The sequence below is a fragment of the Triticum urartu genome, chromosome 6 (assembly GCF_003073215.2).
Source record: "Triticum urartu cultivar G1812 chromosome 6, Tu2.1, whole genome shotgun sequence".
Lineage (NCBI taxonomy): Eukaryota > Viridiplantae > Streptophyta > Magnoliopsida > Poales > Poaceae > Triticum > Triticum urartu.
The window spans coordinates 127,417,089-127,561,267 of NC_053027.1; the positions used below are offsets into that span (position 1 = coordinate 127,417,089).

Below are 144,179 nucleotides of genomic sequence, written 5' to 3' on the forward strand. Positions count from 1 at the left end.
TATAATCATATGCAAGAGGAAAGGCTTCATAAAGGAAGCCCCCAAGTAAACGGGGTATTTGCATTTGTGTGTCACAAACAAAGTTTTGACAAGGAAGTTTTTCACAAACAACTCTTTGCCAAAAAAAGTATAATGCTTGGTCGAACCGAACAAAATTTAAAACGGATTGTTTTTTAGCATGAAAGCGACTTAGCTGGTTAATGTGCTCGATGTTGATGACGCAGGCCGGGATTGCGGCGGGACGAGGTCCCAGCCCCTGAGCCGGTCCCGAGATGGCCGAGCGAGGAGTTCGGCATTTCGAAGAGGTGACATAGCATGGTCGATGTGGCGAGGCGAAACCCCCAGTCCGACCGAGACGTGATGATGGCGTCGGCACGCCAAGGTGAACGCGTGACGCAGCCGAAGTCGATCATCTACACACATAAAATAGTGTGGTCCAAAAAGAATAATATAAATATATATATATAATCCTTGCATAGTTGCTTTTCACAAAAACAATTTATTTAAAGAGATGTGGCCTGGCACCGAAGTCAATGTTGATGCAGGGCGTCGGCGTGACGCGGTGAAGGCGTGGCAAAGCCTGAATTCGCAGGCCGGTCCAAGTTCCGGATTCGGCATTCACCGAATTGTATATGGAAACAGACCGATCCACCACGCGACCGTCGTTAATGCGGCCACCATTTGACAGACCTATGTATAGATAATGGAACAAACCGGAGTAATAATTTCTTAGAAAAGATAAACGAAGCAAGAAAAAGTTACTAGGATTAATAGCACCTGGTTTATCTGTTGTAGCAACATGAAGAAAGATTACTTCCAAAATTGGAACTAGATCCGCACACCCATTGCCTAATGGGCGATGAAGTGACGGCATGGCGATGCTAACAAAGGTTGGCTCGCCGAGGCAAAGCCCCCGGTCCAGCTAACGTGACGAAGCTGGTCGACTGGTGATGCGAAGTCTCCGGAGTAGGCTGATGAAGAGATGGCGAAGCCCCCGGTCTAGTCCAAGGTAACAGAGCGGGTTGGTAAGGAGACATTGCAGCTGCCATGTCAGCCGAGGTAATTCGGCGTGATGGACATCAGTTTGAAGGAGCAACAGTGCGGCCATGCCAACGCTGGTCATAACTTGTGACGCAGTCAAAGCCGGATTGATGAAGTGACCGAGCGGCGATGTCGGCGCGCCTAACCATGCAATCCGTAGTGCGATGGTGTTGGTGGTAATTTAGTATTCGTGATGCCGAACTCTTGTTTGGCTTGCCGAGCTGATGATCCGATAAGGTTGGGCTCGGCTCAATGAAGCGACGATCTGTCTAGTGCAGGTCGGCGGACGTGGAGTAAAGGCTGATTTAATACCGGCGTGACGGTGAAGATTACCTCCGAAATGGAGAAAAAAAATTTAAGCATGTGTTCATAAACAAAACACAATACCCAACATAGAGATTCTTCCAAAAAGGTTGTCCAATATCTCGTTCATGAAGAAAGATGAACTCGGGTCGGATTCGTATTTGCGCAGAAAATAGATCCAAAAAGTGATGCACTAATCGGAAGGTTCCCGGAGTTTGGACGGTCGGATCGAACTGAAATTGTGAGAGGTGATAGATATAGGAATTCCGCAGCCGATCAACGGTTGGATCTTGTTGGGGATATTACTACTGGACGTAAACCGGCCAGTAGTAGCCGGATTAACTTTATGAAGAGTAGAATCCCATGAAGATGTGGAGATGATGGCGCCTTACGAAGGCCCAAAGCCCAGCAGAGAGTTAAGGCCTGTAGATGTAAACTGGCTTAATCATGTAACTTGCTTTGTAAGATAGGAAGTGTAGAGACCGAACCGGAAACGTTTATGATCCGGCTTCGGGACTCTGTAAACCGACGGGCGCCACCCATGTATATAAGGGGACGACCTGGCAGTGGTTCAAGGGACAACAATTTGAGAGCCAGAAAAAGTGGATTCGCTCCCTGGCCTTCAAAACCCAAGCAATACCAATCACAACTAGATGTAGGCTTTTACCTTCATCGAAGGGGCCGAACTAGTATAAACTTCCCGTGTCCCCTTGTCCGGTTTAACCCCTTTAAGCTAACCCGTTGCGATGGCTCCACGACTAAGTCCTTTCACAAGGACATCTGTCGTGACAAACCCATGACAGTTGGCGCCCACTGTGGGGCTATCGCACGATGGTTTCGAGTTCTTGAAGGGCAGCTTTGATGGACTCAAGGGATACGTTGTGGGCCGGATGATGAAGAGTCGTCGCGGCAAGCTCTACATCGACAACGCTGGATGGGGTCCCGAGGCCGATTCAATTGAATATGGGTACTGGGTCCCCTTTGGTAGGATTCACGTTTTCATCGGCAAGATTGGCGAACCAGCCCTTGAGTCGGACATCTGCACCGACATCATTGAAACGGCTCAGCGTACAAGTTCGTCGCCGGTTCAGCCTGGGCTGAAGCACGTCTTTGTAGGTGCTATCCATGGAGCAGAATACGAGGACGGACCGGCATCCGATGGAGAAACTGTTGTCTGTTCCGATGACGAGTCTTCCAGAGAGACCGAGTCGCTCTATCAGTTGCAGGATGGCCGGATTGGCGGGGGATCCGAGCGCAACAGTATTCCGGATCCCCCTGATCTGCCAAACCGGGCTGCTATCTTCATGGCCGGCACACAGTCGGCGCCTCATTCATCAGCTGCCGCAGCAATACTATCCGGTTCAACAACAGCTACACCGACGGGGGCAGGAAGCTCTGCGCCACCTCCGGCTCAGGTCCTGTCTGATTTGTTCGATGCTTTGGCGACGCTGATGGCCGCAGAGGTGGATGCAGCAGCCCGGGAGCAACACAACACGGAGATTGCAAAAGTAAAGGATCAGATAGCACAGGCTAGAGCGGACCTAGCGGCGGAAAACGCTAGGATGGCTACAGAGCGGGCTGAGTTGGAGGCTCAAGCCTACCGGATTAGGCTGGTCAGAGCGCTTCTGAAGAAGTCATGAGAAGAAGGTACCGATCGCATCTCCCGTCGGGTTATGAACCACGAAATCTTTTCAATACGCCAGGAGCAGGTACCAGTAACCAGCCAATACTGAACCGGACGGAGGCACCAGGAACGGGAGCACCGGTTCAGCCGCGCACGATGGACCCGCCTCGTCAGAACAACGTTGTGCCACAGTATGTACCAACACCTCCCGGACATTATTCCAACCCGTTGGACAACATTGTGGCCGCCGCTTCACGCTTGGCAACCCTCCCGACCGACGGCGAATCACCAGTGGCAATTGAGGCACGTCGGGCCAGAGATCTCCTTCAAACGGCGCTAAATCAGCAGCAGGCATATTCACACAGTCGTGAGAGGATTCATTCCACTCCCCGTCCAAGCCGGAGCTATAGCAGGCACGTTGAGGATGAACCGGCCGTATCGAGCAGTGCACGTCGCCATAATTCGCCACGAGGACACAACCCTGCAGGAGGAGGAGCTAATGCACAGGATGTAGTGGATCATGGTCGCGCACGTCGGGATGCTGAGTTGGCAGCTCGACACAGAGCTCATCAACCTACTCTGGTTCAGTCCGCCGCTTCAGTCGAAATAGGGATGGTATTCAGCTCCTTAGGGGTGCCATGCCTCACCACCGCTTTACGTAATGTGAGACTGCCCAAGGATTTCAAAGGACCTCGTAAGGTACCCAATTACACCGCTGATTTTCAACCAAAGGCGTGGGTTGAGAGTTACGAGATGGCAATGGAGATGCTAGATGTGGATGAAGTGGTATGTGCTAAATATTTCACCATGATGTTGGAGGGAACAGCTCGTACTTGGTTAAAGAGCTTACCAACTAACTCTGTCGGATCATGGGACGAGTTGAAGCACTGGTTTTTCCAGAACTTCAAAGACACTTGTAAGCAGCCCATGTCAATTGTGGATCTGGCCGCTTGTGTCCAGGAGGAGGGGGAGTCAATGACCCATTGGGTAAAGCGGGTCTCAGCAATTTTGCATTCATCAGATCGTATCAATGCAGATACCGCAGTGCTAACGTTGGAGGGCAATTGCCTTTTTTACCGCTCAAGCAGAAGTTGGGAAGGCTTAAACGACACTGCAATGATATGTCAACGCTTATGGCCGCTTTGGTTAAGTATGCCGATTCAGATACTACCAAGGACCCCGACTCAGAGGAGGACAAACCGGGGAAAGGGAAAAAGAGCGGATCAGCTAAAGGGCAGCAGCATAATCCGGCAGGCCATGGCAACAATGGTAAGCGCAAGGCTGACAACAGTTTGGACTTTGTGGCTAACACCAACGCTCAGGAGAATGGTCAGCGCTGTAAAGGTAAGCAGCCCCAAAGAGGCGGTGGTTCAGGTCCTAATTTGGAGCGCCTGTTAAATCAACCCTGTCCGAAGCATGGGTCCAAAGAGAAGCCAGCATCACATCTTTAGAAGGATTGTTATATCATGCGAGATTTCAAGAACTCCAATATGTTCCAGTATGATAATGGCCCACCCGGCGGTTCTGGAGGTGGTTTCCACGGGCCGGGTTACGGAGGTGGCGGTTCCGGTTTAGGGTTTCAAGGCAACCAAACCGGACACATCAATCAAGGGCACCAAGGCAACCAGGGAGGTTACAACCATTAGGGGAACTAGCAGCAGCAGTCGGATTACCAGAGCAATCCCAAGCAGTTAAATAGCGGGCAATATCATGTCTTCACTACTAGTTTGTGTAAGCGTGATCAGAAGCTTCACAAAAGGGCAGTAAACTCTATTGAACCGACAGTACCTCAGTATTTGCACTGGTCTGAGCAACCCATTTTGTGGAGTAGAGAGGATCACCCGCCCCGGGGTGACAATCCAGGTAACTTGGCCTTGGTGGTGGCCCCTCAAGTTGGGGGGTACAAGTTCACCAAAGTGCTCATGGATGGGGGAAGTAGTATCAATATCTTATATTATGATACATTCCGCCGTATGGGGTTGACAGATAAGAATCTTAAACCGTCAAATACCGTTTTTCATGGTGTGGTGCCTGGTAAATCTGCATATCCAGTGGGTAAGATAGCCTTAGAGGTGGCTTTTGGAGATGACTATTATTCGAGGTCAGAAACATTGACTTTTGAGGTGGTAAAAATCAAAAGCCTGTATCACGCCCTGTTTGGGCGGCCGGCTTATGCTAAGTTCATGGCGAGGCCGTGTTATGTTTATCTACAGCTTAAAATGCCAGGTCATAAGGGGACTATCACAGTAAATGGAAGCAGAAAGATCGCTTTGGAGTGTGAGGAAGGTGATGTGGCTTATGCTGAGTCGGTTTGTGCCACGGAGATATTGAAATTCTATAAGGAGCAAGTTGATCCGGCAGATATGACCTCTTTGAAAAAGCTGACTACATAGCATGATCCGGCGTTGAAGTTCAAATCGGCTATAGATACTAAGATGATTGACTTTATTCCTGGTGACTCATCCAAGCAATTCAGCATCAGCACTAACCTGGATCCCAAATAGGAAAGCGCGCTCATCGAGTTCATCTGTGAGAACCGGGAAATCTTTGCATGGAAACCTTCTGACATGCCAGGTGTACCGAGGGAACTCGCTGAGCACACACTTAACATTGATCCTAAATTTAAACCGATCCGGCAATTTCTCCACCGCTTCAATGAACAAAGGCGTAAGGCTATTGGTGAAGAGGTAGCCCGTTTATTGGCCGCAGGGTTTATCTTGGAGGTCTTTCATCCAGAGTGGTTGGCTAATCCGGTGCCGGTTCTTAAGAAAAATGGCACTTGGCGTATGTGTGTGGATTACACAGATTTAAACAAGGCTTGCCCTGCAGACCCCTTTGCTCTCCCTCGCATTGATCAGATAATTGATGCTATGGCAGGTTGTGACCGTTTGTGTTTTCTGGATGCTTATTCTGGTTATCATCAGATCAAAATGGCGGTTAAGGACCAGGAGAAGACAGCTTTCATAACTCCCTTTGGAGACTTCTGCTATGTCTCCATGCCCTTTGGACTCAAGAGTGCCCAGGCAACTTATCAGCGTTGTGTTCAGAATTGCCTTCATAAGCAGATTGGGCGCAATGTTCATGCATATGTGGATGATATTGTGATAAAGTCCAGAAAGGAGGAAACATTGATAGATGATTTGAGAGAAATCTTTAACAACCTCCGGGTTTACAAGATGATGCTCAATCCGGAGAAGTGTGTCTTTGGTGTCCCGGCAGGCAAGCTCTTGGGTTTTTTGGTGTCAAACAAAGGCATTGAGGCTAATCCGGAAAAAAAATTCAGCGATCACATCTTTGGCTAAACCGGCGTGCATCAATGACGTTCAACGTCTGGCCGGTCGGATTACAGCTTTAAGCCGTTTTATTAGTCGTCTTGGGGAGAAGGCCATCCCTTTATATCAGATGCTCAAGAAAACAGATAACTTTGTCTGGAGCGAGGCAACTGATAAAGCGTTCAAGGATCTGAAGAGGCAGTTAGCTGAACCACCCGTGCTTGCAGCACCGATCGATAAGGAGCCGTTATTGCTATATGTGGCTGCTAATGCCTGAGCTGTTAGCGTGGCTATCATGGTAGAGCGCAAGGAGGTTGGCAAGGAATATCCGGTTCAACGGCCGGTTTATTACATCAGTGAGGTGCTCGTTGAGTCAAAGCAGAGGTATCCACATTGGCAGAAGCTGGTATATGGAGTGTTTATGGCAAGCCGGAAGCTTAAACACTATTTTCAGGGTCATCCCATCACAGTGGTCAGTTCAGCCCCTCTAGGAGATATCATTCAAAACAGAGAAGCAACTAGCCGGATTGCCAAGTGGGCTATCGAGCTTGGACCTCATGGGCTCAAATATATGCCCTGCACAGCAATCAAATCCCAGGCACTCGTGGACTTCATCAATGATTGAGCAGAGTTACAGGCACCAGAAGAGAAACCAGATAATACGTATTGGACTATTCATTTTGATGGATCCAGGCAGTTGGAGGACTCGGGGGCTGGAGTCATACTAACTTCCCCACGAGGTGACAAGTTTTGTTATGTCCTCCGTTTAATGTTCCCTTGTACTAACAATGCAGCTGAATATGAGGCTTTGCTCCACGGTCTTCGGATGGCTAAAGAGATGAACTTAAGCGGGGTTAAGTGCTTCGGTGATTCAGATATGGTGGCTCAACAGGTGTCTGGCACTTGGGATTCTAAAGACCCACTCATGGCTGCATATCGGCGAGAGGTGGATACAGTGGCTGGTCACTTCAAGGGTTATCAGGTGGACCATATAGACAGGCGAAAGAATGAAGCGGCAGATGCTTTAAGTCGTCTTGGTTCTCAGCGTAAACCGGTTCCACCAAATATCTTTCTTGACGTATTGCATAATCCGTCAGTCAAAGTACCAACAGAAGAAGAGTTGGCTATTCCTGATCTAGAGGCTCTATTAGTGGCAGCTCTGCATGTCATACCGGATTGGACAATCCCGTATCTGGCTTACATGAACCGGGGCGAGTTACCAGACGATGAAACGTTGGCTCGAAAGATAATCCGGAAGTCCATGACCATACTTAACGGGGAGTTACATCATTACAGCGTTTCAGGAGCAATTCAGCGTTGTTTTTCTCCTCAAGAGGGTTGTGAGATTTTACGAGAAATCCATGAAGGAGGTTGCGGTCATCACGCCGGCTCAAAATCTTTAGTTGCTAAGGCTTTTCGCCATGGTTTTTACTGGTTAACAGCACATGCCGATGCGGAGGATTTGGTCAAAAGATGTGACGGCTGTCAAAAATTCGGACGTCGTGCTCACGTTCCGACTCAGGAGTTGAGGATGATTCCAATAACTTGGCCATTTGCGACTTGGGGGCTTGATATGATTGGACACTTCAAGCGATCCAAGGACAAAAAGACCCACTTGTTAGTGGCAGTTGATAAATTCACCAAATGGGTGGAGGCGGAGCCAGTTAGTAAGTGTGATGCAGCCACGGCGGTTCAATTCATCAAAAAGGTGATATTCCGGTTTGGCTTTACACACAGCATTATAACTGATAATGGTACTAATCTATCCAAAGGAGAGATGGAGGAATTTTGCCAACGTGAGCACATCCGGCTTGATATAGTGAAAGTGCATTATATCGACTAGAGGGGGGTGAATAGGCGATTTCTAAGAAATTCTTCACTGAGAAATTTGCCGGTGAGGAAATTCCTTAGCGAAGAACTACTAGCAGCGGAATAAGTACTCAAAAGTAAACATAACAGAACACAAGCATAGTCATCATGATGAAATGAAGGCAGGCACACAGTACAGGTAGCGTAAGCACAGGATAACACAAGATGAAGACAAACAGACTGAAGAAATTGAACTGAGGACATTGAGATAGTCTTCAGTCAAAGTCTTCAAACATAGATATGAACAAGCACACAACACAGTTATGAGGAAATGAATGAGTTGAGGGAATAGAACCAGTAAGCTTGGTGAAGACAATGATTTGGTAGACCAGTTCCAACTGTTGTCTCAGTTGTACGTCTGGTTGGAGCGGCTGAGTATTTAAACTCGAGGACACACAGTCCCGGACACCCAGTCCTGAACACGCAGCTCAGGACACCAAGTCCTCACCGTATTCTCCTTGAGCTAAGGTCACACAGACCTCGCCCAATCACTCATGGTAAGTCTTCAGGTGACTTTCGAACCTTCACAAACTTGGTCACTCGGCGATCCACAATTCCTCTTGGATGCTCTAGACCATGACCCCTAACCGTCTGGAAGAAGCACAGTCTTCAAAGGTAACAAGTGTCGGATCCACACAGGATCAATCTCTTTAGTGATGCTCAATCACTTGGGGTTTGTAGGTGTTTGGGTTTGGGTTTTTCCTCACTTGATGATTTTCGCTCAAAGTCCTCGGAGGATGGGTTGCTCTCAAATGACAAGTGTCAGTTTCTCTCGGAGCAGCCAACCAGCTAGTGGTTGTATGGGGCGGCTATTTATAGCCTAGGGAGCAGCCCGACATGCTAAGACATAAATGCCCTTCAATGATATGATCGTTAGGTGGGTAGATATTTTGGGACAGCTGGCGCATAGCACAGCAACGGTCGGAAATTTGAGTATCAAATTCCTTAGGGCTATCATGTTCCTCACTGTGTAGGCAATCCGCACTGGCGAATTCCTAACTCCTCAGTCAGAACAAATTCCTCAAAGACCAGAAGAACTTCATCTCTGTCACTGAAGAAATTGACTGAGTTGTATGAGATTTCCAATGGCTTCACTCGAAGGGATTGGTAGGTGTAGGATTTTGAGTTGAGCATCACATGGAAATTTTTCCTTAGTATTTCCTCGACCCCCTTTAAAAGTACGGTGTTTCCTATCACTCAAGAAAGAGAAAATGAAACTACGAAAACAAAAGTCTTCACGCTTCATGTTCCTCGAATGAATACCAAGTCTTCAAGGTCACACCAATTTCTTCACTTTCAAAGTCTTCAGAAAGACAAAGTCTTCAGTCGAAGAACTTCATTTTTAGGGGTTGACTTTCTCTGTAAATATCAAACTCCTCATAGACTTATAGACCTGTGTACACTCACAAACGCATTAGTCCCTTAACCTATAAGTCTTCAATACACCAAAATCACTAAGGGGCACTAGATGCACTTACAATCTCCCCATTTTTGGTGATTGATGACAATATAGGTTAAGTTTTCAACGGGGATAAACATATGAAGTGTAAATACTGATATTGAGGAATTTGATTGCAAGATATAGAAGAACTCCCCCTGAAGATGTGCATAGTGAGGAATTTGTTTTTGAAGCAATGCACACTTGAAGAGTTGAATCATGGAGATCTCCTCCTATATCTTGTAATTCATACACGCATTTGACATACAACAGTGAAGAATTTGAAATGCATGATGAAATATGGTGACTGATGTAATTCAGCATGCGTGCAATAATATTAATGAGGAATAAGCATGCAGAAAAGCGTATCAAGAGTACCAGAGCACCATCGGGTTTAAGTTTACAACTCGATCCAATAAAGTCTCAGAGGAACGAGAGTTGTAACTTTAAAAGAAAACGCCCATATAGAAAGACCCGCTTGAAGACTAACTCAAAATTCTCCCCCTTTGTCATCAAATGACGAAAAGGGTCGAATATGAGGACTAACGCCCCTGAAGAATATCAAGTTGATGAAGGAGCGCCAGCGTTGTTGGGGTCGTTTGTTGTAGTAGGGCCTGCCGCAATGTCGTCCAAGTATTCATTCTCATCAGTGTCGCGCGATGAAGAATATGAGTTGGCCACCAGAGAAGAAACCTTGACCTTCTTGAATTTCTTTGGTGGAGGTGCAGACCAGTCAAAATCTTCCTTGCGACCCATTTTCTTTAGATCGTCTTCGCCATACAGATGTGACAGGATTGCCCAGGTGCGACCGAAGACTTCATGGAGGTAGTAATAGTTTTTCTTCACTGCATTGTGTGTAGCAGTCATGTTGTGAAGAAATGAACCAAATTGATGCTTAACCCATTTATGATTTCGATCCACCTTCTGGTGAAGACTAAGCAGCAGCTCACGATCAGTCATCACATGAGGAGCAGTGGCTTGAGGAGTATACTTGGGTGCATTGGCAGAGTCATGTGTGGCAGAGTCATCATTGGTGGAATAAGAGGCAGCTTTGCGAAATTGTCCATCCAATGGACGAATGCCTTCATCTATAACAGCTGGTGCCTTCCCCTTTCCATCAACCGAGGAATAGGTCTGCTTGAGGACATCAATCGGGGGCAAGTAGCTGAGGTGATTCTGAAAATCAGCTTTGTAGTTGAGTGAAGACCTTGTCCCGAGGAATCTCATAATCCAAGGTGCATAAGGCTTCAGCTCAAACGGAGACAGTGCAACATTTGCCAGAGTCCTCATGAAGAAATCGTGATAATTGACAGGAATGCCATGAACAATGTTGAATACCAGATTCTTCATGATGCCAACAATTTCCTCATCAGATGAGTCGTGGCCTTTGATAGGACTCATTGTCCTCGTAAGAATACGATAGAAAGTTCTGGGCACATAAAGCAATTCCTTCACGAGGAATTTGGTTCTTGGTGCCTGACCTGGCTTCAAAGGTTTCATCAGCACCTGCATGTAGTGATTTGTAAGCTCAGGTTCACTGTAGATGCAACGAGCTTCTTCAAGGGGAGGACTAAATGGTAAGGCACAAAGCAATTCAGAAGCTGGTGCAGTGTAGTGAGTGTTTTCAGACATCCAGTCCAGCACCCATGAATTCACATCTTCAGAATCTCCTGTGATGTGTAGCGTTGCATAAAATTGAAGAATCAGTTCTTCATTCCAATCGCAGATGTCAGAGCAAAAGTTTAACAGTCCAGCATCGTGAAGAACACTGAGGACTGGTGCGAAGCACGGCAGAGATTCGATATCCACGTGAGGAATATGCTCATGGTAGAAGATTTTCTCTTTGTTGAACAGCACTGAGGAATAGAAATTGGCTTGACTAGCAGTCCAGAAACGCCTCTTCCTAATGCGAGCAGAGTTATAAGGGTTGTAGTCTTCGAAGAATACATGCTCGCCGAAGAAATCATCAGCCCTGAACTTTTGCTTGCATGAGAATGGATCCTTGGGCTTGGGCAGAGGAGTGTCAGTGAGTTGCATCACGACCTCAGGAATCGCAATCTCAGGTTCTTCAGGCTGAGGAATTCCTGGTTCCTCTTCAGTGGCAGTCTGTGTCTTCAGATGTTCAGCAGCAGCAGTTTCTTCAGCACTAGTGGCTGGAATTTCCTCATGTACAGATGAGGTGGAGTGAGTTTCTTCAGAGCCCATTTGAGCAGTTTGTGCAGGCGATTGAGGTATTTGCTGCAACGGTGTGAACATTGGAGAGTTTGGATGCTGACTTTCCCAGAATTCATCACTTACTACTGGTGTGGAGCAGCCAACGTCCACATCTTCATCTTCCATTTCTTCAACGCTAGCCTCTTCAGCTGTGAACTGAGGCATGGGCGAGGAGATGAAAGGTGTTGAAGGGATCGTATCCACTTCAATTTCTTCATCAATCTTCTCTGATGAAGCAGGAGAATGATTTTCTTCATCAGATTCGCTAGGGATCTCATATTCTTCACCAAAAGAAACAAGGTCCTTTGATGGCCTGGTTGAGATGGGAACAACATCAATGGGATTTGCAAATGAACTTGTCATAGGCTTCATCTTCTTCGGAGCTGAAGAATCTGAAGCAGCTGATGCTTTCCTTTTCTTCACTGTTGCACGCTCCGCAGCCTTAGTCTTCTTCACATCTGATGCAGATGGAAGGATTGGAGTTGGTGTAGGTGCAGGAGGAGCAGAGGAATCCGTTTGATTTTCTTCATTTTCTTCAGGCGCACCACTAGTGGGTGCCCTGGCAATTTCTTCAGCGACTGGAATGCAGTCATCAGCCCTGGAACTCACGTTTTCTTCAGCAGCCTGATTGTCATTAGCGGTGCTGGCATTTTGTTCAGTAGGCTGAGCAGATGCTTCAGCCTGAGGAATTTCCTGTTGTGTTGGGGCCGCAACATTTGAGGTGAACTATTCTGTTATCTTTACAAATCTGACTTTGGCTCCCAGCCAGTCAGCATAATACCGATCAAATTCATCACTCAGTTTCTTGATTTCTGATTGGAGAGCAACAAGTTCTTCAGGTGAAAGCTTCAGACGTTTTGCTTCAGAAAGCGCTCTTTCTTGTACTACGCTTTCTTCACCCTCCTCCCCTGTTCAAATTTCCATTTCTCTTCTTGTATGAAGTGAGTCAGCATGTGACTTTGGCCAGGAGTCATCTTGAAATCAAGCATGGGAGTGTTGGGGTCCTTGTGCCAAACATCAATGTATTCGAGGATCAACTTGGGATCCAAAAGCAGTGGCACATCTGTTCCCTTGGCTCTAGCGGCCCTGACTTGCCTATCTCTGATGATTTCTGCAAGTTCATCATTATCAGCTTCGTCTTCATTAGACGGCACTTGGAAGGCTACTTGCTTCTTCTGAGGAATAGGGCGAGTACCTCGTCCAGCAGTGGCGTTTGTCTTCAGTAGAGAGGGTCCCGTTGAGGAAGTTGGTGCAGCTGAGGAACTAGCTGAAGCTCCTGAGGCAATGGACATGCCTACAGTCCTTTGGCACGAGGCAAGATGCACAGGTGCTGAGGACTTTGTTGGAACAGCTGAAGACTTTGGAGGAGCTGAGGATTTTGAGGGAGCAGGAGCAGCATGAGGAATTGGCCGTGAGGGCTTTGAGGATTCTGGCTGTGAGGGCATTGCTGAGGAGCTTGGCCTTGAGGGCATTGTTGGTGAAGCACTTGGCTTGCGCGCAGGCTTCTTTGACATAGCCTTCTTGGGCTTGACAGCAGAGGCCTCAGCAGAGGCAGCAGCAGCAGCAGAGTCTTCATTGAATTTCATCACTGCTTCTCTGGCTTGCTTAGCCAACTTGGCTTGGCGCTTGGCCCATTCGTCAGGATAGTCCCAACCGCGCTTGAGGCTGGTGGGATTAGCTATTTGGCCAGGTGCCAATGGAGGTCTTGGGCATGGAGGATTGAGTGCGAATTACTTCATGTACTTGGGAGTGACATTTCTGTACTCCCTCCATTCTCTTACCCATCTCCTTTCAATCCTCTGTATGCGCACCTTGCGCTGATTTTTGTTTTCCTTACCAAACTTGGCCTCATCAGGTGTGCAATACTCTTTGTAAATGTCATCAGGGATTTCAAAGGCAGTCATGACCTCAGGCTTCTTTCCTCCTTTCTGTGGCTTCTTACCATCAGCCATTTTCTTCAGTTTAGGAATTTGGACAATTGAATTCTTTGAAGAAGTATGCAACTTTTTTTCGAGGAACGCTGCAAATGAGTTAAGTTGATGAGAACCTAGTGATTCAGTAGCTGACATGAGTACCTGTGAACAGAGTATAGTTGCGAGGAATTTAGAGAGGTCATATGCGTTCTCAGAAGGTTTTTCAAAAAGAACAAGTTTGAGGAATTTGACCAGACGAGTCTTGAAGAATTTCACTAAGTGTTCTTTGTCTTAGGTTCCAGAGTTGTATAGATCGAAGATCCACACAATTGAGGAATCTTGAAGAAAAATGATGCTTAGAGAAACGAATTAAGAACAGATGACTTGTGAGGTGTTTAGTGTGTGAAGATATGAAGAAAAACACCTTTGAAGATTTTGTAGATAATCATTCGAATCAACGAGGGCAGTAAAAGTAACTTTTAATTACCTTGGATGAAGAACACGACGAACAGTGAAGTGGAGAGATAAAGTTCATCTGTGTAGATCTTCCACGCCCTAACTCGGTGGAGGAAGACGGCTACGGCGGCGGCAGAGTGAAGATTTCCGCGGTCGGCGCGAGTACGTCGACGACGAGGTCGAGGCAGTGAAGCTCTTCCTCACCGGCGCGATGAAGTAGCGGCGGCCTAGGGTTTGAGAAGCTCGAGCTGGAGAGAGGTCGAGCGGAGTAAAAGAAGTGAGGAAGGGAAGGAGGGGTATTTATAGCCACGGTGAAAAACTGTTCGCCCGAAGAAATTAGACGAACGTGCCCCTGACCCTTCTCATTCACTTGACATGTGTCACCCACATACTGAGAGGTGGAGATCGTGTGTGATCGTGGGTGAATGGATAAGTGTATCGTGGGATGCGGAACGGTTTGAGCGGCAAAGCCGAAAATTTAGATAAGATAGGTTTTAAAGTTCCGTTCGCAATTTCTTCAGCTGACAAGGACACAGTAAAGATTTTGAACGAGTTTCAAATAGAACGCACATGAAGAATTTGTGAACAGATTGGGTTGAGTATAGCATAGAGGGGAAGGGTATAATCACATTCATTTAGCAGAAAAACCAACTTGAAGAATTAACAATAAGTGAATAATGTAGAGGACATAAACTCATATATATATACTAGCACAAATGCCCGTGCGTTGCAACGGGAGACATTGTTACCTCTCTAATATGTTAGTGACTTTCTTCGGTTTCATCCATGCAGTCTTCCGTCCAATTTTGTAATTGTTCACTACTTAATTAGCGCATATAGGGCAGCATATTCCTTCATTCCTTCCTTTAGCATTCTCTTCTTCTCGCATCATCATCCTCATTCTCTACTTATTGATTCACAAGCTGATTTATTGAGTCTATCAGTAACGGGTAACTTCAGGACATATATAACTTGATGGTTTTGGTTCTAAGGAGGTGAAGTGGTATTATTTATTTAATGCTAATAGGAAAAGCCGACTTACTGAGCTTTATTATTTTCTAGGCCCAACGCAACATGCGTTATGTAATTACAATCGACCTACTCGGAGCATAGCTTACAAAGAAAACACTAATTGTTTTGTACATTTTTTCCAACGGCTCAATCAAAAAATAATTTGTGATGGTCAAGGCCCAAAGCATGCCCAGCCCAGTTGGTTCCCGAGCATGTGCATGTGGCCGGCCAGCGCGTGCGTGTATGCGGCTCGGCATTCAGCACGTGGTGGCGGCGCCTAGCAAGCACACGCGTCGCAGTTCTCGCAGCTCGCCTGCCTGACCGCGATGCATGCCGTCCGCACACAGCTCGCACGCAGCTCCCATTAATCCCTTTCATGGAATCATGTTTAGCCGTGATGCGTGCATGAGCCCATTTATTAATTCTCTCTCTCTTTTTCTTATTACTATTAATTTTCAACACATACGAACCAATCTTCCAACGCAACCGAAGCTATGTCAGTTGGGCACGCGCTCGAAAATATAGACAACGATTTCCACCAGCTGTCTCTCGCGTGGGCGACGGGTGTCATTTGGCCCGACGCACTGCTGTCTCTCCCTCCCATCCAACCTTATCTTCTCAGCCAGCCGCCCTCATCCTCATCTCTCCCCACGCATTCTTCTCCACACGCAGCTCTGAATCCAGATGGAATCGAGGCCACCACCGAGCCTCCCGAGCGTCTCCTCCTTCCTCCACGGGCTCACTGCCCTCCCGAGTCCCGATTCCTCACGCACGCAGCCCCACACCGGAGCTCCAGCGCCTCTCCTTCTCCTTCTTCATGTCTCCTCACATGCATCTTAGCTTTTTCTTTTTCCCTTGGTCATGTAGGGAGCACGGAAGGAGCCTCGCCGCTGCCGCCAGCACCCGGACGTCGTCGCGCCGCCGCCACCTCCGAGTTCACCGGTCGCCAGGGCCCGTCCTCCCCTGCTTCCGGCACCGCCACTCTTTGGCTTGCCTCCAAGCGTGATGATAACAACGACAACGCCGCCATCGATCGTCCCGGGCTTTCCCTCGTCGTACTCGCGTGAGCTGCACTGCGTGTGGGCCGCCGCGTGGGTAAGATGGCCCTCGCCAGCAGGAGTCCCGGTGTCGCGAGGCCGCTAGGCGGAAGCATTTGATGGTACTCCTAACTGATTATTTGGTAGTATTTTTTGTATTCCCAAATTTTACCATCTGGGTCAAATTTAAATCGGAGGGTGTCGGTTCTGCTAATCCGATTTCTTCGTGGAAGTATCTGATGTTGCGGATTGTAATCCCTTTGTTCTGTTGTCGTCCTCTCCTTGTTGACTTCTGATTTTGGCGAAGGGCCTGGTTGACGGTTCGATCCTCAAAGGATGAGGGGTTTTGTGCAAAAACAAAATGTTTCACAAATAAGTATTCACTTAAAAGGGACTATGGGTTTAATTACCAGAAAATTGAAGGACTTTATTGCAAAATTGCCACAGCGACATACGACCAGAGGCATTACGTGCTTTAGTAGTAGGGAAAGATATATATATATATATATATATATATATATATATATATATATAAGGTCGCGCTATTCGTCACCCTGGGTGAGGAATAGTTATTCTTCACCCCCCTCTATTTTAATAGCAATGCACCATAATTTTATGTTCTGTAAATTTTGTATTATTTTATACGTAAAAATAGATCGTAAGAAAATATATAGTCGCTGTAAAAAATATTTTATGTTAGGTAAAATTACAAACGTAAAAACGCAGTGTAAAAAATACATAAAATGCATTTTTTTGATTTTATGACCTATATATTTGTTTTCTTATGTCAAATTTTACGTGCCGAATGAAGATGAATGTAACTATTTTTATTTCAAACGTAATTTGTTTATAAAATGATCGTAAAATTACCTCGGGTGAAGAATAACTTATTCTGCACCCTGGGTGATGAATAGTAACACTATATATATAGCTAACGAAGAAAAACGACGGAAATAGTGAAGACAATGTAAAGTTGAAAAATATGAACAATTGAGGAATTTCAACTTTTGGTGGTGGCGTGACCCACCGTATAAGAATGATGATTTCAGACACCACGTACAATTATCGTAGGGTTCTGAGAATCAAATTCTTCTTTAATTTCTTCACACTAAGAGTGTTATTCTTCATTGATTGAGGAAAAATGTTTCTTCATGTGTTGCACATCTAAATCATCAATTTTGCATAAGTGTTAGGATGAGTGTCCTTTTCAAAGAACATTCGAAGATTTTAGGATATTTAGCTCACACCGCAACTTGCTAAATCTCTTCTCATCCAAGGGCTTTGTGAAGATATCGGCTAGCTGTTCTTCAGTCTTCACATGCTCAATAGAAATGTCGCCCTTCAACACATGATCACGAAGAAAATGATGACGAATCTGAATGTGCTTTGTCTTCGAGTGTTGAACTGGGTTGTGATCAATCTTGATGGAACTCTCATTGTCACAGAAGAGAGGCACATTCTTCATGCTGACGCCATAGTCCTTGAGAGTTTGTTTCATCCATAGCAATTGAGCACAGCAAGAACCAGCGGCAATGTACTCAGCTTCAGCAGTAGATAGTGATACGCAGTTCTGTTTCTTCGAGGACCAACGGACCAAAGATCGTCTGAGGAAATGACATGTACCAGATGTTGACTTGCGGTCCACATGATCACCAGCATAGTCAGAGTCAGAATATCCAATGAGATCAAAAGTCGAGCCCTTGGGATACCAAAATTCAAGTGTTGGTGTGTGAGCTAGATATCGAAGAATATGCTTCACAGCCTTATGGTGTGATTCCTTCTGTGTATCTTGAAATCGGGCACACATGCAAACACTAAGCATTATGTCTGGCCTAGATGCACATAGGTACAATAAAGAGCCAATCATGGAGTGGTATACCTTATGATCGAAGTCAATATCATTTTCATCAGTGCACAGATGGCCATTTGTGGGCATAGGAATTTTGGCGCCTTTGCAATCTTGCATGTCGAATTTCCTCAGTACATCCTTGAGGTATTTCTCCTGAGATATGAATATGCCATTGCGTTGTTGACGAATTTGAAGACCTAAGAAGAATTTCAACTCTCCCATCATAGACATTTGATATTCTTCACTCATCATATAGGCAAATTCATCACTATAACGTTGGTCAGTACAGCCAAAGATAATATCATCAACATATATTTGGCACACAAACAATTCACCATCATAAGATTTAGTGAAAAGAGTAGGGTCGAGTGAACTGGGTTCGAAGCCTTTCTTCATGAAGAATTCCTTCAAGGTGTCATACCACGCCCGTAGGGCCTGCTTGAGGCCATAGAGGGCCTTGTTGAGTCTAGAGACTTTGTCAGGATTCTTTGGATCTTCAAAACATGGGGGTTGAGCAACATATACTTCTTCCTCAAGCTTACCATTGAGGAATGCATTTTTCACATCCATTTGATATAAAGTGATATCATGATGGTTAGCATAAGCAAGTAATATGTGAATAGCCTCAAGTCTAGCAACAGGTGCAAAAGTTTTATCGAAATCAATTCCTTCAACATGTGTGTAGCCTTGAGCTACAAGCCGTGCCTTATTCCTAACCACAAGGCCATTTTCATCTTGCTTGTTGCGGTAGATCCACTTTGTGCCAATGATATTGTGCTTGCGAGGATCTGGACGTTTGACCAGTTCCCAGACATTGTTGAACTCGAACTGATGTAATTCTTCTTGCATGGCCTGAATCCACTCAGGCTCCAGAAATGCTTCATCTACCTTAGTGGGTTCTGTAATAGAGACAAAAGCATAGTGCCCACAAAAGTTAGATAAATGTGAAGCTTTTAAGCGTGTGAGAGGACCTGGTGCTTTGATGTCATTGATGATCTTTTCAACTTGCACTTCTTTTGCAATGCGAGGATGAGCTGGTTGCCGTTGAAGAATTTGATCAGCATTCTCTTCAGCATCATTTTCTTCAGTATTTTCTTCAGGTGCATTAGCTCAACGTTCTTCATGTTCTATAATGAATTCTTCAGCAGATTCTTCAGTGGGAATGACATCCTCAGTAGCCTTGAACTTGATAGTTTCCTCAGGTGCTGGTTCATCTATCACAGTAGGTAGGTGCTCTCTTTGCGAGCCATTAGTTTCATCGAACTGCACATCTACAGTTTCAACAACCTTGTGAAGAACGTTGTTGAAGACTCTGTAGGTGTGCGAGTCCTTTCCGTAACCAAGCATAAAACCTTCATGTGCTTTCGGTGCAAATTTTGAGTTGTGATGAGGATCTCTTATCCAACATTTAGCACCGAAGACTTTGAAATAACTTACATTGGGTTTCTTATCAGTGAGGAGTTCATAGGCAGTCTTCTTGAAGAATTTGTGAAGATATACTCTATTGATGATGTGGCATGCAGTATCAATTGTCTCGGTCCAGAAATGATGAGGCGTTTTGTATTCATCAAGCATAGTGCGAGCCATCTCAGCAAGAGTCCTGTTCTTGCGCTCCACGATGCCGTTCTGCTGAGTGTAAGGAGCAGATAACTCATGAGTAATACCAAGTTCATCAAGATAGTCATCGAGACCAGAATTCTTGAACTCAGTGCCATTGTCACTTCTGATGTGCTTGATCTTCACACCAAAGTTGGTTGAAGCCCTCGAGGAAAATCGTTTGAAGACTTCCTGCACTTCATGTTTGTAAGTAACAAGGTGTACCCATGTTTAACGAGAGTAATTATCAACAATAACAAAGCGATATTGAGATGCTTCATTTGAAACAGCAGAATAATGATTAGGACCGAAGAAATCCATGTGAAACAATTCAAATGGGCGAGTAGTGGTCATGATAGTCTTCGCTGGATGCTTGGCCTTTGTCATCTTCCTAGCTTCACAGGCTCCGCATAGGTGATCCTTGAGGAATTTGACATTCTCGATGCCAATGACATGCTTCTTCTTCGCAAGCGTGTGCAAATTCCTCATGCCTACATGACCAAGTCGTCGATGCCAGAGCCAGCCTTCTGAAGCTTTTGCAAGTAGGCACACGGCTGGTTGTGGTCCTATAGAGAAATCAACAATATACATGTCTCCTCTCCTAGAGCCTTCGAAGACTTTGGAATTGTCAGCTTCCATAACCACAACACAATGGTATTTGCCAAAGACAACAACCATATCAAGATCACAAAGCATTGAGACAGACATAAGGTTGTATCCTAAGGACTCAACAAGCATGACTTTGTCCATGTGTCGATCCTTTGTGATCGCAACCTTACCTAGACCCAATACTTGACTTTTGCCTTTGTCAGCAAAGATGATATGCTTCAGATGTGACGGAGATAATGGAGCATCCATCAATAGATTCTTGTCACCAGCCATGTGATTTGTACATCCACTATCGAGGACCCACTCAGTGGCTTTGGGTTGATCATCCTGCAGATGAATTAGTGCAGCTTACAAACTCATATACTTCATCAGTGAAGAATATGACATCAATTCATCAGATCAATTTCATCAAGCAATAGAACAGATAAAGCAGTGTGAGGACGTGAGAAATGAAAGTTCATTTCTTCATGATTAGCCTGCGTCCTATCAGGCATACTCAGGTCTCCAGCAAATTCTTCAGACGATTACGTACGTCTGGAGACCTGGCCCTGCAGAAGAGATTAGTTCTTTTTCTTCACCACCCACATCTGAAGGGGTGGCAAAGAGTTCATCATTCTACGAGCTCCATAAGAGAAAGGTGGCATAGATGCCAGTCCATTTCGCTTCACATAAGAGGGGTTAGAGTAAGCATAAGAGTAAGCAGAGAAATTCTTCGAGGACTTATGGACATAATGATTTGAAGAATAGTGCACATATCCATAATCCTTAGATCTTCCCTACGAAACAGATGGGTTAGCACGATGATGTTCATATGAGGACTTTGATCCTTTTGAGGAATATGATCCATGTGAGGAGTTTGGTCCGTATGATGACTTGGATCCATATGAAGAATTTGGTCCATATGAAGAATTTGATCTGGGGTTCCTGTTCTTCACAGGTGGTGTCATGATGACATTCACCTGAAGATTTTCAAGGCATCTTTTGGGAACCCAGATTTTCTTCATAGGGGAACCGTTCCTGCAGTTAGTGCCAACATATCTAGCAAATACTTCACCATTCTGATTTTTGAACAGTTTATAGTTGGAGTCAAATGACTCATCATCAGAACGATGAGATTCACATACAAATCCAGATAAATTAGATGGATCAACTGGAGGTCCCTTTGCAGCAACCCATGTAGTTTTGGGGTACTGCTCAGGCTTCCAATATGTACCATCAACATTGAGTTTCCTCTCAAAAGCAATACCCTCTTTCCTAGGGTTCCTGTTGAGGATCTGCTTTTTAAGCACATCACAAAGAGTCTGGTGCCCTTTGAGGCTTTTGTACATGCCTGTCATGTACAATTCCTTCAGCCCTGCATCGTCAGTGATACTAGCAATGTCCTCAGATGAGGAATTAGTGATAGCAGAGGCATGTGAAGAATTTGAAACATTAGCAGTATTTGAACATTCAGGTGAAGAATTAGCAGATTCACGTTCAATGCACTTCAAGCATGGAGGAACAAATTCTTCCTTAGAAGTGTTGATTTGTTGAGCAAGTAATGAATCGCGCTCCTTCTGAAGATCTTCATAACTCACTCTTAGCTTCTCAAGGTCTTGATTTCTTTGAAGAAATTCATAAGAAAGCTTCTCATGATCAGATAAAAGAGTGTTATGTTGATCTTGAAGGGTGTCATACTTAGTATGAAGTCTCTGAAGACTTTCAGCCAAAGCTTTTGACTGATCCATTTCTTCACCCAACATATCATCGCTCTTATTTAGCATGTAGTGAACTTTTTCCAAAGCTCTTTGTTGTTTAGTGGCAAGGGAAGCAAGTTTGACATAGCTGGGTCCAAATTCATCACCAGATTCATCATCACTAGACTCGGATAGGTAGCATTCAGTTACCTCAGCATCTTTTGCCATAAGGCATGATGCAGAAGATGATGATTCTGGTCCGAATTTCATCGCTTTGAGAGATTCCTTGAAGTTCTCATACCAAGGATCATGACAGGTTCGATGACCTTCATAGACCTCAGAGAGACGGTCCCAGATGAGCTTCGCATGATCAAGATGCATGATATTCCTGAACTGATTTTGTGACAGACTGGAGCAGATGACATCCTTCGCCGTGAGGTTGAGAAGAGTGTACTTGCGAATGTAATCAGCTTCTGCCATCTTGCACAGATCGGCCAGACCAATCTCAGTGACGGTCCACAGCTCGCTGTTCATCGCCATGAGGCGTTTCTTCATCATGGCCTTCCACTTGGGATACTCGTGACCGTCAAAGATGGGGCATGTCACTTTCTTCATACCTGCGGTCGACACAACTAAAACTCCAGGCGGTTAAACCAAAATCACACAGAACAAGGGAGTACCTTGCTCTGATACCAATTGGAAGTGCGTTATATCGACTAGAGGGGGGGTGAATAGGCGATTTTTAAGAAATTCTTCACTAAGGAATTTGCCGGTGAGGAAATTCCTTAGCGAAGAACTACTAGCAGTGGAATAAGTACTCAAAAGTAAACATAACGGAACACAAGCATAGTCATCATGATGAAATGAAGACAGGCATAGAGTATAGGTAGCATAAGCACAGGATAACACAGGATGAAGACAAACAGACTGAAGAAATTGAACTGAGGAAATTGAGAGATTCTTCAGTCAAAGTATTCAAACATAGATATGAACAAGCACACAACACAGTTATGAGGAAATGAACGAGTTGAGGGAATAGAACCAGTAAGCTTGGTGAAGACAATGATTTGGTAGACCAGTTCCAACTGCTGTCTCAGTTGTACGTCTGGTTGGAGCGCCTGAGTATTTAAACTCGAGGACACACAGTCCCGGACACCCAGTCCTGAACACGCAGCTCAGGACACCAAGTCCTCACCGTATTCTCCTTGAGCTAAGGTCACACAGACCTCGCCCAATCACTCGTGGTAAGTCTTCAGGTGACTTCCGAACCTTCACAAACTTGGTCACTCGGCGATCCACAATTCCTCTTGGATGCTCTAGACCATGACGCCTAACCATCTGGAAGAAGCACAGTCTTCAAAGGTAACAAGCGTAGGATCCACGCAGGATCAATCTCTTCAGTGATGCTCAATCACTTGGGGTTTGTAGGTGTTTGGGTTTGGGTTTTTCCTCACTTGATGATTTTCGCTCAAAGTCCTCGGAGGATGGGTTGCTCTCAAATGACAAGTGTCAGTTTCTCTCGGAGCAGCCAACCAGCTAGTGGTTATAGGGGGCGGCTATTTATAGCCTAGGGAGCAGCCCGACATGATAAGACATAAATGCCCTTCAATGATATGACCGTTAGGTGGGTAGATATTTTGGGACAGCTGGCGCATAGCACAGTAATGGTCGGAAATTTGAGTATCAAATTCCTTAGGGCTATCATGTTCCTCACTGTGTAGGCAATCCGCACTGGCGAATTCCTAACTCCTCAATCAGAACAAATTCCTGAGAGACCAGAAGAACTTCGTCTCTGTCACTGAAGAAATTGACTGAGCTGTATGAGATTTCCAATGGCTTCACTCGAAGGGATTGGTAGGTGTAGGATTTTGAGTTGAGCATCACATGAAAATTTTTCCTTAGTATTTTCTCGACCCCCTTTAACAGTACGGTGTTTCCTATGACTCAAGAAAGAGAAAATGAAACTACGAAAACAAAAGTCTTCACGCTTCATGTTCCTCGAATGAATACCAAGTCTTCAAGGTCACACCAATTGCTTTACTTTCAAAGTCTTCAGAAAGACAAAGTCTTCAGTCGAAGAACTTCATTTTTAGGGGTCGAATTTCTGTGTAAATATCAAACTCCTCATAGACTTATAGACCTGTGTACACTCACAAACGCATTAGTCCCTTAACCTATAAGTCTTCAATACACCAAAATCACTAAGGGGCACTAGATGCACTTACATATAGCATCAGTGGTGCACCCCCAGTCTAATGGTCAAGCGGAGAGGGCAAATCAAGAAATTTTACGAGCTATCAAGCCCAGGCTTATGGTTCCTTTAAAGCGGACACCGGGTTGTTGGGTTGAGGAGTTACCTTCTGTATTATGGAGCATCAACACCACACCCAATAGGTCTACGGGTTACACGCCTTTCTTCATGGTTTATGGAGCAGAGGCAGTTCTTCCTAGTGACATCCGTCACGACTCGCCCCGTGTGACAGCCTATGTTGAAGCTGACAATGAGAAGGCACGTCAGAATTCCTTGGATTTGTTGGATGAAGAGCGTGATCTTGCAGCAGCACGTTTGGCGATTTATCAACAAGATCTCCGACGTTATCACAGCCGCCGGGTTAAGACCAGAACCTTTCAAGAAGGCGATTTGGTGCTCCGGCTCATCTAGGATCAAACTGATATGCACAAGTTATCCCCACCTTGGGAGGGACCCTTTGTGGTCAGCAAGAATCTACACAACGGGTCATACTACCTCATTGATGTTCGAGAGCACAAAGACTCACGTAAATCGGAGGAGGAGTCCAAGCGGCCGTGGAATATAGCTCTTCTTCGGCCTTACTAAACTTGAGCCATAGGCTTTTTCATATGTACATATTTATGACAATATTCTTTAATAAACCGGAGCCCCAAATAAAGCGAGGTCTCTTTTCTTTTTACATCATGTGTGTGCCTACAAGGGTTTCTGCTAGCAAAGCAAAAAATTTGTTGAATCGGCCTTTGCAGCCGCACAAAGTAACTAGGGGGCTTGATCATATTTGGACCATAGCTACACCTTTTGATTGGTTTAACAACCGGAAGGGAAGTTCACTAGGGGCCTTGGTTGTTATTACTCCATAGCTGCACCTTTTGATGGGCTCTAAAGCCATAAAAGAAGATCATGTGGAGCCAAAGAGAGTGTCGCACAAAGCACAAACTCAAACATGGGCACACACTGAGCAAAAAGCTCACAAGTTACTAGGGGGCTCTTTGTGCAACGCAACAAAGAGTTTGAAAGGACCCTTGTAATTGGCTATCAAGCCATGGCTTGGAAGCCTGGTGTATTCACCTAAAACCCCGGGTTAACCTGCCTTCATCAAGTAAGCTACTCCTGCCCAGGTAATCCTGGTATGACCCGCCGAACGTTTGACAAGTCAATCTTCTACAGACCCTGAACTTGTCAAAGTTAAAACGACGATTGGTTAAACTGGAGGCCCATCTTAAAAGGCTTTGTTAAATGGTTTAACTCAGAGGCCTGGCAGCCCATGAAAAGCCTCGATTTGGAGCCTGGCAGCTCGTAAAAAGCCTCGCATTTTTTCTATTGAGTGTTATTTAAGTCTTTTTTTTTGCCTTTATTGAGGTTCATAATATGTTCTGATAAACCGGTGTCCTTGGCCCGGATTGGCTTTCAACTTTAAAGTTGTCTGTCCATGATCAGTTATAAACCGGCATTTCATCGCTCCGGTCTGGTTTGATTAAATCGCCAGTACTATAAAGAAAACCCGGTGATTATTATATCCTGGTACGGTTTATTATTATAATCCGGCAAAATAAGGACAGAAGTTATCAACATTCCGGATTGGTATTGACACCTTTGCCGTAAACGCTGTTGGTCAACCACTAAGGTATGTTACACATATTATTTTTTACAAAAACTTCGATTATTTATCTAAGTTTTATACACTTGTTGGGCATCATGTCCCGTCCAGCGGTGAACCGCTGGATACTTTTAAGCTCTTATACTCAGGAACACAACTTATCATGAGCTATGCATCAATACATCCCAAAAAATGGGACAAGTTGTCACGAGGTGTTACAAAACATGCTCGATGGCATGATACATAAAGGAGTTTTTGGCTATCCTATTGCAAGAAGTTTTCAAAGCGGCTCCAATTGCATAATTGTTCTTCCAAGTATCGGCACACACTAGCCAGTAAACCGGTGACCGGTTTAAGACGCTTCATCTGGACGGCTTGATGGTTGAGGGTCAGTTGGTGTGGGCACTTCTTCATCCCTCCCCAGACGCTGGAAATCAACCATCGACCAATCGATTCCAGTTAAAGCTTGAAATACTGCCTCTTCATGGATAAGACTGGATGGGTTAATATTAGGAGCGTAAGTATGCTTACGAATCGGAGGTACAAGTTCTTCAACTTCATGGATTTCGGCAGGCTGTCTTTTCCCTTCAGCGTCATAGGCCGGTTGAAAATGAGACAAGTCTGTGTCGTCGGCCAGCTTCCTGGCTATTGGCCGCATTTCTTTAGTCAGCCTCCGGAGGTTGTCATTATTGAAGTTTGAACCATCCTCCTTCACGCCTGGGTATCCCTTAATGATATCCTCCGCTTCAAGGTCTGGAATCTAGGCCTTGGCTCAAATAAGGGCAGTTAAAGCTCCAGCTCTTGCAGCTGCCTTCTTCAGTTCGACAATCCGGGCTGGTAACATGGACAGTTTCTCAAGTGTTTCCTTTATCAGGGTTGGTGCCGGTTTGTTGAAAGCCGCCGTGCAGATAGCCCGTTGAGACCCAGAGTACAACTGTTCAATCAAAGTATATGCCGCTTTGAGCTTCATGCGCATGTCTGTACCAAGATGAGCAATCCGGGTGCCTGTCACGGTTTAACTTCAACAGTCTGATCAATGATAAGGTTCCATGACTTGCACAAAATACATAAGGAGATACTTACCAAAGATAGCAGAAGTCATAGCATTGATTTGCTGTTTCAAACCAGCTAGTTCATCCACAACTGGTTTCAGGGCTGCTTCGGCGTCTTCAGCTCTTTTTGTTAAACCGGATTTTTCGGTTTCCCAATCAGCACGATCTTTGTTGCAAGATTCTTTTAGTTTTTCCATTGCGGCCAGGGCTTTGGTCAGATCTTCTTTGGCCTTCGCAGCTTCTGCTTGTTGTGTCTTCACATTATCTTGCAAGTCAGCATTTTGGGCATCTTTATTACTCAGTTCAGCCTGCAACATTGAAGATATATCAAACAACAGGGTATATATATATGTTCTAAAGTACAAAGTGTATAACAAGTTATGCACTTCGTACTTGGGGGCTAATGCCTATTTGATCTAAATTACTACATTTTATACAAGTCTCCAGAACAATGCAAGCATTATCCTTGACACTTGGGGGCTAATGTACGTCGGTTCAAAAACGGATGCATGGATTAAAACCCGGATTAACTTGTCAGAGTTAAATCGGCCTTTGGGGGATACGCGGTAGAAAGCTATCTACTTGCTAAAAGATGAGTCTTGGTTCTTATCAGTGACTTAACAATTTGAGGATCAGTGAAGAAAAACTTAAAGTGCTACAAAGACCCGGGTTATGATTAACATCATAAACCGGCCCTTGGGGGCTACTTCGGCTAGCATTTCAAACTCTGAATTAATATACAAAGGGGGGAGGAAAATACCTCATATCGCTCCTTCATCAAATTCACCAAACCGGCTTCCTAGTCCCGGTTTGAGTGCAAGCGGTTCAAGAAGCCAGAATGAAGATCTTCAGCGTTGAGATGAGCATAACTTGCTAAAACACTCCTCCATTTGCCTTTTTCCCTAGCAGCCCGCTCTTCTTTGGCACTATGTTGAGCCAAGACTATGGGATGGCCAGGAGAGTTATGGCCCATTCTAGTAATGATAACGTCATCTCCTTGGCCTTCAGTATTTTTGGCTGGTGATAATGGAGTTTCAGCATCTCTCACCGGACTAGCCCGGTTTGGCTCTGCCGGTTCAGTGTCAGGCGCGGCAGGCTCAGCATCTATTGGTTCATCAGTGTTTTGGCCTTTAAGGGGCGGTTCATCAGAAGTGGCTTCAGGATGAGGGCCCTCCGGTTCACAAGTTTGTTCCGGTTCACCTCTTGGTTCTTCTTCTTCAGTGGTCGGGTCTTCGGGTGGATTGGTGACCCGAGCTTTCTTGCTAGGTCTGGCTTTGGCCCTGCAAACAGGATAAAAATAGGATTAACATTTTATTCAAAAGATTTGTCATGCATTGAAAGAAAAGGTTTTACAGCTTACCCGGCCACAGTTTTCTGAGGAGGGAGCTGAGTTGCTGTCGACTCGCCGGATGATGAGGGAGGTGTCACCTGATAATTTGAATCGGACGGATTAAGAGGTTGTCTGAAATAACCTGCCTTGGGGTAAGAATTTTTAGAAGTGGGAGAGACCTCAGACTGGCGCTTCCGAACCGGGGTGTCAGGTAAACCGGCTGAAGTGACCTATTGACCACTGTGCCGGGTTGTCCGGCGTGCTTCATGTTGCTATGTCTTCAAAATAAATGTTGGATCCAAGTGAGCAAGAGGATGAGAAAAGCTTACTTTCCGGACTGCTTGACGGGTTTTTTGTGTTGGCTTAGAGTCTGAACCGGAGGAAAGGGTAATTACCTCTACATCATCAGCTTGACTGCCTTCTGCGTCCTCCTGAGGAAGATCATTGTTAATGAGATGCATGAAAAGGGAGCCAAGTGAGTCAAGTTCTACCTCAACTTCCGGATCATCAGTATCATCATCAAGTTCCATGTTGATCCGGTCAGCCGTTTTCCGTTTTGACGTTCGTTTGACGGCTTTGGTTTTGGGGCGAGATGGTTTGACCGCTTTATCCCCAGTTGGCTTTACTGCTTTTTCTACGGTTTTCCGTTTCCAGAAGGGATCATCACCCTATACATACATATACAGAAGAAGGATTACAAGTTGCGCAAATTAAAAGATATCAAAGATGAAAAGGAAGAATAGTGCTTACAGCAGGCGGTTTGTTCTTGGTATAGAAGGGATTCAAGTCGGTTTGACTACAGACTAGTTCCGATTCATTCAAAATTTTCTTTACACTTTCAGTGACTTCTTCATCAGTCACTTGAGTGTTGCAATGGCGTTGAGGGTCTTCAACCTCACCAGTGTACTCACACATTAAACCGGGACGCCGGCTTAGCGGCAAGATGCTCCAAGATATCCAACAGCGCACAAAATCAACACCTGTTAAACCATTGGCCATAAAAGCCCGGAGTTTGGCGAGTTGAGGGGCATATTTCGCCCTTTCTGCAGAGCTTAAGTGTTGTGGCATAGGATGGGTGTTGGAAAGCTGATGATCACGAAAGCCTGGGAGGGGATTCTCATCTTCAGGGGACGTATCTCTGCAATAAAACCAAGTCTGGTTCCATTCCTTTGGATGGCTGTGCAGTTTGGCATGAGGAAATTCAACTTCTTTCCGCTTTTGAATTGAGACACTGCCAAGTTCAGTGTTGGGGCCATTTACAAATTCTGTGCGCCGGTTTAAGTGAAAGAAGTCCCGGAACAGCTCTGCAGTTGGTTCTTCCTATAAGTACACTTCACAGAAGACCTGGAAGTTACATAGATTGGATACTGAGTTGGGCCCGATGTCTTGAGGATGAAGTTGGAAATTGGCAAGCACATCTCGGTAAAACTTTGACCCTGGCGGTTTGAAGCCAAAGCTCATGTGGTCAACAAAGACCACCACCTCACCCTGCCTTGGGGTCGGAGGGTTTTCTGCTCCTGGAACTCGCCATTTAATTTCAGTTTTCTTAGGCAAGGAGCCGATGCTGACCATATCATTCAATTGTTCCTCGGTGACCCGGGAACGAGCCCAGTTGCAAGTGGTAAATTGTTTGGCCATTGCGAAACAAACAAGCTGGAAACGAAAGGCCGGTTTATAAATCACCCATGATGATATACAAGATGCAATGGAGTAAAAGATATACTGATATGTGAAATTGCATAAACCGGAGACCAATGCAATAATGGATAAAAAGGCAATACTAGAACAGGGATACCCAGACACTGTTAAACCGGATTATAACTATGGAGGTAAAAGGCTCCTCCGGTTTATCAAAGGGCTAATGGTATAGATTGCTTACACAAAGTTAAACCGCCTATATTGGTGTGAGGAGAAACAGATTTCACAAAGGTATATGAAAATTTCAGATCTAAGGGATGACAGAAAATGGAATATATTCAGGTTCAAGCTTCAGGTATTTTCAGCAGATTCAGATAAGTTGTTCTTAATATAATGAAAGAGTCTAATGAGGAGAGTATGATTACGGCTATGGTCGCGCAAGGATAGAACAGATCCAACCTAGCCTGGGATGCTACAGAGAGGAAAAGAGAAGAACAGCACTGAGTTTTTCGATGAACTCCGACGAGTAGTGAAACCCTAAAAACAAGATCTAGGGTGGAAGGAAAAAGAGTTACTAGTATCACGAGAACGGCGGAGAGATGCCGCAGTATTTTGGTGCGCTCAGGGTGATGCAGCGGCCGGAGTCGGAGCAGAGGCGACGGTCGACGGTGGCGGCGGAGCTCTGGAGGTTGAGCAGCGCGAGGAAGACGACGCGAAGAGGCACGAGGGGGAAAAAGTGAAAATGACCCCTCGGTCTTATTTATAAAGGCAAGGGATAGGTGTCAGGCGCGAAAATCGAGGAGCCAAAACATAGAAGTGAGGCGGAGTTGTCGCCTCGATTGTCGGAGAACCATTAATGAAGATGACGTCACGACGATTTATCACGATCTAAGAAGATGACGTCACGGTGGTTTACCAAAGTATGAGAAGATGTGGAAGACGAAGTTTTTACTAAGGATTGACATGAAACTTGTTCAAATCAATCTGGGGCCTAATGTTGGGGATATTACTACTGGACGTAAACCGGCCAGTAGTAGCCGTATTAACTTTATGAAGAGTAGAAGCCCATGAAGATGTGGAGATGATGGCGCCTTACGAAGGCCCAAATCCCAGAAGAGAGTTAAGGCCTGTAGATGTAAACTGGCTTAATCATGTAACTTGCTTTGTAAGATAGGAAGTGTAGAGACCGAACCGGAAATGTTTCTGATTCGGCTTCAAGACTCTGTAAACCGACGGGCGCCACCCATGTATATAAGGGGACGACCCGGCAGCGGTTCAAGGGACAGCAACTCGAGAGCCAGAAAAAGAGGATTCGCTCCCTCGCCTTTGAAACCCAAGCAATACCAATCACAACTAGACATAGGCTTTTACCTTCATTGAAGGGGCTGAACTAGTATAAACTTCCCGTGCCCCTTTTTCCAGTTTAACCCCTTTAAGCTAACCCGTTGCGATGGCTCCACGACTAAGTCCTTTCACAAGGACATCTGTCGTGACAAACCCATGACAGATCTTCTAAAGGATGCCCGAGCTAGATGCTGGACACCACGCTCCAAACTTGTCCAGATTCCCGTCCAGATTCGACAGGGCTCCGGTATATCGGAGATCGGCGGAGATTGCTCCATCAGAACGCGACGAATTTACAGTGTTGTTGTAGACTCAATTCCGCACAATTCCACTGAAGGAATCATGAAAGCGATGATCGAGGAGGTGGTGGTAGCGGATACGAGTTCGCTATTCGGAAAAACAGCACGGTCGCCCAAGGGCAATGTTGACGTTGAGCCCCCGAGCTTCATGGATGATTACTCCATGATCATGATAGAGATCGGAGTTGATGTTGATGAAGGCCCTTGTCCGAACATGACGATTGGAGGCAGGGCACAGTCTTTGGTCAAGCCAAGGTGACCAGTCGAGCCGGTGACGAAGACGCCGACGTCGAAGTTGATCTGCAGGCGAGCCATTGATCTTTTTCCAATCACACAGCGGAACTCTCAATGAAAGCACCATTGTCGGTGTCAAAACCGACAGATCTCGGGGTAGGGGGTCCCGAGTTGTGGATTCTCGGATCAATGGTAACAGGAACGGAGGAGATGATGTTTTACCCAAGTTCTGGCCCTCTTGATGGAGGTAAAACCCTACGTCCTGCTCTTGTTTATATTGATGGAGTATCAAGTACAGAGTCGATCTACCTCGAGATCATATGTTGTGGTCTAAACCCTAGGGGTATGATGATTGATTTCATAATGATCTAGCCTGGCCCTGGCTTATATAATGTACCAGAGGCCTAGGAAAACAAGAGTCCTAGTCGAATACGTTGGTGGAGAGGAGCCCTTGTCTTGATCATCAAGTCTTGTGGAATATTCCTTGAATGCAGCATGGGCTTCCCAAAGTGGCCCATGAGTAAACTGTCATGGGGTCCTCGGCCCGATCCAGCTGGTCGGGAGACGACGTGGTGAGTACCCCCTATTCCAGGACACCGTCAGCGGCGCCCCCCTCTTTCCTTCTCTCCCTCTTCCCCTTCCTTCTTCTCCTACTCCAACTAGGGGAGGGGGGAAACCTACTCCTACTAGGAGTAGGAATCCCCCTTGGGGCGCGCCATAGAGAGGGCCAGCCCTTCCCTCCTCCGCTCCTTTATATACGGGGGAGGGGGGCACCCCATAGACACACAAGTTGATCTTTAGCCGTGTGCGGTGCCCCCCTCCACAGTTTTCCACCTCGGTCATATTTTCATAGTGCTTAGGCGAAGCCCTGCGTCGGTAACTTTATCATCATCATTAACACGCCGTCGTGCTGACGCAACTCACCCTCGGCCTCAACTGGATCAAAAGTACGAGGGACGTCACTGAGCTGAACGTGTGCAGATCGTGGAGGTGCCGTGCGTTCGGTACTTGATCGGTTGGATCGCGAAGACGTTCGACTACATTAACTGCGTTACTTAACGCTTCCACTTTCGGTCTACGAGGGTACGTAGACATACTCTCCCCCTCTCGTTGTTGTGCATCTCCTAGATAGATCTTGCGTGATCGTAGGAATTTTTTTGAAATATTGCGTTCCCCAACAACACGGGCGCTACACCTCCAAAATCCATGGCAAACTTTAGTGACATGGTGTCTCCTCGACGACGAGGAAGCGGGCGGTGATGATAGCTATGAGGCCGATAGGGGCTTTGAATCAGGGGGGGAGTAGATGTCAACTTCTACCGTGCTTTTTCTCCTGACAAACTTCACGCTATGTGTGTAGTTAGTTTCTTACCACCTTAGAGATGGCATTTTCATTTTCAGTAGCTCTATGTCATGATTCCATCAAATGAGGTTATCGGCATGTATGTGCCAAATTGTTTTCTTTTTTTGTTTTGCTTCATCTACATGATTTTTTTGTGATCTCCTGTAATATCATGATCATGGAAATTTTGTATGTGCATAGGTGGAAGTTTTTTTTGGGAAAAACATGGCATTTTTATGTGTACATGATTTGTGGGTTCAACCTACGTCCATGATGTCGACATTAGTTTAGTTAATGTTTTGACATGCCAACTTAGATTTTTTTACCATCACAACCTTAGTTGTGTTGCCATGGCAAACTTAACATGTGTATTTGATACCATGGAAACTAATATATACACTTGTCATGGCAATTTAACATATTTTCTATCATGGCAAATTGAGATGTGTTTCCAACGCAAGTTTGGAGTTTTCTCACACGCCATTCAACACTTGCCATGGAAAATTTTAAGATATGTCTTCATCGCAAGTTTAAATGTTTTTTATAGTATTTTTGACATGAAACTAAAATGTACTTTCGCCCTGGCAATTAAGATGTGCTTTTGCCATGGCAAATTAAGTTATGTTTCCCCGCAAGTTATGAGTTCATCACACATCATTTAACAGTTGCCATGGCAAGTTCAAATGTTTTCCTCACACGCCAATTTAAAAAACCATGATTTTTTTTGCCCATGACGAATTTCATTTTCTAACCATGACAGATTTATTTTCATGACCATGGCATTTTTATTGTTTGAACCATGGCAACATTTTTTATTAACCATAACAACTTTATTATTTGCACCATGGCATATTTCTTTTTCAACCATGGAAATTATTTCTTTTTCTTTCAACCATGGCTAGTTTTTTATTTAAACCATGGCAAAATAATATTATGGACCATGGAAAACTATTTCTATGACCATGGATTTTTTTATTGTTTGAGCCATGGTAAATTCATACTTCATAAGGTGGCAAAAAAAATGAACCATGGCAACTTTATTGTTTGCAGCATGGTAGATTTTTTTTCAACCATGGCAATTGTTTTCTATTTGTTTGGACCATGGCTACCTTTTATTTTTTAGACCATGCCAAAGTTATATTATGTACCATGGCAAATTTATTTCTATGGCCATGGAATTTTTATTATTTGAACCATGGCAAATTCATACTTCATAACATGGCACAAAAAAGTATGAACCATGGCAAGTTTATTATTTGCACCATGGCTATTTTCTTTTTCAACCATGGCAAAATTATACCGTGGACCATGCCATTTTTTATTATTTTCAAACATGGGAAACTGTTTTGTGTTTTACATCGTCATGTCTACACCACCATGGAAACTTTTATCGCGCATATCGTTCCCAAATTCTGTTCTTGTTGTAACTTTTTAAAAAATACAACAAATTTGTTGAATAGAGCATGCTAAAAAAATTGTGCACCATGGGAAGTTTTGGTAAAAAAATCATGTGATCATTAGATGCAGTATGGTTATTTGCCATGCTTCTAGAGAACATGTTTTCCTTAATTTTTGTGCCATGTGAGTGATTTTACAACATACAATTAATCATGTTTTCATGGCAATTATAGTTTTTCAATATTGGCAGTTATTATTTTTTGTTTTCATAACATTTTTAATTTGTTGGATCATTTTTATCATTGAAAAAATATATTAAAACCTTGTTGGCATATTTTTTTGTCGTGTAGGTTTTTTTTTTATTTTGTAGTTGAGCAGTGACATTTCTGTAGGGATTTGTTTCCTTTTTATAGTATCATATGGTGTCGGCGCGTTTCGTTCTGACGTCCAAATTCTCTTCAAGAATGTGATGGCTTATCAGACCCCATTCGAGGGTAAGTACATACTTAACCGTATGTATTGATGATTCCTTTACCTAACTAGTATTAAGTTTGTAAAAACATGTGTTTTATCAGTAGAGATGATGGATCTCTCGATCGTTCCATTTACCGGCCACCCATCGCGCCGTACCCTGTACTACTGTACGCGCCCCCATACGTCTCGCTCGTACACGTGGCAGCCGTCCCTCAGCGTCCTGCCCGTGGGCCCACGGCCCGAGTCACCCACAATTATTCAGCGTACCGCTCCCGCTTGATTTTGTTTTCCGGCCTCCGCTTTATAAGCACGGGAATCCCCCAGCCCCAGGCACGCACCGCACGGAGAGGAGGCACGCCTCGGCCAAATCATACTCAGCCAGGAGAGAAGAGTCCCCCGCCCGCCCCCTTTCTCCTCCCCCGAGCTCCCGCTCCCGAGGAGCTCCTCTGCCATGGCGCCCCCTCTCTCCTCCTGGCCATGGGCGAGCCTGGGCATATACAAGGCACGCGCCGAGCACCTCCTTGCTCACCCTTATCACCGTGCCAATGTTTTCCTCGTTGACTGACATCTTCGTTGTGCTGCAACTGCATGATTGACGGACGGACGCGCGCGCAGTACTTCCTGCTGGGCCCGCTGGTGTGGAAGGTGGCGCAGGAGTGGGCGGAGCAGGGCGGCGCGCCGCTGGGCTCGCCGTGGCTGCACCTGCTGGCGCTCTTCTCCGCCCGCGGGCTGACCTACCAGTTCTGGTTCTCCTACAGCAACATGCTCTTCCTCACCCGCCGCCGCCGCGTCGTCCCCGACGGCGTCGACTTCCGCCAGGTCGACCACGAGTGGGACTGGTAACCACACTCCTCTCCCCCTCCCCCTCCTCCTCCTCCTCGAGCTCGCTCGCTCGATCCGCACGCGGCCTGCATGCCGGTAGGTAACTCGGTAACAAGCTCCGGTAGTTCGCTGCCTCGCTCGCCGGGTTTTCCTGAGGTCGCTGCCTCAACGCGAACCGCGTGGGCCTGGGTAAGAAGCTACTACAGTACAGGAGTATTTATTTAAGTGCAGCACGACAGTTAGTTTATGGCGCCATTGAATGCAACTCCCCCGCAAAAAAAAAAGAATGCAACTCCGACCTATAAACCGAGCAGTTCTGCGTCAAGCCGTCCGGAATGTTCCTTGCGTCCGGAGTCTAGACTCCGCCGAGCCAAAGAGATGTTGGACACGTCGGGCGCTCCGGCAATCGCCATGGCACTCTCCAACCGCCATGACGTTTCCCAAGCCCCCTTTTCCCGGTCAATATGTCACGCCGCCGAAACATGTTCATTGTTTGAACATTACTAGTCAATATGTACGTGCAATCTATTTAATTTAGAAATACATTAATTATATGCGGATATTAAGTAGGATATTTTTTGCGTGTTATTATGTGATTAACACAAGCGCTCATATACACGCGCATACACTCATTCCTATGAACGCACACACGCACACCCTACCCCACTGAAAGCGCATCGCCGAAAATCCTGAAATAAATTCAGGAATAATGCGAGCATCAGGATTTAAACCTTGGTGGGTTGGGGATACCACTGTTCACCTAACCAACTCAACCACAAGTTGATTCTCGTCGGCACACACATTTCTGATAAGATGACCCGGCAGCAGCTAGTAAAAGCCGGACTTTCAAAAAAAAAAGCTAGTAAAAGCCGGTAAAATGGTGTATAGTTTATCTCGGTAGTATTAATACTTTCCTGAGATATGAAATGATTTTTTTTCTTGCTGTGTTGGACCCACCCGCAGGGATAACTTCCTGGTGTTGCAAACGCTGATTGGTGCGGCGCTGGTCAACGGCCCGCTGCCCCTCCTCCCGGGACTGAAGGATCTCCGCGTGTGGGACCCGCGCGGGCTGGGCATCGCGCTGCTGCTGCATGTGGGCTTCTCAGAGCCCGTGTTCTACTGGGCCCACCGGGCCCTGCACGGGGCCCCGCTCTTCGGCCGGTACCACGCCGGCCACCACTCCACGCCGGTGACCCAACCACTGACAGGTACGTATGTAACGTACGCGGTAGTACGCGGCAGCGAAGCATGGTTGCAGGATCGCGGCCGCAGAGCCGGGCCGGGCAGAGCTCCGGCCAACCCAGCCCAACCAAACAGCCCCAGTGGCAAAAAAAGAAGCGACAAAGCATGTGTGCCCGGGCTGCATGCAAGCCCCGTCTTTTTTCTCTGATTCGTGACATGCGCCAGACACCAGTGCCAACCGCATTGTGCCACGATATTCTCCGTCGTAGGAGTATACGTTTTTACCATGCACGCAGCCTTGCGGCGTCAATAGTTACCGTGCATGGTAACAATGCAGCATCAATCAAGTATTTCCATATGTGACCAAGTTTTATTGGTCTTGTTTGGTGGCAGCTGGATTCGGCACGCCGTTGGAGGCCCTGCTGCTGACGCTGACGATGGGGGTCCCGCTGGCAGGGGCCTTCCTGATGGGGGCTGGGTCCCTGGGCCTGGTCTACGTGCACCTCCTCACCTTCGACTATCTTCGGAGCATGGGGTACAGCAACGTGGAGGTCATCTCCCACAGGGTCTTCGAGGCCGTTCCCCCGCTCCGATACCTCATCTACACCCCGACGTGAGTCGAAAACCTTTTCTTGTTTACAGTACAATAAGCACACAATCATTTGACAGTAATTTCCTCGCGTGTGGTAATTTCTTTTGCTCCCCGCTGCCGCCTGCACGTGACACACTCACACCAGCCATCCATTATCCGTTGCAGAGTACAGTAAAGCTGCTGCAATCACGTTGCAGAGCACAGTAACTAAGGTCGATTGCCGTTGTGCTAATGCAAACGTAATGCTTTTGCTGTATGCAGGTATCTGAGCCTGCACCACAGGGAGAAGGACTCCAACTTCTGCCTGTTCATGCCGCTCTTCGACCTCCTGGGCGGCACCCTAAACTCCAAGTCATGGGAGCTGCAGAAGGAGATCTACAAGGGTACGCGATTGCTAATCACCCGAGGGCCCCCTACACTCATCAATTTTATTCTCGCGCAGTAGCGATAGGAGTAGTACGTGTACGAACGAACTAGCTGGACTACTGGAGCATAGTAACATTAATGAGGCATGCATAATTGCATATGCATGCATGTGTTGCCCTCTTGCGTTGGTCCCGTTCAGCACTTCATTAACCAACTAATCAAGCAGTGGCCGGCCGGCAGGCGTGTGCTCTGTGAACTTCTTGTAGTGATTAACGGCCGGGCGTTCGTGTGTGGGCGTGCAGGGAAGAACGATGGGGTGCCGGAGTTCGTGTTCCTGGTGCACGTGGTGGACATCATGTCGTCGATGCACGTCCCGTTCGTGCTGCGCTCCATCTCGTCGGTGCCGTTCGAGAACCACCTCATCCTGCTGCCCTTCTGGCCCGTGGCCCTGGTCTACGGGATGCTCATGTGGTGCTGCTCCAAGACCTTCCTCGTCAGCTTCTACTACCTCCGCGGCCGGCTCCACCAGACCTGGAGCGTGCCCCGCCACGGCTTCCAGTACTTCATCCCGGCCGCCAAGGCCGGCATCAACCGCCAGATCGAGCTCGCCATCCTCCGCGCCGACCGGATGGGCGTCAAGGTCCTCAGCCTCGCCGCCCTCAACAAGGTATCCACCGCGTGCATGCACTGCGCCATCCGTCTCTCCATTAATGAGTGAAGCCACATCTTCTTTTCGTTAGGTGTTGGTTGCGAGTCTTGAGAACAGATAGAGGCTACGGTGCAACCACCCCCCGTGCCTCTTTGCTGCTGGCCTGTCCGTGTCTGGTTGGCCGGCGCCCCGCGGCGGTGGTGTGCGGCACAGTGCTCCGCCACTGCTGGTGCTAGGTAGGAGAGTGGTGGCACTCAATCAGACGGGAGATCGGTAGGCATGTGAGCGCATTGAAGAGCGGCAATGGCGAATGGCGGGCGGGCCTAGTCGTCGGCGACGACGCAAAGCGCGCGGCGCATGGGAGAAGTACTACTAGTACTGTGCAGTTGAGATCGGGATCGGGAGGTCGGCCATGGAGAGGCACATTACTGTGTCGTTGGCAGGAATAGCACCCCATGCGCGCGCTAGCTAGCAAAGGTGGCCAACTTGTCCTTGCCGTTCCCGCGCTTCCATGTGCCGGCGACAGCGCTGCGGCTGCGAGTGGGCCACGGAGCCATCTATCTATCCATCGGTGGCCGGCCCGGCCGATCTGGGGGCGTTTGCCGTGGAGCGCTGTGGCGCGGCTTCTTTATCCTGTCCTGGTGCGCTCACGTGGCCCAATCGCGGCGCGTGATTTCAGTGTCTGGTGCATGCATGCATGCCTGCCGTGGAGAAGCACTGTGCGTGGATCGGGGGGCACAGGGCTTGCAGAGAGCAGGCCAGGCCCGGCGAAGAGTGGAGTCGGCCTGCGCCGTCCGAGTGGTCGCGCGTGGGTTGGGTTGGGTTGGTTGCTGCCAAGATCTCTGCGTGGATTCGGCGGCCTGGTCCCGCGCGAGGCCTGGGCTGTGCCTGTCAGCCTGTGCCGTGCTGAACGAACGGAGGCCGGCAGATAAGTCGGTACAGTGTACCTCTGTATTGCTGTACCTGCACAATTCCAAGCTGTTCACAGTGACGGGTTTATACGACAACAGTCCTCCCACAACCATCCAGCTTCTGAACAATCTTTTTCTAAGAAGTACCTAATTTTTTTTAGAGTGTGGCTAGGTCTCGGTCAACTCAGGTCTCACTCAAATGATATAGTATAAGAAGAAAAATGAAAAAACTGAAGAAAGAAAAATGCAAGATCAAAGGAATATATCATCGACTATTGAACTGAAACATAACGAAGTCTCAGTCGGCTGAGACTTAGCAAAACTGATTTTTTTTCTTATCTTGAAAACTCTCAGTTAATTTATTTTTTCTGTAACAGAACGAGGCATTGAATGGAGGTGGCACACTGTTCGTGGACAAGCACCCTGACCTGAGGGTGAGGGTGGTGCACGGCAACACCCTCACGGCCGCCGTCATCCTGAACGAGATCCCCAGCAACACCAAGGAGGTGTTCCTCACCGGCGCCACGTCCAAGCTCGGCCGGGCCATCGCCCTCTACCTCTGCCGGAAGAAGATCAGAGTCATCGTACGTATCCGTCCCTGAATTCACAAAGATGGCTAACTGAGAGGGTCAACTAGTTGTGACAATTTCCTTTTTGCTTCAGATGCTGACCATGTCGTCGGAGAGGTTCTTGAAGATCCAGAGGGAGGCGCCGGCGGAGTTCCAGCAGTACCTGGTGCAGGTCACCAAGTACCAGGCCGCGCAGAACTGCAAGGTCTCACCGCCGTTCAACCATCCGATCCGATTGCTGATCAATCTGTAGTTCCACCCTTGTATGATGTGTTGACATGGTGGTAACGTTGGGTGTGCTTGCAGACGTGGCTCGTGGGCAAGTGGCTGTCGCCGAGGGAGCAGCGGTGGGCGCCGCCGGGGACGCACTTCCACCAGTTCGTCGTGCCGCCCATTATCGGCTTCCGCCGCGACTGCACCTACGGCAAGCTCGCCGCCATGAGGCTCCCCAAGGACGTGCAGGGCCTCGGCTCCTGCGAGGTGACGCACACAACCATGACCGGCTGATGATCCATGCCGTCCCGCGTGTACTGACAGCGATCGTGTGTTTGTTTCAGTACTCGATGGAGCGAGGGGTGGTGCACGCGTGCCACGCCGGCGGAGTGGTGCACTTCCTGGAGGGGTGGGAGCACCACGAGGTGGGCGCGCTCGATGTCGACCGGATCGACGTCGTGTGGAAGGCGGCGCTCAAGCACGGCCTGACGCCGGTGTGATGCGATCGCTCCTCGTCGACGCAGGTGAAGCGCAGGTGCATAATGCAGCTGGAACGAAGCAACTAAGATCGCTCCCTCCTCCATCCATATGTATTGTTGTACTCCATTCATATCAAATGTACCATTGATACCGGCTTGACAAGACAAGAGAATGGATTAATCGAACCACCCAAGGACACCACACTTGTTTTGATCCGTCATCTTTTTTCTATGACAAGAACCCCCAAAAAGGGACAATAGGGTTTATATCAGCATTTCGATGGGGAATGAACGGCGATCAATCAAGGCCGGAGAGGGGCGGGAAGATGCACCGTGAAATCTCGGTTTGCTCGGGCCAGCAAGTGGTCGTAGTCGCCGCCGTCCCACTCGTCCCGGTAGGTCTCCGGGCGTTCCACCATGACCCGCATCGCCGCGTCGAACATCTCCCTCCTCCACCCCTCGGGCCCGCCCCGCCGGCATTGCTCCGCGAGCCAGTCCTCGTTCTCGAACTGAATGCATGAACAGTGTCAACATAGAAATTTTGCCGCGCCGGGTTGATCGAGCGCTGGGAAAGCAATCTTATTTCGGACGAATTTCGCGCACCTCGCGGTCTCGCAGTCTGTGGGTGTATCTTCGGGGCCATCCGCGAGCGCCCACACGCGAGTAGAAGGCCGCCACGTCTCGCATCATCTCGTCCTTGGATGGGAGCTTGAATCGCCCCGACAGAACGCCCGCCACCCAGTGGCTCTGCAGCTCGAACAGTGGAAAAGGGACCACCTGGATGGACGTTCCGAACAGAGTGGAACTGAGATGCATTTTCAAGATCGCAATGTTTTATACTCCTATGTGCTCTTGGATGTGATTAACTCTACATACCAGGCGCTTTCACAAGATTCCAGTGAACAATTAAAAAAAATCAAAAGACTGAAGATACCACTAAAATTTAAGATTCTCATGTGGTACCTTCGCAGTAGACAAAGTCTTGACAAAGGACAACCTGGCTCGTCGCAATTGATAAAAAATCAAGAAGTGTAGTTTTTTGCTCGTGACGAGATAATTAAACAACTCTTCTTTCAATGCAAATTCGCGCACTCTACGTGGTCAGTGTTCCAAACTTGCGTCCAATTTGTATCCGTCAAAAAATGTTGTCAATATATATATATTCCTAGAGATATTGTGATCATTCTCCCATGCAGGCTATCTATCAATGTACGCACTGCCTTCGTACATAGTCTATGCTACGCTGAATGGAGTATCGGCTGCTATTCACAACAGTGTGTACGTGATTGGAGCAAGTGATCATTGAGGTTTTTACTCGACATAGGCGACGACATAGTTTTTGGATTGGACCTCCACCCTCCCCGACATAGGCATGTTTTTGGTCTCATACAAATGTACTTTGCCATTCAGGGTAGCCAAAGTCGAGATTCTCAGTCGGATCGGTTTTTCTAAGACAGAATAGAGTCGTAGTTCCGAATAGTGGAACCAAGGAGTCTAAATCAGAAATCTCAACAATTGGTAATTCCCATGAAATACTAGGTTAGACACATTGAATTTCTATTGAAAGTATATATTCATTGATTCAACTAAGATGAAAACCGCTATACTTGATGTTGTCCCTTGAAACCTTTTGGGCCTAGATGTTCACCTGGACAATAATTGTTTGATTGCATGAGAGTTTAAGAATCAATATGTCAACAAAGTTGGGTGAGGTAAATTTGGTTTGAGTAGATGAACAAGAAGAATTCTCTTATAACGGTAAGTGCTAGAGTGGAATGTGTGTTACACTAAAGGAATTCAAGGAGAAACCTCTAATGAGACATGATTACAAGATCTCAGATTCTCAATATAAATTGATTGAAACTCCTTTGCTCTAATGGCGCAAAGGCCATACAATGGTTTCAAGGGACAACATCTCCGCGCGGCAGCCGGCACGCTGGAATGCGTCACCATCTCCGCGCGGCAGCCGGCACGCTGCCTTCGCGGCGCCACCATCCGCATCATCGTCCATCTCCTGCGTGTTGAAGACTACACATCAGCTCCCCTTGACATGGAGACGCAGGACGGCCGCCAAATGCCATACTCGCCACCAACATCCGTGTTTCCTACATGCCAGCGCGGAACCATCGACGGCCATGTGCCCGTGTCCACTGACGACGTCGTCATCCCAGGGGAGTTCGACTCCCATGGCACCACGACGCGGGATGCACCCCGGGGCCGCGACATCGGCGATGGAGCCTGCCGCGAGCTGCGGCCGCGGCGGCATGATGACGAGGGCGAAAACGATGACGACAGGTCGAGTGCGCACGGCGACCGGCGTTCTGGGCGCAGGCATGACGCAGCCGTTCCGCGTCCCCGCTCGCGTTCCCCACGAAGGCGTGACGGGCAGTCGGGGGGGTCGGCGCGACAACGGCGGGAGGCGCCACGCTGCCGATCCCTCCCCCGCCGTGGGCTGCTTCCGGCAGATGGGGGTGGTGGCGCTGGCCGAGGCAAAGGTCCGACGAGTCTTCGGTGGCAAGGAGGCGGACGAGCGCCTGACTCTTCGCACTGTGATGCTCCACGAGGCGTCTGAACTGCGTCGACTAATCGCCCTGCCGGCCGCGTCTGCCACGACTCCAGCGGGGGCCGGCTCGGTGTCTTCACCGTCCCTGGAGGCTGGCACGCCCGTGCCTTCAACCGTGGGGATGGAAGCCTGGTCCGGCGGCGGCGCATGCATTGGCGTCGGCCATGCACTCGAGGCGCTCTACATCGACGACACTCCTCCGGGTTTTGGCGCCATGCCTCCCCTATCCAGCCTGAAGGCAACAAACCACGATGGTTCCCCTCCCCACTCTCCGATGGCCACGACCGACCCGTCACCAGACGCGACTCCCCTGTGCGCACGCCGGTGGCCATGCCACTGCCGACCTTGGCGCTGCTGGGGCCCTACAGCACGACGCCCACGGCAACTCTGACTCCGGCCTCCCCTGTCCACACGTCACTAGACGGCGGCGACGCAACGGCGCTCCAGAACAGCACCACGCCCGCACCCTGTGTGCTTCGCCGGTTCCTGGACTCCGTGGCAGCCCCCCCTGTGGCGCCCCTGCTTCCTGCCCCGGTGCCTAAACCGCCCAGGACCAAAGGAGCCAAAGGAGTCAACCTCTCCTCGCCACGGAGGAGGGGGAGGCTCGCGCAAAAGAAGACGCGTCAAGCCCTGCAAGGCAGTTCGTGTTGGGGAACGTAGCAGAAATTCAAAATTTTCTACGTGTCACCAAGATCTATCTATGGAGAGACTAGCAACGAGGGGAAGGAGAGTGCATCTACATACCCTTGTAGATCGCTATGCGGAAGCGTTCAAGTGAACGGGGTTGATGGAGTCGTACTCGTCGTGATTCAAATCACCGATGACCAAGTGCCGAACGCACGGCACCTCCGCGTTCAACACACGTACAGCCCGGTGACGTCTCCCACGCCTTGATCCAGCAAGGAGAGAGGGAGAGGTTGAGGAAGACTCCATCCAATAGCAGCACAACGGCATGGTGGTGGTGGAGGAGCGTGGCAATCCCGCAGGGCTTCGCCAAGCACCACAGAAGAGGAGGGAGAGAGAGAGATGCAGGGCTGCACCAACGAGAGATTTCATCGCGTGTTGTGTGCAGCCCAATGCCTCTATTTATATAGGGAAGGGGAGGGGCTGCGCCCCCTCTAGGGTTCCCACCCCTAGGGGGGGCGGCAGCCCTAGATGGGGACAAGGGTGGCGGCCAAGAGGGGAGAGGGGAGGGAGGCGCCACTAGATGGGCCCTAAGGCCCATCCCCTTTAGGGTTTGCCCCCTTCCCACTCTTCCATGCGCCTAGGGCCCTTGTGGGGGGGGGCGCACCAGCCCACCTGGGGCTGGTCCCTTCCCACACTTGGCCCATGCAGCCCTCCGGGGCTGGTGGCCCCACTTGGTGGACCCCCGGGACCCTCCCGGTGGTCCCGGTACATTACCGATAAACCCCGAAACTCTTCCGGTAACCAAAACAGGACTTCCCATATATAAATCTTTACCTCCGGACCATTCCGGAACTCCTCGTGACGTCCGGGATCTCATCTGAGACTCCGAACAACATTCGGTAACCACATACAAGCTTCCTTTATAACCCTAGCGTCATCGAACCTTAAGTGTGTAGACCCTACGGGTTCGGGAGACATGCAGACATGATCGAGACGTTCTCCGGTCAATAACCAACAGCGGGATCTGGATACCCATGTTGGCTCCCACATGTTCCACGATGATCTCATCGGATGAACCACGATGTCAAGGACTTAATCAATCCCGTATACAATTCCCTTTGTCTATCGGTACGATACTTGCCCGAGATTCGATCGTCGGTATCCAGATACCTTGTTCAATCTCGTTACCGGCAAGTCTCTTTACTCGTTTCGTAACACATCATCCCGTGATCAACTCCTTGATCACATTGTGCACATTATGATGATGTCCTACCGAGTGGGCCCAGAGATACCTCTCCGTTTACACGGAGTGACAAATCCCAGTCTCGATTCGTGCCAACCCAACAGACACTTTCGGAGATACCCGTAGTGTACCTTTATAGCCACCCAGTTACGTTGCGACGTTTGGTACACCCAAAGTATTCCTACGGTATCCGGGAGTTGCACAATCTCATGGTCTAAGGAAATGATACTTGACATTAGAAAAGCTTTAACATACGAACTACATGATCTTGTGCTAGGCTTAGGATTGGGTCTTGTCCATCACATCATTCTCCTAATGATGTGATCCCGTTATCAATGACATCCAATGTCCATGGTCAGGAAACCATAACCATCTATTGATCAACGAGCTAGTCAACTAGAGGCTTACTAGGGACATGGTGCTGTCTATGTATCCACACATGTATCTGAGTTTCCTATCAATACAATTATAGCATGGATAATAAACGATTATCATGAACAAGGAAATATAATAATAACTAATTTATTATTGCCTCTAGGGCATATTTCCAACAGTCTCCCACTTGCACTAGAGTCAATAATCTAGTTCACATCGCCATGTGATTAACACTCACAGGTCACATCGTCATGTGACTAACACCCAAAGAGTTCTGGGTTTGATCATGTTGCTTGTGAAAGAGGTTTTAGTCAACGGGTCTGAACCTTTCAGATCCATGTGCGCTTCACAAATCTCTATGTCATCTCCTAGATGCAGCTACCACGTTCTATTTGGAGCTATTCCAAATAACTGTTCTACTATACGAATCCAGTTTACTACTCAGAATAATCTGGATTAGTGTCAAAGTTTGCATCGGCGTAACCCTTTACGACGAACTCTTTTACCACCTCCATAATCGAGAAAATTGCTTAGTCCACTAGTTACTAAGGATAACTTTGATCGCTGTCTTGTGATCCATTCTTGGATCACTCTTGTACCCCTTGACTGACTCATGGCAAGGCACACTTCAGGTGCGGTACACAGCATAGCATACTGTAGAGCCTATGTCTTAAGCATAGGGGACGACCTTCGTCCTTTCTCTCTATTCTGCCGTGGTCGAGCTTTAAGTCTTAACTTCATACCTTACAACTCAGGCAAGAACTCCTTCTTTGACTGATCCATCTTGAACAACTTCAAGATCATGTCAAGGTATGTGCTCATTTGAAAGTACCATTAAGCGTTTTGATCTATCCTTATAGATCTTGATGCTCAATGCTCAAGTAGCTTAATCCAGGCTTTCCATTGAAAAACACTTTCCAAATAACCCTATATGCTTTCCAGAAATTCTACGTCATTTCTGATCAACAATATGTTAAAACATATACTCATCAGAAATTCTATAGTGCTCCCACTCACTTCTTTGGAAATACAAGTTTCTCATAAACTTTGTATACACCCAAAATCTTTGATCATCTCATCAAAGCATACATTCCAACTCCGAGATGCTTACTCCAGTCCTTAGAAGGATTGCTGGAGCTTTGCATACTTATTAGCATCTTTCTGGATTGTCAAAACCTTCCGGTTGTATCACATACAACCTTTCCTCAAGGAAATCATCGAGGAAACAATGTTTTGACATCCTATCTGCAAGATTTCATAAATAATGCAGTAATCGCTAATATAATTCCAACAGACCTTTAGCATCGCTACGAGTGAGAAAATCTCACCGTAGTCAACTCCTTGAACTTGTCGGAAAACATCTTAACGACAAGTCGAGCTTTCTTAATGGTGGCATTTACCATCATTGTCCGTCTTCCTTTTAAAATCCATATGTACCTAACAGCCTTACGACCATCAAGTAGTTCTTCCAAAGTCTACACTTTGTTTTCATATGTGGATCCTCTCTCGGATTATATGGTCTCGAGCCATTTATTAGAATCCGGGCCCACCATCGCTTCTCCATAGCTCGTAGGTTCATTGTTGTCTAGCAACATGACTTCCAAGACAGGGTTACGTACCACTCTAAAGTAGTACGCATCCTTGTCGTCCTACAAGGTTTGGGAGTGACTTGATCCGAAGTCTCATGATCAATATCATAAGCTTCCACTTCAATTGGTGTAGGTGCCACAGGGACAACTCTTTGTGCCCTGCTATACACTAGTTGAAGTGACGGTTCAATAACCTCATCAAGTCTCCACCATCCTCCCACTCAATTCTTTCGAGAGAAACTTTTCCTCGAGAAAGGACCCGATTCTAGAAACAAATCTTTATTGCTTTCGGATCTGAGACAGGAGGTATACCCAACTGTTTTTGGGTTGTCCTATGAAGATGTATTTATCCGCTTTGGGTTCGAGCTTATCGGCCTGAAACTTTTCCACATAAGCGTTGCAGCCCCAAACTTTTAAGAAATGACAGCTTAGGTTTCTCTAAACCATAGTTCATACGGTGTCATCTCATCGGAATTACTTGGTGCCCTATTTAAAGTGAATGTGGTTGTCTCTAATACTCAACCCATAAACTATTGTGGTAATTCGATAAGAGACATCATGGTATGCATCATATCCAAATAGGGTGCAGTTATGATGTTCGGACACACCATCACACTATGGTGTTCCAGGCTGTATTAGTTGTGAAACAATTTCCACAATGTCTTAATTTTGTGCCAAACTCGTAATTCAGATATTCATCTCTATGATCATATCATAGATATTTTATCCTCTTGTCACGACGATCTTTCAACTTCACCCTGAAATTACTTGAACCTTTCAATAATTCAGACTCGTGATTCATCAAGTAAATATTCTCAACATCTACTCAAATCATCTGTGAAGTAAGAACATAACGATATCCACTACATGCCTCAGCACTCATTGGACTGCACACGTCAAAATGTATTACTTCCAACAAGTTGCTTTCTAGTTCCATTTTACTGAAACCGAGGCTTTCAGTCATCTTGCCCATGTGGCATGATTTGCATGTCTCAAGTGATTCAAGATCAAGTGAGTTCAAACGGTCCATTTGCATGGAGTTTCTTCATGCATATACACCAATAGACATGGTTCGCATGTCTCAAACTTTTCAAAAATGAGTGAGCCCAAAGATCCATCAACATGGAGCTTCTTCATGCGTTTTATACCGATATGACTTACGTGGCAGTGCCACAAGTAGGTGGTACTATCATTACTATCTTTTGGCATGAACATGTGTATCACTACGATCGAGATTCAATGAACCATTCATTTTAGGTGTAAGACCATTGAAGGTATTATTCAAATAAACAGAGTAACCATTATTCTCCTTAAATGAATAACCGTATTGCGATAGACATAATCCAATCATGTCTATGCTCAACGCAAACACCAATCTCGATGGTAGAGGGAGCGTGCGATACTTGATCACATCAAGCTTGGAAACACTTCCAACACATATCGTCATCTCACCTTTAGCTAGTCTCCGTTTGTTCCGTAGCTTTTATTTCGAGTTACTAACACTTAGCAACCGAACCGGTATCTAATACCCTGGTGCTACTAGGAGTACTAGTAAAGTACACATCAACACAATGTATATCCAATATACTTCTATCGACCTTGCCAGCCTTCTCATCTACCAAGTATCTAGGGTAATTCTGCTCTAGTGGTTGTTCCCCTTATTACAGAAGCACTTAGTCTCGGGTTTGGGTTCAACCTTGGGTTTCTTCACTAGAGCAGCAGCTGAATTGCCGTGTCATGAAGTATCCCTTCTTGCCCTTGCCCTTCTTGAAACTAGTGGTTTCACTAACCATCAACAATTGATGCTCCTTCTTGATTTCTACTTTCGCGGTGTCAAACATCGCGAATATCTCAAGGATCATCATATATGTCCCTGATATATTATAGTTCATCACGAAGCTCTAGCAGCTTGGTGGTAATGACTTCGGAGAACCATCACTATCTCATCTGGAAGATTAACTCCCACTTGATTCAAGTGATTGTTGTACTCAGACAATCTGAGCACAAGCTCAACAATTGAGCTTTTCTCCCTTAGTATGTAGGCTAGAAGGAGGTCTTATACCTCTTGACGTGGGCACGAGCCTGAAATCTCAATTTCAGCCCTCGAAACATCTCATATGTTTTGCGACGTTTCAAAAACGTCTTCAGTGCCTCAACTCTAAACCGTTTAACCGAACTATCACGTAGTTATCAAAACGTGTATGTCAGATGTTCGCAACATCCACAGACAACGTTCGAGGTTCAGCACACTAAGCGGTGCATTAAGGACATAAGCCTTCTAAGAAGCAATGAGGACAATCCTCAGTTTACGGACCTAGTCCGCATAATTGCTACTATCAACTTTCAACTAATTTTTCTCTAGGAACATATCTAAACAGTAGAACTAAAGCGCGAGCTACGACATAATTTGCAAAATCCTTTTGACTATGTTCAGGATAATTAAGTTCATCTTATGAACTCCCACTCAGATAGATATCCCTCTAGTCATCTAAGTGATTACATGATCCGAGTCAACTAGGCCGTGTCCGATCATCACGTGAGACGGACTAGTCAACATCGGTGAACATCTTCATGTTGATCGTATCTTCTATACGACTCATGCTCGACCTTTCGTTCTACTGTGTTCCGAGGCCATGTCTGTACATGCTAGGCTCGTCAAGTTAACCCTAAGTGTTTTGCATGTGTTCCGAGGCCATGTCTGTACATGCTAGACTCGTCAACACCCGTTGTATTTGAACGTTAGAATCTAACACCCGATCATCACGTGGTGCTTCGAAACACGAACTGTCGCAACGGTGCACAGTTAAGGGAGAACACTTCTTGAAATTTTTGTAAGGGATCATCTTATTTACTACCGTCGTTCTAAGCAAATAAGATGTATAAACATGATAAACATCACATGCAATCAAATAGTGACATGATATGGCCATCATCACTTTGCTCCTTTTGATCTCCATCTTCGGGGCTCCATGATCATCATCGTCACCGGCATGACACCATGATCTCCATCATCATGATCTCCATCATCGTGTCTCCATGAAGTTGTCACGTCATCTATTACTTCTACTACTACAGCTAACGGTTAGCAATAAAGTAAAGTAATTACATGACGTTTATGTTGACACGCAGGTCATAAATAAATAAAGACAACTCCTATGGCTCCTGCCGGTTGTCATACTCATTGACATGCAAGTCGTGATTCCTATTACAAGAACATGATCAATCTCATACATCACATATATCATTCATCACATCCTTTGGCCATATCACATCACATAGCATACCCTGCAAAAACAAGTTAGACGTCCTCTAATTGTTGTTTTGCATGTTTTACGTGGCTGCTATGGGTTTCTTGCAAGAACGTTTCTTACCTACGCAAAGACCACAACGTGATATGCCAATTGCTATTTACCCTTCATAAGGACCCTGTTCATCGAATCCGATCCGACTAAAGTGGGAGAGACAAACACCCGCCAGCCACCTTATGCAACTAGTGCATGTTTGTCGGTGGAACCGGTCTCACGTAAGAGTACGTGTAAGGTTGGTCCGGGCCGCTTCATCCCACGATGCCGCCGAATCAAGATAAGACTAGTAACGGCAAGCATATTGAACAAAATCAACGCCCACAACTACTTTGTGTTCTACTCGTGCATAGAATCTACGCAATAGACCTAGCTCATGATGCCACTGTTGGGGAACGTAGCAGAAATTCAAAATTTTCTACGTGTCACCAAGATCTATCTATGGAGAGACTAGCAACGAGGGGAAGGAGAGTGCATCTACATACCCTTGTAGATCGCTATGCGGAAGCGTTCAAGTGAACGGGGTTGATGGAGTCGTACTCGTCGTGATTCAAATCACCGATGACCAAGTGCCGAACGCACGGCACCTCCGCGTTCAACACACGTACAGCCCGGTGACGTCTCCCACGCCTTGATCCAGCAAGGAGAGAGGGAGAGGTTGAGGAAGACTCCATCCAACAGCAGCACAACGGCGTGGTGGTGGTGGAGGAGCGTGGCAATCCCGCAGGGCTTCGCCAAGCACCACAGAAGAGGAGGGAAAGAGAGAGATGCAGGGCTACACCAACGAGAGATTTCTTCGCGTGTTGTGGGCAGCCCAATGCCTCTATTTATATAGGGAAGGGGAGGGGCTGCGCCCCCTCTAGGGTTCCCACCCCTAGGGGGGCGGCAGCCCTAGATGGGGATCAAGGATGGCGGCCAAGAGGGGGAGAGGAGAGGGAGGCGCACCAATATGGGCCTTAAGGCCCATATCCCTTAGGGTTTGCCCCCTTTCCACCTCTTAGGCGCCATGGGCCCTTGTGGGAGGCGCACCAGCCCACTAAGGGGCTGGTCCCTTCACCACTCTTAGCCCATGCAAGCCTCCGGGGTTGGTGGCCCCACTTGGTGGACCCCCGGGACCCTCCCGGTGGTCCCGGTATTACCGATAAACCCCGAAACTCTTCCGGTGACCAAAACAGGACTTCCCATATATAAATCTTTACCTCCGGACCATTCCGGAACTCCTCGTGACGTCCGGGATCTCATCCGGGACTCCGAACAACATTCGGTAACCACATACAAACTTCCTTTATAACCCTAGCGTTCATCGAACCTTAAGTGTGTAGACCCTACGGGTTCGGGAGACATGCAGACATGACCGAGACGTTCTCCGGTCAATAACCAACAGCGGGATCTGGATACCCATGTTGGCTCCCACATGTTCCACGATGATCTCATCGGATGAACCACGATGTCAAGGACTTAATCAATCCCGTATACAATTCCCTTTGTCTACGGTACGATACTTGCCCGAGATTCGATCGTCGGTATCCCGATACCTTGTTCAATCTCGTTACCGGCAAGTCTCTTTACTCGTTTCGTAACACATCATCCCGTGATCAACTCCTTGATCACATTGTGCACATTATGATGATGTCCTACCGAGTGGGCCCAGAGATACCTCTCCGTTTACACGGAGTGACAAATCCCAGTCTCGATTCGTGCCAACCCAACAGACACTTTCGGAGATACCTGTAGTGTACCTTTATAGTCACCCAGTTACGTTGTGATGTTTGGTACACCCAAAGCATTCCTACGGTATCCGGGAGTTGTACAATCTCATGGTCTAAGGAAATGATACTTGACATTAGAAAAGCTTTAGCATACGAACTACATGATCTTGTGCTAGGCTTAGGATTGGGTCTTGTCCATCACATCATTCTCCTAATGATGTGATCCCGTTATCAATGACATCCAATGTCCATGGTCAGGAAACCATAACCATCTATTGATCAACGAGCTAGTCAACTAGAGGCTTACTAGGGCATGGTGCTGTCTAGTATCCACCATGTATCTGGGGTCGACACCGTCGGGGGTCGATCCGACGGCCAGGGCCCGCCGACTTGTTTCATTTCCCGATGAATTCTGAACTAGCAACATATGCATGTCACAACTCTTACGATGTCATGCGACACGCCCGACGTGCGATGGCACGTCTCCTTCGCTGCCGATCTGCAGACGCGTTCTCTCTCGTTCCACGACGGCGTGCTGGTGCTGCGGCGAGAGGCTCTCAGGATCGTCCTGATCGATGGGCGCGGGATCACGGTCGACGCACGGTTCCTGCGAGCGGGGGAGCACATCGACATTGGTGACGTCGTCTCGCTGCCGTGTCACTTCGCGAAGATTCGGGAGCGATTACCGGCGACGTGGTCGTCGCCAGCAACAGCGGCGCACGGTACGGGACGTGACGCGATTCACGGGAGAAGTGCGGTTCATCGGACGAGCGAGCCGAACCGTGACGAGGCGGACTCGAGCCCCACCCATCGCCCGCCAATGGCGGATGGGCGGCATGTGAACATCGACTGCCAGGAGGGCCCCAGCTGCGCCAAGGACGTGGAATTCTCTAGAGCGTGCGAGGCGGGGGGAACTACATCTCTTCCCCCACCTACCACAGTGAGCGCACGAGACACACACCTCGCCCCGCTCTTCGGGAACCTGTGGGGGAGAGCTAGGGTTTGTCCTCATATCCATTCCCCGAGCGATTCCTTCGGCTGGTGGCGCGGCAAGGTCGACGGCGACGGTCGCTCCTTCGCTCAAGTAGTTGCAGCGGAGCGGGCGGGAGATTCATCAAGCGCGGCGATGGGAGATCGAGGTGGGGGAAGATCCGGAGGATGGCGCGACAACACGGCGCGAGGCGGCTTCAACGGAGGGTGCAAGGCACCGCTGCCAAATCAAACCCGCAATATGGTTTGGCAGCGACCAGATCCACCACCGGCGGCGTCCGGGGGGCGAGATCTGGAGGAGGTGAAGTCGGGGACAGATGGGAGGCGGCTGCGCGCGCGATGAGCGGGGCGGCCAAGGAGACGACGGTGACCAACAAAGCGGCGCCGCCACCCCCTCCATCTGCCCCAACGTCGAACACCAGCGAACTCTGCATCAACTGCAACCTCCCAGGTCACTTCGCTCCTCGCTGTCCTACCATTCGGTGCGAAAAATGCAACAAATTAGGTCATATGGCTCAATTATGTCAGACTTTGAGGCCCTGGGAATGTGTTCCATCGATGTGTGGGTTTCAATCTCCGGGACAGGGTTTTTTCTATATCCCTGATCTGTGTGCATCTAAGCAAAATACTGAAAAAACAAACAATGTGGTGATTACTGTTGTGGAAGGATGTGCGTCTGTGAAAGAGATAGAACAAGAATTTAATGCCATCTTTGCCCGAAAACCTGGAAAGAAAAAATGGCATTGCACGGCTCGCTCTATTAGCCCTAATCAGTTTGTCATGCGCTTTCCCAATGCTAGCGAAGTGGAGAGAGCTTGCTGCTATGGGAAGCGCATGCCTCTGAAGGAGGGAGATGTTGTGGTATGCATAACTCCTTGGTCTGCTTCGATAGGGCCAAAGGGGTTATGGAAAAGGCTTGGGTAAAGATTCATAACATTCCTATTGAAAAAAGATGTGTTGAACATATTGCATATGTTGGAGGGCTGGTGGGGATAACATTGAAAGTGGATGAGGCCACGATCCACAAACCTGAATATGCTAGAATCTTGCTAGGGTGCATGGAGGTGAAGAAAATACCTCCCTCAGCTGAAGGAATGTTGGGTGAGCAATATTATGACTTCTTTTATGAAGTTGAAAAAAGTGTGACAATGGGGGCTGATAAGAGCCAATCTTCTATTGCTGTAGACAATAGTGCATCCCCTTCTTTCCCCAAGAAAGCAAGGACAGACCTATATCCTTCTTCTTCTGTTGGGCAAGGAGAAACCAGTGCATCTATGGTTGGTAATTATTCATCCCAAAATTATGAAAAAGGAACACAGCGACTTGCTGCTGTTGCAGAGAGTGAAGAAGAGGAGGACAGTGAGGAGGGAAACCACACTGAATTGCTGATAGAAACTATGACTAGAGAGCATGAAGATGGGGAAAAAATAACTATGGTTCTCAGACTGGCAATACATCCTATGGGGAAAATTTTGAGGTGCTGGAGGTGGAGAGAACGGGTGGGTCTCCCACGTCTGAGAGTAACAGTCAGAAAGGTGTGTGGGGGATTATTACTCATACTCCTCCCTCGCCATTATACCTTTGTCATGATGAAAACACTCACGGGAATATGTTTCCTTCCTTGTCAGATTATGTGGTTTGGCCCTCCCTGCCTCATATTGTGCCCCTTGAAGAGGGTTCCACAGAAGAGGGAAAGAAATGCAGCACCTATACTGTTGAGTCCCCATCGGGGTCCCCTATCCATGACTCTATGTTTCATGAGGGAAAAGTTCCACGCAGGCAAATGCAGAAATTGGGGAGAGTGGAGGAAGTGGCTATCAACAGGAAGAAACGAGACTCTGAAGGTATGAAAATACCCAACTCTAAAAACCAATTTTCTGCTCTATCTGATAATGCCATTATTCTACGCGCTGCTCTTATGGGGGTTAAAATTTCTGATGATGATTTCTCTACTATAGATGTTCTTCGAGAGCTAGAGCATTCTAGAAATCTGTTAAATGATAAAAACAATGATGCAAATAATACTAGTATCACTATAAATGATGGTTTGGGTAATGATGTCCCTTTATCCTTAATCTGGGATGATGATAATAGTAATGTGGAGGAACCATTTATCCTTGTTCAATCAAAACACAGGAAAAAAAGAGAGAAACGCAGACGATCAGGGGTGGTTATATCCCCAATAAGATCTGCTAGGCCTATGACAAGAAGTCAAAAGAAAAAAGAAGAGGGTATGGCTGCCATGGATCCTGGCAGACCCCCCAGAGTGAAAAATAAGCCTGGGCGATATAAATGAAAGGCATCTTTTGGAATTGTAGGGGGGCAAGTAAGAAAGGCATGTCTACTGGCCTCACGGACATGATATGTGCCAATGAGGTGGATTTTATTGGGTTACAAGAGACTATGAAGGGATCTTATAAATACTCCTTTTTTAGGAAGATAGACCCATATTAGAAATTTCATTGGGAATGGGTTCCCTCGAGGGGGAAGTCGGGAGGTATTCTGTGTGGCCTCAATAAAGATAAATTTGATGTTCTTGGATCTAAACAGGGACAATACATCCTGCAAATGGACTTGTTTGATAAAACAAGAAATGTAGTTGGTCTCTTCTAATAGTATATGGTGCTGCTCATGATGAGCATAAACCTGAATTCATCACAGAATTATCCTCATTGTGTCATAATATTAAAAGACCATATTTGGTGGGGGGGCTTCAATATTATTCGCCATAGTGGTGAGAAAAACAAAAAAACACCCCTATCTCATTTTTCATATGTTTTTAACTCTGTTATCCACCTGCTTGGTTTAAGAGAAATTCACATGGCTGGGGGTGCTATATGTGGTCCAATAAGCAGGAAAACCCAACCCTTGAAAAATTGGATAGAGTGATGATGTCTCCGGAGTGGGAAGACTTATTTCCCCTCGCTTCGGTGAGCAAGCTAGTTAAGGAATTATCTGACCACAATCCCCTACTATTGGATGGTGGGGTTGCCTCATCTAGAGCACCAGGGAATAGGTGCTTCAAATTTGAAAATGTTTGGATTAATAATCCAGAGTTCCTTCCCTTAGTGGCTGATATTTGGGCTAGGCCAGTGTATACTATTAACCCCATTGATGTCCTAAACATTAAACTGAAGAGGTGCAAGAAATTCTTCAAAGGTTGGGGGTCCAATATATTTGGGCATAATAAGATCAAGAAGAGACTTATCAAACTTGAGTTCCAAGAGTTGGAGGCGATTGAAGAGTCCACTGGGCTGTGCGGGGAGGCTTACACTAGGAAGCTCGATATCCTAGTAGAGCTCAACGAGATGTATGTAGAAGAAGAGCTTCATTGGCACCAATTCTATAACGAGAGATGGTTGTTGAAAGGAGATAATAACACTGACTTTTTTCATAAAGTAGCTAATGGGCGTCGCAGGAAAAACTCCATGAAATCTCTTGAGTACGGATCTGTGACTATAGAAGGGACCAAAAACTTGTTGTCCCATGCCACAGAGTATTATAAAACCCTTTTTGGGCCGGCTCCGGGTAACCTTTGCCATATCAATGCAGACTTATGGTCTCAGGAAGAGAGGATGACATATGCTGATAATGAAGACTTAACTCGACCTTTTTCTCTTGAGGAGATTAAAAAAGCCCTTTTTGATATGAGATCCAACCGGGCCCCTGGTCCGGATGATATCCCTGTTGAGTTCTATCAACATTGCTGGGAGGTGGTTGCCCCGGATCTTTTCCATCTTTTCGAGTGGTTTTATGAAGGCAAGTTGGACGTGCAACGTCTAAACTACGGCATTATAACTCTTTTACCCAAATCGGCAGATGCTACAAAAATCCAGCAATATAGGCCAATTTGCTTACTTCGTTGCCCCTATAAACTCATCACCAAAGCTATGGATATTAGAGTAAGCAAATATGCCTATAAGTTGTTTAGTGTCCAGCAAAATGCTTTTATTAAAGGGAGACACATTGTTGATGGTATTCTCTCCCTGCAAGAAGTGTTGCATTATACTCATATCAAAAAGCAAGTGGGTGTGATCCTTAAACTTGATTTTGAAAAGGCCTATGACAAAGTTAATTGGAATTTTTTGCTTGACTGCCATGAGAAGCGTGGGTTTAACTCTAAGTGGTGTGGGTGGGTCTCTCAAATCCTTAAGAACGGCACGGTGAGTGTCAAGATTAACGATGAGATCGGCCCTTATATACAAAGTGCTAAGGGGGTACGGCAGGGTGACCCTCATTCCCCCTTTCTATTCAATATGGCGGCTGAATGTCTGACTAAAATGGTGCTTTCAGCACAAAAAACGGCCTCATTAAGGGTTTGGCGGCTGATCTTATTGATGGAGGTGTTGGTATCCTTCAATATGCGGATGATACGGTGGTATGTTTTGAACATGGCATTGATAAAGCTATCAATGTCAAACTTTTGCTTTACCTATTTGAGCTCATGTCAGGATTGAAAATCAATTTTGACAAGAGTGAGATTTTTACTATCGGAGGGGATAACGAGACTGACTTAGTATATGCGGACATGTTTAATTGTCAAGTGGGCACACTGCCCATGAGATATTTGGGTGTCCCTGTTACATATTCTACCCTTAAGAACATAGAATTGGATTTCCTGGAAGGTAAGATGATTAAAAAACTGGATGCCTGGATTGCTTATGCAGCATCACCAGGAGCCAGACTTACTCTGTTGGGGTCCAGACTGGATGGGATTCCATCTTATCTTATGTCGATGTTTCTTTTTAATAAAACTTTTATTGAAAAAATGAATAAACATCGCAGACGATTTTTCTGGAGGAAAAAGAACAAGAAACATGGATACCATATGGTGAAGTGGGATAGAGTATGTCATTCTAAGAAGATTGGGGGTTTGGGGAGGATCTTCATAAGCAGAACATTACTGTGCTTGTTAAATGGTGGTGGAAGCTTGAAACAGGCGATGGCCTGTGGCAGCGGATTGTGAGGGCCAGATACTTTAGAAACAAAACAGTAGCTAATATACGGACCCGTTTCTCGGATTCTCCGAGTTGGAAAGCTACCATGAAAGTCAAAGACACATATATGGCTGGAAGGAAAGTTAATATCAATAGTGGTAACCTGGCAAGAGTCTGGCACGGCCCTTGGGTGGATGATACAGTTCTATGTGAGCGCTTCCCAAATCTATTTAGTATTTGCCATGACCAAGAATGCACTGTTGCTTCCTAGGTTGCAAACGACTATAATCTGGGTTTTAGACGCGGATTGTTTGGAGAGTTGAATGACCAATGGACTTGGATGGTTGAGAAAGCCAGGCAGCTGACTTTGACTAGCTCTCCGGATACTATCTCATGGAAATATAATAGTAAAGGAAAATTTACAACTAAGTCGGTTTATGAATGGCTAGAAAAGAACCTATCTGGCCCCAACTATAAGTGGGTGTGGAAGGCCCATATCCCTCTAAAAATTAAAATTTTCTTATGGCAGCTTTTTCAAAATGCTGTACTTACAAGAGACAATATGCGGGCTAGGCAGTGGCCTGGGATCCTACTTGTTCTTTTTGTACAAATATTGAAACAGCGAACCATCTATTCTTTAATTGCCCACTTGCCCGCACAGTTTGGGGCGTACTAGGAATGACGGGTGGAGCATCTTGCTGCCCCCGATCGCTGTGGCAAAGTTGGGCGTGGCTGTATAGGTTTTTTCCAAGAGGGGAAAAGTTCTATATGATGATTATCGCTGCTGTTTGCTGGGGGATCTGGATCCTTCGAAATAAAGTCACTTTTGATAAACATATTGCTCGCACTCCGTTGGAGGCTGTTTTCACTGCATGCTCTTTTATGTTATATTATTGGGCAGGTTTACTTAAAGAAGATGACAAGGTGAAGTTTCAGACGGGTGTGAAGAGATTGGCTCAGGCGGCTGCTGCATTGGCGGATAGATCCTTTCCTCGTGGCAGACTCCTTCTCGACGACAACGACGGGATCCAGATCGGCTAGCTGAGCTCCGTTGGTGTTTTATGATTTGGCTTACCACTGGGGTCTGATGCCTGCTGGTTATGGCGTCTTTTGGTAATATTTTGCCGCGGCAAAACCTGTTAGCCAGTAGTCTTATCGTTGAACTCGTTTTCAGTCGGGCAGTTGCTTGTGAGTGCCATCAGGTTTTCGCCCCACGGCGGATGGTCCGCTCTAGGATCATCATGCAGTGGGTTTCCTGTTGGTGCACCAGCTCGCTCTTCCCCAGTCTCCTTTTGCGTTTCTCAGTTCGGTTCTAGTTCCCCTTGTGGGTTGTGGTTAGTCGGCAAAAACTTGGATACTGACTGATGTATTTCCGTTGATTGAGAAACTAATGGAAAGGGGTGACAGCCCGGTTGAAAAAAAAGGAGTTGATTGCTCGCGCCTGCAACCTGCTCGGCTCGGAGTCGGAGATGGACGCCTGGGTGCAGACGGCCTATGCGGCACTGTTCAACACGCCCCTCGCTGCTCCGGTCATCCTGGCAATCGAGACTCTCACGAAGCATGTTAAGGCGGCAAACTCCAAGCTAGAAAAGAAGAAAGCCACCACCACTGAAGAACCTGAAGTTGACAATGTGTAGTTCCTCTACGTACTGCTTTGCTACCGTGTGTGTCGTCGTTCACCACTCAGTCATTGCTGCCCCCTTTCGAGTTCTTCAGAACCAGTGTACGCAACTTAGTGTCCCCAGGTTCACAAAGCGGCACCCCAGTGTGCATCCTCGTCAACTGTATCAAGTTTTCAGATCCTGTGTGCTTATTGTTTCCTCATATGGCGCAACCTAATGTCAAACTTATATGCTAGAATGTGCGTGGACTAAATGCCCCTGCCCGTCGCGACGCCGTGAGGGACCTCGTCCGAGATTGCAAGGCCACAATTGTTTGCCTCCAGGAGACTAAGCTTGATCACGTCGATGATGTTTTGATTACAAGCATGCTCGGACCCTCCTTTACTGCAAACTACAAGGTCCTCTCGACTGTTGGCTCTAGGGGGGCATGATAACGGCTGTCTCTGACTGTTACTTCAGTCTTTCGGACTTCCACGCTTCGCAAGGAACTATCTCTGCCACCGTGACCATGCTGGCTGAGGGCCTCGACTGGACACTGTCTTGCGTTTATGGCCCTCAGGGAGAACAAGAGAAGCTTCTGTTCATCAACGATCTCAAAGAGCTGAAGTATGTTGTCAAGCCACGATGGCTCATTCTTGGTGATTTCAACCTCATCACCAGAGCGGCTGACAAGAACAACCAAAACATCAATAACCGCCTCATGGGTAGTTTCCGTTCTGCACTAATTCACCTACAACTAAAAGAGATTCGACTGTCAGGCAGAAAATTCACTTGGTCAAATGCTCAAGTGAATCCAGTGCTCACAAAGATAGATCATTTCTTCCACTTGGACGACTGGGATGTTTTTTCCCCAATGCGCACCTTCAAGCCATCTCGTCGGCCTGCTCGGATCATGCCCCGTTATTCCTCCTTGGGGATACGGAGGTATGTCGGCGTCCATCTTTCAAGTTTGAGGAGTTCTGGCTTCGTCTCCCAGGTTTCAAGGAAACGGTGGCCGCAGCCTGGAATAAAAACGTCCAGTCAACCAACCCAGTTCGCAAGGTACACATCAAACTGGCCAGGACTGCAAAGGCCCTCAAGAAATGGCAAAGAGAAAGAGTTGGAGTGCTTAAAACACAGATTGACATTGCAAAGGAGGTAATCTGGCGGCTCGACCTGGCCGAGGAGGGAAGGTCTCCCTCCCCAGCAGAACTGGGGCTCAGACGTAGGCTTAAGCTCTCATATCTTGGTCTCCTATCCTTCCAGAAGATAAAGCTCCGCCAGCGAGCACGCCTCACACGTATCAGGCTTGGGGACGTCAACTCAAAGTTTTTCCATGCAAAGGTGAATGGACGCCAGCGAAAAAACTACATTCAGACACTACACACGGACCATGGTGTTGCCATCTCGGCCGAGGATAAGGAACATGTGCTCCTCTCCCACTTCCAAGACCACTTGGGTACTCCCACGCCCCGTAACTCAAGTTTAAATTGGGACAACCTGGAGATGACCATGCAGGATCTCTCAGAACTGGAGGCACCTTTCAATGAGGACGAGATAAAAGACGCGGTTTTTTCACTCCCTTCCGTAAAAGCGCCTGGCCCGGATGGGTTCATTGGAGCCTTCTTCAAAGCATGCTGGGACATCATCCGAACCGACATTGTTGACGCAATCCTTCAGCTTGCTAACCTCTGCGGCGACTGTGCTTCTCTCATTAACTCCGCGAACATCATACTGCTCCCCAAGAAGGCCGACGCCCGTGTGGTCAGAGACTACAGACCAATCAGCCTGATTCATAGCCTGTCCAAGATCTTCTCCAAGCTGCTGGCAAATAGACTCGCTCCTATACTGCCCAGTTTGGTCTCCAAATGCCAAAGTGCCTTCATGAAGAAACGCTCCATCCATGACAACTTCCTGCATGTTCAGAACCTCATAAAGGACCTGCATCGTCGGAACATCCCGGGCCTCTTTCTCAAGCTCGATATTTCAAAGGCTTTTGACTCGGTAAATTGGGCCTTCTTGCTCGAGGTCATGCAAGGCCTGGGGTTTGGACAACGTTGGCGGGACGGGATCTGCCTCTCCTTGTCTTCTTCTTCATCAAGGGTGCTTCTTAACGGAAACCCCGACAGAAAGTTCAGCCACGCAAAAGGCCTTCACCAGGGCGATCCAATATCACCTATGCTTTTCATCCTGGCCATTGACCTGCTACAGCAGATCCTTCAACTTGCCTCCCGGCAAGGCATCCTAAAGCCCATTCGTGCAAGGACGGCCAGATGCAGGATATCCCTTTACGCCGATGATGCGGGCATTTTTGCGAACCCAGACAAGGATGAGCTACGCGCGATTTCGGCAATACTGAAGACTTTTGGAGACGCAAGCGGACTTGTCACAAACTTGACCAAGACTGAGGTCTTCCCGATTAGATGTGCGGGCATTGACCTTCAAGATGTGCTATCAGTCTTCCCCGCCAAGATCGCCACCTTCCCGGGACATTATTTGGGGCTACCACTGCATTTTCACCGGCTAAGAGGGATTGATCTACAACCTTTCATTGACAGATTCACGGGTAGGCTGCCTGGATGGAAAGGAAAACTCCTCAACAAACCCGAGAGGGTGGCTCTTGCGCAATCCGTTCTCACGGCCATGGCAACCTTCCACATCACCACCCTTAACCTGTCAAAGGGGACCCTGCGAAAGATTGGCAAAATCATTCGGGCCTTCGTTTGGCAGAAAGAGGACCAAACTCAGACATCGGGTGGCCACTTGCTTGTTAACTGGAAGACTGTCTGCCGCCCCAGGCATTTGGGCGGCCTGGGAATCATGGACCTAGAAAGATTCGGCCGCGCCCTACGTCTACGGTGGCCGTGGCTGCAATGGACTGACCCAGAGAGGCCATGGGTGGGATCCGAGTTACCATGTGACCAAGCAGACATGAACCTCTTTCGTGCATGCACCTCGATTACGCTGGGCAATGGGCAAAAGGCCCTCTTCTGGCAGGACAACTGGACCGGAAGCGCCCCCCTCAGGCTTGTGGCTCTAGAGCTTTACAAGATCACCTCCAGAAAGAACAGATCGGTGCACAAAGAACTCACGAACGAGAACTGGATAAAGGCGGTCGCCAAACTTCAGACCATGCAGCAACTAGGAGAATTTGTGACTCTCTGGGAGCAGATCGGGCAGGCAACCCTTTAGCTTGCCCAAGAGGACTGCATTCACTGGAATTTAACCACCCCAGGGGCGTATTCCGTGGCTTCGGCCTACGGCGCACAATTCTTCGGCTCCTATGCACGGTTCGACACGACGAAGGTCTGGCACGCAAACGCTGAGCCTAAATGCAAATTCTTCGCCTGGCTCATTCTTCATGGGAGAATCCTCACCGCGGATATACTGGCTGTGAGGGGATGGCTTCATGACCCCAGGTGCCTGCTATGCCTCCAATAGCCTGAAACTGCAACTCACCTTTGTAAGGACTGTCCCTTCACGGTCGCGGTTTGGAACCAGGTGAACACCTGGACAAACGAGGGCGTACCAATCTCGGGCTTCCTCCCGGAGCCTGGGAACGTGTCCCATTGGTGGGATAAAACACTGACAACATAGTCCAAGCAGGGCCGCCGGCGGCGCAGTGGGAGAATCATCTAGGTCAATCTGGAAGGAGCGAAATAGGCGTGTTTTCACCGGACAAAGACTGACGCACCGTGAGGTTGCCGCACTCGCCCTAGACGCTATCATTCAGCAGGACCTGGCATTTACAGGATGCTTCCCAAACACGGGTATTGGCTAACTAGTTTTGGGTAGTTCTCAATCTTTTGTAGTCCTGCAGCGGTCCCTAAAACCGCTCGCCCCTCTGTAAATTGCGCTTTTCTGCTCCTTCCCTTCTATAAAGAAAAAGGCAGTGCTCCTGCCGGTTCCTCAAAAAAAAAAACCTAGCCACATACTACCCCGTGAGCAATTGCTCTTGTATTGACGCCAACTCTCCCCAAAGCACAACATCCGAAGTTATGGATATATTTTATCTTCAGAACAACCATCATATACAATCATGAGTGGAAAAAAACTATTATTTCATCCTCATATGAAAATTAGCAAATCCGCATAGAGAAATTATGGAGATAACAACTTCTCCTAACCGTTGACTATTCAACAACGATCGTCACTCATCTCCACATGTTCATGCATTTAAGCTCGTAACCTACATCAACATTGTATTTGTTTTTCATTTGTATGTAGAAAGTGTTATAAAGGTAAAAAAAAATACACTATGGGACATGGTGACAAGCAAGGTGTAAATCTGGACCAACCATTCGTTGGAGATCAGTGATGTATCTCCTAACTGTATTCAATTTGTGTTAAATTGAACGATCAATGTGCATCAGGCCACGTAGTTGACAAACTGCAACACACTCGATCACCTCATTTGCTAGGATCAGCTCGCGAACGGTATAATGCACCACGCCGCCTCTTTAGTCGAATACGATGTATGCATGCTTTTGCATTTCCCTTATACCGAGTTTTCTTCATTCCTACACGTACCTCCCAAGATCGAGGAAATATTGATTCTTATACCAAACTACTAGGAAACCCGTTTGATCAATCTCCTTGTTATTGGAATTCTGATTGATCAAACAAGAGATGAAATGCACCATCATTATGCTTTGACCAGGGTAAGTGAAACTAAATCAAGTATATTTGGATTAATTCGCTTCTTTTCCTATAGTTTTCTTTAATTCATGGATGGAATCGAGGGATTCTACTCGGTCTACTCTTACCTCATGTGGCCCCACTACATGTTTACTAACTGCACCACCCATTAATTTCTCACAGTTGCCAACAGAAATCAAGAATGTGTACTGAATAAGCTAATCAGTGTGAAGTCCTATGCTAGAACATCTTTAGGTCTATCTTCATATTCTGTTATGTATGTGCATACTGCATACAAATGATTTCTGTTTCTAAAATGCGGTAAGTATTTAAAAATTTCACGAATCCGAAATCTTAATTTTGAAAATATGTCCAGCACATAAGATTAAACTAGTCCACCTATAACAAATAATCGATTGCGTTTGATATACTTCCAAATTTCATTAATATGACAACTTAATACTAACACTAACAAATCATCCATTCAAAACACTAGCATAATCATACAAAGTGGAGGTATGTGAAAGTGGGAAATTAAAAAAAATAAGTAACCATATGTTAGATTCCTGAAATTTGAAAATACCATCCTACTCACAATATGCACAACTTCACAGGCAGATGGGGTAAAACGGAGAAAAACACATGAACAACAAAGTAGTAAACCACAAAAAATTCTTATTAGGGAGATGATCAAAACTAACTGTTCAATGCACCAAGACAACATCAGCAAAAAATAGGATATAGATAGCAGGTGTTCCATAGAATGTCCAATGGATTTAGCTTTCATGTACCCAATCTTTACGAGTGCACTATGTTGGTTTTTATCATCTCATATGCCTGTTATTGATGTGTAAATGTACCTTTTTTATGAGAAGATGTGCAATGGTACTACCATACTATGTAATCCAAGTGCCCATTTACTAATGCCATATATGTCTCGTCCTCTTTAACCATTTTGCCATGGTGCACACTTCACTTGTATGTTGAAGTTGATGGTAATTTTGAAGTCTAACATAGAGTAGATTCTAGGTTTTCACCGGTACTAAGGCGTGCCTTCATTAGCTCTGAAATCTAAATCTCATTGATTACTGAAACTCTAGCTATGACTTACCGCGTGGAATAACTACTCGGCATGTACTTCTAACACAATAATTGCATGCTAACAACCCGCGAGGTATACTAGATCAGTATTCCTTGTTATATTGATGGTGTACACATTTCATATATGTCATGTAGTATTTAGTTCTATACTATATTACCCTGAGATCTCAAAGTCTTTATTGATGGCTCAGATTTAATCCTCGCTTGGATACATGTCCGAAAAAAACCGCATCCTACATATGTACAATAATATATTACTTGAGCTGAAAAATTCCAGACATCCTTATTCTTATGAACATAAAATAAATAAAGAACTCATCGCAATTGCCAAAAAATAGTGAGCCTGCTATATAGGCGCACTACAAATATTAAGATAGAAACAAACCTTTAAAGGCAACCTGATGAAGGAGAGTCGAGGAGCAACCTGTGGCGGGAACACATGCTTGTACAGTGGATCGACACAATTGTCGTCCACGGAGACGGTTGTATCGTTGGTGAGGAATGTGAAGTTGTACTTGTATCTACCCTTGGGATAAGATAAACATCATTTCAAAAAGGATAAGATAAACAAAGGTATGCATTTAAAAAAAATATTCCACTTCGAATCATAATCCTGTGTAACTAAATGGATGATCCCCACTAATGTATTTCTGTTAACATGCAGTGATGCATCGGAGAAGGCCCACCTCAAAATGCTACCATGCATGGGAAACTCTTCATGTTCTATTATGTTACATATATTCAATAAATATTTATAACTATACAATAATAAAATATAGTCAACATACATATTTTCAGATTTAGTTCTCATACAATTAATCCAAATATTAATGTTCCATATAACTAAATATCAATGAATTATATTGCAACCATCATCTAGTTAATTATTGTCCCGGGCTCAACTTGAACCCCATACGAGGAAGCCATCTAAATGGAACCATAAACTCTCTACAACCATTAAAATAAACACCGTAGTAGTGTTGAAAAGTGAATTTGAATGTAGTGAATGCTTTGGAGATAATCCGCATAGAATCATAAAAAAGGACAATGTGCGAAAATAGGAAGATAAATTCGTTATAGTTTTTTCTATGGGATAAAAATGTTGATATTGGTTGATGATTTTTTTGCTAGACCAGTAACTTATTTAGATTTATTTCAGAATCCTGGAATAAGATCAACTCCCAAACATTAACCATCAAAAAACCATTCCCAAACATTAGCCTTGTTATTCAAGGTGATTTTGCATTGAAACCCTAAAAGAAGACAAGTTATTTTGCACATGGCACAAGCATTTATTATTTTGTTATGAAAGTTTCCATGTTTCGAATTCCTTGCATTCCCTACATTTTGTCACATTTCAAGGAAACACCTGAATGCAAAATTACTTTTCCATCATGGCTAAGGTTGGAAATTACCGGGTCTAATATCTACGGTTTCATAGTTTCGAGTTCGAATCTAACTTAAATTGTGTTTGGTTTGCTTGTGTGGCCTCAAGTGTGTCTGGAAACTGTATGCACCTTATTTGGTTGATGACCTGATAAATTCTCCGGTTGACTGGCTGGACGAACTATAGGGGCGATTAGCCTGGCCAGCCATCGATTTTTTGTCGAAAAGGACCATCTACACGAACGAATTGCTAAAAAAGACCACCTGCAGATCAATTTGACAAAAAAGACCTCCTCGGCCGTGGCGGCAGTGCGGCAGGCGACACGTGGCACCTGCCGCCACGCTGCAAGGCGGCAGTACTGTATCGCCTGGCAAAACGGGATTTGGCGCCGGTGACGGAACAGCAGCGGTGTGTGGGGCCTGGCCGCCAAGGCGCATGGCGGCAGTACTGTACAGTCTGGGCCCAGCCGCCTTGCGGGCTGGCGGCAGCCCTGTTGCGGGGTCGGCGCTACAGCCGATAAGGGCATCTCCAGCCGCGCCCTCAGGAAGGCCTCCCCAGGCGTTTTTTTCACGCCGGCGCCGAAAAATCGGCCCAGTCGCGCCCCCAGGAACCCGATTTTCGCCGGCTTGGGCCGAAAACAGCGCCGGCGGACCCAGGCCGAACCCGGCGCGCTGGGGGGCGCCCGGGGGCGCCGGGGCGAACTGTTTTGGCGCGAAACAGCCGTGGGCCCGCCGCGTCAGCGACTCTACCCTCTTCTCGGCCCTTCGTCGTCCTCATCGCCTCGTTTTCCACGGCGAATCAATGCCAAAGCTGCCGCGCCGGTCAGCCTGCGCCATTGATGCCTCACGGGCGGCGCAGTGAAGACCGGATGACGCGCGTCCCTCGCCCTCCCTCGCCCGCCACGCGTACTCACGGCGGCTCGCGCACGGACGGCGCCTCGGCCTATATAAGACGCGCCCCAGAGCACTCGGCGACTCATACTCTCTCGTCGTCGTCGTTCCTCCCTCGCCTCTCTCTCGCCGTCGTCGTTCCTTCTTCTCCTCTCTCTCGCCGTCTCCAGCACCCATGGTCGAGCGCTTCCCAGGCGACGGCGCGGCGGCGAACGGATTCGGCCGCCGCCATCTTCACGAGAGCGAGGCTCGCCTCCTTTTCGAGGCCGAGTACCCGGTCCCGCCGGACATGCGGGTACCCGGGGCGTGGAGGATCAGCGCCGGCGGCGTGCCAGTGCCCCCGATACCCACCGGCGCGGCGCGGCGTGCGGAGATCGCACGCATCCGCTCGTCCCTGCCGCGTGCGACGAGGGAGAGGCCACGGTACGTCCCCGACAGCCCGCTCTGGGAGCCCTACTTCCGCCGCTGACACGTCGAGCAACTCGAGGCCACCAACGGCGTCGAGCCCTCCGGCAGGCTCAACGCCGTCGGCCGGCGTCGGTGGTGGGGCGTGCCCAGGCACACGTTGGAGGCCGTCCTCGAGTACATCGAGGGCGGCAACACGCCGCGCCTCGAGTACCCCGCCCCCCCCCCCTTCCTTCTCACGCCGCCGGGGAAGCTCCTGGACCCCGAGGCGCATGGAGACCGGGGGGTCCTCCTCCTCGTCCGGCGGCTCGCCCTGCCTCCGCCCCGTCAAGCCGGAGCCCCAGGGCACGCCGGTCAGCGCGCGCACTCGCAGCTCCGGCGTCCGCATCGGCGCCAACGCCTCCCCAACCACCGGCTGCTTCGTCCTCGTCGAGCCCAAGCTGGAGCCCGGCCTCCCCGCAGAGTACGAGGAGATAGCCCGGCGCGGCTTCTCCGACGAGGACGCCCTGCGGTGGGCGCGGGACGACTACCTCCGCGACGAGATGGTCCGGCAGCGCCGGGCCCTCGAGGAGATCGCCGCCCGCAAGCGTGGGCGCGAGGACGAGCACGGCGTCGTGGTCCTCGACAGCGACGACGACGACGACGCCCCCGGACCGTCCAACCCGCCGCGCCAACCGGGGAAGGGATGCAGCAGGGACGGCGGAGGCGTAGGCGGGGGCGGCGGCGGTGACTACACGCGGTTCTACAGGGCGGGCGGCGAGGGAGACGGCGGAGGTAGCCCGCGGTAGTTTCTTCCTTTTTTTGTAAAATATATCGAAGTTTGAACGAACTCGCCGATATTTGCGTTAAATTTGAGTCGTTTTTGCGCCGTATTTGACTTTTTTAATTAACCGTGGGCGCCGCGACTGGGGGACATCACACCCCCAGTGTGCGGTTTAACGCCGGTGCGTCCCAGGGGCGATTTTTTGCCTTCCTGGAGGGCCAACGGCTGGAGATGGCCTAAGATGGCATGTTAAGATGGCATGTTCTGTCGATAGGAAGAGCTGGTCGCTCGGCCAGCCGCTAGCCACATAAATCAGAATGGTGACAATGCTTTTGATGCATATATAAACATCCGCTAGAGAACAAATGATGTTGTTCTGTGCTTTCACAGAGAAAACGACGCCTACCTGCATGCAACATGCATGTGATCAACCCCTCCTTTTTCTTAATTAATCATATCGATTACAATCAGGCCTGATCAAGCAATTGTGTGGCCGCCAGCCCACGAGGCGGCAGGGCCCAGGCTGTACAGTACTGCCGCCATGCGCCTTGGCGGCCAGGCCCCACACGCCGCTGCGGTTCCGTCACCGGCGCCAGATTCCGTTCTGCCAAGCGATAAAGTACTGCCGCCTTGCAGCGTGGCGGTAGGTGTCATGCGTCGCCTGCCGCACCTGCCGCCACGGTCGAAGGGATCTTTTTTGTCAAATTGATCTGCAGGTGGTTCTTTTTAGCAATTCATTTGCGTAGGTGGTCTTTTTCAACAAAAAATCCCAGTCATCTAGGCATACGACCAGACTGAGCCAGGTGGCCTAGGTGAGTCACATACTCATCCAAAAACGAGATGCATGGCGAACAAAACTGAGCAGCCCATACTAATTCAAGAGGTCAGTACACAAATAGCTTAGGCAGCCTAGCTATGAAAAATTATTTCATTAGCCAGACATCGATTTTCCTCATGCATAGAGCCCAGGTCAGCAACCAAACATGCCACCAGCACCTTGGGTGTGATATGACTTCTGCTAGAATATGCAGTATATTTATATCATACCATCTCTTCCTATAAGTTTAGGGACTGTTTGGTTGGAGACTAGTGTGGCCAAGCCAAAGTGTGGCAAGGCACACAAGTGTGGCTGAGAAATTGAACGTCAAACTTTGGCAAAAAAAATTGTCTCTATGACAAGTGGACCATAGAAGCAATAAAGTGTGGCAAGTTAAATTGTGACAAAAACCAAACACATGCCAACTAAATTGTGGCTGCCAAATTTTGGCTTGGCAAACTGTGGCTGAGAACCAAACAACCCCTTAGACTTTTGGATGAGTTGATTAGTTCTCGAGTTCAAGACTACCAACACAGTATTTAAAAATATATTCTAAAGTCTACATCAATCACACGTCTAACGGTTGAAGGACTAAAAAAGCTTATATATGAAGAGGTGTGTTGAAACATATTGCCTACCTCTGTTCATTAGTTCAGACTTTTAAACGAATTGATTGGAGCATGAACTCATTACGATGTAATTCAAGTTAGTATAGTCTCGAATCACACAACATAGTTAAAATGCGTGTGCTCCTCTCTCTTGACCACACGCCCAAAGCCCCCCCCCCCCCCCCCCCCCCCCCCCCGTGTGTTGGTACATGTAATTTAATTAAGTAATTTAATTAAGTATTCATTTTGTTCTGGACACTTAGCCAACCAATTGGTTGGTATTAAGTATTCATTTTGTTCTGGACAGTGCAAAGTTTGCATCCTGAATTTTTTGGTTGCTATTACTGTGATATGCTGATAGGAGTAGTATTAGGCCAACTCTATCGCGCGATCTTAAACGGACGTCTGTTTTGTTTGGTTTTTGTTCCTTTGGATAAAGATTTGGGATTGTGTCCAGGCCTATCCTGGGATGCGGTGGCCATGCGTCCAGCGTGCGGCCGCATCCTTTTGCCCTATCCTGTCCGCGTCTATTTAAAAAAAAGAGACGTTTCAAATGCCAAGCCCCAGTTCACGACCCGAGTTCATCACGCCGGCAACAAAGTCAGTGGCCTACACGACCATCGCCGGCAACACAGCCAGCGGCCGGCAACACAGTCAGCCTCCAAAATGAATAGTTGTCCTCACCGGCAACACAGCCGGCCTCCAAAATGAATGTTTTTTCGCCGGCACACTGCCAGCGGCCCAGCGGGCGGGTGGCACCCATACCAGCCTCCAAAAAGAACGGCCATGCCGATCGGACGACCTAGTTCAGGCCTTCGGCATCGATTATCTCCTTCTGCTTGGCCTCGAATCAGGCCCTCGTCTTGTCGCTCATCTTTGACAAGTCCACGCTCATGATCGCAAGGGCCACCTCCTTCGCTTTGGTGGCGGCATTGGTGACCTCGATGTCGAGCTGCCTCTGCCTGGCCTTAACGTTGTCGGCCTCGATGTCGAGCTGCCTTTGCCGGGCGGCCTCTTCCATGTCGAGCTGCCTTTGCCGGGCCGCCTCCTCCATGTCTATCTTCCTCTTCTTGGCCGCCTCCTCCATCTCAAGCTTCTGTCGTTGGAGGTCTAGGTATTGCTTCATTTGCTCGTCCTTGCTTTGTCGCTTCTTCTCGTCCCTCGCATCCTTATGTGACATCATGCCATGCAAAGTCTCATACAAGGCCATGGATGAAGCGTCACGTATGTCGTCCACCTTTGAGTTGGTCTTGCCCCTCGGCCTTTTCAACGCCTCGCCATCCCCATCTCCGGCGAACTTGGTCGTCTTCTTGCCTCTCTTCCTTTGAAGTTGACGGTATTGATCCTTGAACTTAGGGCAATTGTTGATGATCGTCCAACAATGCGTAAGAGTGAATGGCTTGTCATTGTGCCGGGCCTTGAATGCCTCCAAAGATTGAAATGCCTACACCACATGATCAACAACAAGTGAACATGCAAACATATACACGGCCGAAGTCTCATGGCCGTAGCAAGGGCTAGAAAGAGAAGAGCATACCATGTCTCCAACGCCGAGACCACTCACGGGCCGTGCTTCAACGCTCTCAAATGCGGCACAATACTTGTTGCACTCTTGTTGGATGAACAACCATCTTTTTTGAATCGAACCGATGCCACGGTTGCTTGTAATTTGGTAGGGCTCAAACATCTTCCTTTCATGGAATATTTTGTGGACTCTCGTCCAAAAAATAATGCCCTTTTGTTGCGCGCCGGTCCTTGGATCTTGGCTAATCTCCATCCAACATTGGCAAATCAACTTGTCCTCATCTTGTGTATATGAACCGGTGCGAATGTTCTTCCGCTTCTTTTGTACTTCCGCTCTTTGGGTGAGCTCGTCTATGAACAATGGAGTGCCACTAATATCAACATCATTGGCTTCATCTTCATCTTCACCTTCGACATAGATGTCATCGTCTTCATGCCACGAATCACCATGGTCGTAGTCAGCACGGTCGTCGGCCTCTTCATCGGCCACGTACTGGGCGCGGCCATCCTGACTTTGGGTCTCATCGAGGTCGTAGGCACAGCCATGCCCACCCTGGAAGATCACGTCCTCCATGTACTGGTTGTAGAAGGGGTCGTCCACCATCGGCGTTGAGGTTGGCATTTCGTCAAACAACACGCGGGGGGCTGGCATGGTGCCCGTGAACGGTGCACGCGCCTGCTTTCTTTGCATCTCAATGGAAGGCCGCCCGTCGCTGCTGGACTCAGGCGTCACGTTGAGGTCGATGACGGCCGCGGGGCGTGGTGTGGACGGCGCGAACAAGCCCACGTCCGGCGACGCCGAGAAACGGGTCTGGCCGTCATGCCTGGGTGAAGGAAACCCGGACGACATGTGCGCGGCGCGCGACGTCGGCGACTGGCAGTGCGTAGGCCGGGCGACCGACGAGCCTGTGCTCGCCGGGCCGACGGCCGCTGCATGGAACCCCGTCGGACGGCCCATGCCAAGCATGAGGATGGCATGCGCTTTGTTGACGAGGTCCTCCTTCTCGTCGGCAGCGGCCTTGCGCCGCGCGGCCTCTAGCTCCTCGCGCTGGGCGGCGAACTTGGCCGCAGCGACATTCATCTTGATGGCCGCTCTCCGTTCCCTCCTCTTCACCGATTCCGCGTCCAACTTGGCGATCTCCTCCAGCGTGTACTCCGACCACGGCTTCCTTGGCGCCTTCTTCTTCACCTTTGCGGTCGGGTCGACGGCCAGGCCGCCGGAACTCGGCGGGGCGTCGGCCATGGACGGGGGAGAGGGGGGGGACGTGGGAGGGTTTGGGAAAAATGGCGCCAAATGGCCGTCGGGGGGTTTTTGGTTTCTCCCACCGACAGGCGGGCCAGGGGAGGACAAGCGCGCGCGTCCCGCCCGTCCGTGCGCTGTCCGTTTCACCCCAAAACCGGCGCAAGTTTGGGCCGGGAATGGGTCGAAAGCGGACAAAAATCCGTTTGCTCCCGCGCGCTGGGCCGCCTTTTTTGTCCATTTTACCCTAAACAGACGAGGCCGAACAGAATAGGGTCGCACGGTGGAGTTGGCCTTACCTCCGAATGAAGCCACATGTTAGCGTGTCCGGGCAGCTTCTCGCTAGTGGCAGCAAACGCCCATCTACTGGCGAGATGGACCTCTTTGGCGACGCCAGCGATGTCCCTCGAGATGTCCGTGCCACTCGGTCCACAACCTATCACCACCACAACCTGCCAACCAAAATGAATTTACTGTAGAGCGTTGAGAAACTTCAGATCGCATCGACCATCGGACAAGTGCAAAAGAAAACAATCACTGGGCAAAAACACACGGAAGGACGGACGCACTTGGCCGTGGAATAGCTCGGGCACGCGGTAGCCGGTGCTGTGCAGCTGCTTCCCAGGCCAAGCATCCGCGCCTGCGGCACCAAAGCAAATTGTCACGAGCTCGATCGGCGACGCGTTGCGCAGCACCAGGAGTGCCTGCCGGCGGAGAATGAGAATGGATCGACAATGTGTTACCGGCGACGTCGGCGAAGTGCGGCTTGGAGTAGTGGCCGTTGCAGACGACGACGGCGTCGAACACCTCCTCCTCCGCTTCGCGCTTCTCGCTGCCGGGCGCCTTCCTCGAGTACCTGACGCGCCAGCTGGTGCCGCTCGCCTCCCTGCTCACCCGGACCACCTCCGTCTCCAGCCGGACGAGGCCGTGGAGGTCGAACCACCGCGCGAAGCTCTGGAGGTACCGGAGCACCTCCGCGTGGCCGGGGAACCTGCGGGGGTTGCCGTCGGGGCCCGCGACGAAGGGGAAGTCGAGGAAGCCCATGCACTCGCGCGGGAGGTTGGTGCGGAGGGACGCGTAGAGGTTCGAGCGCCGCTGGGTGACGGGCGGCTCCGGCGAGGCGGACGCGTCGGCGTCGGCTTCGTAGACCCAGGTGCCGCCCACGCCGTCGGTGCGCTCGAACACGACGGGGGCGTGGCCTTCGCGCCGCAGCTCGCGCGCCGCCACCAGGCCGGCGGCCCCGGCGCCGATGACGGCGACGCGGAGCGAGCGCGACGGCATCGGGGTATCGGACGGATCAGGAGGACAGGAGGGAGCGGCGGCGCGGGAGGAATCGATGTCGCCTCCCTCTCCTGTGTTTTTGGTGTTTGTTTTCGGCAGAGCTTCTGGCGTTGGAGGGAGTATCATGCAACATAGATTTCTCTAAGAATTGATTAGGTTAGGCGTAATGGGTATCATAGGTAGTATCATGCATATCAACTAAACAATTTTAATGAAGTGGCATAGAATTAAATGGAGAAAGAGAGGTTTGAGTATCATATCATGATATTGTATCATATTAAATAATGTACTACTTTGTGTCATGCATGACAATAAGAGCATCTTCAACAACCGCGTCAAAAGACGCGCGCGCGGTAAATTAGCTTTTATAACGCGCGCGGGACGTTTACGCGCGCTCCAGCGGTGGCGCGAAACTAGCGCGCGCGGGAAATGATTTCGCGCGCGGAGGAAAAGGCGGCCGCTCGCGCGCTACATTTGGCGCGCCGGACGTAAATTGCAGCGCCTCCGCCGCTTTCTCCGTCTCTCCATCGCCCTTTGCCGATCTCTCCGTCTCTCCATCGCCCCCTGCCGCGCTCTGCCACCGACACGCCACCACCGTGCCATGATGCCGCCTCGGCGCCGGGGATGTACGGGCTACCGCGGCGTTCGCGTGCGTCCGTCCGGCACCTACTCCGCCGAGATTCGGTCGGGCGGCAGCATGCGGCTCCGTCTTGGAACTTTCGACACCGCCCAGGAGGGCGCCCGCGCGTACGACGCTGCGGCGTGGCGCCTCCTGCGGTCCCGTCAGGACATGAACTTCGCCGACGTGGCGACGCGGGAGCGCGCACAGGAGTTGGCGCCTTTCCCGCGGTTTCTCACTGACGAGGATCATCGCAAGCACCGGAGGTGGGAGCATTGTCTCAGGCTGACCGAGATGGACAAGCAAGCCATGGCACTGTGGAGTCATCGCTTCCCGGAAGACACCAACGAGGAACAGTTTTTCGTCCAGAGGAGGGCGAGGAGGGCGAAGAGGAGAGAGGAGCGAGCCGACTATCGCGAGGACAAGCGAACGCGGAAGGCGGTCGCTAAATACAACCAGGCGCTAGGAGATGCGTCCTCCTGGAACTCCGGCGACAAGCGGTTCCTTGACGCCTACGCTCCGACGTCGGAGGAGGACATCACTGAGACAGTGTCCGAGTCGGACGAGTAGTAATAGGAGAACTATCTACGAAACCAAATATGTAGTAGGAGAACTATCTACAAAACCAAATATGTAGTAGAAAAAACTGAAATATAGCGCGCCTGCTGAAGCGGCATGGGCGCGCTTTAATTTGCAGCGGCTGCTGGAGCCAGCGCACCGCTGCGCGCAAAAGCTGGCTAACCCGGCGATGTATCACGACTTTTAGTACGCGGCGCGTTGCGCGGCTCTTGGAGATGCTCTAAATGTAGTTTTCTATGATACCAACATATGCTACTATGCATTAGGGATGTAGTATCATAGACTAGTATCATACATGATACTATACCTAGCCATACCTCGGGCCGGGCCGGGCTTCGGGCCGGACCTAGCCAAGCCCGACGCAAAAAACCCAGGCCCGGACCCGGCCCAGCCCAGCCATCGGGCCTGTTTTCTGGACCCGAGCCCGGCCCGAACACGTAAAAGCCCGTCGGGCTTCTGGCCGGCCCGGCCTTACCTTCAGGAAAGTGCAAAAACGATGGGCCCGGGCCCGGCCCGGGAGCAGCGTCAGGCCGGGCCGGGTCGGGCTTTTTCAGGCCGGGCTGGACAGGGCTTCCCATGGCCAGGTGTACATGATACTAGTATATGATACTACCCATTACAACCAGCCTTAGAGCAACTTTTTACTCCACAATAACTGCTAGCACAACGACCAATAATAAAAGGAAAAAGAATATTATAGCAGTCTTTTATTTTTTCGGGAGAAAGAGAGTTTTATTCCATGGTAGCCGAATTTTTTTTAAAGCAGAGTTACAATCAGCTGGTAAAAGCTCGGCGATACAAGCTGGGCAATTCTGTAGCCAACAAACCATGTTACATTCTAACCTCTCATAGTTCGTCAGACGTTCTGTTACTCTGATTTAATTTTTAGCAATTTTTAAAGGAAAAACTCTCTATCAACTAAAAGAAACTTACTCTCCGAGATTAAATGACCATATGCTGACCCGGTCCAAAATATCTGAGGCCGGTGAAGAAAGAACCATAGAGGGATCAGACTGAATTACCACCGGTTGGTTTGATCGCTCCATGGTGATTGCAAGACCTTCTCTCAATGCATGTAGTTCCGCTTCAAGCGCATCGTAAGAAAAGGTTCGGCAGGCTGCAAAGATCAATCCACTGTCTGAGTTTCTTAGGATCAATCCAAACCCGCAGTTCCATCGAAGGAAAACGAGCCGTCGACCGACAAGGTGACATGCCTAGCAGCCGGAGCAGGCCATAGATTAGACTGTGAAGGCGCTTGTATGCATCACAAAAGGCAAAATTTGTGAAGCTCACTCCAAAATGACCTCGCAGCCTCCAAAAATAGGTTTCATCATCAATGCGAGAAAGTTTCATCATCTCCCTCCCCGCGCCACGGTCGTAGATAATCACCAGCGAGGGGTGACGTTACCGCTAACCACCCATCCTATTAACGATGGGTTGCTGCCTCATATTCCCATGATGGTCTGTTGGATGGACGCACATGACAACATCTTCCAGCGGTCCTCGACTATAAAAGCCCAACAACAAGGCGTCCCATCTCCAAAACCCTAGCCGACACCTCCCTTCCTCCTCGTTGCCTCCTCCCCTAGCCAACTCCTCGACTCACCATGACAATGGTGTCGCGCCGTGACACAACCTTTCTTTACGAGAAGAGTTACTTTATTAATCAAATAATAGTTACATTGTCCGCTAACAGTTTTATGATGAACTCAGCTGGGGCATCAACCCAAAGAGAAGGGTTATTTGCACGTTCTTATCTAGCCAACTCATGAGCTACATAAGTTGTCTCTCTACTGATCAATATTAACCCTCCCGAAATTTAGTAAAATACTACGACAATCATCAAGAACTGGCGCTACCACCATAGAATACCCTTGGTTGCAGTTTATAACATCCACCACTGTGTTGTTATCCGATCTCACCACTAGATTAGAGCATCCCGTATTTCTTGCTAGCTTCATCCCCTCAAGCAAGGCAACTGCTTCAGCTATGAACACGTCAGCTATATGTTCCAGTCTTGTCGTAGATGTCGTTATAAAACTTCCCCAATGATCACAGATCACAGCTCCACATGAGCCTGCGTAGTCACCCTCGGTAAATGATGCATTAACATTTAAAAAAAATTGTCCAGAGAGAAACACCAGGCACTTGTTGATTTTAGGCGTGTTTTTTTATCTTCGTTGCACGAGAAAAAATCAGAACTAAAGCAAGGACCATCGGCGTAGTCCTTTTTGGAGAGAAAATGTCTTCTCCCCGAACGAATTGCCGACGTTGCCGCCAAAGGTACCAATACAACATAGATATGAGCCCCGGCAACTCCAACGGTCCATAATACAATCTCCGATAGGGTAAGTCGCATAGGATAAACTCCATGGTCTCTGCTCCGGGCCGATCAATCATACTAGCGAAATTGATATCTGGTGCGATCCCGAGAGCATCCCAAACTGCTTTTGACACAACCTATTAGTTGAACGTGCTATCATACGAGACCCTCCTATCCCAGGTTGTGCAAACTCTCTTCACAGCGAACTAGTCGCGACAACCGCTACATCCTCCTGCAACATGTGTGGCACTGGCGGCTCCATTGGCGGCGGCTGCCAATTTCTGGCGCCCCCCGTGGATTGAGCGCCTCTAGTCTAATGGACTTCATTGATCTGGAGCCTTGGGACCCTCATCACCGTCGCCGACGATGTCCCATCGGCCCCGTGGCCTCCTTGTCCCGTTTGTCCACATCCCTATCGAGGCCAAGCTCGAACCTGATCCCCAGGACCCACTCGGGGTCGTATTGCAACCCTCCAAGCTCTAGGCAAAGGTCTGCCACCACGAAGGGGAGCACATCCGCGACCGCTTCGGCCCCGTAACGATCAACTAGGAGGAGGAAGACAAACTTACAGTCGCCGCTCATTGTTTCGAGGAGGATACCGACTTCGCCTACATCGATGAGCTGTCGGGCTCGGACAAGGACGTCGACTTGATGGTGGCGGCGACGAAGCAGTGTAGATAGTAATAGCTAGCAATGTCGATTATAGACATTGCATATTGTGAAAATGTTGCTTAACGACAATTCAAGTTGCAAAATATATGTAATGCAGATATAGTTGCTAATTATGTTTATCATGCCTGATGACGATTATGAACCATTTGGTTTGATCAAATGTCGCTTAAATTAAACCAAATAACGAAAGCGGATGAGAAGAACAAATATAAAGGCTGGCGTTTGGTGATCATGTGTTTGCACACAGCCCAGCAGCCTCCAATATGGAGCACACTTCTTATAGTGATGGAGATCCAAATTATGGTGACATACTAGAGTTACTCTTTGCATATCAGTCCTATCAAAGTTTTCAACGTTCTGCAGATGCCCGGTATGCCCGGTTCAATTTCCTTGTCGTTCCTTCGTTTCTCTTTGGGCTTGTTTAACGTGTACATGGCTTTCTTTTTGTCCTTTTTTCTTCTCTTCTTTGGTGGGCTGCTTTTGTCCTTTATTTTGTTCTTCCAAATTGCTTGTCTCGTGTTGGGCTTTTTTTTTTCTTGCTTGTACGTGGGCAGCCTCCTATTGTTTTTTGTTCTCTTTCTTTTATATTGGTTTATTTTTTCTTTGTTTGTATTTGGGCTGTCAAATATATGGGTGTCTGTGTCAGCTCTCCCAGACGATTTGCACTGTAGTGTGTCTCAAACAAACATAATGCATACAAAAAGTGTAGTTGTTCTAAAAAAATGTAGCGTGTTTGTATTTCTTTGAGCACATATTTTTGCCACAAAAAAGAAGAAAAATAAATTAAGAAAAAAATGTGTGGTCCACGTGTGCGCAAAATCGAGTGGCATTATTTTTTAGATAAATATCCAAAACATCACTAAATTAGAAAAGAAACAATAACACATATCCAAAACATAAAATAGAAATAGAAACAAAAACAGAAACTACAAAATAAAAAATGAAAAATTGAAATAAATTCACATATTGGAGTCTGGAGGGGCGCTCACATCGCCGAGCATCCTGTCACCGGCGACTTCCGCTGCGGAAAGCTTCGATGTGCCTACCCCCGTGATGCGGCTTCCTTCCTCACCTGTTCTCTCTCTGTCCCCGCTCGTCTCTCAGTTCAAACAGTACCGCTGGGGTGGCCTCTAGAAAGATGTTGAGCGTGGGTCCACATTCCAGAGACTTCAAACAGAAAAAGAGCAGCACATCGTCTATAGATACTCCATTCCACCACAACAAACATTTATGTGTCCCTAGATCTAGACAAAAGTAACTATTTCAGCTTTAATATGCTATTTTTTTCACAAAAACAAATTAATTTTTTGTTCTGGTTCCTTGGGAAAAAAATTCAATGCAAAAAAATTCTGTATATGATTTTTAAAAAATAACAAAAAGACCAAAATATCTTGAGAAATGCCCACTCCCCACTGTGAGAAAATAAAAAAGCTAGTTGTGAGATCAGTTGCGTGGCTATAGTTGGACATGCTTCTCTCTTGTCGTCGCCCTCTCCGACAAAACAAAGGTGCTTACAAAATGCAACCAGGTTAGAAGACATGCAATTGTGTGCCTATTCTGTGACATGCAACTGGCCCCTCACCTCATCCGACAAACAGAAAAGGTCGAGTTGCAGCCAAATTATAAGACATGCAGTTGTGACCATGCTCGAAGACATGCAGTTGTGTGCCTGGTGTGGGCCATGTAACTGGGTCTCTCTCTCTATATATCAGAAAATCAAGGTCCCCAGTTGCGACCAAGTTAGAAGACATGCAATTGCATGTCTAGTGTGGGACACGCAACTGGCGCCTCTCCCCGTACGACAAGAAATGAAAGTCGAGTTGCAAGCAAGTTATAAGACATGCAATTGCGACCAAGGTAGAAGACATGCAGTTGCATGCCTAGCATGGGACATGCAATTGGGCCCCATATCTCCCGACGCCTAGTATTGGACATGCAACTGCCATCCCTCTCCCGCCGTCCTTCGATAAAAACACAAGACCAATTGCAACCAGGAGGGAGACATGCAGTTGTAGATGGGGCGATACTCGTAGCCGCAAAGCCTAGTGTTGGACATGCAACTGTACCCCTCTTGCATAACCCACTTACAAAAGAAAAAACAAAGGTCAGTTTCGACCGGGGTGTGTGGGCATGCAGTTGCGTGCCTAATGACAGACATGCAACAGCAGAGAGTTGCAGCGGGAGTGACATTTGCAGTTACGTGCCTAGTGGAAAACATGCAACTTCTCCCTTCCCGACAAAACATCACAAAGTTACCGTCGCATTAAACACATGCAATTGCACTCAGGGACGACACTTGTAGTTGCATGCCTATTGATAGACATGCATCTATCCCCCTCTCCTGACAAACAAACCGTTAAGTTGCGGTTGCGTTGAAGACATGCAGTTGTAGTCGGGGACAACCCTTGCAGTTGCGTGCCTATTGACAAACATGCAACTACCCCCTCTCTACACGAAAAAAGGAAAAAAACAGAAATATATGCAAAGGCCACTCCTTCAGCAATTGCATGTGTAGTAAGACGTGTTTAGTTGTGCATGGATTAATGGACATGCATACTGCAAAGTTTTCCTTTGAGGCTAAAGAATAACGAATTAATAAAAAAAACATAGTTACACGCGGATATGATGTGTGCAGTCGCATGTGGATAGATGTACATGTAGCTGATAGTATGGTTACAAAATTGACGACAATAAATGTGAAAAATTAAGAATTAATAAAAGCCAAAAATAAAAAATAAAAAAGCGCACAAACATATTTCAAAGAAGGAATTATGAGAGAAAAATAGAACAAGAAAAGAATGAGCAGAATGAAAATAACTAATAATTTTAAAAGAACAAACAAAAACAAACAAAATCAAAAGGAAAACTAACCTGCAAATCCAAAATGAATTGGCTCAATCCATTTTGAAAAAAATATTACACAATGTTGTGACCGGAAAAAGGAAATGCAACACAAATTTGCACGAATCTTGGCGCATAGATTAAATGGTTTATCGCATTACCAAATATTTTCTGCCTCCCCCTCTGAGGATGTGGGAGAGGTGATTCCTACTCCTCCCCTTTTATCTGAAGAGGTTCAGAGGTTTAGCTTGAGGAACTTGCAAAATATGGAAGGAAGAATGCAAGAGAGAGTTGTTGCCATTTCCAAAAAGAGAAATCTGGAAGGTAATTCAGCTAATCATAACTCATTCGATGCACTGTCTAATCCTGAACTTATGGTTCGTGCTGTGAAAATGGGGGTGGCCTTCCCTGACAATAACTTCTCTAATGTGGATATTATTAGATAACTTGAAATAGTCAGGGGGAAATGTCCAAAACAGAGAGGGGACAAAATGTGAGGGTAGAGGAAGAAGTGATGTATATCACTAATGGTAAGGGAGACTAAACCCCAGTTAATACTGATTGGGGGGATGGGGAAGAGGACATAGAAGAACAATTTGCCTTGGTTCGGTCTAGGAAAAGGAAAAGCCCTAAAGTGAAAGTGGCTATTTCTAGGCCCATTACTAGAAGCCAAAAAAATCCTATTGAAAAAACACAGGCTGGAAGCCCTGTCCATAATACCAGGGCCACCATAGGGGGGCGGAAAAGATATAAATGATAGGTCTATTCTGGAATTGTAGGGGGGCAGGAAAGAAAGGGATGAAAACCTGCCTTTCCCATATGATTAAGGACCATTCCCTTGACTTTCTTTGTTTGCAAGAAACATTAAAGAAGATTTTTTTGGATAGTTATTTTAGGAAGCTCGATCCACACAATTTGTTTGAGTGGGAATGGATCCCCTCAATTGGCAAGGCGAGAGGATCCTGTGTGGGGTTCGGAAGGAGAAGTTTGAAGTAGTTGCTTGGAGAAAAGGCAGGTTCATTCTCTAGGTATCTCTCTATGATATCAGTATGAAGAAGATTTGGACTCTCTGTAGTGTCTATGGAGCAGCCCATGAGGGGGATAAAAATGATTTTCTTAGTGAATTGGCTGACTTCTGCTGACATATTCAAACACCTTTATTGATTGGGGGAGACTTCAATATCCTCAGAAATAGTGGGGAGAAGAATAAAATATGGCGTTGAACAACACATTCTGACTTGTTCAATTCTATTATTAACACTATGTGTTTGCGTGAGATTTATATGAGTGGGGGGCGCACACTTGGTCTAATAATCAAGCTCATCCTACCTTGGAGAAATTGGATCGTGTGCTTATGAGTAATGAATGGGAGGAGATGTTTCCTATGGTTAATATGAAGAAGCTCGTTAGGGAGGTTTCTGATCACAACGCTCTTTTATTGTACTCTGATAATCATGTTATCAGAGCCCCACAAAAAAGAGAGTTCAGATTTGAAATAAGTTGGCTAAAATCTGATGAATTTATTCCTCTAGTTAGCAAAATATGGAATCGGAATGTGAATGCCACCGATCCTGTTGATATTCTAAATATCAAATTAAAAAGATTTAAGAAGTTTTTCAAAGGCTGGGGATCGAATACGTTTGGTCATGAAAAGAAAAGGAAGCAGGAGATTAGAGAAGAACTTGCTAACATTGAAAAAATAGAAGAGGAGGGGGATATAGACCATGAGCTGTTCTGTAGGAAGACTGACCTCTTGTGGAGATGAATAAAATTCTTGTCAATGAGGAGCTTTTTTTTGCTGCAGCAGTCTAATGAGAGATGGCTGCTTGGGGGTGGGATCGTAACACCGCTTATTACCAAAAAATTGCTAACGGTAATAAGCGGAAAAACACTATACACTCGCTTCATATTGGGGATACAGTGATTGAGGGGACTGAGAAACTGCTAGAGCATGCCACTGATTTTTACAAAAATCTTTTTGGGCCGGCTCAGGGAAACATGTTCCACCTTGACCCTGATATTTGGGGGGTAGAAGAAAAGCTCGATGAGCTGGACAACGAGATTCTTAATAGACCTTTCACAGAGGAAGAAGTGAAGAGAGCCTTATTTTCCATGAAAAGCAACAGGGCCCCTGGCCCGGATAATATCCCCGCTGAATTTTACCAGCATTGCTGGGAGATAGTGAAGAGTGATATCATGATATTGTTCACTGCTTTTCATATAGGGGATCTTGATGTTTGTAGATTGAATTATGGCATTATTACTTTACTGCCTAAAATCAATGGGGCCAATAAGATTCAGCAGTTTAGGCCGATCTGCTTGCTTAGATGCCCCTACAAGCTGATAACTAAGGTGCTGGATAACAGGGTGGCTCCCTTTGCTGATAAACTGTTTAGCAGACACCAGAATGCATTTATCAAACATAGAAATATCATGGATGGAGTATTATCTTTGCATGAAATTCTGCATCATACTTACATCAAGAAGAAGGTGGGTATTGTCATTAAGCTTGATTTCGAGAAAGCATATGACAAAGTGAACTGGGACTTTCTTTTGGAATGTCTCGAGATGAGAGGGTTTGGTCCCACATGGTGTGGATGGATTAAAAGTGTCTTGGTTGATGGCACAGTTAGTGTGAAGTTGAACAATGTTATGGGGCCATATTTCAAGAGCTTTAAAGGGGTTAGACAGGGGGATCCTGTGTCACCCTTCCTTTTTAACATTGCTGCTGAGTGCCTGTGTAAAATGCTGAAGGAAATATGCCCTAGAGGCAATAATAATGTTATTATTTTATTTCCTTATATCATGATAAATGTTTATTATTCATGCTAGAATTGTATTATCCGGAAACATAATACTTGTGTGAATACATAGACAAACTAAACGTCACTAGTATGCCTCTACTTGACTAGCTCGTTAATCAAAGATGGTTATGTTTCCTAACCATAGACATGTGTTGTCATTTGATTAACGGGATCACATTATTAGGAGAATGATGTGATTGACATGACCCATTCCATTAGCTTAGCACCCGATCGTTTAGTATGTTGCTATTGCTTTCTTCATGACTTATACATGTTCCTATGACTATGAGATTATGCAACTCCCGTTTGCCGGAGGAACACTTTGTGTGCTACCAAACGTCACAACATAATTGGGTGATTATAAAGGAGCTCTACAGGTGTCTCCAAAGGTAAATGTTGGGTTGGCGTATTTCGAGATTAGGATTTGTCACTCCGATTGTCGGAGAGGTATCTCTGGGCCCTCTCGGTAATGCACATCACATAAGCCTTGCAAGCATTGCAACTAATGAGTTAGTTGCGAGATGATGTATCACGAAACGAGTAAAGAGACTTGCCGGTAATGAGATTGAACTAGGTATTGAGATACCGACGATCGAATCTCGGGCAAGTAACATACCAATGACAAAGGGAACAACGTAAGTTGTTATGCGATCTGACCGATAAAGATCTTCGTAGAATATGTAGGAGCCAATATGAGCATCTAGGTTCCGCTATTGGTTATTGACCGGAGACATGTCTTGGTCATGTCTACATTATTCTCGAACCCGTAGGGTCCGCACGCTTAAGGTTTCAATGACAGTTATATTATGAGTTTATGAGTTTTGATGTACCGAAGTTAGTTCGGAGTCCCGGATGTGATCACGGACATAACGAGGAGTGTCGAAATGGTCGAGACATAAAGATTGATATATTGGACGACTATATTCGGACACCGGAAGTGTTCCGGGTGATTTCAGAGAAAACCGGAGTACCGAAGGGTTACCGGAACCCCCCCCCCCCCGGGAGAAGTAATGGGCCATATGGGCCTTAGTGGAGAGAGAGAAGGGCAGCCAGGGTGGGCCGCGTGCCTCCTCCCCCCTTTCCTTCTCCCTCCCCACTTCCTTCCCCCTCCAAGTAGGAGTCCTACTCCTACTAGGAGGAGGAGGAGGACTCCTTGGTGCGCCTATAGGGCCGGCCAGCCTCCTCCCCTTGCTCCTTTATATACGGGGGCAGGGGGCACCCCTAGACACAAGTTGATCCACGTGATTGTTTTCTTAGCCGTGTGCGGTGCCCCCTTCCACCATAATCCTTGATAATATTGTAGCGGTGGTTAGGCGAAGCCCTGCGACGGTAGAACATCAAGATCGTCACCACGCCGTCGTGCTGACGGAACTCTTCCCCAACACTTTGCTGGATCGGAGTCCGGGGATCGTCATCGAGCTGAATGTGTGCTAAAACTCGGAGGTGTCGTAGTTTCGGTGCTTGATCGGTCGGGCCGTGAAGACGTACGACTACATCAACCGCGTTGTACTAACGCTTCCGTTGTCGGTCTACAAGGGCACGTAGATCACACTCTCCCCTCTCGTTGCTATGCATCACCATGATCTTGCGTGTGCGTAGGAATTTTTTTGAAATTACTACGTTCCCCAACAAATGGTACTGCAGGCACAGAAAAATAATCTAGTTGTTGGACTCGCTCCAGATCTTGTTGAAAATGGAGTGGCCATATTGCAATATGCAGATGATACGGTCTTGTGCATAGATCATGATCTGGATAAAGCTGTGAACATGAAGTTGCTGTTACATTTTTGAGCTCATGTTTGGGCTCAAAATCAATTTTCAGAAAAGTGAGATCCTGTGTGTAGGGGGGGATGATGATATACTTAAAGCATATGCTGATATTTTTGATTGTCAAATAGGGCACTTTCCCATGAAATATCTTGGGGTGCCAGTGACCTTTTCTTCTTTGCGAGTAGCTGACTGGGACTTTTTAGAGTCCAGATTTATTAAGAGATGTGACTCTGGCCTGGGGGGCAATGCCTCATCTGGAGGACGCTTGACGCTGCTTAATGCGAATATTTCTAGCATTGCTTTCTACTATATGTCCATGTTCCTTTTATCTAAAACTATACTTGCCAGGATTGACAAGTGTAGAAAGAGATTCTTTTGGCATGTGACCCAGAATAAGAAACGGTACTACCTTGTTAAGTGGACTAGAATTTGTAGATCCAAGAATAAAGGAGGGTTGGGTGTGAAAGATTTACATAAGCAGAACCTCAACCTGCTTACTAAATGGTGGTGGAAGTTAGAAACTAAATCTGGCTTATGGCAGGATATTGTGAAAGCTAAATATTTCAGTAGGGCTACTGTGGCTGACATTAAAATGAAGTGCAATGACTCACCATGCTGGAAAGCCATCATGAAGGTGAAATATCTTTATATGGCAGGGAGGAGAGTGATTGTGCAGTCTGGAAACATTGCTAGATTATGGGTTGACCCCATTGGGGACAATATCCCTCTAGCTGTGCAGTTTCCTCGTCTTTTCTCTATCTGCAATTATCCAGAGTGCACTGTTGATAAATGCCTAAATGTTGATCCCTCCTCATTCTTTAGAAGGAGGTTGAATAGTGAGCTTAATGACCAATGGGGTGTTGTGGGGAAAATGGCTAGAGAAGCATGTGTTTCGGATGCTGCTGATGTAATCAAATGGGGCCTGGGTGGGCGAACCTCTTTTACCACCAAATCTGTTTACTCATTCCTGAAAAAGAATGTTGCTGGATGCGACTACAGATGAATCTGGAGTGCCAGAATCTCTCTCAAAATTCAAATATTCTTGTGGCAACTTTTTCAGGATGCTGTCCTGACTAGCGATGTGATAAAACATCGAGGTTCAAAAGGGAATCCAAAATGTTCTTTTTGCGGAGGAAGAGAGACCGCACAACACTTGTTCTTTACTTGCCCTGTTGCCAGGATAACCCGGAGGACAGTGGCATGCATGTTTGGTGTTTTACATTCTTACCTGGAGGGGAAAAATTCTATACAGCAGGGATCGCTGCTGTGTGCTGGGCGATTTGGTCGTGTTGCAACAGGGCTACTTTTGAATGCAAACCACTTACAAACCCGTTTGAATGTACCTTCTCTGCTTGTGCCTTAATTTGCTACTGGGCAGGAATAATGAAGCAAGATGACGCGACTGCCATGAGGGACGGGGCGAAGATGCTGAAGGAGAATGCATCAATGATGATGAGGATTTGTGCTGCGAGCCATGAAGAGGCGGCCTGCTGATTCTGCTGGAGATGCGTCCCTCTGGTTTAGCTTGATGTTTGAGTCGCTCTCCCCTGCGTGGGTCTGAAAACTTATGCTGCTCGACTGTCGCGAGCTTGTGTTTTGTGCTCTTTTGGGCCTGACTGGCCCTGGTTCCTAGTTGCAGAAGTATGGTGTCGTCGGGTTTTCGTCCCGCAGTGAGTAATCTCGATGGCGAGTGCTCACAGTGGGTTTCCCGGCGATGCGTTGAACTCGCTTCCCCTTTTCTCCCTCTTTGGACTGTTGTATTTCCATTATGTTGCAGTAATAGAAAAGGGTGATGCCCGGTTCAAAAAAAAATTATATGAGCAAACCTTGACCCACATCGTGGAGGAAAATAAATATGTATATTGATTAAGACATGCTAAAAGATATAAGGGAAGATAGAAGAGATAAGTTGATCTACTAAAAAAACAAGACAACATACTTTGCACTTTGCATGGTCTATTTCCATCCACAACCCAACAGACAAAAAAAAACAGGCCGGCCGGCCGTGTCATCCTAGCAGGCCGATTAAACGTGACAAGCAACTAGCATAAAAAATCAATCGAGAGATCGACTGAGACTTTGTAAGAAATCAGTCGACTGAGTTTTAGTCGTTCCGTTTTCAATTACACCAATTCATTTGCGTTAAAAAATTGACCCATTGCTAGTTATGACTGAGAATCGCTTTTTCTTAAAAAAAGAGAAAAGACTGAGAATCGCTATCCATCTCAGTCGCAAAAAAGACTGAGAATCCTATCCATCTTAGTCACACAAAAAAAGACTGAGAATAGCTACCCATCTCAGTCACACTAAAAAAATGATTTGTCCCAATTATTATGCGCCTTTTTCCTTTGTTGAGAATCGATCTTTGCTGCTTGGTACTATTTATTTTTTGAGGATCTGCTGCTTGCTACTAACTATGTTCCAGAATTTCTCCGTGATTGTATTATCGGCGAATGTATTACCCTTGAGTAATCAATAAAGCTCCTAAGTTACAAAAACAACTCTATAGCCTCCATATTAGGTTAGAAAAACTCATTTTTTTTGTTAGGCCGGCCTGACCGCTGAGGACAACGATGTGAAAGCATAAAACAGCGGGACCTCATATTTGGCGCTGTCAGCGCCGGTTAGGTCTGCTGACACTCACACGCGACTTGTAGCGGGCCGGCCCAGCAACATGCTCTCACAAGCAAACGCAAAGAAAAAAAAAATTAACAGGTTGTGCCGTAGCCAATAAGCACCAGGTCGAACTCAATTAGTTGTTTACTATGAGAAAACAGTGCCATTTGACCATTTCTTTTGTACAACATTAGCATATACTCTCTCCGTCCCATATATAAGATCTTATTGCATCCAATCTGGATGTAATAAGATCTTGTATATGGGACAGAGAGGGGGTATTATATACCCCGTATAAATTATTTGAAAAGAAAGCATAAATTAGAAAATGATTCTTTAAAAGTTGAAAACAACCATGAATTTGAAAAAGTTAACATAATTGAAAAAGGTTTGTAGAAATTGGAAGAAGTTCACAGAAACGAAAAAAGTTCATGAATTTGAGAGAATTTCATGAATTTGAAAAAACTTCATTAATTTTCAAAAAGTTAATGAAATTTGGGAAGAAAATCATGAAATTTGAAAAAGGTCACGAATTTGAAAAAAAGTTCTTGAGCTAAAAGTTTATGCAATTGGAAAAAGTTCACATATTTGAAAAAAATAGTTCATGAATTAGAAAAAAAGGTTTCAGTTTACAAAAAGGGAAAAAAAGGAAAAATATAAAAAGAAAAATAAAAACATTTCACTGAGCAAAATCATTGCTGCAAAAACAAAAAGAAAACCCGCCCGAAGAAACCTGCGGAACCTACAAAACCAATGACAAATGAACTTACATGAGACGGCCCGTTTGCTACCTCATGTTGCATGGGGTGTGCGCCAGTTAATCCAATAGTCTGTAAATGGCGCTTAAGGCGACAAATAAGAATTGGGTAAAACAACCCTGCTTAAGAACAAGTTTTTGGACCTGGGCACTTAGGACATCTACAACTGGAATTGGCAAATTCGGACTCCTATATATTTGTGGATGCACCCGTATCGCCGTACGCGTCTGCGGACAGTGACATGACACAATAAAATCTGCCTCCACAATTGGCTCCCTCAACCAAATCCTCAAATTCATACTAGTCTGATGCAATGTTCTTCACGCATGTCATCGAACTACCAAAACTTGACATGTTCTACTAACTAGGAATGAAACGACAATAGAAAAAGTTCATCCACAACCGCCCTTGCCCATGTCATCTTCGTTGCGAAAGCATCGGCCAAAGATGCAAAACGGATCTAGGCGGATCTGCTCACTACCGGATCTCGATGAGAGATCAATCACGTCCACAACACCACACCTCACCCACTGAATGGCCCGGCCTCGTCCTCATCGGACATCCCCTTGTTGTAAAGCTCGAGATGCCGATGCTCCTCCACGACGAGCTCGGATGCTTCTGGTGGAGCTCAACCATGTATGATTCGTTGGCACACTCCACCTTGATCCGCTCGATGGCATACTGGTTCTCCCGCAGCTAATGGCGGGAGACCAATAAGGGTCGAGGTTGACTATCGGCGGGACGTTGGGGCAGCCCAGGTGAAGTTCAACTTTGCCTTGCTGTCGTAGACCCCCACTACCTTGATACGGTAAGCCCTCGTTGCCAACTCTGCCGATTGGAAGGACCCCACCCAGTACCGGGCGTCGGAGTTTGTATGTATCCTTGATCTCGGACATCTAGGCCTCCCATGACGGCGGTTGGTCAGTGAAGGAGTGGAGTGGGGGCGCCGCAGCGGTCTTGATGCCGGTCTCATTGCGAACCATGGCGTGGATCCGTGCTGCACATCGGTAGCGGCAACCTCCGACGGTGTGTTGGCTTCTGGAGGGTGAATTTGGGTGCGGCAGCGAGGATGAGGTGCGAGGAAGAGAGAGGGGCGCTGATGAGGGGGTGGATGTTTTTCGGAGAATGAATAAATTCAAGGGCGGACCAACGCGAGGAGTAAAGAATATACTCCTCTAAAGCCTTCAAGGGATCGGCTATGTGTGTTTTAGAACCTTAAAACTAAATTCTTATATCTGTAGCGCTAATATCCTTAATTATACCTCATCTAGCAATTTTAGGTTCTCAACTCTTATGATAATAGGTGGCTCGTGTGGCTCTTTAAATCGTTCTATGTCAGTCCATCTTGTACTAGCTTGGCTTTTATAAATTTGCCATCAAAGAAATGGTGAAACACCGAGCTGCGAAGAACATAAGATGACGACTTCATTACATTGGCATTAATTTCAAAATTTGTGTATCGTCCGTGTTTGATTTTGTTTTCTCAACTATATCTTGTTTGTTCAATCAATAAAGCCATATGATGTCCATTTCCTGGAAAAAAAAGGCCATGTCTGACAGAGGTGTGTGCAATCAGTGAACAGGGTGGTACGCGATTCTTTTTTTAAAGAGGTTGGATCGATCATTAGAAAAAAATTAAGCCAAATAAAAAGAATATTGTGGGAAATCAAAGCTTCCACCTAAAAGAAGCAAACGAAAAGATTTCATAAAAAATCTCGCAGAATCGAGGACGGAGTTTCCTTTTGCACATACCAGATCACCCATTAGTAAATTGACTAACTACATCCAATCTTCGAAAAGTCCCAATTGTTTCAATTTTTGAAATGACATAAGAACGAAACCCCCATGAATATGAATATTTGATAAAACCTCTTGCAACAAGGTATACGAAACAGGCCAGTAAAGATCAACACATTACAAGAAGCGGCAAAAATTACCTACAACTACGTGACCATTCTTCGGCATCAGCACTGTCAAAAGGCAGTACACCTTTGTGTCATCATCATCAAGACCCACCCGAAGGCGGGATAAGGATTTTCATCATGAATACCGGTCCAACCAATGAAGACTAGAACATCAACATAAGGACGACACCAACAAGCAGACGACACAAATTTTTCGTCGCCGAGGACAAGACCTTGGTATCATATTACAGAGGACAATAAGGAAGACGAAACAAACAAATCAGCATGAACTGAAGCGAACACAACTGAATTCCAAGTCCATTTTTACAAGCATGATCGAGCTGGCAATTCCCAGCACCTGCATATCTCCCCGGTTGGCCATAAATAGTGCACCCAAAAATTTCTGTGCCTCGCTGACACTACAACTAGCCGCTGCTAACACCTGCCTCCTACCTCATGCCTCGCAGTTCCGAGATCCTAGATCTCATGCCTCTGAACAGTACAAGATCTTGGCCATTCCGCAAGCGCTCCCGGAGGCTCCTGATTTCTGCGGCCTCGCTATTCTTGGTTTCCATCCGAGGCTTGAGCCGCTCCGGTCGTCTCTGTTTTCAACTGCACTGGCGGAGCCCCTGCACGAATCATGATGATAAGTCAAAGTGAATCACATGGTCATGCTTTGCATGCAGGGCACAGACATGGAGCAGACCTGCCATGTGGTGGTGGGACGACGGTCTCTGTTGCATGGCGTTGGAGACGCGGCGGAGCACGGCGACCTGCGCGCGCAGGTGGACGACGTAGTCCACGGCCTCGCGGAGCAGCGAGGCGCCGTCGAGGAGCTCGCCGCCGGGCACCATCCCCCGCAGCACCTTGGTCCGCTTCCTCACCAGCCTCCTCGCGATCTCGCCGCTGCTCGCCGTCGTCCTCCTCTGGGGACAGCACCTCCTCGCCACCTTCTTCCGCCTCGTCGTCGCCTTCGCCGTGGCTGCAGCCGGCAACCGCCTACTCCACGACGGCGAAGATGATGACGATGCTGCTGCTAGAAGGGCCTGCGGCCACATGGCTCCGTTGCCGCGGGTGGTGGCCATGGCGATGTCGGCGGACGACCGGACGGCGCGCTTCCTTTCCTGCAGGCCCATGGCGCCGTTCCCGCAGGATCTCAGGCTCAGGAGGAAGCTCCTGAGGAACCCCTGCTTGAAGGCCTTGGTGCTGCTGCCGCCAGGTCCCCGCATTGCCGCTGCTCCGCTCGAGCAATGGACTCCTCCTCCTCGATGTCGACGCACTGCCTAGCCAAATTGTTGTGTGCCTGACTCTGACATTGTGTGTGTGCGTGAATATATATCCGCGAGGCGGGGACGAAAAGAGCGGGCGCAAGACGGCATGCCGCCACGCACATGTGGTGTGAGCTAGCATGCGTTGCGGCCATCTGGGCCGTGGTCCTGGGAGTGGCCAATGGCAGGCGTCTTTTGCCTCTTTTCTCATGCAACGCCAGCCTATCCTGTTTAAGCTTGGAAAAAGGTTAACTAGACAGTATCAGGGATTTGCACAACACATGGATGAACAGCTCGGATTGTTTTCAATTGAACATGCGCGCATGTGGCTGACGCTTGAGTTGGGGAGTACAAGGTAGGAGTGAGCATCCCCGTATCTGATTTCTCTGCATTTTGTTATTGCCACTCTGCCATGATCCTTTCGAGAAACGCATGTTATGTATGCGTGCAACATGGCTTGTAAAGTAGAGCATATTATGTACGTACGAATGTGTAGCACAATACGGGTGCTGAATGTGATCCGTGCTCTTAAACCGTTTTCATCGGTGATCATCGGAGGCTGCGGACGGAGACGTACGGGGGGGCCGGGGCCAAGAGGGGCAGGCAAACAGGACGGGCAGGCGGAGCACATGGCGGCACATGTGGCGTCGCCCCCCGGGTTGGCAACCCCGCGAGTGATGAGGGAAACGTAGGTGCGTTGGCATGCGCATGTCGCCGGCCGGCCGCGCGCGCATGGGCTGTCATGGCTTGGCAGCCGGTTCAGCGCATGCATGGCCGGCCATGTTCCGCCAGCATGTGTAGGCAGGCACCAAAAGCTAGCTAGCTAGCGCAGATGGGACACCCAACGGAACCCCCGCCGCACCGACATCGTCGATGGTAGAAAATTGGCCGATGCCGATCGAGAACGATATCTCGGTGAGAACCGATCGGGTAAATGTAATTCTCTCATCTTGGCATAGGGAGCATCCATGGTGATGGTGGTGGTGGCATATGGAGCCGTCCATGGAATTTTGGTGTCTCTCGAGGCAGAGGGAGGGAGTGTGTCGTGTGTGCTTTTGAGGAAAAGGCAAGGAAGGGGCGGCGTGGGCGCGCTCACATGGCGGCCACATGGGCTTCCTCCCCAAACTCGGCGCGGGCGCACATGAGTCCCCTCCCCCGGCCCTCCGTGTCACGCCGGCCTGATCGCGTGCGCTAGCTAGCTGTACGCGCACAGTACGCCTCCTCCTTGGACCTGCAGGTGGCTCCGTCTTCCTTCCTTTCTCTCGCGCCGTTGCGTGGCTGGGGCCGGCCGGCCGGGGGATGGACGGATGGAGTGGCATGATCACGGAGCACGCGCGCGCGCAAGCGTACGTACCTACACCTACACCCCATGTGAGCTTTAAATTTCTCGGGCTGGTTGGTTTGGTTGTGCGGGGCGGAGATACGCCGGATACGAGGGTATGAGATGAGATGAGATGAAATGCGTGTCCCGGTGTCGCATGCATGATACGGAGTGTATGCAGCAGCAGCAGGCAAATCCTAACAAGAAAGATTTGGGTGGGATTTTCCTGCGAGCGGCGGTGCATGGCTGTGAGGAGGTTTCCGGGCGCAATGTGGATGCGAGAGCTCTGAGATCGGGTGATGAAGACCGTGATCTGGACCTCTGTTCATGTGTTTGTTTGTGTCAGATGGGCCACGGCATGAGATGCAGTGATGCTGCACTTACCGGGAGACTTTTTACAGACTTCACAGAGTAGCAAACGTGGAAGAATAGGATTGGGTTTATGGGGTGAGAAGGGGCCACCCCTCCTGAAAATCAGTGGGAAGCTAGTTTTGCTAGTCTGTATTAGTTTTATAAAGGTAGTCTAGCATTTTTTGGGATGAGATGTTGTGCCGGACGGGCCATAATAAGAGCAAAAATGCTAGAACAACGGATCATTACGGGGTTAATACGGGATGCTTCCAACAAACTAATCTTGCCCTCCTGATTTTCAGCGGGGTGGGCCGAGTACCCCAACCAACATCGAATCACAGACTGCCATGTTGGATTGATCCGTAAAACCCAGTAAAACAATCCGTTGATCTAGCATTGCTCTAGTAAGAGTGATTGTAGCTAGGTCAACTTAGTAGAACAGAATTTTTTTTCTATGTACAAATAGGATTTTTTTTCTATTTATATATAAAGCAAACCATCACAGCCACAAGGTTCAATACAGCACACACACACAAGGTAGCACGACACAAAGTACGGAGTACGAAAGGTTACTGCTGAGGGCAGAGCTCAACAAGCCTTTAAAATGAAAAAAAGGCGGGCACATCGCAAATGAAGTGTCGAAGCACGACTATATCATCGCAAATGATCCGTAAAACCCACGATGCGGCTATATCTCCCACGTGTCGAAGCACGACTTAGAGGCATAACCGCATTATAGGCATGTCGCAAGAGGGGTAATCTTTACACATCCCATGTACTGAATAAGAAAGAGGACAGAGTTGGCTTACAATCGCCACTTCACACAATACATAAATATAGCATTACATCAACCAGATACAATCAATGTCCGACTACGGAACCAAAACAAAAGAAGACTACCCCTAATGCAAAAGATTCCCGATCGCCCCGACTGGGCTCCAGTACTGATCAACTGAAACGAAACAACACGATGAACAAGATCTTCATCGAGCTCCTCCTTGAGCTTGGTTGAGTCACCTGCACGGTATCATCGGCACCTGCAAACTGGTTTGGAAGTATCTGTGAGCCACGAGGACTCAGCAATCTCACACTCGCGAGATCAAGACTATTTAAGCTTATGGGTAGGATAGGGTAATGAGGTGGAGCTGCAGCAAGCACTAGCATATATGGTGCCTAACTTACGCAAAATAAGAGCGAGAAGAGAAGCAAAGCACGGTTGTGAATTAGAAGTGATCAAAAAGTGATCCTGAAACTACTTACGTTCAAGCATAACACAAGAACCGTGTTCACTTCCCGGACTCCGCCGAGAAGAGACCATCACGGCTACACACGCGGTTGATGCATTTTAATTAAGTTAAGTTTCAAGTTCTCTACAACCGTACATTAACAAATTCCCATCTGCTCATAACCGCGGGCACGGCTTTCGAAAGTTCAAAACCCTGCAGGGGTGTCCCAACTTAGCCCATCACAAGCTCTCACGGTCAACGAAGGATATTCCTTCTCCCAGGACGGCCCGATCAGACTCGGAATCCCGGTTACAAGACATTTTGACAATGGTAAAACAAGACCAGCAAGACCGCCCGATGCGCCGACATCCCGATAGGAGCTGCACATATCTCATTCTCAGGGCAACACCGGATGAGCACTCCGTACAACTAAAACCAGCCCTCAAGTTTCTCCAAGGTGGCGCTGCAAAGGACTCTAGTTCGGACCAACACTTAGTGAAGCACTGGACCGGGGGAGGGGGGGGGGTTTAAAATAAAGATGACCCTCGAGAGAGCGACTCCCAAGGGAAAAGTAGGTGGTAGTGAGGCAAATGGTAAATCCAAGGTTGGGCCTTGCTGGAGGAGTTTTATTCAAAGCGAACCGTCAAGGGCTCCCCATAACACCCAACCGTGTAAGGAACGCAAAATAAAGGAACATAACACCGGTATGACGGAAACTAGGGCGGCAAGAGTGGAACAAAACACCAGGCATAAGGTCGAGCCTTCCACCCTTTACCAAGTATATTGATGCATTAATTAAATAAGAGATATTGTTATATCCCAACAATAACCATGTTCCGAACATGGAACAAACTCCAACTTCACCTGCAACTAGCAACGTTATAAGAAGGGCTGAGAAAAGCAGTAACATAGCCAAACAACAGTTTGCTAGGAAAGGTGGGTTAGAGGCTTCACATGGCAATAGGGAGGCATGATATAGCAAGTGGTAGGTATCGCGACATAGCAATAGAGCGAGCAACTAGCAAACAAAGATAGAAGTGATTTCGAGGGTATGGTCATCTTGCCTGAGATCCCATAAGGAAGAAGCACGAGTCCATGAAGAAGACAAACGGACGTAGTCGAACGAATCCTCACAAACGCGACGTTATCGGAACCAACCCGAAGAAGCAACACTGAAAAGAAGCAAACAACATAGTAAACAACCACCACATAGACATGGCATGATGCGCAACCAAGTATGATGCATGTCCGGTTTAATGAGGCATGGCATGGCAAAATGCACAAACAATCCTACAAATTAAATGGAGCTCAATATGCAACGGAGTTGCATATTGAAGGAAACACCACCTGACTTATTTAGTTCTCTCGTTTATGTACCAAACAAAATTAAATGTTGATTAACATGGCAAGGGGTGAAGCAAATGAAAACTACATATCTAGGCCAGTTTAAATGAGGCCGGAAGAACAAACAACAAGTCTGAAAACTCCTCATGTGCATATTTTAGGTTTTGGTACTGTTCTGCCATAAACCATATTTTATAGTTTTTAAACATGCAAAGCAATGTCACCATGTTAAACTAGGCATTTTCCCACCCCATTTACATATAAAGTTTATTAAATTTGGAGCTACGGTTATTTAGTTATGGAATAAAGCATTTTAACGAGTTATTTAAGAAAATTTAAACAAACAACATTTTAAACATAGATGAAAGTGGCAAATTATTAATCTACACAAAATTCTAAGAAAGTTTCATATATTACGTTTTTACATGTGATGCTTAGTTTGTGAGTTAAAATATGCATGAAGTTCAAGGGTGTTTCTGCAAAACTATTGTCTCAGGATTAATTGCTAAAATCGCAGACAAGGGAAAAACACATTGGGCCAAATCTGGTTGGCCTGGTAGTGTACATGAGAGGGAGTGGAGAGGGGCTGCTCACTTTGGGCCAAATCGGGTCGGTTAGGGGGAGTAGCCCACGCGAGACAGTGGTGTGGAGCAGGCCGGCGTGGGAAGGCGGCCCAAGGCCTGGTTAGGCGGATCTGGGCCACGCGGAGACTGCACATGTAGGTTGGGGAGGCGCTGGGCTTGGGATCAGAACGAGGCCGGCTGGATCCATGCGACGAGGAGTCAACGCGGGGCGCGCAAGCTGCTCGTCTCTGAAGAACAGAGGCAGCAGTATACCCATGTCGATGCAGAAGACGGCGGCAGCGGGACTTGCAGCGGCAGCGGCGGGACATGGCAGCAGGGCGAAGCTGAAGACGTCGGCGCACAGGCGAGGCACGGGACGGTGGGGCCAGACTTGGCGGGTCGAACAGAGGGACTTGGCAGGGCGACGGCTCCCTGGTGTCTTCATACAGCTGCAGACGGCGCCGGGGGCGGGGAAACGGGCGGAGGCAGGTGGGGACGACGGCTCCCTGGCGACGAGGTTCTGCAGAAGGGCAGCAGGCATGGCAGGGACTTGAAGCGGGGCTCCCGGCGACGAGGCGTTAGCAGGGGAGGCAGACGAGGCGCTGCCGTTGCGCCTCCTTCGTGCAGAGAACAAGCGGGCCAGGCAGGGGACCAGGCGCCTGAAGGCTTGAAGGTGGCGCGGCGGCGGACTTGGAGATGGGAGCCAGCGTTGGGGCTTGCTGTCGGCGCGAGAAGGCAGCGGCGCGTGGCTTCCGATGGTGAGGCTCCTGCCCAACGGAGAAGAGAGGGAGAGCTGAGAGACCGAGGGGGAAGAAGAAATAGGAAGAGAAGGAAAAGAAAGAGGAGGAGGATGGCATGACCTGGTCCGGCAGGTCGCCGTCGAGGCAGGGCGATGTGGAGTTGATGGTCTAGCGGCTGGACTTGGGCGAGTCGTCCATGGATCGGGACGAGGAGGCTGCGGCCTCGGGCACAGATGCAGGGGAGCACAAGCGCAGGTGACGGGGATCGAGCTCCGCTCGGGAGCGAGGGGTGTGGGGTCTCTGTTCCCTGGCCGCTGGATCGATCCAGTGGTTGTTGGCAGCGGCGATGCTGGTTGGCCCGACGCTGAAGACGAGGTGGAGCTGTGGTTGCTGCACGAGGAGATGAGGAGGGGATCTGGGAGGATCCCAAGAGAGAGAGAGTGGCGGCGGCGGTTAGGAGATGGATGGGGCATTGTCCCTAAAATTTAGGGTTAGGAGTTTATCTACTATATATATACCAGAATATCGATAGGAGGGAGTATTTTGGATCATCCGATCAAAATCGGACGGTCGGAGACGAATGGGTTAGGGAATCCAAACAAGGAAACGGTGATGTTTTATAGACGTTTGGGGATGATCCGGACCCAACGGTGACGACTGCTCGGGTCGGGTTCGGGACAACTTTCGGACGCCCGCGAGAGGGGGTCGATGCACCATGCAAGGAGGGGTTTCGGGGCCTGGCGGTTGATAGCGGACTGTGCAGAAAGCTTCAGGCTGAGAGAAGAGAAGAGAGAGAGGCCCGGCGACTGTTTTCGGAGACCGAAAACGTCCGACATGTGCCCGGCTATAATGCCGCTATAGTTTAACGGTTGGGCTATCAAACGAACTCCGAATGCGATGAAACTTGACAGATGGTCTATCTACACTATAATAAGACCACACGCCAACTTTCAACCCAATTCGAGAACATTTTCCGGCCACTTATAAAATAATATTTCGGACGTGTCGCGAGCGCGTGCAAGGGTGTCTGTACTCAGAACGGACAATAGAAGGAACGGGGAGGCCGGGACGGATGCAAGTTTTGAAAACATGATGATGCAATGCATATGATGACATGGGAAGATGCAACACGCAAGCAAATGACATGGCAACAACAACGAATAACTGGAAGACACCTGGCGCATCGGTCTCGGGGCGTCACAATACTCCACCACTACGAGAGGATCTCGTCCCGAGATCTAGGATGACACCGGAGGGAAAAGGAAGAGGAAAAGGAAGGGGTAAAACTAAGTTGCTTCTCTGACAAACGAGTGAAACCAAAGAACCTTGAGAGGTTGAACAACTTCGAGAAAAGAATACAACGGAGATGAACAAAGTTGAAAACACTCCGTTAGAAAAGAGGAACAAGGAATATTACTAGAACCTTGTAGGTTGAAAGGCATAAGAAAAGTGTTACAAAGGACAAGAAGTACATGCAAGCACTCCGGTAGAAACGAGATGCAGAAGGAATGATAAAGATCAATTACGACAACACTCCGGTTAAAACAAGATAGAGGAGGAAAAATAATGATATAATTTGTACAACACTTCGACTGCAAATGGAAGGAATTAACAAGAACTTGACAAGATGAGAGGATACTTGATGAAATCAACAACACGCTGCCTCCGGAACTATTGGAAGAATGGCACAAGGGGTAAGAAAGATTTCAGACAGCACTCCGGTTGAGAAAGGAGTTAAAACTTGATAAGATGAGAGAACTGGAATGAAAACACGACACTCCGGTTGAATGGATAAGCAAAGGAAAGAGCATGATCTTCACAATACGAGATGATGAGTGAACAGAGCATCATCACAATGCCTCCGGAAGAAATGAAAGAATGCAATGAAAAGAACGGAGAAGAAAACAACATGTTCTACCTCAAATGAATTTGAGAGAGCATCCTAAAAAAGAAGGATTTAACGGAGTTGTTGGGAAATCAACAACGAAAAGAACAGTCTTGTTGAGGGCTTATGGAAAACATCTCAAGAACTTGAGATGAAAACCTACCATAAATGGAAACAAGATTTGGATTGATATGAACAAGGAGACAAGAAACTTATTTCACCGGGAGGATAAATGAAGAACTTGGGTCATTTATAAGCACCACAGATAGCAACAATCCTTAAGGAAAGCTTTAGGTGAAATATAACCCAAGATAACTCCAACAAAGTGATTGATGGATTGAGAAGAGCTCATGCTCGAAGAAATTGGTGGGTTTAACTATCTCATTCTTGACAATTGTTGTATCATGAAACACAAACTCAAATTGTCACGAATGGCATAACACCACTGAGGGAGTCCTGGATTAGGGGGTATCCGGACAGCCGGATTATATCCTTTGGCCGGACTGTTGGACTATGAAGATACAAGATTGAAGACTTCGTCTTGTGTCCGGATGGGACTCTACTTGGCGTGGAAGGCAAGCTAGGCAATACGGATATGTATATCTCCTCCTTTGTAACCGACCTTGTGTAACCCTAGCCCCCTCCGGTGTCTATATAAACCGGAGGGTTTTAGTCCGTAGGACAATATACAATCATACCATAGGCTAGCTTCTAGGGTTTAGCCTCTCCGATCTCATGGTAGATCAACTCTTATAATATTCATATCATCAAGAATAAATCAAGCAGGACGTAGGGTTTTACCTCCATTAAGAGGGCCCGAACCTGGGTAAAACATCATGCCCCCTGCCTCCTGTTACCATCCGCCTTAGACGCATAGTTCGGGACCCCCTACCCGAGATTCGCCGGTTTTGACACCGACATTGGTGCTTTCATTGAGAGTTCCTCTGTGACGTCGCCGTAAGGAAGGATGCCTCTTCTTGTTGTTAAAAGCAACATTACCGCCGGGGGAGCTTTGGTTGTCGGCCAAACTCTCTGGCTAGGCAGTTTCATCATGACTGCCCGTTCGGCCGCTGCACCGACGATGACTTCTCGGGTCATCAAAAACAGCCTCCACGTCGGCTCGGAAGTCGCCGAGCAGATGGATCCAATGGAGCTCTCTTCCCTAAACGAACTCTTGGATCGCATCGCCGCCTTGGGAGTCGCTACGAACTATGATCAGATTGGGCTTAAACCCGATCAAAGGGAGATTATCTCTCCATCGGTCACCCATCACGTTGCGGTGGTGGAGGAACAATGCGGCAACTCTTCCTCTATTTTGAGGACTAATTATGTCCGGATTCCTGAGCTCTCCGAGCCGGATACCCACTTACGGGAGGACACCACCCAAGCCCTGAACCTAGAATCAGGCAGCGGGCCAGACTTATCGGGAAACACTCCGGAACCCGAGCTTCCAAGATTGGAAACTCCTCGGCCCCTGGGTCTCAGATCGGGTAGGGGTTCGGACTCAAATCCACCCACCCACCCAGACATAAATGATCTTTCCCACATCAGGCAAGAGCCCCATGAAACAGTACATCATTATTGGGCCAGATTCCTCCTTGTGATGAATAAGGTTAAGGACTGTCGCGAGGAAGATGCAGTCTCACTTTTCTACAATAATTGCACGGACAAGGGAATCCTTAACGCCTTAAGTCACCGTGACATATCACGCTTCTCTGACTTGGCGTCCATAGTACGAAAGTACTGTGTGATGGAAAACGCCTGGAAAACCGAAACAAAATTTTGGGATAATCTGGCTCCAAATACACACCCAGTCCGAAGTAAAAGGGTGCACTATCGTAAGACACCCGAGCTAGTTGCAAAGAAACAAAAATCCTCTACAGGGCATGGAACCATACTGGAGGGATGGCTTAATAGACCCTGCAAAATTCATAGTACAACGGATACAATACCAACGCACAGCCTTAGAGCATGTTGGATACTCTAGCAGGTGGCCAAAAGTGGTGAGGATCTTCTTATCCCAAATACCACAGAGCACCATCCCGTGGATAACAATACGATGTTAATAGTCTTTGAGACATTTGCGTCAAATAATAGGCGCAAGCGAACACTCCACAGCATGGCCGAAATTTGCCACATAGCAACAATAAATCCATGGAGTGACACGACTATTACCTTCAATGCAAGTGATGAACCTAAATTCCGAACAGCCCGAGCACCAGCCGCACTGGTCCTCAGTCCAATTGTGGACGGCTTTCGACTCACCAAAGTACCCATGGACGGCGGCAACGAATTAAACCTCATCTACGAGGAAACTCTTCAAAAAATGGAAATAGACTGGAACTGCATTGAGCAAAGTAGCACAACCTTCAGAGGAATCATACCCAGTCGGGAGGCACGATGCGTTGGGAAAATCACACTAGATGTGGTATTCGGTACGCCAGAGAATTATAGGTCCAAAGAAATTACATTTCAAGTGGCCCCGTTCAACAGTGGATACCACACCCTTTTAGGACGTGAGGCGTTCACGATCTTCCAAGCTGTACCCCATTATGGATACATGAAGCTCAAAATGCCCGGGCCCAACGGAATCATCACTCTCGCCAGTGATCCGGACACAGCACTCCGCGCCGAAAACAAAACAGCCGCACTGGCCCTCGAGGCATTATCCGAAGCCCTCTCGGCCGAGGAATTAACCACGCTACGCTCCACAGTGGACAGGGACGACGTGATACTCGATAAGAGATCCAAGTCCACCTTTTTTAAACCAGCGGATGAAATAGTCAAATTCCAAGTCCACCCAACGGACCCTACAAAAACAGCCCTCCATCGGGGCACAGTTAAACCCCACCGTGGACGTCGCACTACGAGAGTTCCTGCGCGAGAATTGGGACATATTCACCTGGCACCCCTCAGACATGCCAGGAATCCCACGCAGGTTGGCCGAGAATAGCCTCAATATCCTAAAGGGATTCAAGCCGGTCAAGCAAGCTCTTCAGCGTTTCTTCGAACCTAAGAGACATGCCATGGGAGAGGAACTAGCCAAGTTATTGGAGGCCGGATTCATCAGAGAGATAAAACACCCGGACTGGCTAGCAAACCTGGTGATGGTACCAAAGAAGGATAAATCCTGGAGCCTTTGTGTCGATTTCAAGGACCTCAATAAAGCTTGCCCAAAGGATCCCTTCCCCCTCCCCCGCATCGATCAAATTATCGATGCTACCGCAGGACACGAGTCATTGTGTTTCCTCGACGCATACTCCGGTTACCACCAAATCAAGATGGCGGAGTCCGACAAAGCCGCAACGGCATTCATCACACCATACGGTCCCTTCTGTTTCAACACAATGCCTTTTGGGCTCAAAAACGCCGGCGCAACATATCAGCGCATGATTCAGACATGTCTGGAGAAACAAATCGGCAAAACAGTAGAGGCATACGTAGACGATGTGGTCGTCAAAACCAAGCACGTCGACTCTTTGATAGACGACTTGAGGCTCACATTCGACAACCTCCGAACATACGACATCAAGCTCAATCCGGAAAAATGCGTTTTCGGCGTACCAGCCGGAAAGCTCCTGGGTTTCATTGTCTCCAGTAGAGGTATTGAAGCTAATCCGGCCAAAAACCAAGCTTTGTCACAGTTGGCTACCCCAACAGGCCTCAAACAAATCCAGAAGTTAACTGGATGCGTGGCGGCTCTAAGCCGCTTTATCTCCCGCTTAGGAGAAAAGGCTTTACCCCTTTATCGCCTCCTTCAGCGCACCAAACACTTTGAGTGGACGGACGCTGCCACAGCCGGATTGGAAGAAATAAAGGCCATTTTGGCAACCAACCCAATCCTAGCCGCGCCAAACATCGGCGAACCAATGCTGGTGTACATTGCGGCAACTCATCAAGTTGTAAGCGCAGTGCTCGTCGTCGAACGAGAAGCTGCCGGACATAAATTCCCTCTTCAAAAGCCGGTATACTATGTATCCACTGTCCTCACTCCATGCAAATCACGGTACCCACATTATCAAAAGATAGCCTATGTGATATTCATGGCATCCCGGAAGCTGCGACACTACTTTCAAGAGTGTTTGATTACAGTCGGAAGTGCCACTTAGTGATATTATAAACAACCGCGACGCTACGGGCCGGATTGCTAAATGGGCCATTGAGCTCCTCCCGTTCGACATAACATACAAACCTCGACGGGCCATTAAGTCGCAAGTATTGGCCGACTTTGTCGCCGAATGGACGGAGGCCGAACTCCCTAAAGAGTACGACGCATACTCCAATTGGATCATGCACTTCGACGGTTCTAAAATGCTGGCTGGTCTAGGGGCTGGCGTCGTCCTGACGTCCCCAACCGGAGATACCGTTCAGTACGTACTGCAAATATTGTATATAGACTCCAACGACGCAGCCGAATATGAAGCTCTGTTGCATGGTCTTCGGATGGCAGTCTCCATGGGCATTCAACGCCTGGAGGTGCGTGGGGATTCAAACCTTGCAATATCCCAAATAAATGGAGACTTTGACGCCAAGGATCCGAAAATGGCGGCCTACCGAAACGCCGTCCTAAAAATGTCAGCTCGGTTCGAGGGACTCGAATTTCACCATGTGGCTCAGGAAAACAATCAAGCGGCGGATATCCTCGCCCGCATCGGCGCAAAACACGATGCGGTCCCCCCAACATATTTCTGGAAAGGCTGTTCAAGCCATCCGTAGTATGGGAAGGGGACACCGGTAACAATAGTCCGGACCCGGCCAAAATGCCCGATACCGAATACTCTGACACAATCGGAGGCCCCGCCACCGAAATAACACCTTCAGCCCACGTAATAATGGCCATTATCGCCCCGTGGACAGAACCATTCCTGGCCTACCTAACTAGGTAGGAACTTCCGAAGGACCAAAATGAGGCACGCTGCATAGTGCGGCGATCTAAGGCCTACAGGGTCCACGAGGGAGAATTGTATAAAAAAAGCACTACCGGAGTCCTTCAAAGGTGCATCTCCGAAGAGGAAGGGCGGAACCTTTTGGCAGAAATCCACGCTGGACTCGGCGGTCACCATGCCGCAGCCCGGGCTCTTGTAAGCAAGGCCTTCTGTACATGATTCTATTGGCCAACGGCCCGGGCAGATGCACAGGACTTGGTCCAACATTGCGCCGGTTGCCAGCTCTTTGCAAATCAAAGCCACATGCCATCCACCGCCCTCCAAACAATCCCCATTACGTGGCCCTTCGCGGTCTGGGGGCTTGACATGGTTGGACCCCTTAAAGGGGGAACCCACAAGAAAAAAATACTTACTGGTCATGGTGGATAAATTCACCAAATGGATAGAGGCCAAACCTGTTAAAACAGCCGAATCCGGACCAGTGATAGACTTCATATCTGGGGTCGTACACCGTTATGGCGTCCCCCACAGCATCATCACTGACAACGGCACAAACTTCACAGCCGATGAGGTAAAACTCTGGTGCAGCAAAATGGGCATCAAGCTCGATTATGCTTCAGTCTATCACCCACAAACCAACGGTCAAGTCGAGCGAGCAAACGGTCTTATAATGAGCGGCATTAAACCCAGATTAGTGCGTTCCTTAACAGAGTCTAACACTCACTGGGTAGAGGAGCTCGACTTCGTACTCTGGGGGCTGCGGACCATGCCGAATCGTAGTACCGGATATACACCTTTCTTTATGGTGTACGGCGCAGAGGCAGTCTTGCACTGTGACATAATTCATGACTGACCTTGAGTGCGCATGTACGAAGAAAGAGAAGCCGAGCTCAATCGGCAGGACAGTCTGGACACCTGGAGGAGGAGCGTGACGTAGCCAAAGCCCGTTCCGCATTTTATCAGCAACAGGCTCGCAGATACCAAAGCAGAGAAGTACGGGCCAAAACTTATAACGTTGGCGAACTAGTTCTACGCCTGCCGGATAAGAAAAAGAACAAGCTCGAGCCCAAATGGGAAGGTCCCTTCATTATTGACCAAGTTCTGACCGGTGGAGCGTACTGACTGCGGGATGCATCGACTAGTCGACTCGAACCGAACCCATGGAACGCGGCCAGGCTCCGAAGATTCTACGCCTAGCACCGGACTCTATGTCCGTCCCCTCCCTTTGTCCACTTTTTGCATATACATTATCTGTCTTGTTTTTCTTTCTTCCTTTCTTTTATTCTTTTTCTAGGCCTTCAAGGGCTAACTTGTGCCTCGCTTGCACATTATAGATGCGCTAGCCGCGCTCATCATACATGGGGGCTTCTTCCACAGAAGCTTAATTATTTATCTGGGCCTCAGGCCCCGCACATGTGTCATGCTTCCGCATGTACCTTTTTTCGCCATTATATTCATCGATATGACTTAAGTTTTGGCCAAGCTGGGTTGCCTGGCTCTTGTATTTATGCCCTATGTTCCCGTTAATTCGGCTAGGGCATAAGGGGAGCACCTCTGCGATTGTTACTGCCGGGTCAGCCGGATGTGTACCTCAGACTGGGTGAAGCCGAAAGCTAGCGTTCTTAAGGGAATATTCGGTCGATGAACAAAAGATGATTTTTTATTTATTGTCCATATCTGCCCCCAGATGTTTTTCCCGCGTTTCCTATCGCATTCCGGACATGCACTTTAGGGCATGCTTACCCAGGGAAAGGAACCCTTAACAGAACTATTCTCCCTGGAAGATGTTTCTTACTACCCATGTAATATAACATAACTAGTTGGGCACTTGTCTGTTCAAGCACTAATGACCCCTACGCCTGGTCTCCATGCATACCCCGGTTCTTATATAACTGAGAGGGTATTCGGATACTCTCCGGACTATCGGGTCCCGAGGTTGAAGCGAAAAGGTCCGCCAAGACAAATGATCTACAATCCGGCTAGAAGGCATTATACATGTCACTTTAATTACATAGTCATCAGACTAACTAAATTCCTCTTCTATACCATCCAACAGGCGGTCTAGCTTACAGTCCTATTGGGAATACTTTGCGGCTAATTCTACTTGCCCATAAACTGAGCTAACGGGGATCTCTTTTCCGTCAGGCCCCACAGGTCCGACCTCGGCCATGTGATTTGGGTCTGCCTTGGTATACCGCGTCTTCACCATGGCCCAGGCTTCTCTGGCACCCTGTCGGCAGGCCGATATCTTCCATAATCGGAAGCGCCGCCGTGCTCCCTTGAGCTTCTCCGAATGCTCTGCAACGCCCTCTGGCGAGAGACGGATGGCCACAAGGCATGGACAACACCTTGCATCACCTGCCGAACTTGTTCGTGTAGATGTGAGAGCTCAGATAGAAGATCACCCGCAGACCCGGGCATTTCCTCCACGGGACGACCCGTCAGCATACCTACAGACATAACGTTGTTAGTCGGCTTCTTCACCGAACTCCTTTAAAAGGATTCGTTCAAGCACTTACTGAAAATGCCGCGCCGAAGCCGCCTATTCTCCTTCTCGGAGTCTGCAAGTTGGGCTCGAACATCTTTTAGTTCCATGTTCAGCTTGATATTGGCGTCTTGTAGATTGTTTTTCTCCCGCCTAACCTCAGTCAACACGTGTTTCCAGCCTCTAGCTGTCGCATAACATGCTAGTCCTCCGGATTTTCTCCGGATTCATCTGCAACATCTATTGTTCGATCTACAGCCACGCCGCACACTATATGGTAACCATCATTCTTTAAAGTAAATGTTACCAGCGGGTGACTGTTTCGGTTCCTGCAATGCGGCAACAGCGGCCCGCAGTTGGGTCTTGCATTCCTCTAGCTCCTGTGACAGCCTAGTATTCTTCTCTGTGAGAACCTGCACAATAAAGATGATCTTTAAATCAGTTCTGCTAACTGTTTCAAGTCTCAGGGGCTACTGATACATATAAATCATCAGATTTACTTACCCGTACATCCTTTACATACTGATCCATGGCTCTGGCTAGACCATCTTGAGCAGCTCGGAGGTATGCCTCTCCAGAATTGAAGGCATCAAATGCCTCTAGTGAGAAACAAACGTCATGGAGTACGGCCCGGCGGCGCCTATGATTCATGGCGCTTTCCACTTCTGAGTTTGTAGCGGATAATCTATCCGCATCCTCTGTAGGGGGATTATCCGGCGCCCGCCCCATATTGGTTTCCGCCTCTATGTCCGGTCCTGGCGCCCGACTGGTGGAAGCGTGATTAGTAACATCGCCGGACATATTCTGGCAAGCGTTTTTTCTGTTAAAGAAACACGGGCGTCATTATATTTCGAGAGAGACGACAACCATGGAGCGGGGTCTTTTGTCATACCTTTGCGCCAGCGTCTCCATCCTGACCGCCTTCCTTTTTGGCCTACCCGGCCTCGGTGCCTCTTGTTGGCGAGTTGCTGCGGGTTCGGCAGGGCGTCCCGAATGCCTTCCCTGTAAAAATGCCATATGGTGGGTGAAGTGCCTAAAAGGGGATCCTAGTTTTTGGAGTTGGGATTTTTGGTTTTTCTTACGTGCGATGCAGGGAGCAGTCCAGGATAGTCGGCCGTAATGGCCACCATGGCATCATTGCAGCTTAACTGATAGAACTGCCGGTTTATCAGCTCCATGAATATAACCAGATCTTCTTCAAGTCCGGAGTCGAGGGCCCGGTCAGGGTCCTCTGGTTGTGGAGAAGGGCTGCTGACCTCCTTTATGGCTTTTCGCAGTTCCTACCGCAAATTGGCAAGGTGAATACTTATGACAAAAAATGCAGGAGAAATGGGAGTAGGAAGATATAACTTACCCAGCTTGGAGGATTGTACATGGAGAATCCATCTCGTGGCTTGATGTGGGTGAACTCCTCTTCCTCACCCTTGAACAATTCGGACAGAATTTTCGCTAAAGCGGCGACATTGTCCGGACCCTTACGCCCGCAGCGGGTGGCATCATCTGCCCCGTTAAAACACCACAAGGGGTGCCCACGATATTGAAGTGGTTGCACTCCCCGCATTATGCAAATCGACATAACTTCGATTACTGTCAATCCTGATCGAGCCGGTGCTTTAATCCGGTTCATCAGATAGAGGACTTCTCCATTGTCTTCCACCTGGGGGCTCCGTGGGCGCCAACTTCGACGTTTCTTCAGAGGAGCATTGTTGAACCCAGGAAGACCCCGCCGAACAGGGTCCGGAAGGGGAACGTCCTCCATATAAAACCATTCTGAAGGCCAGTCTTCGGACAACTTCTTTGGGGTACCGGACAGGTATCCGGTATCGGCGATGCGCCATATTTCGGCTCCACCCACTTGATAAAGTGACCCCCTCTGTGTGCGAGGGACGAGGCAAAATAGTCTTTTCCACAGCTTGAAGTGAGCCTCGCAGCCCAGGAACAACTCACAGAGAGCAACATAGCCGGCGATATGTAGGATGGAGGCGGGGGTGAAATTGTGTAATTGGAGGCCGTAGAACTCCACGAGCCCGCGGAGGAATGGATGAATTGGAAATCCGAGTCCTCTTAATAAATAGGGAACAAGGCAGACCCGTTCCCCCATAGAGGGGCAGGGAAAGCTCTCCGCTTGCTCCCCGCCATTGTAGGTGGCAAGCCCGGCTCGAATGGGCACCATATACGCCGGAAGGAGAAATCCCTTAGTCTGCAGTTTGACTTATCGACTGTGCAGGACTGAACACCTCTCCCAATCACCGGGCTTAGGGCTACGGGGGCGAGAGGAGGAGCTGCGGAGGTCGGCCATTCTGGAATGGATCTTCCCGAAACGCGCTCTGATGGATTCTTGCTGGGGGAGGATGGTATCGATTGGATCTAAGGATCCCCATCCCTTTAATAGACAATTTATTTATCTGGCTAGGGGGGTGAATGTAAAAACGCCCTGGTGCCTCGTATTCATTCGACGCATGGGAGATAGCCCTTATTGGGCACAGAAGACAAGAGGTCCAAGCATTTATGGGACCGGACACTGCTTTACAAACGTTCGGAAGATGGAGAAGAACCCGCCTTGCAATGCCGAAGACAACTCTGTGCCAGACTCATTGTCATTGAAGCCTGGTTCGGGGGCTACTGAGGGAGTCCTGGATTAGGGGGTATCCGGACAGCCGGATTATATCCTTTGGCCGGACTGTTGGACTATGAAGATACAAGATTGAAGACTTCGTCTCGTGTCCGGATGGGACTCTGCTTGGCGTGGAAGGCAAGCTAGGCAATATGGATATGTATATCTCCTCCTTTGTAACCGACCTTGTGTAACCCTAGCCCCCTCCGGTGTCTATATAAACCGGAGGGTTTTAGTCCGTAGGACAATATACAATCATACCATAGGCTAGCTTCTAGGGTTTAGCCTCTCCGATCTCATGGTAGATCAACTCTTGCAATATTCATATCATCAAGAATAAATCAAGCAGGACGTAGGGTTTTACCTCCATCAAGAGGGCCCGAACCTAGGTAAAACATCATGTCCCCTGCCTCCTGTTACCATCCGCCTTAGACGCACAGTTCGGGACCCCTACCCGAGATCCGCCGGTTTTGACACCGACAACCACCTCAAATGATAAGGTTGAAAGAATTGCACTTTGAAATGCAAGATAAAGAATACTTGAGCTCCTCTAAAAAGAATCTCGATGAACACTTCGAGAAGGAATTAAATCCTTGATGAACCACCATGTTGAGCCTCCATGAAGAACTCCGGAAATAAAAGAATGATCAAAAGAAAGAGAAGTTGAGAACATAAGGTGAAGCCTTGTAATGATTTAGATGGATCTCCATGGTGATATAATTGCGAGAGCTTGGAACTCCGGGAAAGAAAAGATGAAACAACTGAAAACCGAGAACTTGATGAGCCTCCGGAATAAGGAATTGAATTTACTTGATGAAACAAGAATAAGAATTATATTATGCTTATCCTTCACCAATTAAATTGATGACAAGCAGTGGATTTGGCATACTACTTATTCTTCTTGAAAAAGGATTGAGGAGAGATATAGCACAAACTTGCGGAAGGTCTTCAACGAACCACCGGTAGGATTTGGGAACAACGAATGAATAAATAGAATAGCAACAGAAGAGAATTCTAGAACGAACCACCATAAGAATTGAACAAGAAAAGTAGCAAAAGCACAATTCACCGGGAAGAATTGGGAAATGAATGAAGATACTTGAGAGAATTTTTTAGATACAAGTGAAACGAAGAGATCCCGAGCTGATTAGAGAATACTTGGATGATGGACCGGTAAGATTTGGAGAAACGAGAGTTGGAAGCTGAAATGATTAATTCTTCTGAAATGATGGGCTCCAGAGGAAAGAAAAGAGAAAACAACTCATGAAATGCTCCGGATGGATGAAAAGAATTCCCACAATCAAAACAATTATGAGAGGATGGCCTCAAACTAGAACCACGAATCTCTGAGTGAATAGATAAGATATGGAGGAAAAACTCTTCTTCGGTCTTCAAGTGTTGAGAATGACAAAGAGAAACACCACCATGAACAGTTGAGATACTCCGGGATGACGAATAGAAAGGTTGAGCCAATGGTGAAAAGAATTTGACAGGTCTTGGAGAAAATACATAAGACTGATGATAATTCATTCTTACGTCAAACATCGAAAAGAATTTGAGAAGCTCCGGGAAAATTAGAAGAGTCAGGTAAGATCCTAGGAAAAGACCTGTGGGTTAGGGCCCACTCAAGAGAAACACCGTTGATGATTTAAAATATAGATTGTGCCGGTTGACTTAAATGGCCTGAATGAGATAACAACCACGAAATAAGTTGAACGGATCTTGAATGACAAGACGAGCCTTCTGAGATATCTTCAGCACTCCGGAACAAATGAATAGCGAGAGGTGGATGATTAAGAGATGCAACAACATGGAAAGCATTTAAAACGAGGAAAGGATATGATCAACAAACTTGAATTGAATCCACCAGAGAAAAAAGAACGAATAATGTTGAACTTGTAGAGCATCTTCATGAGAATCACTGGATAAGAATATTGACAGAAAAGAATGGAGAGACTTCACATCAATAAGATGGATACTTGATTAAGAAATCTGAGTCCTCGAATAAAAAGGGGGTGGGTGGGGGGGAAAACAAAGTCAAACTTGGGGACAGATGAAACGAACAATGTTGAGAAGACTTGAGTTGATCTTGCGGATGTTGAAATGATTGGATCCACTAGAAGCGAGACACACCGGTTCAAAAGAAATTGAGATGGCAACCTCAAAGATCAAGAAGGATTTGTATTCGCATAGGAATATGAGAACACCGCTTAGGAAAAGTATGGAAACAACCTTTGACTTCAAAGCAACTCGAATACCACAACTGAAAACAAAATAAAGGATTGGCTTGCAGAATAAGCCGGAACAAACATATGATAGAGATTTCGTCCGAAGTTTTTGTGGTGGGGCCCACACGGGCTCGATCATACAACACCATCATGTACAAGGCAGTGCACATGACATACGAAGTGTCCCCGAGTCAGCATAGCCAAGGACTCTTTAAGACACAATGAGACCACTGTAAAACCAACCGTGGATAGGAGGACCACTAGACATCGAACCCCAATCTCGTATCATGCATCTGTCGGAAAGATATCCTAAGAGCTACTTGAATTCCCACTTATAAACTCCCGAAACTTTTTGGTTATGCAATCAGGTGTTGGGGATACAAGGGAAGCATAATATCTCACCCAAAACTAGCAAATCCTACGTCCAGTTGTATCCATCCTTCAACACATAACCAAGAAACCTTCGGAAATCATTTACCTCAACCTTCGAAAAGCATCCGTTATACGAGTTATGGCAATACTCCCGAACTCCCGCCCCAGTATTGGGTGGCGTCGAGGTTATCACACCAACAACTGCATAAAAGAGATTTTCGATGTCGGTGAAACTTAGGTATTCCAGAATTGCAATGATAAAATTGTGACGACAACACCTCGGAGCTCAACTCCCCGGGACACTGCCACAACCCCTAAATGTCAGGAGGCACCAAGAACAATGTTCTCGTCACAAAACCATCGGAACAATTCCAAGATACCCGCGTGATCCTAAATTTTATTTCGTGAAATTTGAGGAGAGAAGAGTCAAAACTCTATGTCAGGAGGCCTCACCAGAGCGACGAAGGGACTGAGGAGTAAAAAGAATCCTACTCTTCGATACATATAATCCTATAAGACTCAAAACATTTTTCTAGACTCAACAACGCCAGAGATTTGATGAAGCAGGGGGCTCCTAAGTCGGGGAAGGCTCTGATACCAACTTGTAACACCCATGATGCGGCTATATCTCCCACGTGTTGGAGCATGACTTAGAGGCATAACCGCATTGTAGGCATGTCACAAGAGGGGTAATTTTACACATCCCATGTACTGAATAAGAAAGAGGTACGGAGTTGGCTTACAATCGCCACTTCACACAATACATAAATATAGCAGTACATCAACCAGATAAAATCAATGTCCGACTACGGAACCAAAATAAAAGAAGACTACCCCAAATGCAAAAGATCCCCGATCGCCCCGACTGGGCTCCACTAATGATCAACTGAAACGAAACAACACGATGAACAAGATCTTCATCGAGCTCCTCCTTGAGCTTGGTTGAGTCACCTGCACGGTATCACCGGCACCTACAAACTGGTTTGGAAGTATCTGTGAGCCACGATGACTCAGCAATCTCACACCCGCGAGATCAAGACTATTTAAGCTTATGGGTAGGATAGGGTAATGAGGTGGAGCTGCAGCAAGCACTAGCATATATGGTGGCTAACTGACGCAAAATAAGAGCGAGAAGAGAAGTAAAGCACGGTCGTGAATTAGAAGTGATCAGAAAGTGATCCTGAAACTACTTACGATCAAGCATAACACAAGAACCGTGTTCACTTCCCGGACTCCGCCGAGAAGAGACCATCACGGCTACACATGCGGTTGATGCATTTTAATTAAGTTAAGTTTCAAGTTCTCTACAACCGGACATTAACAAATTCCCATCCGCCCATAACCGCGGGCACGACTTTCGAAAGTTCAAAACCCTGCAGGGGTGTCCCAACTTAGGCCATCACAAGCTCTCACGGTCAACGAAGGATATTCCTTCTCCCAGGACGGCCCGATCAGACTCGGAATCCTGGTTACAAGACATTTCGACAATGGTAAAACAAGACCAGCAAGACCGCCCGATGCGCCGACATCCCAATAGGAGCTGCACATATCTCGTTCTCAGGGCAACACCGGATGAGCACTCCGTACAACTAAAACCAGCCCTCAAGTTTCCCCGAGGTGGCACTGCAAAGGACTCTAGTTCGGACCAACACTTAGAGAAGCACTGGCCCGGGGGGGGGGGGTTAAAATAAAGATGACCCTCGAGAGAGAGACTCCCAAGGGAAAAGTAGGTGGTGGTGAGGCAATTGGTAAATCCAAGGTTGGGCCTTGCTGGAGGAGTTTTATTCAAAGCGAACTGTCAAGGGGTCCCCATAACACCCAACCGTGTAAGGAACGCAAAATCAAGGAACATAACACCGGTATGACGGAAATTAGGGCGGCAAGAGTGGAACAAAACACCAGGCATAAGGTCGAGCCTTCCACCCTTTACCAAGTATATAGATGCATTAATTAAATAAGAGATATTGTTATATCCCAACAATAACCATGTTCCAAACATGGAACAAACTCCAACTTCACCTGCAGCTAGCAACGCTATAAGAGGGGCTGAGCAAAGCGGTAACATAGCCAAACAACAGTTTGCTAGGAAAGGTGGGTTATAGGCTTGACACGGCAATATGGGAAGCATGATATAGCAAGTGGTAGGTATCGCGACATAGAAATAGAGCGAGCAACTAGCAAGCAAAGATAGAAGTGATTTCGAGGGTATGGTCATCTTTCCTGAGATCCCGCAAGGAAGAAGAACGAGTCCATGAAGAAGACAAACGGACGTAGTTGAACAAATCCTCACAAACGCAACGTTATCAGAACCAACCCGAAGAAGCAACACCGGAAAGAAGCAAACAACATAGTAAACAACCACCACATAGACATGGCATGATGCGTAACCAAGTATGATGCATGTCCGGTTTAATGAGGCATGGCATGGCAAAATGCACAAACAATCCTACAAATTAAATGGAGCTCAATATGCAACCAAGTATGATGCATATTGAAGAAAACACCCTTTATTTAGTTCTCTCTCGTTTATGTACCAAACAAAATTAAATGTTGATTAACATGGCAAGGGGTGAAGCAAATGAAAACTACCTATCTAGGCAAGTTTAAATGAGGCCGAAACAATAAACAACAAGTCCGAAAACTCCTCATGTGCATATTTTAGGTTTTGGTACTGTTCTTCCCTAAACCATATTTTATAGTTGTTAAACATGCAAAGCAATGTCACCATGTTAAACTAGGCATTTTTCCACCCCATTTACATATAAAGTTTATTAAATTTGGAGCTATGGTTATTTAGTTATGGAATAAAGCATTTTAACAAGTTATTTAAGCAAATTTAAACAAACAACATTTTAAACATAGATGAAAGTGGCAAATTATTAATCTACACAAAATTCTAAGCAAGTTTCATATATTAAGTTTTTACATGTGATGCTTAGTTTGTGAGTTAAAATATGCATGAAGTTCAAGGGTGTTTCTGCAAAACTGTTGTCTCAGGATTAATTGCTAAAATCGCAGACAAGGGAAAAAACACATTGGGCCGAATCTGGTTGGCCCGATAGTGTACAGGAGAGGGAGTGGAGAGGGGCTGCTCCCTTTGGGCCAAATCGGGTCGTTGAGGGGGAGTAGCCCACGCGGGACAGTGGTGTGGAGCAGGCCGGTGTGGGAAGGCAGCCCAAGGCCTGGTTTGGCGGATCTGGGCCACGCGGAGACTGCACATGTGGGTTGGGGAGGCGCTGGGCTTGGCATCGGTACGAGGCCGACTGGATCCACGCGACGAGGAGTCAACGCGGGGCGCGCGAGTTGCTTGTCTCTGAAGAACAGAGGCAGAGTATACCCGTGGAGATGCAGAAGACGGCGGCAGCGGGACATGGCAGCAGGGTGAAGCTGAAGACGTCGGCGCACGGGCGAGGCACGGGACGGTGGGGCCGGACTTGGCGGGTCGAACAGAGGGACTTGGCGGGGCGACGACTCCTTGGTGTCTTCATACAGCTGCAGACGGCACCGGGGGCGGGGAAACGGGCGGAGGCAGGTGGGGACGACGGCTCCCTGGCGACGAGGTTCTGCAGAAGGGCAGCCATGGCAGGGACTTGAAGCGGGGCTCTCGGCTACGAGGCGTTAGTAGGGGAGGCAGACGAGGCGCTCGCGTTGCGACTCCTTCGTGCAGAGAACGAGCGGGCCAGGCAGGGGACCAGGAGCTTGAAGTCTTGAAGGTGGCGCGGTGGCGGACTTGGAGATGGGTGCCAGCGTTGGGGCTTGCTGCCGGCGCGAGAAGGCAGCGGCACATGGCTTCTAGTGGTGAGGCTCCTGCCCACGGAGAAGAGAGGGAGAGCTGAGAGACCGATGGGGAAGAAGAAATAGGAAGAGAAGGAAAAGAAAGAAGAGGAGGATGGAGTGACCTGGTCCGACAGGTCGCCGTTGAGGCAGGGTGATGTGGAGCTGCTGGTCTAGCGGCTGGACTTGGGCGAGTCGTCCATGGATCGAGACGAGGAGGCCGCGGCCTCGGGTGCAGATGCAGGGGAGCACAAGCGCAGGTTAGGGGGATCGAGCTCCGCTCGGGAGCGAGGGGTGTGGGGTCTCTGTTCCCTGGCCGCTGGATCGATCCAGTGGTTGTTGGCAGCGGCGATGTTGGTTGGCCCGGTGCTGAAGACGAGGTGGAGCTGTGGTTGGTGCGGGAGGAGATGAGGAGGGGATCTGGGAGGATCCCAAGGGAGAGAGTGGCGGCGGCGGTTGAGGAGATGGATGGGGCATTGTCCCTAAAATTTAGGGTTAGGAGTTTATCTACTATATATACCAGAATATCGAAGGAGGGAGTATTTTGGATCATCCGATCAAAATCGGATGGTCGGAGATGAATGGGTTAGGGAATCCAAACAAGGAAACGGTGATGTTTTATAGACGTTTGGGGATGATTCGGACCCAACGGTGACGACTGCCCGGGTCGGGTTCGGGACAACTTTCGGACGCGCGCGAGAGGGAGTCGATGCACCATGCAAGGAGGGGTTTCGGGGCCTGGCAGTTGATAGCGGACTGTGCAGAAAGCTTTAGGCTGAGAGAAGAGAAGAGAGAGAGGCCCGGCGACTGTTTTCGGAGACCGAAAACGTCCGACGTGTGCCCGGCTATAATGCCGCTATAGTTTAACGGTTGGGCTATCAAACGAACTCCGAATGCGATGAAACTTGGCAGGCGGTCTATCTACACTATAATGAGACCACACGCCAACTTTCAACCCAATTCGAGAACATTTTCCGGCCACTTATAAAACAATATTTCAGACGTGCCGCGGGCGCGTGCAAGGGTGTTTGGACTCAGCACGGACAACGGAAGGAACAGGGAGGCCGGGACGGATGCAAGTTTTGAAAACATGATGATGCAATGCACATGATGACATGGCAAGATGCAACATGCAAGCAAATGACATGGCAACAATAGTGAATAACTGGAAGACACCTGGCGCATCGGTCTCGGGGCGTCACATGAAGAAGCTAATCTGGCTCTGGTGGTGGTGGAATAAGCGGCAATGCCAAGCGAAGAGCCATCGAGCGAAGGTCAGCGATGATGATGTTAATGGCGTTCCAGTTCTGAGGGCGGCTAAGCGCCCTCCACAGCTGCAAATAGATACACATTTTGAACACTGCGTCAGTCGCACAACACAGAGGGACACGCTAGATCACAAGCTTATTTCGAATCATCCAAAGCGTCCATGCAAGGACCCCAATGGCCAGCCACCTAATGTGGCGGCCCGTTAGGGGTAAGGTCTGAAGCTCGGCGAAGAGATCCCGGAAGTTGGTGTTGCGCCAACGACCACCAACCACCTCGCGAAAGCAACTCCACAGGAACTTGGGGGACACACAAGAAAAGAAGATCTGGTCCGAGTCTTCCGCCGTCCCACATAGAGGACATATCCCATCGCCCGGGCCATGCCGCTTGAGCACCTCCACGCCGGAAGGAATGCGGCCCCGGATCCATTGCCTAGAAGGATCCTGATCTTCAGAGGAAGCCTGATCGACCATATCATCACCAAGGGCACAAGTCCATTCATGCTGGATTTTCGAATCGACTGTTTTTTTCTTCGTTTTGAATGAACTTCACTCAAAATTTCTCTGGATGTATGATCCGTGCTGTGATTCGTGCTGGATTTTTGAATCAACTGTTTTTTTCGTTTTCATTCAATTTTTGGACATTCGATCGTACACTGTGATGGCTATAGCATTTCACCCTTATTCAAAATTTGATATTTTGTCTTCTCTATTACATCATTCTTCAAATAACTATATAATTTCTCTCCTCTTTTGTTGTCCTAAAATTACTATTACCAGTCTTTAGTTTTTTTAACGCATCAGACCCAAGCAACAGGTCATCTTGAGATTTTACGAAGTCACCGTAGGCACCTTGTAGTAGGCGCCTCATAGTTGACGGGAATCTTTCCTCCCACTGAACGTACATCGACGAAAATCCTGAAATAAATCCATGATAAATGCGAACATCAGGGCTTGAATCCTGATGGGCTGGGGATATCATTGTCCATCTAACCATCTAATCACAGATTGGTTCGCAGTCTTTAGTTTTCTTTTTTTCGAGAGTACGCCAAAGACGTACCATATTTTTATAGAAGGAAGAAATATTTACAAGACGTGCACCACGAATGCGAACAAATGGGTAGCACGGGAACAAATCCACACCCACACCAACCAAGGAACCTAGCTAACTTCTCACGAAATCTTGGAGACCTCCAACACCCAGCCCGGCTGCCTTCCACTCGGCAACCTCATCCAATAAGGTCACCACCAGTTCCGTTGGAGTCCGTTGTTGCTCTAGCCTATTAAAAACCCTTGCGTTCCATTCTTTCCATAGCGCCCAGATCAACGTGATGAACATGGAATCAAAACCCCTCCGTTCAGCAGAGAGAAAGGTCGTCCTTCCACGAAGCCACCAGTTAAGAGTTGTGTCGCCGGCCAAGTAACCTCTGACATTGATTCCGAGAAGATCCCAAAGTCTTTGCCAGACCTCTCGGGCATAGGTACACGTGCAAAGGATATGCTCGACATTATCTTCATCTTGAAGGCAAGTGTAGCAAGAGGAAACCTCGTCCTGTAAACCGTGACGTGCCCTCCGGTCTGAAGTCCATATGCGATGTTGCATAGCTAGCCACGCGAATAGCTTGCACTTCAGAGGTGCCCAGCTCCTCCAAATGCAAGTCGCCATGGGCGACCTGATGTATCCCAAACATAGTCTGTTATACGTTGATCTAGCAGTGTAGCAGCCCAAGCTTGAGCATGGCCAGGTAAACTTGTCCGAAACCTCCGCATCCCGTGGAACCGTGCCAATTGCTTGGATGAGGTGCATCAACTGTAGTTGGGCCATGAAGGAGAATCCTAACTGGCAGTCCTCCAGCCAACTATTATCAGAGAGAGCTTGCTGCACCGTGCGCTTGTTGATAACTCGTGTCTGTACCGTGGCGAATACCAGTGGGGCTATGTGCTTAACTGCGAAACCGTGTATCCATCTGTCCCTCCAAAATAGCACCCGGTCGCCTCTCCCCACTCTGATGCTGACCAAACTGTCAAAGACCTCTCGTGCCTCCTAATCCACAGTCATAGGCAGCCCCTGCCAAGGTCTGTTGGGTTCCGTCCGTCTCATCCATTCCCATCTCACCCTCATAGCTAGTCCTTGTAACTTGAGATTTTTCACACCGAGCCCACCATAGCATTTATGCCGACACACAGTGCTCCAAGCAATGAGGCACTGCCGCCGTTCACCTTATCCTTCCCGGGCCAGAAAAAGGACTGCATCCACTTGTCCATCTCCTCAAAAACCCAGTCAGGTGCAGCCATAATCATGAGATGGTGGATTGGCTTAGCAGAGATGACCGACTGCACAAGGATAGGCCGTCCAGGTCGTTGTATGAGTCCTCTCTGCCATGCCGGCACGAAACGCTTGACCTGGTCAAGCATAGGTTGACAATCATTTCTGGTAAGGCATCTGATGGCGAGCTGCAACCCCAAGTACTTGCATGCACTACAAAAAAAATACATCCGTGACATTTTGGGCCGAACGAAAAAAATTTCTGTCATACATATGACACTTCTACGACGATAATTGTGACAAAACCTGGTATCATCATAGATGTGGTGGGCTCCTACTTCTATGACAAAAAATCATGACAGAAAATGGGCTTTTCATCCTGGGCGGGCCAGAGACGCAGCTGCATGACATTCTTTGGACCGTCCATGACGGAAAAAACCGTGGTAGAAGCGAGGGGGAGGAAAATTTCGGGGAGTTCCCGGTTACGGTGGGAGGTCGAGGGCCGAGTGACGGTGTCCTGGACTAGGGGGTACTCATCACATCGTCTCCCGATCAGTTGGATTGGGCCGAGGACCCCCATGGCCGCATACTCATGGGCCAGTTCGGACAGCTGCCGCATACAAGGAAGATTCCACAAGACTTAGCGATCAAGACAAGGACTCCACCCCACCGGCGTATTCGGCTAGGACTCTTGTTATCCTAGGCCTCTGGTGCATTATATAAACCGAGGCCAGGCTAGTCGATAGATATACAACAATCATACCATAGGCTAGCTTCTAGGGTTTAGCCTCCTTGATCTCGTGGTAGATCTACTCTTGTACTACCCATATCATCAATATTAATCAAGCAGGAGTAGGGTTTTACCTCCATCGAGAGGGCCCGAACCTGGGTAAAAACATCGTGTCCCTTGTCTCCTGTTACCATCCGGCCTAGACGCACAGTTCGGGACCCCCTACCCGAGATCCGCCGGTTTTGACACCGACATTGGTGCTTTCATTGAGACTTCCGCTGTGTGATCGACAAAAGGATCGATAGCTCGCCTGCAGATCAACTGCGACTTCGGCGTCTTCGTCACCAGTTCGACTGGTCACCTTGGTTCGACCAAGAATTGCGCCCCGTGTTCGGATCACCATGTTCGGACGAGGGCCTTCATCAAACATCAACTCCGATCTCTATCAAGATCATGGAGGAATTATCTATGGAGCTCGGGGGCTCAACGTCAACATTGCCCTCAAGCGACCGTGCTGTTTTTCTGGACAGCAAACTCGTATCTTCCGCCACCACCTTCTTGAGTATCGCTTTGACGATCGCTTTGGTGGAATTGTGCGGAATTGAGTCTACAACAACCCTAGAAAATTTCGTCGAGTTCCGATGGAGGAATCTCTGGCAATCCACAATATACCAGAGCCCTGTCAAATCTGGAAGGGAATTTGGATGAGTTTAGGGCGTGGTGTCCAGCTTCTAGCTCGGACGTCCTTTGGAAGATCCAACCGTTGATCGGCTGCGAATTCCTGTATCTACCACCTCTCAAAATTTCAGCTCGATCCGACCGTCCAAACTCCGGGAACCTTCCGATTAGTGCATCACTTTTCGGATCTGTTTTCTGCGCGAAAACGAATCCGACCCGAGTTCATCTTTTTTATGAACGGGATTTCGGACATCCCTTTTGAAGGAAGTTTTATATGGGCTATTGTGTTTTGTTCCCGAACACATCCCACTAACTTTAAGATCTTTTGAACATGATCTTCAACATCATGCTGGTGTCAAACCAGTCTGGCAATATTACTCCACGGCTGCCGACCTGCGCTAGACACGGCGTCACTTTGTTGAGCCGAGCTCAACTTCTTCGGATCATCATCTCGGCAAGCCGAACAAGAGTCCGGCATCGCGAAGGATAAATCATCACCAACATCGCCGCCCCACGGATTACACGGAGCGGGCATACCGGCATCGCCGCACGGTCGCTTCATCAAGCCGGCATCGACCATGTCACAACCTGCATCGACAGGGCCGCACTATTGCTTCTTCAAGCTGGTGTCCATCACGCCGACCTACTTCGACTCATCGGCTGACGTCGAGGCTTCGACATCTCGGCTGGACCGGGGGCTTCGCCATCTCTTCATCAACCTACTCCGGACACTTCGGCGTCACTAGCCGACCAGCTCCGTCATGTTAGCTGTACCGAGGGCTTTGCCTCGGTGAGCCAACCTTACCAGCATTGCCATGCCGTCGTTTTATCGCCCATCAGGCAATGGGTGTGCGGAGCGAGTCCCAATTTTGGGAATTGCCTTCCTTCGGGTTGCTACAACAAGTAAACCAGGTGCTATTAATCCCAGTATTTTTTGCTTGTTTGGGTTCATTTTTCCCAAGGAATTATTACTCTGGTTTGTCCATGATATGTACACAGGTCTATCAAATGGTGACCGCATTAACGACGGTCGCGTGGTGGTTCGATCAATTTCCGTACATAGTCCGGCGAACGCCGCATCCGGAGCTCGGACCGACCTGTGAATTCAGGCTTTGCCACGCCTTTACTACATCACGCCGACGCCCTTCATCGACATTGACTTCGGCGCCAGGCCATATTTCTTTTATTACTCACTTTGCATAAATTATTTATTATGCAACGTTTTTTTAATTATCATTATTACTATTATCTCCGGTTGGCACTATTTTTTGTGCACAGAAAAATGATCCGGGGACTTCGGCGTCACTCTGCTGGTCTGCATTGATCGTGCTATGTCACCACCTCGGCGTGTCAAGCTCTCCGCTCCGCCACCTCGGGACCGGCTTGAGGGATGGAACCTTGCCCCGCATCAAGCTCGGACCGCGTCATCAATACCGAACACATTAACCAGCTAAGTCGCTTTCATGCTCAAAGCTTTAATTTCTAACTTGCATTCGGTTCGACCAAGCGTTATACTTTTTTGGAAAAAAGTTGGTTGTAAAAAATTTCCTTGTCCAAACTTTGTTTGTGACGCATAAATTCAAATACCCCGTTTACTTGGGGGCTTCCTTTATGAAGCTTTTCCTGTTGCATATGATTATACTTGTACGGCTTCGTTCCTTGTTCGTGTATTACGCCACAATATGCACCATATTGACTTAAGCGATTTGCAAGCTGGGTTGCCTCGCTCCTGTGTTTACCCCTACGTTCCCGATTGTTCGGCTAGGGAGTAAAGGGAGCACCTCTGCGATTGTCGCGATTGGGTCAACCAAGCCGGACCTTAGACTGGGTGAAGCCGAAAGCTAGCGCTCTTATAGTTTTCAATGATGGTCGGCACACAACGGAACTCATGAGTACAAAAAATCTATTGCACAAGTCTCATAATAACAATGAGCACCGAAGAAAGGTATCGGCGGGGGCACTATTTTCTTCGAAGATGCTTCTTACACTTCACGGTAATATAGCATAAGTTCCCTGAGCGCGCTTTGTCTGTTACAGCCTTATGGCCTGATTGCCTGGTTATTGGAAACACCGTCGATATTCGCGACCGATGGAGTACATAACACTTTTCGGTCCTTGACCGAAGAGGGAGAAGCTGACGGTCGGTTAAGACGCGTTTAAAGTTCGGTTGAACATAGATATGATATAAGTACTTCGGTACATGCAATCATTCTTCTACCCAAGTCACTTGGGGGCTCTTAAGTTTATTTGAGCCGTTTTATAATAAGTGTTCTTCTTCTTAGTCGTTGCAAAGTTTTATTATTATTTATCACTCCTTTTTTCAACGCGAGTGTGCGGTCACTAGCCGGGGAGCCTAATTTCTCTCTCAAAGCTGCTAGAGTTTAGTTTGCTAAACTGGGCTAATGAGAAGTACTCCACCCTCGGGATAGGAGGTTGAAGCCGTAGGCTGACCCGCTCGAAGTCTTGAGATAGGATGTATCATGTTAAAGCACTACAGAAGCACTTCTTTTTTCTAAGACCAATTTTCGGATTGGCACCGAACACTTGATCTTGTTCGGACGTCATGTTTTTACTGACGTTTCTTGGTTTTCCAAGCTTTTTGGCACTTTTAAACTATTTGTGCTTTTCCAGCATTAGTCTCGCAGTGCAACGCCGGACACCTTTAGGGATTCGACAAAAACATTCTCAGATATTGCTATATATGCATCGGTTTCGAATTGTGTCTTCGGTCAATAGTTGGGTTGCCCGGCTCCTGCACTTGCTTCCTACGTTCCTTTTTGTTCGGCTAAGCGTGCAAAGGGAGAACCACTGCGATTGTGCTTCCAGCTCACATGGTTAAGCACCTCAGTGGAGAAAGCCGAAAACTGACTGTCACAATAAGCGTAAACTGGTCAGCGATCCGATGACTATGTTAAATGATGGGCCGTTCATAACATTGGCCGAAGTGTTTACGGCTTGACCCCGAATGTCGCCAAACACTACCGGGGGCTATTAACTGGCCTCCCAAACTAAATCCTCGATATTTTGCTCTTACATTAGAGCTAAGGTTTAATGATCATGCTTAGCATGACAACCCAAAGAAAGGAACCGATAGCGGGACTATTTTCTTTGGAAGACATTTCTTCTGTTAAACAGTAATATAACTCTCTGCGTACCTTTGTTTATAAAACCGTATGGCTAGATTGCCTTGTTTGTTGTAAATCTTTGCCCTCATAAAGGTTTTATAAAGTAGGACAAACACTCCTCGGCTACTGGCCGAGGAGGTGGAAGCCGATGGTCGGTTAACAAAGTTTTGTACAATGCGGATCTGAGCATTAATGACGTAAAGCACTTGGATACATAGAGTCATTACACATAATTTGTGATTTTATTATGGATATTGATCCTTAATTCGGCCACCTGTGCCCGCATTAAGGCTCGGGGGCTACCGGGCTTCGGGCTTATTATTTACATATATTAAAGGGGCACATCGATCCCCTGATCTGGTGTTGCCACCCGACCAGTGTCTCGGGGGCTACTGCATTGCTTGTCCAATGCAGAAAATTTTATGTGCAATATAGTTTCCAAGGAGATTTTGATCCTCAGGTTGGTCGGCCGCACCCAACCTGAGTCTCGAGGACTGAGCACGCCGCTTTTAGTGACCCAAAGTATTCTGCCGAGCTTGGACTTGATCCTCAGGCCGATTTTGCAAATCAATCTGAGTCTCAGCGGCTACTAGGATCAGCGGTCTTACGTCATCCTTCAGGTGCATCTCGGGTTTTAGACCGATACACACCTTGAGGGCTACTGGCTATATATCTCGGCAGAGAATAAATTGCACCAACAAAAAATATTCACAAAAATCGGCCCACATTCGGGGTGGTGCACCACCTCGGAAGCAGTCCGGCATAAAGCTCGGGCGCTAGTGGCTGGCTCCGTAGAGGGCATTTCCGGTGTTAAGCTCGGCTAAACCCCTTCAAACTTTTTTGAACCAAGGTGATATGACACCTCGGATATAGTCCGGCGTTGGAGCTCGGATACATAGTCCGGCGTTGGAGCTCGGATACATTCCGGCGTTAGAGCTGGGAAGCGGTCCGGCATTGGTGCTCGGCTGCAAAAGATACCTCGAATACAGTCCGGCGTTAGAGCTCGGACGCAAGAGGACACTGCCTCCCGGGAACAACTTCAAACCCGAGGTGTGGCATAAAAATAAAAAGCATTGATAAAGGCCGGAAACTTAAAGGGGCTCCTCGGATACCCGACGTGTAAACTCGCCGAATGCATTTCGGCGATCCTCAAGATCGAAGATGAGAAGATTTGTTGAACCAGTTTTCAAGACCGTCAACCGAAGATGAAGAACAGTTCGGAAGAATCGAGGAGCGTCCCTAACTTGAAGACCGGTTCAGGGGGCTACTGACGGTGTCCTGGACTAGGGGGTACTCATCACATCGTCTCCCGATCAGTTGGATTGGGCCGAGGACCCCCATGGCCGCATACTCATGGGCCAGTTCGGACAGTTGCCGCATACAAGGAAGATTCCACAAGACTTGGCGATCAAGACAAGGACTCCACCCCACCGGCGTATTCAGCTAGGACTCGTGTTATCCTAGGCCTCTGGTGCATTATATAAACCGAGGCCAGGCTAGTCGATAGATATACAAAAATCATACCATAGGCTAGCTTCTAGGGTTTAGCCTCCTTGATCTCGTGGTAGATCTACTATTGTACTACCCATATCATCAATATTAATCAAGCAGGAGTAGGGTTTTACCTCCATCGAGAGGGCCCGAACCTGGGTAAAAACATCGTGTCCCTTGTCTCCTGTTACCATCCGGCCTAGACGCACAGTTCGGGACCCCTACCCGAGATCCGCCGGCTTTGACACCGACACCGAGCGATGCGCGTTTCTCTCGTACATGTACGCGCGTGTGTGCGAGGCGTTGGCTCTAACTGAACCCGAGCGAGGCGTTGGGCTCTAACTGAACCCGAGCAATTGCACTGCAGGCTACGCGTTACTAAACCCGAGCGATCGATCGATGGCTGTTAACTGAACCCGATCGAGCGATTCCTTCGCTACTGCTGCTAACTGAAGCCGATCGATGGGATGAACAGTGAGCGTTGCGGGGGGGGGGGGGGGGGGGGGGGGGGGTTGGATGAACAGTGAGCGGTGGCGTTGCCTCTGGATGAACAGGACCCCGTGGTGTGGTGGAGGGCTGGATGAACAGTAGACGGTGGAGGGGTGCACGTGGAGGGGTGGATGAACAGGACCCCGTGGTGTGGGGGGCTGGATGAATAGTAGATAGTGGAGGGGTGGTTGAACAGGACCCCGTGGTGTGGAGGGCTGGATGAAAAGTAGACGGTGGAGGGGTGCCCGTGGAGGGGTGGTTGAACAGGACCCCGTGGTGTGGAGGGCTGGATGAACAGTAGACGATGGAGGGGTGGTTGAACAGTAGCCGGTAGAGTAGCGCGCGGTGGAGGCTGGATGAACAGGAGCCCGTGGATGAACAGTCGCAGGTGGAGGCTGGAGGAGGTCGACGGTGGATGAACAGTAGCTCGTGGAGGCTGGAGGGGGTCGATGGTGGAGATGAACAGTATCCTGTGGAGTCCCGTTTTGTGGTACGCCACACCCCTCCCGATGAACAAGACCCCCGTTTCGACCGTAGCGCTCCAACACAAGTCCGTTTCCTCCGTTTATGGTACGCCACACCCCTCCTGATCAACAGGACCCCCGTTTCGACCGTAGGAGGTCCGTTTCCTCCGTCTTGCGATACGCCAGACCTCTCCCAATGAACATGATCCCGTTTCGAATGTGGCCGGTCGAACACAAGGCCGTTTCCTCCGTTCTGCGGTACGCCAGGCCTCGTTTCCATCGCCAATTCCGTCCAAGCCCTCCCGATGAACACGACACATTCCGTTGCCTCCCCATGAACACGACGCATTCCGTTGCCTCCCCATGAACACGACGCATTCCGTTGCCTCCCCATGAACACGACGACGATGCTGTTTCTCCATTCCGACCCAGCCATGTACACGAGCCCTCGCTGTACGTATGCGCGAGTAGGCGTTCGAGACCCCGCCTGTATGTACACATACGTGGCCGTATTTTCTTTCTTGCACCCTGGCCGCTGTACGTACGTGTACATGCTACGTGCGCGCCTCTACTACGACACGCGTGCGCCTCTACTAAGGCACGTGCGCGCCTCTACATCGAACAGTATGTACGTACACGTTCGCGACCAGAATGACAACGCTACGTACGCTTCGACCAGGTGGGTCCCGACTGTCAGGCACTTCCTTGCCTGCGAAGATGTAGCTGGTCGGTCCCAGCAGTCAGGGGGCGAATCGTTTTTTTTGCCCGGACACACTTCCTTGCGTGCGAAGATGTAGCTGGTGGGTCCCAGCAGTCGGGGGCCTGGTGGGTCCCAGCAGTCAGGGGGGCGAATGTTTTTTTTCGGACGCACTTCCTTGCGTGCGAAGATGTAGCTCGTGGGTCCCAGCAGTCAGGGGGTGAATCATTTTTTTCGCGAAATACGGTGGCCCGTCCGATGGGTCCCCGCTGTCAGGTGGAGGAATAATTATTTTGCGCGTAATAAGGAGGCACTTCCTTGCGGCTGCCGTGGACCCAGCTGTCAGCCTCTCCACGTACAGTACTGTTCCGATGGAAGTCGGTCGTTGACCACGTTGACCACGCCGCGCCGAGAGCACCAGGGCGGTGATCTGGACGACGACGAGGCCTAGGAAGGGGACGAAGCGGAGCCGGGGAAGACGCAGCAGTGGAAGCCCGCGCGGAGAGGAGTACGAGGGTTCACTGGTTCGGCTGCGGTGTGAGGCTGCCGTCGCCGTAGAATAACAGGGGGTGTGGGTGAGTAGAGGGATGGCCTGGCCAGCGGTGGGAGTAGTACGGGGCGGTGAGGCCTCCGCGGCATCACAGCCGGCCACGGGAGGCAGGAGCACGCGACACGACCGGCGCTGCTCTGGGCGGCTGGAGCAAGAAGACCAGAGGTTGAAGAAGCACACACGACCGGCGCTGCTCTGGGCGGCTGCAACTAGAATCGTTTATATTGACTAAGTTGACAAAGCCCTTGGTACGCATTAACTTAGTAGGCCCATAGCTCGGATTTGGCAGAGAACATATAGCCCATTTGCGATTTGTAAGAATGTACAACCCATTTTTTAATTCTAATGGAATTTACTACAGCCCATTTACAGTTTGTTAAAAGTACAACCCAACTTCTAGCTAGGACAACGATTAATAATTTCAAACAACCGCTCAAAACAGAATTCAAAAAAAAATTCCCACATTTTGATGGGATCCGAAATATTTGTATCCGAAATTTCTAGTCAGGTTAAATATAATTTCGAAATAAAGTTGTATTACGTTAAAATCCAACGAAATATTGCGCACGCAACAAGTAATGAAATTAAAATTTTCAAATTCCAAAAATAATATATTTTCAAACTAATTACGTGTTTGGTGCATTGTATCTGTCTAGTTATTATAATTACATCCCATTTATTATTTCTTAAAGTCCATTTTCTTGTTAAGCCTAATGCATACCTCCTAGGAAAGTTTGCAGCCCAGCGGGGCGGAGAATAACAAGTTAATTCGGATATTGTGTACAACTGTAGGCCCGGTTGCATTGCTGATGTTGAAAAAAAGCTATTTTTTATACACACATTAAAAAAATTGTATAGATAAGGAACATTTTTTATACACACATTTAACAATTTTTAAATACATGATTAACACTTTTTAAAACATATATTTTAGTCAACAGTGGGCTCACAGCGAGCGGAGGAGGTCACAATACACATATTTTTTAAATACATGATTAACACATTTGCAAAAACAATTAGCCCACAGTGAGCCAACTAGCTCTAGTCGGCCCATAGTGGGCCGACAGGGGCCAGTCGGCCAGCTGTAGGCCGACTGGAATCCAATCGGCCTGCTGTGGGCCGGCTAGGCCCAGTCGGCCTGCAGCGGGCGGATGATGTATTATTTTTGAAAAAAATATTACCCAGCGTAATATTTATGAAAATTAATAAAAAAATGTATTATTTAAGAAAAAATAGCGAAAAAAGGCCTGTGTAGTACAGTACAACCTAACATGGTTACTCAGCCCACATTCAGCGACGCCGGAAAGGCCCAAACAAGGCTTTTGTACAACTTTTTAAAGTCACTGAGCTCAATTAATAACTTAAGAAAAAAGTTAGATTAGAGTGGAACCTAATTAATAGCTGTCACGAGCAAATAAATAATTCAACGGGTCCCACTTGTGTGTGTGGGCATGCACGCGTGTGTGTGTGCGCGCGCGTGTGTGTGTGTGTGAGAGAGAGAGAGAGACCCATCAGCCGATGCTCGTAAATACATCTTTCAGCCATATGCATTGCTGATGCTCAGTAAAAACTTATATAGTTGACACAATCATATAGAACATCATAGCACACTGAACTTGCATACAAAAATTTCACGCAGGCGGCACAATCAGGATGGAAGTAGTGGATCGCTACGGGAAGGGCTATGTTGAAACCAACGAAGTCATACATAACGGTTCATCGTCTTTATCAATGACGGGGAAATATCTTGAATGTTGTGCAAAGAAAACAGACAGACAACACAATAAGTTCTCCTAGCACATTAAGTTGACGTACAACCCTTTCTAAAAAAAGTTTAGGTACAAAATTAGAACATGTCACAATCAAATGTACTGGCATATCAGTGCTTCACACCCATAGCTCGGATTTAACTAGTATCTGACAAGATTCATTTGTTACCTCAAATTAGAGCACATCCAGGCAGCCATCCCTGCCTCTTCTCCCAAAGAAGCAGTGGCCTCCATCGCGCGATGGAGTAGGCCCTGTGCCATCCATCGTTCCAAGCAACACGGGGAAAGTCTGACGTTGACTCCTGTAATGGACGTCGTCGACAGACCCTGGCACCAGCGGCGGCTGCAGGACTTCGATTGATGGATTGACCACTTCTTCAACATGCACAAACACTCGATGCAGGTACATCCCTAACGTGGTCCGCGGCGGCCTTGGTGGCGACGAATAGTACAACCCCGGTTCCTGCACCGGTATCTCAACACCAATCACCTTCGGTATGCTGGACGGCTTCTTCATCCATGCCATAACCGTCAGAGCCCAGTTGTCTGGAGGAACAAACATACTTACGAGCTCACCTCCAAGGTCGTTGATAAGCTCGTTCATGTACTCGCTGTTCCAAGCACGTCGAGGCATGCCGTGGAAGGTAAGCTTTGTTAAAAACTCAAGCTCAGAGGGCACCGAGCCCCATCCTGGGTGCCACCGATCAAAGCTCACCAGCGCGCCATCGCAGAACAAATGCCGGGAAGATTCGAACACACGACTGTAGTCGAAAGTTGTCCTGAACCTGACGAAGAAATCATCCTATGGCGGACACACTTCGACGAGCAAGTCACTTATTTGGATGCCGTGCGCAATGCCAAGAGCTTTGACAAGGTCATCCGACGAGACGGGAGGCCGGTCGCCGTTGATGGTTACCATCAGCACTTTGCCGGCAAACTGGTCATCAAGCGCCGCCATGCCACTGTTGAGCGACAGCACGCAGCGACCGAAGGCAGGACGGACCTCAGGATCTCCGGCTCGGAGATCCGCATTGACTGGCGACATGATAGTGCGCTTGAGTACAGGGAGTACAGGAGGGCGATTTGGGGGAACTGGAGTAGGAATCGAGATTCCAGAGGTGGGGGAGGGGCGGGAGACTGCGGATGAAAAGGTAGCATGAATTTCGAGCACACGCCAATATGCTCTCGGTGCGCAAGTGCACGAAAACACCGGTGGCGCCCACATGTCGGCCTAAGAGTCCTTATTCATTCTTTTTTGGAGAGCCCGGCCTTTTTTTAGGATCTTTTGAGAGCCTGGCCCGAGAGTCATAATTGACCTGTTTGGCATTGCGTTACTACTCGGCCCATATTCAACGACACCTCACTGGCCCAAACAAGTGTACATCATCGAAAATACACTGAGCTCAAATTATATAACTTGAAAAAAGGAGATATACTCTGAACACTGGAGAATGGTGATGCCCTCATTTAGCCCACCAGTAGTTCGAGACAATAAACAGTTCCAAACAACGATATATACAACATTCAAACACTGACTAGTGACTACTACTGACATAAACAGCAAGACATGATAGTTCATAAGAAGTCTTGCTACACCACCAAAACGCACCCATCTGCAACGCTCAGACTCTCGTGATCTAGACGAGAATGACATTCTAAACAGAAGCACCTATTACATAGTAAGAGTGACATAGACGAGGATGACCAAATGACAAGGAATATGCATAACAAAAGAAAGAACTACCCATCCAGAACCAACAACAAAGACAACAAAGTCATTCGAAGAGATGATCCAACACCATCATAATTTGCAGCCCCGCTTCAGCGACCAGTGATCCGGAGACACCAGTACTCCACCCTTTCGATGCAATAGCCCAATTACCTATGAACCCGAAGGCTCGAACCACATCACTGCCTGTCGTAATTGAGACATCCAAGGATCAAAGTTAATCTGGATGCCTTTGTCATTCTCACCTTCTTTTGGCTGCAGGCTGTATCATTGACAATCAGGGGAGTTTGCTCCCGAACTCCTAGGGCTCGCCGTGTAGACACAATTTTCCATAGCAAACAGAGCCTCTCTGCCATCAAGGTCCTTGCCAACGGTGATCTCCTGGTTAATCGGATAATTGAGTCCGAGAAACAGAGAGTGTGAAGCAAGGCTGTTTACCCGCCTCCAACTAAAAAATCCTAAAGGCCCCAACAAGCTGGTATCCTGCTCATAGACGTAACAGCCACTATCCGTATACTCACGTATTACACGGTGCTTGTATACAGTGGGGTTTTTGCAATATAACTTTTCCGGGTCATGTGTCCGAATGATCATCAGTCTTTTGCCGTCGTTTGATCGAGCGAGGAACCAGTTGTGCTTCCCTATTTTTGGCAAAGGTGGTGTGACTACAAAGGGCAGTAACTGTAGGGACACTGCATCATATCAAAAAGGACATGCATTGTTAATGTAAGATCAGCATTGTTCAGAGTATGAGTAGGATAATGCAAGAAACAACATTGATATGTCCCTGTTGGAACTGGGAGGAAAATACAGGGAAATGTAGACTGGGTTCGAAAATATAGAAGTGCCATGAATGGTTATACTCATGTTATCTCGCAATCGATTCTTCACAGGAAACTACCATGTCATGCATGTTATGTAATCATGTTCTGTCCTCACAAACAAATTCTTCAAGGAAACTAACAGACCATGCATTGTTATATACTCGTGTTCTGTGGGAAAAAAATTGTGAGGATATTATTCTAGCCATTGATTGCTGAAGGGCGAATATAGGTATGTACACATGGTAAGCATTGCAGGATTTCACTACTTCCAAATATAGAGTTCTCCATATGCACATTTACTTCCCTAATGTATGGTTAGATGAAACCAACAGTGTGGTGCATGTTTCTACATCATGAAAATGAGGAAACTAATATGGCCATTGATACACACTCATATTTAGTAGTAGTATATAGATTACTGTAAAATAAGGATAATATCCATATATTCCTAACCGTTTGATTATTCAGGGTACAAATTGGCTGTAATGACATGGTCACAATCCGCACGAATTAACTCATTCCAAATATAGCTGATTTATGGCGTCTCTAATGCATTGCCATAGTTCTACTCAAATTCTGCTCAAACAGAGATATGCCAATCATCACAAAAAGTTCAAACAGTGTCATGGCGTCATCATTAACATGAGAGGAAACAACTTACATGCGCCGTCCCAGCAATACATGGTGCCATCTGCTTTGTCGACCGCGTAGATGATGCCATTGTGTTCAATAGCATCAGAGAAGTGTGTATCAGCTTTGATGATGATCCACTGCGAGCCGAGTTGTCTCCAGCTAAAGAAGGCACCGACGTAAACATAGGCGAGTCCGCGGTCGACAAAGGCAATTAGCTTGAAGTCTGCGTAATTCGCATGTCGTGTGGGCACTTGGCAGATTAGAATCTTCTGCAAAACAAGGTTCGTCCAACTGACGTAGTAATCTAGATGACTTGGACCGCGATGGTAATACTCTATATAATCCAACGGAGGAAGGATAATCTCACGGGAGGTCTGGAAGTTCACGAGCACCAACTTTTTACCGTCTTCTCTGAAGGCAGCCATCTAGTGGGAGTTCATGCTGACCCAGTACATACCTGCCAAGAAGTTTCGGGTGATGGTGATCAGATCGATGTCGAGGGAAATGATGTACGACGACCCACTACATACCTGCAAAGAAGTTTCGGCTAATGGAGATCGGATTGAAGTCGAGGGGCATCATGCACGCCTCCGTATCATGGTGAGCCAATCTTGCAAGACCAGATAGCAGCAAGCAGGGTGTTTTGAAAATCTTAGGCCTCGCTTCGACGATGGCCGTGTGCATGTCCCTCGAGCATGCAGCCAGCCGCAGGGCGCTCAACATATCCATACACGAACAATAGAGGTCGAGGATGTCACTGGGGAGATTGCTCCAATCGCGGCTCATATGGATGCTGCGCGGTTCGTGTTCGGCCATGGTGGAGTGTGGAAGGGGGCTTGATTTACGGGGGAGAAAGATTTCGGTGCTGGAGCGGCTAGCGAGGGAATAGTGGTACTGGGGGAGGCGAGTGAGGCGACGGTACACGGGGGCACAGTGAGATGGAGACGGAGAAGGAGATGGAGATGGAGTGGTGCTATGGGAGCGGAGAGGGAGACGAGGCGAGGCGCCAATGTGCTGTACAGCGGCGGTGACAGACTGCACTGTGCACATGGTGAGGCTGACTTTGGTAACCTGAACACGCCGCCTGGACTAGTGTCAGGCGCAGGGTGTTGTCACTTCACTGTGAGGACCAGATGAATAGTATTTTGACTATCAAGTGTACCACAGTTGTACTACTACTACCAGTAGGTACATGAGTACTCCAGTATTGTATAGCGTAAATAGGTCTCCCGTGCTAGCGTGCCTGTTCACTTCATCGTTCAGGTATCATCCATATTGCGAGTAGAACCAAATTCTCATGCATGCCCAATCAACGCTCTGCCGAGATGCATGCAGTGGTCGTTCTGGTGCATCAAGGACGGCATGCAGATCGTTCCACACTTGAGAAGAGGAAAAATGGAAAGGTAGAACGCGGCAGCAGAGGAAGAGAACGCTGGCTAACGAGGCTGGGAGGGGATCGAGTAGGAAGTTAATGCTCCATGCCTAAAGGTTTTGGGAAAACCTGATTTTCATAAGGTGACTTATACTCACCTAAACGGAGGGAGTATTCCTTAACCAGAGAATGTTGTGTCTCGCACTCACACGCTCAAAAAAAACTATGACACATTTTTTTATCTGTTTGCATAGGTCCCAGGATGGGCACGTACACGAACAGGTACGACTCATCAGTCTACCCACATAGCCTTTTCGTTTAGTCTACCTAGTCGTCTAATCAACTGCCTGCACGCCACTTCTCCCATTTACTTCTCCATCGGGAACCGATTCTCCTCGGCTTCTTCACCTCCCCTTCGTCTTCATTTGCATCCAAACCCCACTGCGTTCACATTGTTTTAACCTCTTTAAATAATCATCTACTACTTCAGTTAGACTAGCCATCTAATCCTAATTCTCCAAACCATAGCCCTCCGTTCCAGCGGTTCCAAATGGCGATAGAGATCGAGATGCAAGTTTTTAGCGTCCAACATGTCCTCGTGGAAGGCTCGATGCGCATAGTTGCCACTGTCACCGTCCACCCAAGGGTTGTTCGGCAGTGGATCAACAATGTATCCAACTCCCTCAAAAAGGTAGAGATGAGGGTCATCGGTCCCGACGCAGAGTACACGGAGCGTGCCCCTGGGAAGATCCAGCGTGCCGCCGTCCTGTAGCTGTGCTTCGAAGATGATGTTTTGGTGTACCACATCATGCACTCGCCCTCCATACTAGGTGAGCTTCACGATTTCTTGTCTTGGGAGGACATATACTTCTGTGGGGCAGCCATCGAAGGGGACAAACAGAAGCTGGAGCCGTACAAGCTTGATTTGAATAGCATCACTGTCCTACAAACCAGAATCAAAATTCCTGCAGAAGTTTGTGATAAACAAACATCATCCCTATTCGACGTAGCAAATTTTGTGCTCGGTACAAATCTTCAGAAGGGTGACAAGATGGTGGCATTAAGGTCGTCTGGATGGGAGAATTATCCCTTGATGTACGAGCGGATAAAATATGCTGCCCTCGATGTCCGTGTGAGTTTCGAGATAGCTGCAAGGTCCAAAGAGCTTGTTGCAAAGCCGTCTCCCACAGAGAATGAGAATAAGAAGAAGAAGAAGAAGAATAAGAATAAGAAGAAGAAGAAGAAGAAGAAGAAGAAGAAAAGGCTGCACCAGCAGGAGGGCATTATGGATGGATGAACTATTTCCTCTCTTGTAAAAAAATGTATTCCCTCTCAGTGTATGTTGATATAGATGAACTATTTCGATGGTGTGCATGTCTTTGGAACAGAGTAGTATCATGGGTCCTCTTGACTATAAGGAACTATTTATCCGCATATATAGCTTTCTCTGCTACTCCTTCGAGTGATCGGTATGCAGTGCATGTGTCCGTAGACATGACAGCTTGTCCATGGAAGTTCAACTACGGCGACCATCACGTTTCATCTCGCAATTCCCACGGCGCCTCTCCAACCCACGGCACCACGCCCCCCGACGTGCGCCTCACCCCTCTCGGCCGCACCGCCCCTCTGCCTTTGTGTGCATGACATGTGGGCCACCAAAATGCGGCGAGCATCAAGTTTCTACCACAACCACCCGCGATTCCCATGACGCCGCTCGAACCCATGAAACCACACGTCCCCTGACCTATGGCTCATCCCTCTTGGCCCCACTGCCCCTCTGCCTATGGGAGCATTACATGTGGACCAGTCACCTATCGGGTCCACATGTTATTGACTCAAAGGTAGGTGTAGTAAGGCACTGAAGCTCAGTCCCGATGGCCCTGAGAGGGAAATGTAACTCTTGCACCAGGGCTTGTGGTGCTCCCGCAGCACGAACTCGTGCCAAACTCGAGATTTGTTTCTTTACTATGCATGCACACAACGATTTAATGGACATTGTAATCTCAACATGTGATGGGGAGCTCTAAATTTGAATTTGAAACTTATAAGACGAAAAGATTCAAAACAAATAAACTGGGAGAGAGGGAGTATATCGTAGGATGTGTCCCATACAAAATAAGTCCCCTGATTTGTCACCGCGCAGATGCGGTTAGAAAGGATCACAGCGTCTTCCTACTCGTATGGCAACAAATCGGCCGCAGACAGCATTATCCGCCTTTGAACGCCATGTGCAAGGTTCGTGCTATCTTATTCAATCTCACCGTGGTTCCATCGTACCAATTCATGCGGTGGCCCGTTGCATGGCTGATCCCAATGTTGGACAAAGGTTCTACAGGAACGGTTTCACCGTTGTAAATGTTGTGCAAATTGATGTTGGTACCCTCCCATACATATGCAAGCCAATCTCCACTCGCACCGAGCCTAACCTGTGAAACAATGGGCAGGGGGAGAATTAGGAAATGGACACGGAAGTAGTCTTTAGAATGCATTTACTACATGATCAAACTCATCTTACCTGCTCATCGGAGGAAATTCGAGTGCCCCTCAACGTCGGCATCTCAAGGGGCGTCAACTTGCAACTACGGCCACGCCGCGCTGGAGAGACCCCCAAGGAAACATCCTCGTGCGTTCCACGGAACATCAAGATGCATTTGTATGAGTAGTTTATCTTGTGAGAGAAAAGGATGAACGAGGGAAGGCCTCTAGACATAGAGATGGACACTACTACTACCAATGTGCTGGCCCGTGTGTTGCAATGGATCCAAAGTAGTAGAATAATACTTGTTCACGTGCTTGAAATATAAACACTCTAGTTTTGATATACATGTGTCAGCAGACATGACAACTTGTCCATGGAAGTTGAACCACGACGACCATCACGTTTCTTGTTTCTACCACTAAGCCACTGAAGTTCGGTCCCATGGGCCCCGAGAGGGAAATGTAACTCCTGCGGCAGGCCTTGTGGTGCTTCCGCAGTACGAGCTCGTGCCAAAACTGGAATTTGTTTCTTACTACTACCAACTAGTACTAGTAAGGTACACGTGCATTGCACGCATGAGATTCTGGTGGTTTGTGCATTATGCTTCTACATGTGGAGCTTTCTGGATTCTAACATGTGGCAAAATCTGGTGGAATGTAAGGTTAGGCAAGTTTGATTAACTTAGGCGAGTGTTTGATTCAAGCCACACCTTAGGCAAGCCACACTAAGGCCCCACATGACATACACACAAAAAATGTGGCAAGATTCCCTTAGGCTTGCCAACTTGTTTCTCTCGTTTTGAAGAACTAATAACTTTGCCTAAGCTTAGTTGTGGCAAAGTTAGGGTCTGTTTGATTCAAAGGATTTTCATAGGATCTTTGAAGGATTAGAATCCTTAGGAATTTTTCCTATGTTGGTCGTTTGATTCGTAGGATTGAATCATGTAGAATATTTTCCTAAGGATTCATTTGTACTACGTTTCACAGGAATTCTAACATGCACTCCAACCTCTTGAAAGAAATCCTTTGTTTTTCATGTGACACAATCAAACAAACTCAAATCCTATAGGGATCCAATGAACATGCCATTCCAATCCTACTTTTTTCCTATTCCTGTGTTTCTGCAATCCTATGAATCAAAGAGGCCCTTAGTCATGAATTAAGTTCAACCATGGAGTCTTCTAGATTATACATGTGGCAGAATCTGGTGGATGATATCCAATGTCCAGTAGTGCTCGGATTTGCCATCTTTGTACCGTCGGATTGGCTTCATCCAACGACCAACTTTCAAAGTTTTTCACACACTATATCGGGGGTATAGATATAGATGTGCCGGTCCGTTGCAATGGATCCAAAGTATATATATCTATTTAGTGGAGTGCACTCTAAACACATTATCTATTTATTTTTCTCTAACCTTCTGTAGCCATGCAACCAAGCCACATAAGCTTCATGGGTGCCCCCCACATCATATTATTCATACTACGTTGATTGAAAAAAAGATAAATCACCCAAAACAAGATCTTCCTGTTTTTTGTTCCTACGATGTTGTGCCGTGCACGTACCTACTAGTTGTATAGTGGTAGTACTAGTAATATAGTATTAGGAGTACAAACTTGGTACTAGTAGGAGTAGTACTAGTACAGAATGCTCCTACTCTATCAACGAGCCCCGTCTGACACCAAATTTCTTGGCTTCCGTGCTACAGCTAGATCTTCCCCTCGTTTCTTTTTTCCAACCCGGCGGCAGGCGGGGTGTCAGTTTGCTCAACGGCGGTCCCACATGAAAGTGAAAATGCTAGGCAACACGCCATCCCTAAGCCATGTGTCGTTTCGGACGGGCCGTGTTGTACTCCTGATTCCCGGGTGTGTGGGGGTGCGACGCGAACGCGGCAGGCCTTTTCCTTTTACCAGCAATGTGCTCGTGCGTTGCGACAGACCCAAAGTAGTAGAATAGTAGTATTTGTTCACAAATCTGAAAGAAATCACTATTGTTTTGATATACTCCTAATATATTACTCCCTCCGTACCTAAATATTTGTCTTTTTTGAGATTTCAAATGGACTATCACATACGGATTATATAGACATATTCTAGTGTTTCTAGCAAGATGCCCGCGTGTTGCACGAAGTTGATGGAAAAGGTAAGCACAACTTATAAATTGATGGATGGAGTACTAGTTACAGTGATGCATATAATTAAGCAAAGGGATCGCACATGTCGGTATTGACTGGAACGAGAATGCAACAACACAGAATTAAGGCCACGATGATGCGATCGCAATGGTGGTTACAGAAGGCAAGAAGAAAGATGGATCCACGAACGTACGACCTCCTCCTCCTCAACTTAGTGCGCCGGGCCACCGACCGGCGGCTTTTGTGGGGAGGTCGAGGTGCTTCTCAGCAAAGGCATCCAAGGCTTCCAGCCGGTTGAGGAAGGCCAACGTCGTAGCGTCCTCACTGGCCTTGTAGATACCTATGTACACGATTTCCTCGTACATGTGGATGTGTAGGTCGACGAATTCTTGCAGGGCGAGGCGCCTCGCGGCGAGCGCGACCTCCAGGTGGACATTCTTCGTGGCGTTGGCGGGCAGTCGCAGGGCCACCAGTGCTTGAAAGAGGTTCCGGCCATGGAGGCCGATTAGGGTGGCAGGCAATGAGGAGCCCGGGCGCGCGGGCTGGAGGAGTACGGCGATGTCGTCCGCGAGCTTCTTGAGGACGGTGAACTTGTTGCTGGTGGCAATGATCATCTGGTCCAACTGAGAGTCATAGTTGGCGTCGAAGGCGGCCATCCACCAGCCGGTCTCCAACACCGTCTGGAGACGATCCTCGGCGCCATGCCGCAGGCCGGCGTCGTGGACCATCTGGCGCAGCCACTGGCCGCTCACGAGCATCGCCGCCATGGGTCTGGAGTGAGCTCTTTTGCGCTTAGTGTAGGTGCTTAGGCAAATGCTTAGTTGCGTACGATGTCGTAGATGAATTGGAATGGAGGGGCGCCTTTATATGAGGGCAATGAGGGCAAACTGCGTTGCATTCACATCGTGCAGCTTCTTTTCCCGGACGTCCTCCCATTACTTCCCTCATGCATTAATTGAAGGAGGATGCATTGGCCGTTCAACATATCGGGAACCGCTACTCCCTCCCTCTTCTGCATTAAAGCCGTATCGGGAACTGCGCCGCCCGCTGTCAAATCGAATACTCCCTCCGTCTAGGTGAGTATTAAATCATCTTACGAAAACCAAATAGTAAACACACGGGCGTGGTGCATTAACTCTCACATTGTTTCTTATTTTTTGACATAAATAGAGGAATCAACCAAGAAGAGATGTGGGGCTTGTATGCTTTTAATGACTTGAGACTATCAAACATGACATGCAGTGGTCAGTTCGTTGCACAAGAACAAATACAACCCATGTCAGCACACACGCATCTTATATAGCATCATATCCAATGGCTATAAAATATGAATGAGACCAAATTATATCTCATCTAGATGAGTTCTAGAAAAACTGTATTAATAATACTTAGTACTCCTGTGCCATGTATCATATATTAGTATCATGTAGTACTTTATTTATTCATGAGGTATCCAGATGGCACTGCACCGCCAAGAAAACAGGGTAACATCAAAATTATGGACTACTTTTTTGAGTATGTTGGTAAGGTCCGTTCATACTCACTTGTTGAAATCTCTAAAAAGACAAATACTCCTTCCGTCCGGAAATAGTTGTCATCAAAATGGATAAACGGAAATGTATCTAGACATATTTTAGTTTTAGATACATCTCTTTTTATCCATTTTGATGACAAGTATTTTCGGATGGAGGGAGTAGAAAACAGAGTTGGTGATGATGGTGTGCGTGCCATCCTGCAATATAGGCCGTCGGATTTATATCTAACGGATAGGAAAGAAACTATGGAAATTTTGCAAAAATATACCCACACGTCTCTCCATGTTCGCAAATAAGGCCTTCCTTCGTTCAACCTTTTCTCTCACAAGATAAACTACTCATACAAATGCATCTTGATGTTCCGTCCAACGCACGGGCAACTAGCTTATTTCTTTTAAAATAGTTGCTGCGATAATTGGGTTGAAGTGATATATTTTATGTCTGCCCCGAATGATTTCAGATTCATTGGTAGTAACAAAGAAAAGGTTGCCTTGTTAATTAAAAAAAATAGGGTGAAAACTATCACATGAGGCCGGTAAAAACAAGGCACACTGGGTTCAGCGTCATTGTCACTACAGCTGTGCGCGCGCGAGAAGTCTACATATCGAGGGGGCTACCGAGCGAGGCACCGAGACACAATGTTTGAGAGAGAAACCAATTGACAGATTATGATCAGATCGAGTTGTCACCCTTCTGCTGCCATTGTTGGGGGGGGATAGAAAGACGTATCGAGAGTGTGCGCGGTAGGCACAGAGGCACAACTAGCGAGTGTGTGTGTGCGTGTGTTTGAAAGAGGAGTAGATAGATTATTATCAAGATCGATGTGCCACCCTACTAGCTCCTTCGGTGCCGGGTAGTGTGTGTGTGTGTATGTTTGAGAGAGAAGCCAGTCGATAGATTAGTATCAAGATCGAGGTGTCACCCTACTCCTTCGGTGTTGGGAAGTGTGGGTGTGTGGGGAGGGGGGCAGTGACACTCACATATCTCTACTCTTATAAAAACAGAGTTGGTGATGATGGTGTTCCTGCCATCCTGCAATATAGGCCATCCAGTTTATATCCGACGGACAGGAAGGAAACTATGGCAATTTTGCAAAAAGATACCCACACCCCTCTCCGCATTCGCAAATAAGGCATTCCCTCGTTCATCCTTTTCTCCCACAAGATAAACTTCTCATACAAATGCATCTTGATGTTCCGTGCAACGCATGGGAATCTTGCTAGTAGGGAGAAGAAGTTTGTGTGACACATATCTAGCTATATTAAGGGATAGGTAGATAGCATATGTGTGAGAGACATTAGTGGCTGTGGGTGGGCGGAATTAAAGGGGTGGGCGTGTTAGACATAGAGAGCGTGTGTATTTCTGTGTGAGAGACTTGTAGGATGGGGTAGAAAGACGAATTTAACCCTGACGGAGGGAGAGAAATACACGAAGTGCGTGTGTGTGATTCCGATGCCCACAGGGAAATGAGATATGTATGGGTGTGAGAGAGATTGCACAATTCATTCACATATCACTATCTAGCGATCGTGGACGTGCATCGCTTGAACATAAGTCAATATCTACTTCGTATCGTGGCCAAAGGTACAAATCGATTCAACGCTATAAAGATTGGACACTCACATATCACATTTTTTTCTATTTAAATAAGCCTTTTTAGTTGTGCATGCCAAAGTTACAGTGATGTTTCTTCAAACAACCAATGTAGCTATCATGAACATGCACCATTGTTACTCTTGCATTCAAATTCATTAGTCTTGGATGATTTAAGTTTCTATTTTGAAGTAATATATGTAATATTCATATATGAATTCAACGGGTACGCAATTTATGAAATGGAGGCTATGTAATCATATGAGGTAACACTTTTAAGTAGCTGACTACAATATCCATTTCTTTTTGTGCGCCTCTACACTAACATGTCAATGCATTATGTTAAGTAAATAACCAATGGCACTAAATTATCTATTTACACGAGAAATACATAGGCTGAGCGTTTGATCCCTCTTTTGTGAACGCGCCACTACACCCGTACGATTGGCCGCGCCCGTGTGAACGTCCAAGTTATCGGCGCATCATCCTGAGTTATTTTCTTTTTTCTGGGGTGGACTTCACACCAGTTATTAACTGTTGACGCGTGCCCCGTGTACACAGTCTAGCATGACCTTCCCGCTAGCACGGTCCAAAATTTGTTGAAACTGGATACGAACGATCCCGCGGGCGGCAAAATCTCCCGCCTCCTTCTAAAATTTCCGCCACCTTAGTCTTTAGCATGCGAAATCCCCCTTTTGTCCTTGGTGCACAGAGACCAACAGTTACAATACCGCCCTCATCTACATGATAGGTCAGGGCTGCTTTGGTAACTTCCGGTTCCCCCACTACACGGCACCCCCATTTCCTCTCACCCTCCCACAAAAACGACTAAATCCACACTCCATAGCACTAGAGCATCTTACATCACGCCGTCCGTACTTCATCGCCCTTTCTCCCCTCCCCTCTCGAAACCCTAGACTGCTCATCCACCGGCGTACCATAGCCCATTCACTGCCAGCGGCGTCCACCTTGCCGGATCTGCTTCTGCGGCCGTATCTACCCCTCCCACCCCCCTAGAAACAAGTAGACTGCTCATCCACCACTGTACCACAGCCCATTCAGTGCCGACCTTGTCCACGGTGCCGGATCTGCTTCGCCGATACTCTCGTCAACCACCGCGCGTCTGCAGCGGCTCATTCGTACTCCCCACCGGAGACGCTTCGTCCACACCCCCCGGAGCCGCCCCACCGACACCCCCGTCGACGGCCTCTGATCCTCTTCGTCGACACCTTCCTCAACCCTACCGGAGTAGCTTCGCCTATATCATTCTCAACCCTATCGGGGCCGCTTTGCCAACTGACAAGTCCACGGCCTTAGATCCGCTTCCTCACACCCTCATCCAACCTACCGGAGCAGCTTCTGACGCCCTATCCATGGCCGCAGATCCGCATCGTCAACACCACCCTTAACCCAACCACCGGAGCAGCTTCTGACGCCCCGTCCACGGCCGCAGATCCGCATCGTCGACACCATCCTTAACCCAACCACCGGAGCAGCTTCACCTACTCCCTCGCCCACGGCAATCATCGTGACATGTTATTTGTATGCCAGTTCTATTAGCCAAGTTTCTTAGGGACAGTTATGACGAGTTATCCTAAGGAAATAAGCACCTGTGAATATAAGCTCCATGTAATAAGCCAACCAGTTATTTTCATTGCGTTTTCAGCTTATCTTTGGTATGATTAGTGGAAAGTATAGATTGCATTATATTTTTTTCATTTTGCTGCCCATATGGAAATTAATTTGACTTGCAAACATCACAAATTGAACCCAGTGCAGTAATTAATATGATAGGAAAACAGACCATCACTATTTGCTCAAAATGCAAATACAAAGATACCATCTACTTGGCACAATCTACTTTGGTCAATGTTTTCCATAGAGATCCCATTGCCTAATTTAAACGAAGAACACATGACCCACATTTAAATTGAGAACAATTATTTATTGAAATTCGTTGGTCCAAGTGGCTGGTTATTATCGTATAGCAGCACCACCTGAAAGCATCATATAGCAGCAACAGCAGCTCATAGCAACTTATCATACAACAACAGCAGCAGTCTACAATTCATCATATACCACCAGCAGCTCATAGCAATTCATCATATAGTAGCAGCAGGAGCAGCTCATAGCAATTCATCATATAGCAGCAGCAGAAGCAGCTTGTAGCAACT

At 47.7% G+C, this 144,179-nt stretch overlaps 3 protein-coding genes across 4 annotated transcripts; 1 reads left to right on the top strand and 2 right to left on the bottom strand.

Annotated features, from left to right (window-relative positions):
- The first annotated feature begins 35,201 nt into the window (after positions 1 to 35,201).
- LOC125517159 (very-long-chain aldehyde decarbonylase GL1-2-like) lies at positions 35,202 to 40,866 on the top strand. The gene is made up of 10 exons (XM_048682345.1): positions 35,202 to 35,369; positions 35,483 to 35,706; positions 36,653 to 36,897; positions 37,265 to 37,484; positions 37,725 to 37,846; positions 38,132 to 38,496; positions 39,767 to 39,973; positions 40,053 to 40,163; positions 40,265 to 40,438; positions 40,516 to 40,866. The coding sequence occupies exons 1-10, from the start codon at positions 35,319 to 35,321 to the stop codon at positions 40,669 to 40,671; spliced, it is 1,875 nt and encodes a 624-aa protein (XP_048538302.1). The 5' UTR covers positions 35,202 to 35,318; the 3' UTR covers positions 40,672 to 40,866.
- A 40-nt stretch (positions 40,867 to 40,906) lies between these two features.
- On the bottom strand, positions 40,907 to 74,472 carry LOC125517160 (flavin-containing monooxygenase FMO GS-OX-like 4). Of its 2 annotated transcripts, none has more exons than XM_048682346.1 (6): positions 73,703 to 74,472; positions 73,529 to 73,599; positions 73,259 to 73,411; positions 65,711 to 65,846; positions 41,254 to 41,427; positions 40,907 to 41,159 (listed from the first exon to the last, which is right to left on the bottom strand). In XM_048682346.1, exons 1-6 carry the CDS (start codon positions 74,364 to 74,366, stop codon positions 40,915 to 40,917), a joined length of 1,443 nt encoding a protein of 480 aa, XP_048538303.1. In that variant the 5' UTR covers positions 74,367 to 74,472; the 3' UTR covers positions 40,907 to 40,914. The 2 variants fall into 2 exon arrangements, with proteins under 2 accessions (XP_048538303.1, XP_048538304.1); XM_048682347.1 differs by having other exon boundaries at positions 65,711 to 65,851.
- Positions 74,473 to 91,336: 16,864 nt separating this feature from the next.
- Positions 91,337 to 92,550, bottom strand: LOC125514105 (transcription factor IBH1-like 1). Its single transcript, XM_048679361.1, has 2 exons — positions 91,833 to 92,550; positions 91,337 to 91,755 (listed from the first exon to the last, which is right to left on the bottom strand). Exons 1-2 carry the CDS (start codon positions 92,353 to 92,355, stop codon positions 91,685 to 91,687), a joined length of 594 nt encoding a protein of 197 aa, XP_048535318.1. The 5' UTR covers positions 92,356 to 92,550; the 3' UTR covers positions 91,337 to 91,684.
- Between the last annotated feature and the right edge of the window lie 51,629 nt (positions 92,551 to 144,179).

Excerpts from the sequence above, each read along its gene's own strand:
- LOC125517159 (XM_048682345.1), top strand. The coding sequence starts at position 35,319 with ATGGCGCCCCCTCTCTCCTCCTGGCCATGGGCGAGCCTGGGCATATAC. Across the intron at positions 39,974-40,052 it reads GGAAGAAGATCAGAGTCATC|ATGCTGACCATGTCGTCGGA; the intron begins GTACGTATCCGT and ends TTTTTGCTTCAG. Across the intron at positions 40,164-40,264 it reads AGGCCGCGCAGAACTGCAAG|ACGTGGCTCGTGGGCAAGTG; the intron begins GTCTCACCGCCG and ends GTGTGCTTGCAG.
- LOC125514105 (XM_048679361.1), bottom strand. The coding sequence starts at position 92,355 with ATGCGGGGACCTGGCGGCAGCAGCACCAAGGCCTTCAAGCAGGGGTTC. Across the intron at positions 91,756-91,832 it reads GTCCCACCACCACATGGCAG|GGGCTCCGCCAGTGCAGTTG; the intron begins GTCTGCTCCATG and ends TGATTCGTGCAG.
- LOC125517160 (XM_048682346.1), bottom strand. The coding sequence starts at position 74,366 with ATGATACTCCCTCCAACGCCAGAAGCTCTGCCGAAAACAAACACCAAA. Across the intron at positions 65,847-73,258 it reads ACATGTGGCTTCATTCGGAG|ATACAAGTACAACTTCACAT; the intron begins GTAAGGCCAACT and ends TCCCAAGGGTAG. Across the intron at positions 41,160-41,253 it reads ACAGACTGCGAGACCGCGAG|TTCGAGAACGAGGACTGGCT; the intron begins GTGCGCGAAATT and ends TCATGCATTCAG.